This window comes from Fistularia commersonii, chromosome 21 (assembly GCF_037954325.1).
Source record: "Fistularia commersonii isolate RoL2024-O1a breed Wild chromosome 21, RoL_Fcom_v1.0, whole genome shotgun sequence".
NCBI classification, from domain to species: domain Eukaryota; kingdom Metazoa; phylum Chordata; class Actinopteri; order Syngnathiformes; family Fistulariidae; genus Fistularia; species Fistularia commersonii.
This window is the reverse complement of record NC_141304.1, coordinates 2,903,760-3,043,889: the sequence shown is the minus strand read 5'-3', so window position 1 is coordinate 3,043,889 and position 140,130 is coordinate 2,903,760. Positions and strand designations below refer to the sequence as shown.

Sequence of the window (140,130 nt, the reverse complement as noted above, 5' to 3'; positions counted from 1 at the left end):
TGGGTCCAAATCCTCTAGCGGTGTGGCCACCATTCCATCAGGAATATCACCGTAGATGAAGGGCAGGCTCTTCCCGGCCTCCAGGTCACTGTTGGGCTTGGGCTCATTGTCATCGGAGGTGTCGCGGTGGCTACTGTCCGACCGGGGCTTGGGCGGCTTCTTGTTCTTCTCTTCTTTGATGCGCTTTTCGATGTTAGCGAGCGACTCCGGGGTGAATTTCTTGAAGCTGTCAGGTCCTGGGGGTGCAAGAAGGGGCGCGGCCATGTTTTCATCCTGCAGCTATTTCCACTTTATTTGTTTTCCATGCCAGACGTCCAGCTCTGGAGGGGGGGAGAGAGGACGACAGGGAGAATGTGAGACGGAAGGTTGTGATCGTACAAACAATATTTCACACTCCGAGAACCTCCCGGATGGCACTGGCGCTGCGTCTTACCAAGAGCCGGAAAGCAAAAAGCTAAAGCAGGGCCAGAAGCTAGCAAAGACCACATGTCGCTGTTTCAAAGCTAAGTCACAGAGCTAAGAGCCTCCCATCAGTAATTTGTCCTCCTCCACTCGGAGGACCTTCACACCCATAACCTGGCCGGGACGCGGCGCAATAGATGAGGGTTAGCTCGTCCCTGGGATGACGAAGAGCTTGACGCCCCATTGCTCACCGCTTACGGGAGAGGAGACGGCCACGCCATGTCTAAACGTGGCTAATTGTGTTGGCTGTTCGCCCTCCTACTCTTCCTCCTCTGCATTCAAACAGCTGTCACTGACGATGGAAACAAAAAGGACGGAGAAGCTGCAGCCTTTCCTCTCTGCCCCGTTTAAAAATAAACCCGGAGAGACGTGCATATGTGTGTGTGTGTGTGTGTGTGTTTGTGCGCTCGAGTGGAGTTGGACCAGTGCGCCAGCCAACTTGAGATCGGCATGACGTCGCACACGCGGGCCATCAATGCCATTTTGTTTACCCGTGACGTCATCAGCGCGGTGAACCAAGGTGACCACCACGATATATATACATATATATATGTACATATATTATATTTATTTCAATGTTTTATATTTTCATATGTATTTTAAAGATGTTTCATATATATATATATTTCTTGCTTCGTTCTAAATGTACAAGGAAGCAAGAAAGCGCTTTATTTTTTGCGTCTGATTCAACACTCAAGGACACAGAACAAGTATATACAAATACACAAAAAATGACAATAAAAAAGCAAAGTGTTTAAATGAACAAATAAAAATATGAGCTGTGAAGGTCTGGGTGGAGGAAGGGGTCCGGCCCCTGGACTGCTGACGGTGTTTGGGGGCATCGGGGTCAAAGTTCACGTCATAACAGGAAGTAAAGGACGAAAGGTGGGGGGGTTCAAACCGGCACGTGCAACCTAGGGCTAACCGGAAGTGGTCAAAATCACTGCGGGAAAGCTGATTGGGCGATTTTTTTTTCCAATCACACAACGGTGATCAATGTGATCGATCCGCCACAGCAGCTTCCGGAATGGGGGGGGGGGGGCGAACCGAGACGTCTGGGCTTTACCGGAAGTCATCGGGGCCACGGTCACTCGAGGCCAACTTCCACGCGAGCGTGAGTCCGCCAAATTTTGGATTACCTGGCGATAACCGGATGGAGAATCCCCGCCAGGAGATCCGGACGGTCGCACCGGAAGTGCAGGGTGGGCGTGGGGAGGAGGGTCTCAGGTGCCGGTTACCGGCCGGGGCGCTACCGAAACACCCGGAATACCGCAGTGTGTTTTACTGCCGCCGCGGGACGCAGTGGAACCTCCCGGTGGGGGTCCCGGGACACACACACACACACACACGACTTAATGCCCCTGAAACCAAGGAGCCACCACACCCGCTAGGAGCGACACACGGTGGAAGGGAAGTGTGTGTGTGTGTCTGTGTGAGTGTGTGTGTGAAGGGGGGGGCAAAACTAAAGACGCATCCACCTCAGTCTCCGGGTACTGCAAGTTAGTGTGTGTGTGTGTGTGTGTGTGTGTGTGTTGTGTGTGTGTGTGTGAGAGAGAGAGAGGGGGGGGGGGGGGGTGAAACTATCCTTAGATGACAGAATGAATGTGAGGGGAAGAAAAAAAAAGAAAGAGCCCGTCAGGGCGTGAAATGCCGACCCCCGCCGCCACGCGTGGAACTTTTGCCGTGGATGATATTTTTCCCCTCATCTTTCCCAAATGCGCACCCCGACACGCAGGCCCACACCCCGAAACTACATCGTCACCTTTATTCCATCTTTCCACTGTCCTCCCGTCCGCGACCACATCACGCCACGCCACGGACGACGACCCCCCCCCCCCCCCCCAAAAAAAAACACAGACACCCGTCTCGTGCACCTGCAACTGCACGCATGACGCGTATTGCGCTGCCGCGCGCCAGCCGGCCGGCCTGTATCCATCCGCCGCGGATGGATACAGGCCGGCCGAGCGGCGGCGGCCGCTCTGCGGCACCGGTGTGTGAGTGTGTGTGTGTGTGTGGGACGCAGTCGGTCGACAAAGTAGGACTACCACCCCCCCCACCCCCACCCACCCCCATCCCCATCGTTAAAAAAATAACAATAATAAAAATAAACAACTAAAACACAAGAGACGGAGAAGGGAAAGCAGAAAAGCTGAGAGTCTACCTACTTTTCCTGGCGTTAACAGAAGTCCGGACGGGTGTCGGCGGGCTGCGGATGTGGACCGGAGCCGGGAGGAACTGCGGCTGTCGCCATGTTGTTGCTGCTGCCCGCCTTCCCGGTGCGCGCGCGGCTACCCTGCATAATTGATGACTCCCGGTGAACGCTTAGGGAGCGTCGCCAAATGCCTCTCCGGTTTCTAGGGGCCGTGCGGGCGGGGTGGGTGGGTGGGTGGGTGGGGGGCGACCGCAGCATCGCAAGCGCAAAATAAATAAATGAATGAAATAATTAAAAAAAAACAAAAAAAAACAGATCATTCGCTTATTAATAATAAACAGGACGTTCATGTGTCCCCTTTCTTTAAAACATTTTCAGAATGAGTGGGGATGGGCAAAAATTAATAAATGCATTACAGGGCAGATTTTAAGAACACAAACTAAAACATACAGTTATGATTATCTTTAATGATAATAATAATAATAATAAGGGTGGATGAGGAACCCTGAACGACTGCACACTTGGAAATAACAGCAGAGTTGTTTTTATTTAATCAAACAAGTCAAGATGCACTGCATATTATTCAATGTCAATGATGTTGGATAGGATGCATCCGGGGTAAAAACATATAGATTATCAGCATGCTGTTAGCTTTAGCAGAATATTTTTGGGGGGTTGGACATGAAAATGGCAGAGTTTATTTTCGTATTCAAAATTTTGATTTGTCATCGTAAGAAACCCCTCATATTCCTGATCATGAGTGGCTTGGTTTGCAGTGCTCATTCCAGCTAACAGCTACACTGCGAGCAAGTGTGCACATTAAGAACACCATAAAACAAATGCAGATGAAACACACCGAACATTTTGGGAATTGAACCGGTGATTTTATTACTGGGCCATGCCAAAATGCACCATCTGATGACTTATTTTGATGGTAAGCAACGTCCACATTGCAAAGACGCGTCAATACTGCTTCAAACTGCCTCTGTGTGCATATCCACAATCATTATGACTCTCAAGCACTTTGCCAATATGGAGTCACATCTTAAAATGACACAGTCCGATCAGGACCCTCCCTCTGGCCGACCCGGAAGCAGGAAATAAAACACACAGAAACTATCTTTGCCACCATGATTTACTTTGACTGAATATTATACACAAAACGTGCAGTTTTACATTCACGTTCGGTCAATCGGTGAGTTCTGCAATTTGACAAACTAATTGTTTTCTCTTTTAGGATTTTATTGTTTTCTATCAGTAGTGGCTCCAATAAGTTGCAACTAAAATTATCCTACACAGATACATATTTTTTCAATATTCTATAATGATGGATATAAATACCCATCATTCGGTGTTCAACCCTACCACAGCTCTTCTCGTTTTGTGTTCAGCTCAGTTAGCCATTAGCCTTTTAGCTTCATCAATGTCCACATACGATATTTGATCCAGGGATACCACCTAAACTTTAACTGTGGCAAATATTACGGCAATATTGCAAACACTAACACAATATATTGAACAGTTTCGCAGCGAACAATATATGGTCACACACAATATGTTGAGAGGCCTAATTTCTCATATCACAAACATTCTGCTGTGTATGTTTGTGTCACAAATCATCTTCGGTTTCAGTCACGTTTGAAAATATTGATGTGAGCACAACGCACGCCTCAGATCACTGGAGAAAGTACCAGCATCAACATACTGCAGCCCTCAGGCAGGAGACTGCGTCCCCGAATACTGGGTTGGGAGAGCTTCTGTCTCCATCTAGTGGTGTATTTTGGAACTGCACAAGTTCTGGTTTCTCACGACGGAGTGCCCACCCTGCTCGGCCTCTCAGCACGAAAAAAAATGGTCTGCGGACAGTGGAAAGAAGGTGGAGATGTTAAATTACAAACCACCAGCTGAGTTTGTGTTCAGATGCCCATCGGAAGCTGCAGAGAAGGTTCTGTGGTCCCGCAAGATCGACACAAGCAGTACGCTGAGACGTGCAGATGGATCAAGTTTTCGAATACAACATATTTGCCAGGGTGGGATCTCTGAATATCACTCCATACAAAGTAGGGCACTGCAAAATAAGATAATACCCATTTGTGCTGCTTCCTTCAGGGATCACAGCCAATCATCTGCCTCCATCTAACCCTCTCCTCACACCCACTAACTTTTGGTCCTCTTTTCCTTCCATCCATAAACCTCTTCTCTGGTCTTCCTGTAGACAAGGTCCACCCCTGATGGACTAATTCCCGATCCTCTCCATCCTCTTAACTTCCAAGGAGAACCTCCGTATTTTCGTCTCGGCTGCCTCCAGTTCTTCCTCCGGTCTTCTCAGTTTCTCCAAAACTAGATACCATGACTGCTCTTCTACACCTGCCCTGACACACTTTCATCACACCTGACACTTTTCTCCACAGTTCCAACCCACTTGCACAAGTTGCACAAGCTTGCACCTCTTCTCCTTCTCCATTGCTCTGTACTCTGGTTCCTCTCATTCACACACCTATTCCATCTTGCTGCAGTTAACTTTCATGACTTCACCTCTCTAGAGGTTCCTTCACATGCACCCTGCTCTCGCCACAGATCACAATGTCATCTGCAAACATCACAGTCCATGGAAATTCCTGTCTGACCTCATCTGCCAACTTGTCTATCGCCATAGCAAAATACAACAACAATAATATTGATGATAAATAATAGCACCGGCGGCACGGAAATGTAGTGGTTGTTGCTTCCCCCTCACAGCAAGAGGGTCCCTGGTTGGATTCCCACGTGTTCCGCATGTCTGTGTGTGGTTCCCCCGGGTTCTCTGGATTCTTCCCACAGCCCACAAACATATGGGAGATGTGTGACTGACAGGGTGAATGATTGTGTGTCTCCATATGTGGTTATTCGATTGACTGGGGACCATTCCAGGTAGGTCCATATATATATATATATATAAATATACATATATATACACACACATGCATACATGCACAAAATCTCAATTTTCAATACCGCAAGATGTAATACACATACAATATACATATATTTGCACACATATTTGCAACATTTTATTTCTTAACAAAAATTAATCGCACGCTTGTTGGTAGATAAAAAAAGAAATCCCTAGTTACTTATCCAAAATCACAATATCAATAACCTGTTAGTGGTCGCCTAGGTGACATGGCTAAGGTCGTGTTTTGTTTTACTTTAAAAAGAGGTGACCCGGAAGTACTCTAACTTCTTCCAGGGCGGTGGTGACGTCATTGGAAAAAACAATAACAACAAAGATGGCCGCCCTCCAGCGATTCTGTACCATGGTCGTCAAAGTCCTGTGCGTCCCCCTGCACCTGGCAGAGGTCGTCGGACTCAATCGGCTCTTTAAGTACGTCTTTCCGTTTTTGATGCACCGAATATCTGCTCGCTACAACCGGAAGATGCACGACCGGAAGAAGGAGCTGTTCGCGGCTCTGCCGGAGTTTGGCCGGCCCGGTGGGGGGCTGACCATCCTGGAAATCGGCTCCGGCACCGGCGCCAACTTCCAGTTCTACCCGCGGGGCTGCCGGGTGATCTGCACCGACAAGAGCCCGCACTTCGAGGCGTACTTACGGCGGAGCGCCGGGGAGCACCAGCACATCTCCTGCGGGCCGCTGGTCGTCGCCGCCGGGGAGGACCTGGGGTCGTTCGGGGACGCCTCGGTGGACGTGGTGGTCTGCACCCTGGTGCTCTGCTCGGTCAGCGACGGGCCGCAGACCCTGCGGGAGGTCATCAGAGTCCTGAAGCCGGTGAGTTTCCTCCGGGGGTCACAACCCTCCAGCAGAACGCACCTTCTAGGAGGTCTTTATGGCAATAATATTCTTGTCAGCTCCTTATGAAGGGGATTAATCAAGCATTAGTGACAGACAGGTATAACACTGAAAATTAAATACTGATAAAGGTGACTTCAGGGATGCACCCACCTGATGTTTTGGGTCCCTAAACCGATAAGTATACATCCAGGAACCGGTCATTTCAACTTAATATAGGGTCAGACATCACTGAGCATGCTCCTTTTACTGGGTTTGATTCCCTGCTAGTTTGATGTTTATAGTTTAACCACAGTGGTTAGCGCTTCGTCCTTGCACCTCGAAGGACTCTGATTCAATTCCGACGGGGGGATCTTTCTGTGTGGAGTTTGCATGTTCTCCCCGTGTCTGCGTGGGTTTCCTCCGGGTTCTCCGGTTTCCTCCCACAGTCCAAAAACATGCAGGTTAATTGGAAAAATTGCCCCAAAAGTACCCCGCCTCTCGCACGATGACAGATGGGACAGGCTCAGGCATCCCCCACAACCCTGAGTGCAGGATAAGCGGCAGATGATGTATGGATAGTTTAGCCAATTCATTTGTTTATCATCTATACCGATTATCCTGCGCTGGAGCCTATCCCAGCTGGGCTACATATAGAGATATACAACCATTCTCATGTCTTATAGATCAACAAATATTTACAGTTCAGGGTCTCCAATGAACATCCTGCACGTTTTTTGACTATTGGAGGAACCCCACGCAGATCTAGGGAGAACATGGACACTATCCTTTGTGGGAATCCAACCCCTAATAAAACAAATATCAAATGGATGAATTAGAAAAAACAGGACGGATACATTTCCGTCCTCCCCCAATCTAATAGGTATCACAGGACGTTAGCATCTAACCGTCCGGTTGTACATTTGCTCTGCAGGGAGGGGCTTTCTTTTTCCTGGAGCACGTGGTGGCCGACCCGTCCTCCTGGACGTACTTCTTCCAGCACGTCCTCCAGCCCCTGTGGTACTACCTGGGCGACGGATGCCACATCACCCGGGCCACTTGGAAGCATCTGGAATCGGCCGGGTTCTCCGACCTTCAGCTGAGGCACATCACCGCACCCCTGTTCTTCCTCATCAAACCGCACATTGTAGGCTATGCAATCAAATAGATAGCACTGTGCTGCGCCACGCTGCTAGCAGACATCTGTTAGCCACCTAGCCATGAGTGCCCATGATTTGTAGATACAGTGAGTTATTGCAGTGTAGTAAAGACACACATACACACACACACTGTTATTGTCACAGCCAATTACTCACACACACAAACTCACTCTTATTCTAAGCCAAACACACACACACACACACTGTTATTGCAACAGCCAATCACATCTGTGACAATGACAAACACACACACACACACACACACACACACACAACAGGTTGTGTGACGATAACAGCCAGTCACATGTCCGTGACAATGACACAAATGCACACACACACACACAGTACTGGTTGCGTTACTGTAACAGCCAATCACATGTCCATCACAATGACACACACACACACACACACACACGCGCGCACTCAACTGATTGTGTTACTGTAACAGCCAATCGCATCTGTGACAATGACACACACACAAACAGACACACACACACACACGCAGTACTGGTTGTGTTACTGTAACAGCCAATCGCATCTGTGACAATGACACAGCCAATCGCATCTGTGACAATGACACACACACACACACACACACACACACACAACTGATTGTGTTACTGTAACAGCCAATAAGATGTCCGTTACAATAACACACACACAAGCCGAGTAATTTGCATTAATTGACAATGAAAGAGTCCCACGAGATGTGGATGAAGATGGAGAAGAGGAAGAGGAGGAGAAAGAAGGCGGTCCGAGCCGAACCGCCGCGCTTTGGCGCCCCGTTGCGGCCAAAGCGCTTACATCCCGGGAGGACTTCCACCTGTTGCTCCGGTGAGGCGTCCCCGGCGAGGATGAAGAGCCTCCTGCTGAAGGTGTGCCGACTGCTGTGTTGCGCGCTGGCGTGCCCGCTGCTTCTGCCGGAGGCGACGGGCGCGTACGCCGCCTACAAGCGTCTGTTCCCGCTGCTCGCCTATAACATCACCTTCTCGTATAACGCGCGGATGCACCGGGCGAAGCGGGAGCTCTTCCGCGGCGTGGGCAGGTTCGCCGACGCGCACGGTTCCTTACGCCTGCTGGAGATCGGTTGCGGCAGCGGGGCCAACTTCCAGTTCTACCCGGGAGGGTGCACGGTGTTGTGCGCGGACCCCAACCCGCACTTCGAGGGGTACCTGCGGAGGAGCATGGCGGCCAGCGACCACCTGACCTACGGCGCCTTCATGGTCCTGCGTGCGGAGGAGCTAAACGGTGTGCGCGACGGCTCCGTGGACGTGGTGGTGTGCACGCTGGCGCTGTGCACGGTGGGGGATGTGCCGTGCGCGCTGCGCGAAGTGCGGCGTGTTCTGAGAGCGGTGAGTAAATGAATGAATGAATAAATGTTGCCTTCAAGGCCTCTGGAAACGGGAGCGTTTGCGTTCACATCTCGTGGATGAAGCGCCCGTAAAAGACATCTGCTGTTATGTGATCTTTTTGTTTCTTTGTTTTTAAAATGACTTTCAAAAAAAATCAATAAATAATCGTTTTTAGAAAATAAAGATTGAACTTTTTTCCCAGTGATTTCATCCTCTCAAACCTCCAATGCCCGCGAGTCATTAAAAAGCATTAAAGGTCAAATTTTAAATATATGCATTTATTTGATTTGATTTTGCAAAGATGAAGGCCATCAATCGCAATAAAAAGTTCAATATGTATATAGGCATTCCAAATTCAAATACAGTGGATGGAAAAAAAGATAGTTACTCGCAATTGATTTTGATTAGGCTACGTAAACATTTAATAATTTGATCAGAATAGTGTGATGATTGTTGATAGACAAGCAAAGTTGCTTTTTGGAGAATTTTTGCCTCCAGATTTGGAGGCAAAAAGAAAAAAAGTAAATGTACACCAATAATGATACACATAATTAATCCATATGATTCACTATTTCCATTGTCACTCAAAAAGTCAAATGTGCTTCTCTGCACTCTCTCTCTTCGCCGGGCCAAATCTTTTCAGATGTAAAAGATTTACATTATTATCAATAAACATATCTGCACATATCTGGACTTGGGCATTAAATTTGTTAAAAGTGGCATTAAAAAAAGGCATTAAATTTTTGATGATACTGTTTTTTTTTTTTTTTTAATAACACTTTTTTTTTGTTAATTTAACCAAAACAAATTGTGTTATTTTGAAAGCGGTTAACTTTATGCCAAGGACTTATGTAAACTCACTGGGCAGCTCTGGTTGGCGTCCCTGCAATCAGTCAGCTTCATTGACCCTGCAGGATCAACACACAACAGTTCTGGTCAGTAGTAGTTCAGGGGCAAAAATCAAAGTAAACTTTATTGTCATTTTCTCCACATGTGCTGGCATTGAGAATACGTATCTCACAATCCCATGGTGACATGAGATGAACAAAATAAAATAATAATGGCATGACAGTAAAGATTCTCGGCTCCTCCTAGTGTGTCAAAGTGCTGTTGAGCAAGACACAGAACCTCTAACTCAGGGATGGGCAAACTTTTTTGGCTCAGGGGCCGCATTGACTATTAAAATTTAACAGACGGGCCAGGTCACCACAAGATACTATACATATAAAAACAGAAAACGCATTTGTTAACAGTACATATCAGACTGGTCTGACAATCGCTTTTAAATAAAACCAGCAGGGTTTTGAAGGCTCTGATGTTTGCTTGCATTTCATGGACAAACCAGTTTTTTTCCCTTGTAGCTTGTGTCACTATGTCCACGGTAAAGGCAAAATCACAAAGCCAATCTGTGTTATTCAGATCAGGAAAATTCTCACGTGTAAAGTAGCTCCAAAAATGAAATAATATCCACTTTTAGCTCCCACATTCTTTGATCCGATCATTCAATCATTCACATTAAGTATGAATTCTGTACCAATCTTTGGGGGGCCGGATTAAAAAGACCAACGGGCCTGATGTAGCCCGCGAGCCGTAGTTTGCCCACGCCTGCTCTAACTGCTCCGCTGGCGCCGGTGGATGGCAGCCCACTGCTCATGGTTCATCCATGATGGGTTAATTGCAAAAAACAAATTTCCCCATGGGGATTAATAAAGGATGAATTATTATTATTAAGCACACTGTTACATTAAACAGTAAAAAAAACAATGAGGTATAAAATATAAAGTGCATGCAGATACAGACTGATATCTGGCGGCATGAGGGATTAGCAGCATTTTTTTTATTTGTGCAGTTTAGTGCAAAGGTCAGATAAGAAGTTTGGACCAAATCTGGAACCAGTCTGAGTCGTTTTACCTTCTCCCTTCAACAGGGTGGCGCTTTCTACTTCCTGGAGCACGTGGTGTCCGACCCCTCCACCTGGACCTACTTCCTGCAGCACGCGCTCGGGCCCCTGTGGTACTACCTCGGGGACGGCTGCGATGTTACCAGGGCAACGTGGAAAGATCTGGAATCCGCCGGTTTCTCTGAGCTTCACCTGAGTCACATGGAGGCTCCAGGGGTCACCTTCATGATCAGACCCCATATCCTGGGCTATGCCATTAAATGACCATCTGATCTGTGAGTGTGTGTGTATGTGTGTGTGTGAGAGCATCATTTTAAACCACAGAAATCTGCATTTATTGAGTGAAAATATATTTATTTACTTACAGAATCAGCAACATTTCATACATGTTTCTTTCCCCGGCCCCTCCCAAGATGTACACAATAAATATTACCTGGACTCTCTTTTTTTTTTTTCCCTGATTCTTTTAAGTCTCTGCCGAAAAGACGAAAAAAAGCAACCCAACCATATTAATTGTCTTATTTTCTATTACCCTTTATATTCCATTGCACACAAATACGGAATGACAATTGTAACATCTCCTTGCGGGGATCGAGGGGAATTGCTGGTTCACGATAAACTTAACAGTTAATGTTTGTGTAGTAATAATACAATCATACTTCTCAAGATGCTGTTAGAAGATAAAAAATAAGAAAATAAACACAGAAGAACGATTCCAACAGCACGCTTTTTTTTTAAAAAAAAACAAGAAAAAAGTAAAGGGGGAGGGGGTTAGAAATTGATCTCTCGCACAATTTCCGAAATCCTGTCTGTTAAAAATGTACACAGCTGTGCAGGAAAACATCGGTTCTCTGCTGAATTCAGACGAACATCTCGCTGCTGTCGAATACAAATCACTTTAAATCAGTTTAAAAAAACAAAACAAATGGAGGATCTCAAGCTGAATAGTGAAGGGTTCCCAGAAACCCCACGCACCGTCTCCAACCCCAATCTCCACAGAAGGGCTGCAGTCTACCCAAGAAAGACACGACCGCCTGAAATTGACCATCGTTTTGGTCGACGACCTAGACCTGCTGCTGGTGACCAGATGCTCTGCTCTTTTTCGTGGAGCTGTGTGCCGGCTGGCGATTCTTTTGAGAAATTGTGGAGGAAATAAGCAGAGAGGAAGCTACTTTATCTCTTTATAAAAGTAAAACAGGCGACTGTGCGAGAACGTGGCTGGGCGAAAAGGTGTGGACCGACACACCCGAGGACTACAGCCCTACTCTGTTGGAACAGGTTATCCGGTTTTAACACAATAAAGGTCCTTTAACGTTTTCAGTTCCTCGATCAGCGTCTTGTTTTGGTTCTCCAGAACAGCCACACGGTTTTCCAGGCATTTCACGTATTCCTTTTTCTTCCTCCGACACTCACGGGCCGCCTCTCTGAGGGGGGGAAAAGGGAAGAGATCAGTGCATTCCAGGGATTACTCACGATTAGAGGCCCCTGCAACGCACAGCGGGCCGTTCAAGCACGTAAACCCCGCCCTGATCTGCGGAGGTCGTGGGTTGTGCTAGTTTCCGGAACAAGTACAAATAACTGAGGTCACTCTGCTGGTCCAACGACGCCCTCACCAGCAGAAGGCTCGTCTGCGATACCTCGGGAAGAAAGTCACCCCTCCTCTGTTATAAACCTCTAGTCCAGGGGTCGGCAACCCGTGACACCCAAAGAGCCATTTAGACACGGTTTCCTCGGAAAAGAAAACACTGGGAGCCGCAATTACTTTTTGACATCTAAAATAAAGGTACCACTGTTGCTTTTTATTACCTTTACACTTTGTATAAACAAGTGTGTAGTGTGTTGCTTCTGAAATTCACAAAGTATTACAGAGAAAATTAAATTTTATTTATGTAAGGAACTCATTTTGAGCTTTGGGCTTTCAGAGCGTTCAACGGAACCTTGACCTGAATTTTAAAAATAAATCGGGATAATAATCACTGTGTCAGTAAACAATAAAAAATAAATATTTGCAAAATATCTTCATAAATATTTATTTTACCTGGTTTATGGGACTTCTGCTCCTGAATTTCTGCGCACAGCATCTGCAAATGGGGACTTTACCGGCAGGCGGGTATACCGGCTTCCGCGAGTGTGACGTTATTTTGAGCGGCGAAAAATAAGATATAATTCTATTTAACATTTCAAGATCACAATAACCTTCCAACTTAGAACTAAAAGTTAAAAAAAGGAATTAACACAAATGAAATATACTTCAATTAAATATTTTTAATTTATTTTCCCAAGCCACTCGGAGCCGCAGTGTAAAGATGAAAGAGCCGCATGCGGCTCCGGAGCCGCGGGTTGCCGACCTCTGCTCTAGTCGAAGAGACCTCTTTTTAAAGAACACCGTTTTTCATTTTACCTGTTTTTGGCGAGTCGAATTTCTCTTTTCAGCGTCGGGTCATCGGTCTTGCTTGGACAGAGTCCTACGGGGGAGGTCATCACCACAGTCTGAGACAGGGAGCTGGAGGTGGGCGCTGTGCGGATCTGGTATGTTTGAACATCTCCCCCTGCACCTGAGGGCGACAGGAAAAATGTAGTCTTTGGCCAACATGATGATGCGGCAGCTGAAGAGGTTTTCAATGGCTACGACTGTAAATGTGTAAGAAGAAGGTGTCGTCATGTTCCTATTTTTGGAAGCACTTTCCAAACATACTACACGAGCGTCCCTGTCAGGTCCCGTTTCGGTTGGCTTTGAGGCCAATCGCATTCACAGCAGCTTCCCATAGCCATGATGCTGTGGCTCAACTCAACCTTGAGTGTGTGTCTGCTACCTACAAAGTCCAGGCGGAGGCGCTCAGCCAAATCCATGTGCTTTGTACCGTCCTACTGACCCACGTTCCCCTTCGAGCTGTTAGCTCTCACTTTTGGGCAACATTGTGGACCAACGCTTATCCAGACAACTTTACTGGTGACTTGTAAGGCATATATCCACGAGTTTATTGCCATTGCACTCACAACTAAATAAAATGCAAAGTATTTTGTTTACAAACTTTACTTGGAGACCCATGGACGGACCTGCACATGAAGCCTCTGCTCTAACAATGACAGTTGTATTCATTCACTGACACGTATTCCCTGCTGGCGATATGATCAGCTCACCTTGTACGACGACCTGGTTGCTCGGTACTAGTATCTGCTGGCCGTCAGGGGTCTGGGCGTACTGGAGGATGGTGGTGCCTTGCTGGGCTCCACCAGAGTTTGCCATGGTGACAGCCTGCAGTCCCTGAATGCCATCGGATCCCGAGGTCGCCAGCTGGATTGTGCCATTTGGGGCGATGGTAACTAGGATTATCAAGAAAAAAACACACCATCAGAATTTGGAAAACGCAAGTAAATTGATGGCGACAGAACGGCATCTAATCAATCAATCAGTTTAAACAAATCCAATGAAACTACATTTTTACTCCGTAGTAAACGGACAGGTTTACAGACCATTGACCTCCAAGGCGTGTAACTGAAAGGAGGAGTTCATACTGTACTGTCCGTTGCTGGTCTGGTAGATTGGGGTGGTGGGGATGGTAACGCCTGTTACTCCGGTGGACGTCGGGTTGCTGTCCTTTCCCTCGACGTGTGTCACCTCCTCGGATGAAAGTTCACTGAAGATTTTCCTGCAGGAACAGGAGGATGGGAGGGGGTGGGGGTCAGCTAAAATGCGTTTTGATTCCTCGGGAGTTTTCGTACTGTTTCCGTGATTCAAGTCTTTTACCTGTACGACGGCCGTCTCACCAGTATCTCTCTGGTCTTCTGTGCGGCAGCTCCACTATCTGATGAGTCTTGGGAATCTTCACTGTCTGAGCCCTGTAGACAAAAAACAGAGGTCAGTAAGTGTGTGATAAACAGATTTTCACTGCAGGGTTAATCTTCTTCTTCTTTTCCTTTTATCTTTTCCCTTCAGGGGTCGTCACAGTGAATCAACCATGTCCATTTAACTCTATTCTCGGTATCCTCCTCTCTCACACCAACTACCTTCATATCCTCTCTCACTACGTCCATAAATCTTCCCTTTGGTCTTCCTCTAGACCTCCTGCCTGGCAGCTTCAATTCCAGAATTCGTCTACCAATATGTTCACTATTCCTCCTCTGTAATGACCCAACCATCTCAGTCTGGTTTCTCTGACCTTCTCTCCAAAACATCTAATGTGCTGTTCCTCTGATGGACTCGTTCTTGATCCTATCTGTCCCTCAACATCTTCATCTCTGCCTCCTGTCTTTTGGTCACTGTAACTTTCTAGTCCATACAGCATCGCTGGTCTCACCACTGTCTTGTCCACCTTTTCTTTCATTCTGGCTGATAGTCTTCTATCTCATAGTACCCCTGACACTTTTCTCCACCCATCCCAACCTGCTTGAACTGTTTCTTTACACTCTCCGGGGCTCTGGACTGTTGACCCTAAGTACTTAAATCCTCAAACTTCTTGATCTCCACTCCCTGTCGCCTCACCATTCCACCCATTCCTCTCATTCAGACATATATTCTGTCTTGCTGCGACTAACCTTCATTCCTCTCCTTTCCAGAGCAAACCTCCACCTCTCTAGATTTCCCTCAACCTGGTCCCTGTTCTCACTACAGATCACAATGTCATCTGCTAACATCATGGTCCATGGGGATTCTTCACTGCAGGGTTAATGTGGAAAAATGTAATTAATAAAATGTCGCTATTGTCGTTTATGTCTTAATGTAACAATAAAATCTGATCATTATTATTAAGGAATAATACTGGCGACAATCATGTTGGAATCTCAACCAAACATTTGGTTGAGCTTGATTATGCAAGCCCCGTAATCGTATTGTTTTATTAATATGACACTGATAATCTGTTTTACAGTCATCTTTAATATGACAGTGAAGAAACCAGTTTAAAAAAAAAAAGTTCAATAATAGCATTAGCATCTGGCCCCACCTGTGTGGTTTGCACCTGCGGGGACTGAATGACGGACGACTGGGCCGACTGAATCACTCCTTGGACCTGTAACTGACCCCCTGGCAGCTGGACGACGGTCACAGAAGAGCCACCCAGTGACATCTGCAAACCATGGAGAGAAAAAACAAAAACAGTAGACGTCTTTACACACTGCCTTTGAAACAAGTGGATTAGACAGTGTTGTGTAAAAAAGATTAACTCCAAATTGGTTGAGAGGATAACATCGCCTTATTTACTCTGCTTACCTGCAGTGGTGTATGGCTGTGAACTGTGTTTGAATTCTGTGTTTGTACTGTCTGGCAGCGAAATGATTGAGGCGTTAAGAATTCAACACGAACTAGCGGTTGACCCTTATCCACCATCGAGATGAACACCTATTTAAGGAAGCATAAGCATCGCTGCTCCTGATGTGGAGGTTGATAAATACATTTTTTACCTGGTCAGAAAAAAGCCCTTCACTGTGTGAAGGTTTCACAGAATAATGGCTTAAATAGGTGGTGCAAAGGCACCCATAGTGCGTGGATTCATAAGTAAATGAATACAGTGAATGCATGATGTAATCAAACCAGAGTGAAATCTATTCTTGTACACCGGTTCACCTCATTTGCACGAGCTGGAGCAAACACATGCTCAGACAGGGTTTCTGTTGGCTTTCTTTTGTAATATCACGGACTTCTTCAAGAGACAAAGTGCGTATCAAGGATAGAGGCTATGTAAAACGAGATGGGGGTGTCGTTGTTTTTGATAAATAACCAGAAAACATTGCTTCACTCCAGTCTCAGTCAGATCAGCTGATGCCGGGGGATACTTGGGTGGAAGTGAAGGCGTTTGAGCGCCATCTGCTGGAAACCTGAGAACACCACCTCTTAAACTACCAACACAACTTATCGGAACTTGGTTCTGTAAATTATAAATTTAAATTTCTATTGGAGACAACCATATAGGCAAACCTGTATATTATTCTGACTCTATTGTGGATTAGTTACAAATTTGAAAAGGTTACTGTGGAGATTATGGGGCCCTCACACCCTTTTAATAGAGCACCAAGACTGTACCATCATGTCCTCAATAGGTATGTCTAAGTTATAGATGGAAAATAAGTTTGGGGATTCTGGCTCCTGATGCATTGTAAAAACCTTCACTAAAGCTGAAAGAACGTGGACACCATTTAATTTGTTCGGAGAATAAAAGAGGATTTTTCAATCCCAAGGCTCACAACTTGACCTATTGTGGCCGTCAAATTAAAATCAGTCCCTTATTCAAACAAAAGTACTTAAAAATCGAGACTTGAGCAGAAAGAAACTACCTCTATAAGGTGGATATCTGGACGATAATGCGCCCTGTTCAACACATATAAGGGGGGGGGGGCGCTAACCCCCCTTGCACGGTTGTGAAAATAACGGCGAATAAAGAAAGTTTGCTGGCTAATAAATATAAAAATCCACAGATAATTTTGCACGACTTCCAAGTGTATTGCAGAGCACGATCCTGCTGGATTTATGGTTTATGGACAATGTGCGGGTATTTACTATTTCCCTGTGATAGCAGGACTGCAGGGATGTTTAAAACAAACTCAAACCGGGAAAGAATAAATGAAGAAATACATAATATTCAAATTCCCTATTCCACACTGGGTGTTGCGTTTAAACGCAGTGACCGGCACTGGCGGGATTCCGGAAAAAAACGCTTGCAGGGCTTCAGTTTACCTACTCGTTTTAACAGCACTCAACAAACACGACACTGATTAAAGCGACATTTAAATTGTAGTTTTATGGAATTTATTTTGTTTGAACGCCCCTAAAAACCCGTTTTTTCCAGCTAAAAGTGAAACTTCCTCGTTGGCGCGTCCCCCGCTAGCAACACTGTCCCTCGCGGCTACGGGACGTTGCTAGGCCTCACAAAAAGTGCGTAATTTCAACAGAAAAAAAAGATCGTTAAAACAAACCAACTTCATCCAAGACCGTTAAGAAAAAGCGCGGGTTAAAGTTTGTATTTTATTTTTAAATCCACAAGCACCAAAGTGTTCGTTAACACTAAGCTAACTTTAAGTTGCTAATGTTCCGGTTTTCTAGAATCTTCCAAAAAAAAAAAAGTGTTAAAGCAACTAAGAGCGACCAGCGTCGGAAGCCCTCTACTCGGGAGCGTTTAGCCGCGCCGCCCGCCCGCAAGGATGGATGAGCTTTTGTCTGAATGAGCGAATATGTCACTGGGCACGCAAGTAAACGCGTCAAGAGACGTCAGCGGTGCGGGGAGCCATTAAGCTAACGACACCTTCCCTCTCGGCGAGGCGAGGCGGCGGCCGCCATTACCGCTGCCGCGGCGGCAGTGCAGTTCGGAAGCTAGCACGGATTTACCTTTCATTGACCGTGTAACCGCTCTCGTTCACGGCGTGGACTTCGTGAAAACTCGTGTGTATATTTTAACACCGGGGATGATGATGACGATGAGGGGAAGGAGGGGAAAATAGAAGGATATTTCTCTTTTCTCGTAACGGCTAACAGCTAAAAACACAAAGATGTCAGCTTAAAAAAAAAAAAAAAAAAAAAAAAAAAAGAGGGCAACTTCTCATCCCCGCCCCCCCCGCCTCTTAAGGAAGTGGGCGGGTCTTAGCGGAAACAAGTGTTACGTAATGGCTCGTCCGGACTTTCTGATTGGTCAAAATGGTTCAATGGGTGATAAATACGGATAGAGTGGGCGGGCCTTGTCCTCTCCACTCTTCTGCAGAGAAATATGACCTCATTCATTCATTCATTTAATATGTATGCCTCCTGTTTATAGCAGGGATCTTCCTGGACTGCTCACCTTTTGATCTAAGGGTCATATATCGTGACATATGATCAGCCAACCTCTCATCCACATGTATAGACATTCAACAAGTCACCCTCTCATTTGCATGTTATATACAGACATATGGACATACAGTCTGTCATTCACACATCACAGATACGTAAAGCCCTTCACCCTCTCAAGAACACATCATATAGATCTACAACAATTCACTGCAGACATGGGGCAAACATGGAGACTCCATACAGAAAGGCCCCTGTGGGAATCCAACCAGGAACCGTCTGGCAAAAGCGCTAACTGCTGCACCAGCATGCCACCTGCTTACTTTCAAAACAAGTGCTAATTTCCACAATTCTTGCATACTTTATTTCTAATGCAGTACATGTGTATTAATTAATCTCTACTTAATGTATTCAATATCCATATTGTGGAATCCCCACCAATCTTACAGATACACACTTGGAAAGTTGTTTAACTACTTTTTATTTTCATAAGGAGGCATTACAAACTCCTGCAACCAAATCATCCATTCCCAACAATTCTTGAATAAAACCCATGGAGACGTCTGAGATGATTAAATGGTATCGTTTATTCTGGATTACTTTTACATAACGTAGAAAACAGAGTACGACAAAACCGAAAAGAGAAAGAAAAAAAAAAGTGAGAAAGAAGGAACAAGGCGCAGCGCCTTGGTATCTAAACTATATGAGTTAAAATGCATCCCTAATGCTAAAGATTCTCCGGTAGATGAAAACCTCTTGAACTCACTCAGAATTCGCCAAACAATTAAAGTACAACATGCCAAGGGTGCATACACAAATTACCAACGGAATAAACCCAGGAGAGAGATGAGTAATCTCAAGTTCGTTGCCGTTAAATTCCATTTTGCAGTCATTAGAAAAACGTGTAAGGATGGTGCGTATTTCGCCGGGCTGTGCAACCTTTGACGTCAACTGCACGGCCGCTGGGATTGCATAGAGTGTACGGATGGCGGTGAGAAGCGAGAGTAGAAACCAGGGGAAGCCCTTGTAGACTTCCCAGCGATGCAGGTAGATGGTGGTTGGCTAGCACTGGTTTTCACAAACTGCTCGGATTACAAGGACACTCGTTTGGGAATGATATTTCATAGATGCTATTTAGCGATTTTGCACCACGGGACCGCCGGGTCCATCCCTGCGTTAGCTGAGTTTTGTTCCCTGAATGTTTCAAACGTGCATTTCTGTCTTCCCGCTTCCGGGGACAAGACGGCATTCCGTCCGATTTGTTCTTTTGCAGCGTCATGAGAAAATAAAAACGTGCTCCTGCGACAGCAGGATGCCATGTTGAAGCTAAAGTGCCGGGCTATCTGTGACTTTTCCACGCAAGCGTCATCATTTTAGAATTGCTTCATGTACTCCGAAAAATGCAAAAGGCAGGAGGGGGGGGTAAATAATTGATATCTCGTGTCGTAGGCGTCATGTAGAAATTCACAGTAGGTACAACCAGTGCAAAGCGCAGTAATTATGGATTATAGTCCTGTTTTCCTCGTCATGAATGAACCTCTGGTGTTGAAGTGAGAGACAGATGCGTAACTGCAAAGGTTCGAAAAAAACCTAAATAAAATAAGGGTAAGAAATATGAACAGTAAGAGGTCATCGGACACAGCGGTTGAGTATGAAGACCCTTAGAAAATAATGACAAAGGATACCAGGGAATCACACCAATGCAAGAAACCAATACAATTAGCAAACACATCTTAATGCAAATCTTTTTTTTTTTTTGTCTTTTTCATACAAATATTTTTCCAGTCCCATGTTTTTTTTGTTTGTATTTTTAGCTATTTTTCAGACATGGCTTCGCCACCGCATCCACAAGAGCGTGAAAATCCAGTGAATGGACAAAAAAAAAAATCCGGATATATGATGAATCATCACAATGCCATCAGAACTTTAAAATTCATTTTCCAATTAAGATCCACAAACATGTTTCTAATCAACTTCTGAGTGTCAGGATGAGATTAAAAAAAAAGGGGTTCGCTCTCAAAAGCTCGCTCGATGTTGTACAAAACTGAGCATGGTACGTTAGGACTTACATCTCATAAAATAATTAGCCTTTTCTCTACACATTTTCCAAAAAAATGTTTTTATGGCCCTTTAACAGTGGTAGCCGTAGCTCCTCAGAGTGGTAACTGCTCCTGAAACGCTAAGTTATAAAGCCTCATTGTCATAATAAAATAGACGTATTTGGAGAAAGTGCAACATCACATGTGTCCGGACTCACATTTGTTCACAATTATTCATCTCTAAACCGTCACGCAACCGTTCCTGCTTGCTTAAAAGTACCATCCAAGTAGATATATGTTATTTACAGTCTTATTCCTGCTACAGCCTACTTTAGTCACGTCTCGGAGGGGGCTCAAACTGTATAGGTGAAATATTTATACATTTATACAATAAAAATATCTATACAGCAACATACAGTATCTAAAATAAAGAAGCCTTTTATAAAGAGGTACAGTACAGAATATGGCCTCTTTCATTTGGATCCCTTTGGCTGTCCGTCAGGATTCACACGTCCAACCCGCGAAGGGACAGCCACGATAGAGGAATAATTCGAATTCGGGGCAGGAATGTATGGCTGAAGTTTTCGTAAGGCAGGAGAGCATCATTTGAAGGGGGGGGGGGGGTCTATTTGGCTTCGGCATGGTGGGAAACGCGGGGGTCGACTGGATGACGGGTCGGGCAGGGGACTCGACGTTTGCTCGCCGTGCTTCTGTCCGCTGGGGTTTGCGGCAAACGTTTTTGCTCTAAAAGCGGCAAAAAATTGTAAAAATGTTTTAAGTGCGGTAGCTCTCGGGGTCGGGGTAGACACAAAGGGAAAGTTTTTTTTTTTTGTTTGTTTTTTCCCGTGGTTATTATGGAGCGAGATATTTTTTTTTCCCGGTTAATAAAGAATGTGTCGCTCCACCCTTCACCTTAAAGTGCAACCTTGATTTTTTTTTTTTTCCTTTTGCAGTTGTCAGTGGAACCGTTCCGGCAGCTCAGTTCGGTTGTCTGAAATTAAAATATGAAAAAAAAAAACTATCGATAAAACACAGTGAACGACTCCGAACATGAAGGTCCAGTCACACACATGCAGTGGTCAACATATGCTGGTGTCACACGGAGCTCCGTGACAGTTCATGCTTTCGTTTATTCATTTTTTTTTGTTTCGTCCAAGCCGCGAAGAGGGTGATGTGGATTTGCGAGGCGACTCTGCAGCAGCATCACATATTGTAAGCGACGTAGATGGGATCCAGCTGGTCAGCTAAGAAGGAGTCACGGAGGTGCATTCGCTGCTTCTCGCCCCTGGAGTTAATGGGTATGACCCCGGGGTCCACGATTACCACCACGCCCACGATGAGGTGGTGCTCCTCCAGGACCACGTTGGTGATCAGTGGCACCAGATCCAGCGCGTCCTGCTCCGAGCCACACAGCTCGGACACCACCACCAGAAGGTTTGTCCACGTGAACACGGCGCTGCAAGGAGGGGGACGGAGAACGCGGTGACCGGAGGTTCGCCGCCAGACCGTCGAGATCATTTCAAAAGCCTTACCTCTCAGCAATACTGCGATGAGCTCGGGACACCGACGTTTCAATGTCGATGGGGTGGTAGCGGAGGCCCCGGAGCTCCAGGGTCTCGTCAAGGGAGCCCACCACGAACAGAGCATCATGGCGATCTGTGGATGTGGTTGGAGGCAACAGGAGAATGAGTGAAAACCCAGGATGAGAACAGGATGAGCTGCTTTCTTCAGGGGTCACAGCCAATCATCTGCCTCCATTTAACCTCATCTCATACCGACTCACTTCTTGTCCTCTTTTCCCTCCATCCATAAGACCTCCTGCCTGATCTCCACCATCCCTTCTCTGTCCATGTTCAAACCATATCAGTCTGACTTTATCTCCCGAACATCTACCATGTGCTGTCCCTCTGATGGACTCATTCGCAATCATCTCCATCATTCACAACTGCTGCATCTTCACCTCTGCCGCCTCCAGCTCTGCCCCCTGCCTTCTCCTCAGATTCTCCAAAACAACCATGGTTGCTCTTCACCTCCGTCTTCTGCACCCATCCTTCTGTCCTGATACACTCTTTTATCACACCTGGTACTTTTCTCCACCCATTCCAACCTGCTGGGACTCCCCATTGTCTCATAGCTGGCATACATGTCCTGCACCAGCTCCCTGTTGTGTGCTTTATGTCACCTGTAAATCGAAACTGAGTCAACCTGCATTTTCTTATATTTTCGTTTTAGCTCGGCGAGGTCCCGCTCACCCCCGCTGGCGTCCAGGAGGTCTGTCCTCTTTACAAACCCCAGATATCCCGTTCTGGCCCACAGGGTCTGGGGGTCTCCGAAGCTGAGCTTGGTGTTAAAATGGTCGGCCTGAAGGCTCTCCTCTCCGTAGATGGTGTAGTAGCCGCTGGCATTGTGAGGACTGTTCACCCAGACCTAGAAGATGGACAAAGAAGAATAGAACAAAAAAAAAAACAGGTCCAGCGCAGAAACCCCGAAACAGTAGGCTAACAATCAAATCCACAGCTTCCCCTCACCTCTCCGAGGTGGGAGTCACCCAGCGGGCCTCTGGTCTCAGGATTGACAATGATGACTCGGACTCCTGGCAGGATCTGATGACCAAGCAGATAAAAAGCTGAGTCATGAAGAACCAGAGTACGCAACTTCACCATTAATGCGTCAAAAGATGTCCAGACGGACCTTCCCGGACTCCATGAGCGGAAGACTCTGGGGGGCCCCTCTCTCCACTAGCCTCACCCTGAAAGAGGAGACAGCAGGTAGACGGACCGTGAATATTTGGCGGGTGTGACGGGATGAATGGATGAATAATGCTCACCTGTCGTGGCGGAGAGATTTCATGTCCACGTAGACGGTGCAGGGATCCGGGCCAGTGGTGCCCTGTGACAAAAAAGAAGAAGGTGACACGGTGGCTCAGATTTTACATGCCGGACCCCCCAAATGGCGGGCGTACCTGCAGGCAGACGGCCAGGTTGACCCTGGAGCCGAAAGCGGTGCTGACCGCCCTGGAGGACAGGCCCAGATCCTTGAAGAGCTTGGAGAAGGAGTGCGTGAGGGCCAGGCGGGGACGCTCCTCGGCGATCACCACACAGCTCCGGACGCACGACAGGTTCACGCCGCGGGCCTGGAACACATTCACGATTAGTGATCCGATCTCCATGCGCTAGCGCAGATTCTGTTTGAGGGGCTACCTTGAGCAGCTCCGTCTGCGTCCCCAGGCCTTTGGTGCAGAACTCCATCACGGAGTAGGAGCAGAAGGTGTCCCTGACGCGGTACTGACTGAGCGTGCTCAGCCACAGGGACAGGCAGCTCTCTAGCTCGAAGGGGGGAATCAGGATGGACTGGTGACCTGAGTAAACGCTGCAAAAACGCCGGAGCGGATGTGAGGCAACACTTGATTTGCTGCATAACAATGTGCAAACATGCCCCCCCCCCCCTCCGCCGCCACCGCCCCAGGGACGCCCCGTACCTTGCGAGGCACCACAGCACGAAGCCCAGGCCACAGTAGGGATCCAGGCAGATGGCGATCTGGCGGGAGGAGTACAGCTCGCACTGCAGCTTGATGGAGCGGCACAGTGCGCTGACGGCGGCGTGGGAGATCTGAGACGGACACGGCGACACAATTTCAATGTGACGGGAAAGCAAACAGCAAGCACGACCTCTGCTATTGACCAACTCTGCCTGCCGACCTTTAAACATCGGCTAGACACAAGCCTGCAGCAGGGAAAAACATAAAATGAGGGCAAATGAGTTGCAACCAGGAGTGTTACGATGCACAATATGTAGATTTGTGACTTTAGAAATTATAATAATATTAATAGTCGCAATAATAAATATACTAATAATATATTGAAAAATAATAATTATCAAGCTAGTACTAATATAGTAGTAATGCTAATAATAAAATAAATAATAATAGAAACATGATGATATAATAATAATACTACTAATAATCATCCTCCTCCTCCTCCTTCTACTACTAACAATAACAATAACAGTACCAATGACACTAATGTAAATAATATGAAATAATAATAATATAAGGATTATTATGCAAATAATGACAATAATAATATCGTAGTTATACTAATAATAAAATCAATAATAATTATGTTTATAATCTAATGATGATAAAATAATGATTATTATGCTCAATTTTTGTCAAAATCTTCTTGTCATAGAAACTGGACCTCAATTTCTTCACTTGTTTCACCCTCAGAGGAGCTTCTTCTTTAATAATCATCATGCTAATAATAACAATAATAATAGAGTAGAATCAATAACATAATTAATGATAATAATGGGAATATAATAATATAATAATATTTATATTAAATATGATCGATAATAATAATAGCATTACTAATGATCATACAAATATTATGATAATAATGATATTATAATAATAATGTAAAAAATAATATGTTTTATTTGTCAAAATGAAATAAAGATAAACCCATTGATAGCTGTTGGAACAAGGATGCCAGGGAGGAGGCCCCTTTGACCAGATGGTTTTTGAATTCAGCCTGAAACCGAGGACGGCTGTCAGCATGTGTGATGGCAGGAGGAAGGGTGGAGGAGTGAGCAAAGAACGCTCTGCATCCAATAATACCAGAGGGGGTGGAAGGGAGAGTGGAGCAGGTGGACCAGGAAGTGGAGGTCATCCTGGATTCTATGGACAGCAGGTGAAGCTGCTGGAGGACAGGGGGTCCCACCTCCAGTTTTAGGGATTTTTTTGGAGGGTCTGGAGGTGACCAGGCTATGGATGAGGACACCTTTTTTTTCTTTTTCTTTTTTTAAATTTTTTATGCACATAAACAGACAAAACATATAAACAAACAAACATGGCTGAATAGAATCAAATGTCAAGGATATAAACAGGTACGAGGAAACAGAAGGACATTCATTATGTATGCAATCAATTAACTGTGAGAGAAAAATTGATAAATTACAATAATAAAATTAATAATAATAACCATGTAAAAAAATGGCAAGAGGAATACAATAGGTATTTAACTTAATGGATCTAAAGAAATACCAGTAATAAAACTGTATATGTTTTGGTTTTTGGATTTTCCATAAGTTTTAAGGACTTCTTATATAATTCAAAATTGTTTATAAAGAATGCAAAATTGGAGGAACATTTTTGCATTATATATTTGTGTATAAAGAACTTGGCCAGACCTGAAATAACATTGACACAGAGTTCATCTCTTTTGTTGCTTAAAAGTAAACCAAATGTTATATCATCTCTTGAGAAAGAAATTTGTGATGATGGAAATTTGTCTTGAATCCAATTTTGAGTTTTAGCCCAGAAGCCTTGTACTTTTTTGCGCTAGAAAAATATATGGTCAGTGGTTTCAATATTGTCTTCACAAAATGTACAAATATTATCTTCAATGTTAAAAAGTAACCTCAATAATTCCTTAGATGGGTAGATGTCATTCATAATTTTGAAGTGCGTCTCTTTTGCCTTGGTAGATGGTATTGGTAGAATCAGATACATAGTCTGCAGAGTCGCAATTGATTCCTTATCAAATTTATTTAAAATATTATTTTTGTTTCGACGTCCAGGGAATAAATTTTCTGTAAAACATTTTCTAATAAAAGAGTTGCTGCATTTTCCGTCCAGAATTGAGATTCCCTGGAGTGATATCGGGGGTATTTGTGGTTGTATGGTTTGGTGTGTCATTATATTTTTGATCAGGAATACAAATTATCGGGGTAGTGCGTTGATAAATGTGCCTGACTGACAATGAGGGTGACGATGAAGATCTGCCGTACCTTGACCCCGGTGAGCATGCCTGTGGTGGACACGCTGAAGTCCAGGTAAGCTATCATCTCAGCTGTGGGTGGTTTGTAGATCTGCGGGGGCCGTCGGCGAGGAAGATCATCTGCAAGGAGAAGGGGGATTTGTTTTTTTGTGAGTCAAAGCCGGCTTAGAAAACACCTCTGTGCACATACGCACACATTGACTGAGCCTTCTACCGCCCCTCAAAGTTTGTTATTGTTGGTCCGGGTCAATGCTCTTGCATGGAGTAGCATTTCAACAGTTTTTCGTTTTTTGCTATGCTTCTAGCTTAGAATTTCTTAGATTTTTATTTTTAGGTCCAACCTCTTTCTGCGTTACCATCCTCCTCATCCCTCGCTGCAGTAGCCGTATTTTTCCGACAGGGCTAACAACCAGGCTAACAATAGGCTAACGTAAACAGAGATTTTGTTAGCTGCCAGAGCTAACGCTACTAGTAATCAACAGCCCTGAAAATATATGGATTACGCAGTGCAAATGTACCGTTTATTCAAATATGTTGGAGTTTACTTTACTTTATTTTTCAATTCACTTTTACCTTATTTTTAATTTATATACCGTAATTTCTGGACTATAAGCCACTAATTTTTCCACACGCTTTGTACACTGCGGCTTAAACAATGATGCAGCTAATTTATGGATTTTTTTGGGGCTAACGAGCTTCATGCCGCCAAAACATTAGGCTATTGTTATCAGAACAATGATATACTAGGAAATTCTGAGGCTGTTCAATTCCAACTATGAAGAAAAACACTTTAATGGTCTATATTAATTCCTCTTCCTTCAGTCGAAGGCAATATTCAAATCTTTGTACTTTTTAAGACCTTAAAACATTTTATAGTCTTGACTTTGACACTTTATATTTTTATTTGTATTTCTTATTCTCCCTCCTTCCTGCTATTATCAATTATTGTCATGTTTTACTTGAAACTCTGGCACAACAATTTCCTTCAGGATAAATAAAGTTGTTCTTATTCTTATATCATATCCATACGCAGGAGGAAGATGAAGATAGCGATCAGCTGGAATAGGACAGAGGGCACAGAAAATGGAAGGATGGACTTTTCCTTTTGTTATTTATTCTTAATCTTTATCATTAGCCGAGTTACAGACACTGTTCGGAAAAAAGCATTTCCAGTACATATTTGTGGATCTTCTTCTTCTCCTTCTTTTGGGTTTTCCCTTCAGGGGTCGTATCAACTTTCTCCATCTAAACCTATTCTCTGTATCCTCCTCTCTCACATCAACTACCTTCTTATCCTCTCTCACATAAAATCTTCTTTTGGGTCTTCCTCAAGACCTCTTGCTATGCCAGCTCCAATTCCAGCATTTGTTTACCAAGATATTCTCTATCCCTCCTCTGTACATGACCGAACCATCTCAGTCTGGCTTCTCTGACCTTCTCTCCAAAACATCTAACATGCGCTGTTCCTTAGATAGACTCATTCCTGATCCTATCCATTCTGGTCACTCCCAAAGAGAACCTCAACATCTTCATCCCTGCGACCTCTAGTTCTGCCTCCTGTCTTTTCGTCACTGAAACAGTTTCTAGGCCATAAAGCATCGCTAGTCTAACCACTGTCTTGTACACCTTTCCTTTTATTCTGGCCGATAGTCTTCTATCACATAGTACCCCTGACACTTTTCTCCACCCATTCCAACCTGCTTGGACCCGTCTCTTCACCTCTTTTCCGCACTCTCCGTTGCTCTGGACTGTTGACCCTAAGTACCTGAAATCCTCAAGCTTCTTGATCTCCACTCCCTGTAGCCTCACCATTCCACCAGAGTTCCTCTCATTCACACACATATATTCTGTCTTTCATTCCTCTCTTTTCCAGAGCATACCTCCACCTCTCTAGATTTCCCTCTACCTGTTTTCTGCTCTCACTACAGAGCACAATGTCATCCGCAAACATCATGATCCATGGAGATTCCTGTCTAACCTCATCTGCCAGGCTGTCCATCACCATTGCGAACAAGAAGGGGCTCAGAGCTGATCCCTGATGGAGTCCCACCTCCACCTTGAACTTCTCTGTTACCCCTACAGCACACCGCACCACTGTCTCACAGCTAGCATACATGTCCTGCACCAGTTTAACATACTTCTCTACCACTCAAGACTTCCTCATACAACGAGAGCTCCTCTCTTGGCACCCTGTCATATGCTTTTTCTAGGTCTACAAAAACAATGCAGCTCCCTTTGGCCTTCTCTGTACTTCTCTATTAGCATTCTCAAAGCAAACACTGCATCTGTAGTACTCTCTCTAGGCATGAAGCCATACTGCTTTTCACAAATGCTGACTTCTGCTCTCAGTCTAATTTTCCACTACTCTTTCCCATTGTTACCAGTATGTTTTTAATTAAAAGTTAAAAAATGTGTTTCTGTGTAAACATCTCATGTTACAAAGTGGACACCTGCGGCTTATAGACAAGTGCAGCCTATATATGAACACACATATTTATTTGTACATATTTGCCCCTCTGCGACAAATAAAGTTTGTCTAATTCCGATTCTGATATGGAATTCTGATCACTGCATCCATGACCTTCGACGCTAACATTTGGCCTAAGGTGCCGAAGTGACTCTTCTAGCCAATGGTAGAAGCATCGGGTCACTCACCGGTGTCAATGATTGTCGGCCATGTTTTGATGTTGACAGAGGCGGCGGCTTCCTTAGAGCGCAGAATCCGCATGAGGTTTTGAGTAGTGAGGATGCATGCCGCTTTACTGACCTGCCAACAAAACAGGCACGATCCGTCAGACGCTACGAACAGTCATCCGTTCAAAATCCTGCACGGTGCTGCTCACAACGGAGGGACCATCCTCCTATACCGGGAACCCGGTACGGGAGATCTTTACACATTCTTACATCGATAATCATGCGAACGGTTGGCAGGGTGGCGGCCAGGTTCTGCGGGTGCGGCGGCCTGACATTGACGGGAACGCATCCAGCGTAGAGACAGCCATAGAAAGAGGCAATCAGATCGATACCTGGAGGAGCAGAACCAACAACGGGTGTGAAAACGTCTGATCCTGGAGGCGTAGATATCAGACCAAAGGCCAGACCTACCGGGGGTGTAAAGCAGCACCACGTTTTCGCCGGTGTTGATGCAGCCCTTCTCGGTGAGCGCCGCGGCGATCTTCTCCGCTCGCTTGTGAAGCTGCACGCAGGTGGCCGTGCTCACCGCCACTCCCTGCGCAGCGAGAACATGCTAGAAACATGCAGCAGAGAACATTCGGCCTCCAACTTATGGAGACTTACCTTCGCGTTGAGAAGCACGAACAAGACGTGATCTGGGTCGGTCTGCGCTCGCCATTGCAGAGCCTCGGTCAGGTACTGGTGCTGGGGCAAAAAAAGACGGACAAATGAGGTTCTCGTCCAACGGAGACGTGCACTTTGTCACAAAGGCGTCACGTTGCAGATATTCAGACGATCTATATAAAAACTGAAAAGAAAAATGCATCCTCAAAGAGGGACCTCAAGGCAAAACATGCAATTTTCTTCCAAAGGAACCGAGCAAATCGCCGGCAAGAGGGAAACAAGGCCGAGGTTCTTACCATGACGGTGGGCCACATACAGAGCTACGTCCAGCGAGAGGCGAGAGCAGAAGGAGACAAGAGCCCAGGTACTATGAGACTGAGATTCTGCTGAGCTCCTGCCAGTCGGCAATAAGGAGCAAATGCGTCGGACGAAACGGCATTAAAACACCGGAGAGCCTCCTTCTGGAGGACTCGGAGTGTACAGTAATACCTTGACTTAGGAGTGACAGTGGTTCAGTGACAGAGCGCGGATATCTGATTAAATCATTATCCTTGTTGTCATTCTGCAATCTATTTTTATCCTTGCTGTTGTTGTTGTCACTTGTCTCTTTTATTTATATTCATATTCATATTCATATTTATTGATGTTGTTATTGATGCGCTGCTGTGACAAACTAATTTCTCCAATGGGGATCAATAAGATGAATAAGATTCAGTAAGATTTAATTTTTCAATAAGATTTTCAATATGTTTTTCAATAAGAATAAGAGTTTTTCATTTGGTGCTCTATCGCTTAACTCACTGTCTACACACTTAATGCTACAATGTGTTGCTAAATGTAACGCCCATACTTTGCTACACTTTATGGCTAAACTTCATTTGCCCTCATATTATGTTAAGGGTCAATTTGAACCATTGGGTCAATGGGTGAAATGGGTCAAATTGACCCTTAACATAATATGAGGGTTAAGAGATATTATGCGAAAGTAGTGAATGACGCTCCTCTTTAAAACCATCAAACCATCCCCGACCGGCTTTGAATGCCCCTTCCGACTCCTTGTTTGGGGACGTTTCCGCCGTCCGCTGCACCAAATCCCCATAAATGTCTCCTACCTTGTCACAGACGCTCTACATCATCTGGCAACAATTTCTCCACCTCTTCACAGACAATTCCACAACACACACACACACACTTCGCTTATGTTTTTCCCATACTGTCTCTGGACTAGCTAGTTGCAAGCGGCGTGTCCGACCGTCTTTAAACGGCACTTCATGGCGGCCACATTGGTGTCAAATGCTCGGCCCTATCTTGGATCTTGGCTCGTATCACGAAGGAAAAAAAATCCACAAAACCACTGATCGTATGTTGGAAAACTTCTAATACTGAACTTACACCTAAAGATGTGCAACGGTTGCCGACTAAAAACGAAGTGGCATCAGTCCATCATCTTGGTTGTTAAGTATAAGGTGGTAATCTTACTTTCTTAGATCAGTCTACAGGAAACCTGGTAGACAAACAATCACCGGAGCAGTGTTGGCGGCAGAGACGGTATTTGTTGGTGGTTTAGATGAACAGGTACAAAGGACGCCCTGATCAATATGGACTATCCAAAGAGGAGAGGATCGTGGAACTGTGGCCAGAACAGCCCTGCTTGGAAGAAGTCAACTCCCCGATGTATCACAACTAAGTAAAGAGGAAAAAGTGATGGGACGGAATGGCAGAGGCCCTGCAGATACCCGGTGAAAAAAACTGCATGGTGGGGAAAAATTGCTGCAAGAATCTACTTATAGTCTACTTGTAAATAGTGACCCTATAACATTCACAGTCTTTGTAAAATCTCAACCCGAGACTAGGCTACGACTTCTGATCTATGGGTAGCTGAAGTTGATGTACTCGTAAGTCAAGGTTCCACTGTAGCTCCTTCACAAACCCAAACATGACAAAGCAGAGGAAGCAACCGGTTCGAGTGGCTTGTCGGTCGGAGGTACCTTGCGCACAAGATCCTGGTCTTCGATCATGCCCAGGTCCCGCCCTGCGGCCTGGGCGATCCTCTTTCCAGCCACCAGGTTGCCCACCATGACGGACGCGGGGCCAACACCAACTATGGGAGTGGCCAAAGGGGCGTAAGGGTTGGATACCAATATGTGCATGTATGTCCATGTAAAACAATGAAAACATAATAATAAAAAATAACATATTTATAGAGGGGGGAACAGTGGTGGAGCAGTTACCACTTCTACCTAACAGCAAGAAGGTCCCTGGTTCAAGTCCCACAGGGGGCCGTTCTGTGTAGAGTTCCATTCTATGTTCTCTAGGTTCCCTGCGACAGGTCAAAGACATGCAGGAGGTTCATTGGAGACCCTACATTGTCCAGACATGAATGAGAGGGAGAATGGTTGTATGTCTGGAGGCTTCCAATGGACCTCCTGCAGGTTTTTTGGACAGTGGGAGGAACACAGAGGAAACTCCACAGTTAGGAGGCAGAGGTACCAACCACTGCACTGGCATGCTCAGAAATGATCAATTCCTGTCTCGGCCAGGTTCGGAAGTGGGTTCTTAGCAGGAAAAGGGTGCATGTGTATCCAGTCCGTTTGCTTCATGGCATACAAAGCTGGAGATCGTCTGCACGGTGCAGTGTGTAGAACGAAAACAACAGTGGACCCAGAGCAGACTCCTGTGGAACCCCACTGAGGTTACTCACTGGCAGATACTACTTTCTCAAAAACCTTAAGGCAAGGAAACTGAAAAGATGGCTGAAGTAGTCATTCAAGGTAATCACATGCATGCACAAACACACACACACACACACGTGTGCACACACACACAGGCACCTGGCTGCTTCTGCCGAGGCTTGGGCAGGTTGGTGACGCAAGTGTGGGGGCACATCAGGATGTTGCAGGGGTGCAGATTGCCGTCCAGGAAGAACTGCTTGGTGTCCGAGATGTGGATGCCGCCCAGCGGGGTCTTGGGGAGCGTGTTGGCCGGAACCAGGGCCAGGCAGTAGAGCCCCACCTGGTGGATGCTGTCGATGGCCTGTAGGGAGAACAAGCACCCCGGCGTGATTCGATACACGAAGCGATAGGACAAGCACTACGTCGAACATGGAATTGGGGACGGGGTGGCTTGAAAGTATCCACCGGAAAGGCTACGTTCAAAACAACTGGACGTTCCCTGCATCAATGTTTATGATGTGTTACAGCTGCGAATTTCACATCCAATGGAAAACAATTCCAAATGAAATGGAAATTAAATAATTCATTCATTGAGGAGTGCAAGGTGGCGACAAGCAGAGTCGTGTTAAGCCATAGACATACGTTGCCACCAGGATCGGGTACAAGTAGGCTGCAGAGCAGGCAGTAAGCTTTCCGGAGCTGCAAGGCGTCATTGGCAACCGATGCGCCTGTTGGCTCAGATAATTTACAATTTTGTGGAGAGGCAAATGCAAGAACCAGAAGGCACACGGCGCAGGCAGAAGTCTGGAGCAAGAAGGCAGGAGGCTTAAGCAAAATGGGGATCTGCTAAAGGCCACTTGCCTTGTGATCTCTCCTCCTCTTGAGGTCTGTGTACGACACCCTTCCAGTACCATCACATCTGCATACATAGGGGCTTAGAGGGGATCCACTCCGCAAGCTCTGCAGCCATAAGGGGACTCAGATTGTCTGAAACTCAGACTCTATCCCAAGGGTGGTACAGATGGCGTCCTCCTTGAATCAAGAAGAGGTCACTAAAAAGATCACTATTCTTAAGGAAGGAGCTGGGCCTACTCTGACCAAAAGAATAAAACCTAACATTCCTCAAGCCGCAACCCCATGAGAGAACAGTATGCTTGGAGGTTGCAGTTCCCCGGAGATGGTCACAACAACCCTCTGGCCAGACATTGTCATGTGGTCAACCAAAGACCAGAAGATAATTCTGATGGGATTAACAGTGCCATGGGAGGAAGGGTGCAAGGAGGCCCATGAGAGGAGGGGCCGCAAAGTACCAAACTCTTATTCAAGACTGCAGAGACAAGGGTGGCGGGGGTGGTCGTTCCCTGTGGAGATCGAGGACATGGGTGTCCAACCCAAGTCAGCATGATGGTTGCTATCAGAACTAGACATGGATGTGCAGAGCAAGAAGCTCGCTGCATGTTGGATGGGGGAAGAGGCCAAATGCGCAGAGAGTGGGAGGGCTGGAGGCCAGGAGCAGGTGGGCAGTGAAGGCTGTGCACAACCTGATGACATCTGCTCCTGGCCCATGGCTACAACTAGCTCCTAGCGTAGCCGTGGAAGGCACCCACAAGTGTACGTAACAGGGGCAGTTTGTTATAGGGGCAGGAATTCTTAAAATCGCATTGTCTGTAGAGGCTCCCAGTAATCCAAGTAATGCTGATTTCTTGTCAAGATCTTCTTGTTGAAGAAACTTATCCTCATCCGTGAAGCTTCTTCAGTTCTAATGGCCTGTGGGGAGTTTTCAAATATACCTGTAGCTGCCAAGGTTGTGGGCAGGTCAAGGTTACAGTGGCTTGCTATGGAAATAGAAGAGTTGATCAGCTAAAACTAGGTTGAACTGAAATCAGATTCAGATCCAGGTAAATCCCCAAAAGTTGTACCTTTGTCCCCGCCTAATGACGCCGACATTACCATAACAACCCCCTTGCAACATAGTTGCCACGACAAGAATTAAAATGACATTCAATCGCTGTTGCAGCAGTTCGGACGGTTGTCGCTATCCAATCAGCATACAGCGCTGCCCCATGGAGAACCGCCCCTTTTTGGAGCAATTTTTGGGAGGACTTTTGTCAGACGTGCAATGGACAAATAGGGTTCTGTCTTCATATTCAGGTAAACTGACAATTTTTCTGTGAATGAATGGTCAACCCAAAATGGCCAATATTGGAAATTTAATTCCTTTCTTGCAGCTTATTGAGCTTGAGGGAATATCTTTGTGTTTATGCCACCCAGTGGTTACAAGTGGTATTGCCATGTAATTTTGACAGGACAAATGTGAATCGTTTAAATCAAATTAAATTAAATTAATTAAATGAAATAAAAAGTAAACTAATTTTCTAGTCGCCTGTTAATTTATCTATTTAACGAGTCACCTTAGTTGTCAATGCCAAAGTTACCCCCCCGATAATTTTATCAAGAGTCACCACTGGTTCGTAATAAGTTCAACCATTCACCCTTTCATCCACGTCTTTCTTAAATCAATAATTTGGTTTTGAGTGCCCAGCACTGACCAAAAACATCAAGATAATGATGATAAAGTGGTCCCTTAAGAAACAAATTTAATCTGTTCTAGAAGTGGGTTCGTATGTTTATTTTTTTTCTTTTTTATCTTAAATTAATTTTCCCCATGCCTCACTACTGCATGAATGTCACCACCTTTTTAAGTTTTCAAACCAACCTCTCTTTCTCCTTCACCCACATCAGAAGCAATTTTTCCATGTTGTCGTGTTTATATGTCCATTTTTGCGACATAACAGTTATCATTATTATAGATTCCTTTTGCTTTAAGATGGTACATATCATGGTTGCATTGGGATTATATTCATGTGCGATATCACTGACACGTACACCGCGTTCATGCTTTGCCATAATTTCGTGCTTAATTTCCATTCCGATAATATTCTTTCTGGGTTCACCACTTGCATTCTCAGGGCCCGTGATGATTATTAAAAACGATACACAAATTAAGCAACAAAATTTGGTGAGAGCAGCGCCGATTCAAATATGTCGTGGTGGCACGAAGAATATATTGCTCAAATTACAAGGATAAAATTGGCTTGAAATGCGCTTTGTATCTTAAAAAAAAGGTAATTGTATTCACAGCATAAGTGTAGGATGTCAGATTTGTGATTTGACCAAATATGGCCGCCATCCAAACCTGCCGGTTTCCTGGCAGGTGAACGTACCTGGAGCACGCGGCTCATCCACTGGAAGCTGTCCTCCTCGCTGGCGTCCGGTCGCTGCTCCGCCACGATCACCACCCTCTCGTCGTAGAACACGGTGACGGAGAAGACGGCGATCCTGACACGGGGCGCACAAGTTCTGAGTCACACCAGGATCCGATGCAGCCGGATCCCCAAAACCACCCGCTCTGGAAACATCTCGGTGGCTTCAGCTCCTGCCGCCTTCCTCACCTGCCGCGGTAAACGGTCTTGACCGGCTCCACGGCGAGCGCAGTGGCGACCAGGTCGTCGGCGTTGTGCCTCCGTCCGCTCACCAGGAGCAGACCTTCGATCTTGCCCACCACAAATATCAGGCTGCCCTGTAGCCAGAGGTCGGAAGGAGAGCGCAGGGTTATCAACTCTACGTGTAAGTAAGTAAATAAGTTTAGGGGCCTCCACAGCCAATCACCTGCCACCATCTAACCCTCGGCTAATCACTTGACTCCATCAGACTCACAGCCAATCACCTGCCTCTATCTTACCCTCAGCCAATCACCTGCTTCCAACTAACCCTCAGCCAATCACCTGCCTCCATCTAACCCTCAGCCAATCGGCTGTCTTCATTTAATCTCAGCCAATCACCTGCCTCCATCTAACCCAGCCAAGCACCTGCCTCCATCTAACCACAGCCAATCACCTGCCTCCATCTAACTCAGCCAATCACCTGCCTCCATCTAACCCTCAGCCAATCACCTGCTTCCATCTAACCTCAGCCAATCACCTGCCTCCATCTAACCCTCAGCCAATCGCCTGCCTCCATCTAACCCAGCCAATCACCTGCCTCCATCTAACTCTCAGCCAATCATCTGCCTCCATCTAACCCTCAGCCAATCGCCTGCCTCCATCTAACTTAGCCAATCACCTGCCTCCATCTAACCCTCAGCCAATCGCCTGTCTCCATTTAATCTCAGCCAATCACCTGCCTCCATCTAACCCTCAGCCAATCGCCTGCCTCCATCTAACCCTCAGCCAATCGCCTGCCTCCATCTAACCGTCAGCCAATCACCTGCCTCCATCTAAATTAGCCAATCACCTACCTCCATCTAACCTCAGCCAATCACCTGCCTCCATCTAACCTACGGCCAATCATCTTTCTCCATCTAAGTCTTGGTACCAGACACCCCAACTTTTCCACCTTTCCTTTCATTCTGATGCTCTTTTCTCTACCCATTCCAACCTGCTTGAACACTTTCCTCCACCTCCTCTGGACACTCTGGACTGTTGGACATCATCCCACTCCCTTCCAGGTCACACCTCCACCTCTCTAGATGTTCCTCCACCTGTTCCTGGCTCTCATCAAGTCTGACTTGATGTCCAACGCGGACAAAGTAATGAGTCAGTGACATGTTCTATCTCACCGGGCCGACGAACCCCAGGATTCCCGAGCGCACAAAGGGGATCTCTCCGATGGGAACTCCGCTGGCATTGACGGGAATCACCTGCGAGGAGGAACCCAGAAGAACATGTGAGGTGACCCACAGAGGAGCAGAGGTTCCCCTCAAAAGTGAAATCTCTGCTCTGGTACCTCGAAGGTGTTCTTGGTGACCCCCGGCAGGCCGTAGTACATGGTGCCGCCGGCACGGGAGTTGATGATTATCTCCCCGATCTCGTCCGTCCTGCAGAGCTGAGGAGGCCCGTCGGGCTTCACGATGCACATCAGCGCTGGAGATGTATGGAGACAAGGGTCACCTATCCTTCTGATTTTTTAAAATGTAACAAAACGTTGATTTATTGAGCTTTCACAGCCATGACATGCGGGGTAAATGAATCATTTTAATTACTTTATTTTTCGCAAATATACATTTTACATATAATTATAATATAGTATTACACATAATATCTATATTTTATTATTATATTTTATATTCTATATTATAATACTTTTATTTGTTTGGTGGGCTTTTTATCTTTGATATTTTTTTTTTTCCAAAAGCTCGTGTTGCATGCAGAATTATGATTTTGTCGTCTCCGTAGCAGCTCACTGAGTGCAACACACTAGTTTTTTTTTTTTAAGAAATAGCATGGCGGTAAAAAAACAAAACAAAACAACAATATACAGGAATATCTTCAGTTCATGGATCAGTTGGCTCCTATATCAAATTGAAATAATTTGAAACGTCATTAAACGGGTTTGTTATGTTTTAAATTTGAAAAAAGGAACTCAACTAACTTTAAACAACATTAATAACAATAACTTTATTCGGCTCAATATTAATAATGTGCAATTGTAAAAAACAGTAAATTACATATTTTGATTAGCTGCAACTGGCTATCAGAATAATAAGTAAATTTTGAAAATATTTATACAAATATACTTAATCATGGTGTAGATCAAACAGGAAAATACTCCTTTTGACGTAATGAACAGTGAAAATAAAGAAAAAAAATCGTTACATCAGTGTTCCGAACACTTTTTTTTTACTTTTTGACCTTCACAAACACTAAAAAGGTATTTTGCAGTATGTTAAAGATATGGACTTTTTTAAATTTCATTTTCCTTGTTGGTTTGGCATTTTATCTAGCAAAACATCTGACTACCTCGCTTGTCTTCATCAGACAGATTTTTGTTAGCTCCTCCATGGTTGGTCATGTAGCGTAAAATTCAAATTCTTATTCTTATACACCGTTACCTGTGTAACACAAACTAAGCACACCGATTCACTTTTGATTTCTGAAAATAAATATTTAGCTTTTTGAAAACGTAGCATTCTGCATCAACTTGGCTAGCATCACTTCACGCACCAACATCATGGATGTACATGCGTGTGCCCTAACATTAAAAAAAGGCACTGTTTTCTAAATTAAACACACTTCCATAACATGGAACAGAACGGAATAAATATTTTTTCATTCAACTTCTGATTTTTTCATGATTTTCCCAGTAGCTAGTAGCGGGCAATGCATCCCGCTGTCTTCAAACCGATACATCACAAGCAGCGGTTTCTATGTCGGACAATTCCTGGTGGTGGGCTTACAACTAAACATTTGCACGGTCACTGACAGAAAACTGAAAGTCGGAAAGAAATTTTAGAAGTTTTAATGGAGTCCCAGCGCGGATCCATCATTTTGGTCGCTTATGTTTAAGGTGGTAATCTTACAGTTGTGAGAGTGCAAAGACTGGACATCCCCCTCCCTTTTTTTTTGATATTTAATTCATTTTATTTCCTGAGTTAGCAACTAGCTCCTTTCCTCTCACTCACTGTTCGTAAGTATGTAGTACCACATTCCACCACAGGACGGCGTGAAACTAACTGTGATTAGCTTGCCGAGACGTGGTCACAGCATTAGTTTAGTGCTGTGTTGGCGGCAAAGAGGTTGGACGCCAGTAATGTGGCTAATGTCTGCGTTACAGGTAAAGATGTATAACGACACGTAAATAGGCATAAACAAGCGAAAGAGTTCCGGTGAAGTGAGTGAATGGCCGTTTAACTTGTATGGTTGAGGTCGACAGTAGCTTGGGTAGTGCTAATAGCATGCGATCGCTAGCCGCTAGCTAACTGTATCCTCGTGGCGGGACTACTGTGTATTGGAGCCGAGTGTCGGTTTGGAATGTGTGTAAATGTACGTGTACAGAGGGGAAATGGGAGCAATTGCTATACTGGTTTTGTAAATAAGAAAAACTGTGATTAGTTTGCCGAAATGCGGTCACAGCATTAGCTCAGGGCTGTGTCGGCGGCAAAAAGTTTGGACGCCAGTTATGTGGCTAATGTCTGTGTTACAGCCGACAATAAAATCAGCAAAACCTACACACTGAGTCATCATCATTCACGTGTGCAACACAGTCTCAGATCAGTCTTTTCCTAGTCTTGGACAATAACAAACATGTTTCATTTAATCGCAAGTCTTTCAGTCTTTACGGCGACATAACGCAATCAACAACCAATAGATGAGCTCCGACAAAACCAGAAAAAGGAAACCTGTTTGACAAACAATCACCAGAGCACTATTGGCGGCGGGGCGGCCACCAAACTCGGATCTCGGCTTGTGTCGCGAATCAAAAAATTCGAAAAACTTGATACAACCTGAAATCAAAGTTCCCCAGCCTGTGCAGTGTTGTCTTAATTTTAGATGCCGTGGCTCCGGGTGATTCCTTTTCTGCGGTAAAACGGGTTCAAAAGGCTGTTTCTGTGTTTTAAGGCCGTCGACTTCTGACCTCGTCCTTACCTCCGGGCATGACGTGCCCCACGTCTTGCACGGTGAGCGCAGAGTTCTTGTCCTCGGTGTTGACCCTGATCACGCCGTGGCTCAGGCCGCCCAGGGACAGGATGGCGCGGGCCGGTAGCGGCGCGCCCGGAAGCCCCGGCCTGCAGGAGGAGGGGCGTGAATCCAAGGCTAGCCTTTTCTGACACCAAACTAGAAGTGTGAACAAAAGGGGTGAAGCCGCGTACCTGCGTATTGCCACGGTCATGGCCTCGGGGGAGGTGGCGCAGGGACAGATGACCTCCGGCTTCAGGCCGTGGGACTGGAAAACGTTGAGGAAGGCATCACAGGAAGACACCGACCCTGGAAGGGAATATGGCACCGAGGATGAGAGGTTGCGGACCGTGAAGGGCGGTTTGAGACGGCACGGTAGACTCACAGGGATTAGCACCGTCGGCCACTATCAGCATCCTCAGTGACGTCAGGCTGATGTCTCGCTGGTCGCGGTGGGCCATCATGGCCCAGTGGAGGTCGCGGCATTTCACCAGAGCCAAACGAGCTGTAGAACAGCGAAGCCATTCGTTGGAAAACATAGGACTGTTTGGTTGCGCTTACGGCAGTGTGGGTACCTTTGTGAATGTGGACCCTCTGCACCCAGGAGAGAGGACAAGCCTTCATCACGGCGTAGGGAACGCTTATCGTGTGGATCCGGTTCATCACAGCCTGGAGATGGACGGGAGAACGACAAGCAACTCGGTGACCAAGGAAGAGGAAGCTCCAACCAGGCGGTAGCTGGAGTCGTACCCTCTTCTACAGATGAAACATCAACTAACGGGCATTTGCAGATGATCTGGTCATTCAAAGCTTCGCCATGCTCAGGTTACATATCGTCACCCTCTTAAAATAATCGCCTAAGTCACTTTTTCAGATTTTTCAGGAAACACAAAAAACTTGACACACTCTTGACATAGGCAATCTCTATTAAAGGGGTAGATTGGCATAATCTGTTGAACTCAGTATGTAGGCAATTTTGCCAGAGGTGGTCAGCATCATGAGGAGATGATTTAGGCAACAAAAAAAACATTTTTGTAAAAAAATGACTTATTTTTTTAAGAGGGTGACGATATGCAAATAGGACCCACTGTTTCAAACACCCACAAGAGGGCAGTGTAGAGGACAGGGGTTGCTATTGGACAATAACAAAGATGGCGCTGGCAGAAATTCTAGGATTTGATTGTCCTCCCCGGTTTTACTGACACAATGTTGTCTTCTTTTTCCGTGCTCCTTTCGCTGATTGAGGTGATTGGTACTTTACCATTTGCTAGGTAGGTAGGAAGCTACGAGCTGGCCGTGAAAGTAAAGGGCGAGACAGGAAGTCACTCACTGTGAGAACGCCGTGCCACAGACCCATGTCCTTCTTAAAGTCCAGCACGTTGACCAAGGTCTCGCCTAAATGGGAAAGGAAATACGGGGTGAGAATTCCCCAGCGGCTGCGTTACCAGAGCGGAGAGCGACCCTCACCCTCGCAGTAGCTGCAGGCCTGGGTCAGCGCCTGACAGTGGGTCAGCATGGCCACCTTGGAAACGGCCACCCCCACCACTGTGCCCTCTTTGCTGGCCTTGTACTGTACAGGGGATGGGACACACACATACACACATGCGCTCAAAGTCATCACGACCCTGGAACATCCTGCACTGGTGTTTTTAGCTTCAGTATTTAGCTTTAAAATGTGAGGTTTCAACGATGGGTGACCTCGAGTCCATATGCCGAAGGGTATGCTGACCTCAATGTATGCCGGGTCCGTGTTGGCGGTGGGGATGTGCGGCTGCCAGTCTTTGGAAGGCTTGGTCAGGTATTTGGAATCCGTCACCACCCACTTGAGTCTGGGCCAGCCTACCAGAGCAGAAAAGGTGAATATTCAGAGAAAATCATGCAAATTAGAGCTGTTTTCTCCATGAACACCGAAGGTCACAGAGGGCTCGGCCGTTGCATGGTATCAGACTCCGGAGTTCGTAGGAGGCTTGCTGACCTTTAAACTGCAGTATTTCCCCCGTGGGGGTCTTCGGGAGGCCTTTTAGACAGATCTCGCTGGTCAGCGCCAGGCCAACGCCGCAGCTGCCGAGCAGGAAGCCCACCTGGCTGATTCCGGCGTCCTGAACGGGCGAGTCCCACTTTAATCACAATCGACCGACGAGACAGCACGATACATGTGGAGTACCTCTCACCTTGCGGGACAGCGGCACCTCAATCGGCACGGGTATGACTTCGGCCAGGAGGCAGCCGTAGAAGGCCACCCAGAACATCCCGGGGTCACTGTTGGGGTACACCAGCGCCACCTAGAGGCCGTTCAAAGGTTTAACGCGCCGAATGCTCTCGGTTGCTCGACTCCAGGCTACGAGTCATTCGCTCACCCTGTCGCCTGGCTTGAGGATCTGCTCGTTCTTGGCGCCCAGCTTGTTGAGGAGGGTGAACGCAAGCTTCACGCTGCGACTCCACAGCTTCCCTGGCGGACAAGAGAGAAAAGCTTAACACAAATGCGCACTCCGCGGTACTGCATGGTTTTGAGATGGCTATTTGGTAGAGCGGTCACTTCCTATTTACGACTATTGGTACTTCGGATCTTCGGGGACTGAATTGCACTTTCTGTAAGTCGCGTTGGATAAAAGCATCTGCTAAATGACTGTAAGGAAATGTAATGTACAACATCCATGGGGACTTATCTCAGTGGTGATCCGTCAAAGTTTCGCTAGTGGGGGCCTCACCGTACGTCAGTGTATAGAGGGGTTTGCCGGTGATGTCGAGGGCAGTGAGAGCGGGGCTCTTCCCCTGGGTGGCGCCCCAGCGTGCCAACGCGGCCTGCAGCGCCGGCGGCCAGTTGCTAACCACACCCAGTGGCTCCCCCTTCACCGGGATGATCTGGCGGCCCTCCGGTTTGGGTGTGTTGGGGTCCGGCTGGGGAGCTTTGGACAGGAGACACGGCGGAGCTACATGTTACTGATCCACCCAACAAACGCTAAATCGCTATGGCTCCACAGTGCAGTCAAGCATTTGTCATACACTTCCTGTCAAGCTAATCAATGGCTAACGCTAATAGCGCTACCTAGTTCCATGTTCGGTACTAAGTTGGAATTCTGTAATCAATCTACGGTCGACGGTGTTATTTTGGGACAGAACGTCGCTACGTCTCCATAGTGCAGTCAAGCATTTGTGATACACTTCTTCTCATGCTAATCATTAGCGAATGCTAATAGCGCCAACTAGTTCCGTGTTCAGTACTAGTCCAGAAATCTGCTATCCGTCTGTGGCTCTTACTTGGAGACAGAAAGTTGCTTCGGCTAAGTACAATAGGAATTAAAAATAAATAAATAAATAAATAAAATACACGGGTGAATGTTGTTGCATGTCTATATAACGTGTCACATGTGAATGAGAGGGTCTCTATATGACATATGATGCATGTTGGATGCATAAAAGGGTGAGAGGGTGAATAGTTATATGTTGTGTAGATAATAAACAAATAATAAATTCAATAAAAATAAAATAAATAATAATAAATGTTTTTAAAAAAACAAGGGCAGCATGGTGGAGGGAGTAAGAGCAATCAAGAGCGTAAACGATTGGTTGCATGTCTCTATATGTGATGTGAATGAGATGTGAATGAGATGTATGAATGATTGTGTGTCTATGTTAGGGGTCCCCAAACTTTTTCCTGCGAGGGCCATATAACTTTTCCCCTCTCTGACGGGGGTCAGGCTAGTTTGTAACAAAAAGTATAACGATAGCAGAGGTGTCTAAACGTAAACATTATCGTTTTCCAGAAAGCCACACATCACCAAAAATTAACCCTTTCTGGGATATTGACAGGAAAAAAAAATCTGAAAATTAATAATAACATTATTAATGAAATAAAAAACACTATTTATGTAATGGATAATAACCAAATAAGCCTTTTCAAGTTTTTCACAGAAAAAAAGACCAAGGAACATTAAGTTTCTTGTAGACACAACTGTTTCCAGCTCTCTCATATCAAATTCACTGTGAAAACCAGAAAGCAAGCAGGCTATGAAACCGAACTGATACCGACACCTACCAAGTTAAAAACACATACCAGGTTAAATACCCTGCATACTGAATCTATTTTTCTCTTACCTCTCTTTTCGCCATTATTCTGTGCTATTTGACAGGTGTGCGTCCAGGATTTTTCTTTTTTGAGGGAAGGGTTTCAGATAAGTCACAGACTGCAGAAGGGTGGAATAGAATGCTACGTTCTATGCATGTACAAGTCACAATTATGTGGCCAGAATGAAAAAAAAAAAATCATAATGCATCTCTGGTATTGTTCAGGGGCCGGGCAAAATGTGGAGGCGGGCCGTATCCGGCCCCCGGGCCGTAGTTTGGGCACCACTGGTCTATATATTGTGTAAATAAGAGGGTGAATGGTGCGTGTCTCTATATGACTTGAGTGAGTGAATGATTGTGTTCATCTATATGACATATGATTAAAAGGTGGTTGTCGTTGCTTCACCACGGTGGATGTCAGTGGATCTGAGTGACGTCCCACCTTCTACGATCTCCTCCGAGTCGTCCGTGAAGAAGTCACTGAGCGGCGGCCTCTTGGGCCTCTTCAAGGTGTTGAGCAGCTGCTGGATCTTGGTGGACACCCTGCTGCTGACGGGAACCCCTACAGGGGGGGGGGGGGGGCAAACACAGCGGTCACACACACACACACACAAACGCACACACACACTGTGCTTGTGAACAAGGAGAACCCAGATGTCCGGTCTCACAGTCTGCTGCTCCTCACCCTTCGCTTTCTATCCCATGGTGAAGGAGCAGCAGCAGCACCGGGGGGGTCAAGGGGTTGGGGGGACACAAGGAGGGCCCGGGGCCAGAGCTGGGTGTGGGTGGGGGTGGCGGGGGGTCCACGTGAGGGGCCATCGTGTGCGTGGAGTTAACATTATACAGTGGCTCCTTAAGATACAAATCACTTTATATACGATTTTTTTTAAAATACAAAGTGCGATTCGAGCGATTCTATCCTTGAAATACCAAAATAATTTCATGATGAGAGCGATAAAATCAAAACGCGCGGTACGAGCTCCCGCAACTCAAATACGTTTCATGTCGTTGGTACGGTACGCATATCTTGGGTTGTGTTCCAATCTCTTGTGTGGCATGATTTTATATCTTTATACAGGATTCATATTACAATATCCATGATTTTTTTTTTGATATCCCTGACATTATTAATATCATTCTTTTACAGGGGGTTTCTATATTATATATATATATCCTCATTTTGTGAGTTTTGAAACCAATTTGCTGCCGTAGCTTTTGTTACTGCGGTCTATTCATGGATGTCTTGATATCTTCTGTCTATTTATATTTATATCCATATTTAGTTTTTTATTTTTTGACATTATAACTGTTACACTGGTGTGACAAAGGAATTTCCCCGATGGAGATCAATAAAGTTTTTCTTATCTTATCTTATCTTATCTTATCTTATCTTATCTTATCTTATCTTATCTTATCTTAGCAAACCCAACCTTATCTTACATGATGTTATTTTATCTTATTTTAGCTAACCTAACCTAATATTACATTACTTTACCTTACCTTACTATCTTATCCTATGTTTGCTAACCTTACATCACCTTATCCTATGTTGTTATGTTGTGTTGTGTTGTGTTGTGTTGTGTTGTGTTATGTTATGTTATGTTATGTTAGCTTACCTAACCTAGCCTAACCTAATCTAATCTTACCATAGCTTACTTTACCTTACCTTGGTATCTTGTGTGTGTGTGTGTGTGTGTGTGTGTGTGTGTGTGTGTGTGTGTGTGAGAGAGAGAGAGAGAGAGAGATGTGTGGACGAGTAATTTCTTTTCTGTTATTTTAAATGGGGAACTTTCATTTGAGATACAAAAAAAATCAACATACACAACATTGAATTTGTATCTTAAGAGACCACTGGGTCTACATCCATTACAAACATAAGGGGAAGGGGGTGATTTGGGGGGATGATTTGGGGGACGGGGCACGAGGTCAAACGTAGAAAGATTGAAAGTTTCCTTACTGGGAATATTACCTCTGGCTACGGAGGAGGATGGAGAGCAAAACAGAGAGCGTTAGAAGCAGAACCCAGACCCGATCTTCCAAGATCTCCGAGAACCCAAACACCGGAGGAGGGTTGCAGAGGAAGTTTGGGGGAGGGATTCGGGTCTTACCGTCCGCCGTCTCCATCATGCTGGAGCGACTCTGCCCCCGGCTCATCCCCCGCACGGCGGCGCCGGAGGGCAGGTCCACCCGCCGCCCTCTGGCCTGGACGGCCGTCACGTCCGGAGGAGGGGCGCTGTTGTCGGCGGGTGCTGGAGCGGCGGAGGACAGAAGCGGCGGTCAGCGTCGCTCTAATCCGGACGGCGCGGTTAAAACACGCGTGACTGAATCGTCATCTCACCGATGCGGCTGTGCGCCAGCATGTCGGCCACGGCGGCGGCGTGCTGTGGCTCGGCCGCCTGGTACTGTGGCTGGTACTGCGGCTTGTAGAGGGGCTTGTACTGGGGCTGCGGCTTGGCCTCGCCGTGGGACAGGGTGGAGGAAGCCGAGGAGGAGGTGGAGGAACCCTGGATGGAGCGGTTGATCCAGGCCTCCGGGCTCTGCAGGTTGGGGGCGGCGGCGGGCGGGGGCGCCGGCATGGACGACTGGCGCCGCACGGACGCCTCGTCCTCGGATCCCGACGAGGAGTCTGGAGCGGGGGGGAAAAGAAACAGGTTTGGTTCGGGGCCCCCTTCCCGGAGACGTTGCCGTGCCTACCTGGGGGGGTGCGGGTTTCGATCGGGGACTGCACGTAGGTGGATCGACGCTTGGTCGGCATGGGCAGCGCCATCTTCTCCTCTTTGTGTTTCGCCAGCGCGGCCTGAACGGCCTCAGTATGAATGTCTGCAAAACACGGGATGAGTTTATAGAGATTATACGTTAAAAATATACACACATAACGATATTCCCTTTATTCCCCGAATTAGGCAGCTGTCAGATACACAGCTTTTAAATAAAACTGTCTGATCTTACCTTTAAAAAAACACAATCGCTTTTGTATCTATATGATTGCGAGATGATACAGTAGATTAAGGTCAGGTAAGGAAATATAAGATGGTATGGTAAGGTTAGATAAGATAGTTAGTAAGGTAAGATAAAATGGTATGGTGTTTTAAGGTAAGGTCAGGTAATATAAGATGGTACTGTAGGTTAAGGTAAGGTAAGACAGGGTAACAAAAGATAGTAAGGTAAGTTAAGGTAAGGGAAGGCAAGATAAGATGGTTAGGTATTTCAAAGTAATGTAAAATAAGATGGTAGGTAAGGTGAGATAAGATAAGATAAGATAAGATAAGATAAGATAAGATAAGATAAGATAAGATAAGATAAGATAAGATAAGATAACTAAAGATACGATAAGATAACATAACATAGGCTAAGGTAAATTAGGTTTGCTAAGGTAAGGTAAGTTAACATAAAGTAAGGTAAGGCAAGTTTTGCTCAGATAAGGTAAGATTAGATATGATAAGGTTAGGTTAGGCTGTTAAGGTAAGATAAGGCTGACAATGAACAACGTGCAAAGCATCGTTTCTAGTTCAGGGCTTAAAAATGGAGTATGTGATTTAAAATGTTTTTAAACTCATGTTTTCTTGTTTTGCTCCAAAAGCGCTTTATACTGGATAACATTCAGTCCCACACACACACACACACACACACACTGAAGCCATGCTAAGAATCAGTTGCCTACACACACGTGCGCGGCCAGAAGATGGAGGGAAAATGGCTGAATAAATAAATCTTTTACTTGAAGACACCCACAAGCCCATCAGTTGGATCCCATAGACATCCACGCACGTGCACACACACATCCATCCATGTGCGCACATGGCAGGGAAACAACCCAAACACTTGTCGGGACGGAGAGATGCGGTTTGAACACGTGGACCATCTATGAATGCATGTCCATGTAACACGTGAATGTAAGGGTGAATGTATTTCTATATAATGTCATGATGACAGTGTGAATGGTTTTATGTCTATATAACATGTGAATGAGTGAATGCCTTTATGTAGGACATGTGAATGAGAGGATGAATGGTTGTATTTCTCTATATTACACGTGAATGACAGGGTGAATAGTTGTATATCACTATATGACATGTGAATAAGAGGTCGTATTATGCAAAACGTGAATGCCACCCAGGGTGTAAACAGAATACCCAGAAAAATGACATGTTACTGTAGTACTGGGTTAGTACTGGGTAACCAGTATTAGTACTAGGTAGTAGTCCCCCAGTACAACACTGGTAGAGTACCCAAAATGCTCGAGGTCCCAAACTAAGGCTGACAGGCGTGTTATAAGCCGCGACATTTTTCACGTAAACAACGGTGCGGCTAATATATGGACTTTTTTGGGTGGGGGGGCGCTAACGAGCTTCACGCCGCTGAAACATTTATCCTCGTCATATCAGACCGATGAAATGACCGGGAAATTCTGTGTCCGTTCAACTCTGACACAAAAGAAGATGACTTTGACGGTTTTAGCGCGCAGGAGGAAGACCGAGATAGCGACGGGCTAGCCGGTGCGGCTTATATTGAGGTGCACTCAATAGTCTGGAAATCACGGTATGTATTTATTGTAAATAGATGTGGAAACATCAGCGTGATGATGGAAACGTGGGTTTTTACACGTTGACTTTGGGCGCTCACCTCCAACCTGACCTGCTTTCACCGGCTCTCTTTTTATTTTTGTCTGAAAACGCACGTCAGGCGGATCTGACCTTTTCTCTTTGGCATAAGACGACCGAATTTGAATTTCTGGGTGAGCTCTTCCTCCGGGGGGGGAAAGCTGACCGCGGATTAAAAAACACACACACGCCCACACGCTAATTGGTCTCTTTGAGAGATGTTATCTTAAAAACAGTTCTGACCTGATCTGTAGCGGTCGTCCCGGGTGCCGCCGCCGCGGTGCGTCCTGCGGGAGCGCCGCTCGCGGTAGCGGGACGAGCTGCAGGGCGGAGGCCCGTGGCCCGAGGAGGAGCTGGGACCCGGGGGCGGCGCATCATTTCTAGGTGGGGGCTCCACTGGGGAGGAACCACGAGAAGTTTTAATAAAAATACAAATATGTGGAAAATGTAGAAACACCTTTCCTGCATGTAGCATTGACATGACCTTCTCACTCTTCTATCTGTGTGTTTACCTGGTGCGTGGATGACGTATGGAGCCAGGAGCTTGGTCCTTTTCTTCTCGTAGCCCTTCTGCGTGATGTCTCCTGTGCAGGAAAACAGAGTCCAGGTGTTAGAATCGGCCCTACGGATTTTGGAGGATCCAGAAGTTGTTGTCTTTTCCTATTTCTACTGTATTTTTTCCACGCATTTTGCAGCTGCAATCCACGACGCGGCCACCAGATGGCGCTCGCCCGCGCTCATGCAACACGGCATAGCATTTCAACCGAACTAGAGTTTGCCATCGCGTGATAACCATATAAAATATCGATATAAAATATCGTCAAAAACAAAAACCCCGGAGGAGAGAGGGATCTCCAAGCCCAATGCGGGCAAAATAAAAGAGGGCTAAATTTGGAAAAGGAGCAGAAGCGTTGGCGGGATGGGATGCGGAGAAAGAGGACGAGTCGGGAGGACGTGGAGATGGCGTGAGGCCGGGGAACGAGAGAAGGTCGCTGACTGACAGCCCCGCTACCGTGGTGACGGCAAATCGGGGATCAATCATGCATCGCCTGTGTTTTGCGGCGTTTATACGCCGTTTATAACATTTTCAAGTGCAACCGGCGCTTTTAGAATCTCACCTGAGACGGTCAGGTGCCCCACCCTCCTTCTCCCTTGGGGGAGCGGGAAAAAACATGGAAGAAGGCAAACACTTCCATGATTAATGCATGAACGGTACAGCGCTAAGTCACATGGTGTATTTTTAGCTCATGGGAACAGGCGGTTCAACTGCGAGTTAGAGATTCGGGCAGGGAAGGAGGGGATGAAGACAAGGAGTAATCACACTTCCATCTGGATGATTTGAAATTCATCTGTTTTTTTTGTTGTTGTTGTTCGGGCGGGGGGGGGTTAAAGTGGAGGCGAAGGGCCGGAGCGAGTCCACGGCATCCGGAGGGGTTCGGAGGGGGTCCAGGTGCCACAGAAGACTGAATTCGGGGGTCCGAACACTGCGTAAGGGAAAGCGATGGGCAAAGATTCGTAGATCTGTGAGGCCTTCACGCCAACCACGGCGACGAACGGCGTTTTTCAGGTGGCATATCAACAGAGGGCCTCCTTGAAACCAGCAACACACACACACACACACACGCTCGCCTGAGATGATCTGAATTGCAGCGAGACTCCCCTCGTACCCCTCAGAGGCGCCGTCTGAATTATAATGAGTTGCTGACCTCTCTTCTCTTCTTCCACTCCTATTTTCTCTCCCTCTCTCTCTCTCTCTCTCTCTCTCTCTCTATCTCTTCCTTGTTTGCCTTCGTCTTCGGGAAAAAAAAAAACACTGACATGCATCAACGCTACGCCTGACGCAGCTCAATCGAGCGCTGGTTCGATGAGACCCGCGGGTTTTCACCAGGTCAGCAACTCACACACATTTAATCGTGTGTGTGTGTGTGTGTGTGTGTGTGTGGACCCTTGAGGTCCAGGGTGGAGGATGGGAGGAGAACATATGGTCCCCCTCTTTGGTCCACCGCCATCCCTCCCCTTGTTCATTCAGAGGGGGACACTCTTGTTTACCAGCTGAACTTCCTATGTCCTGGGGAGCCACACACACACACACACACACACACACACTGGAAACCTCTGATTATCACAAAGCCACGTATCTTACTCCTCCCCACACACACACATACACATACACACATATCCATCATAATGATGCAAAAGTGCATGCCTGCCACTGGGGGGCGCTTGTAAGTTCAAGTGTAGACTTGTTTATCAGCTGAACATCATCATTAAGATACAGAGCATGTTTAGCGCTAAAACACACACACACCTGCTTATAAATCATAATATTGTGCAGCAGATATTGTGAGAAGTCCAGGCAGGCCGGTAGAGGGCGGTATAGTGTAGCCCTAAGGATAAACATTTCTGTTCTACAGGCCCCCTGGTAAGATGGGGAGGGTCACTGGAGGCCACATGGGCCACCACGCGTTGGTGTCGGCGTCCTTCGGGTGAAATATCAGTCCGTCTGCTTAAAAATTAAACGGAATTAAATACAAAAACAAGCAGCAGGTCCTCAAGGAGACCTTCTCCAGCCTTCTCCTGTTACTATGGGCCTCAGGAACCGGGTGTGCATTCACACACTCGGACAATGGCTTGGAGAGGGAAGGTTTGAAAGCCTAAAAGCCTCGTCCACACATCTCTCTCTCTCTCTCACTCTCTCTCATACACACACACACACACACACACACAGACACACACACAAGATACCAAGGTAAAGTAAAGTAAGCCATGCTAAGATTAGATTAGGTTAGGCTAGGTGAGGTTAGCCAACATAACATAACATAACATAACATAACATAACATAACATAACATAACATAACATAACATAACATAACATAACATAACATAACATAACAGCAACATAGGATGAGGTGATGTTAGGTTAGCAAACATAGGATACGATAGTAAGGTAAAGTAATGTAATATTAGGTTAGGTTAGCTAAAATAAGATAAAATAACATCATGTAAGATAAGGTTGGGTTTGCTAAGATAAGATAAGATAAGATAAGATAAGATAAGATAAGGCTAGGTTTGCTAAGACAAGGTAAGATAAGATAAGATATAATATGGCTAGGTTTTCTTGTTTTGCTCCAAAAGCGCTTTATACTGGATAGCATTTAGCCATTTACACACAATTCACACACACACACACACACACACACACACACACACCTCCATCACTTCACTGGACTTTTAAAATTGATTTACACTTATCTCCTGAGCACGGACCAAGACCGTGTTTAGGCTCCTTATAACCTAGCATTGCTGCAAACTTTACACACACACCCATCCACACACACACACACACACACAGACACAGGTGTGGCCGATCTGGTTGACGCAGTGACTCGTGTTTCACTGGAGGAGAAACAACACAATTTCACAAAGACATGGCCCCCCGGGGACGGCCGGAGGAATAAAAGCACACACACACACATACACACACACACATACACACACCTCCCAAGGTGCCATAAGCTGGGAGTCGTCAGCGAGTTGCCAAACGCCATGATTCTGCGACGGTTACGTAAAAACGGGGGGCACAGGTGTCTCAGCGGTCACATAAACCCAAGAGGAAGGAAACGGGAAAGGCGCTTCTGTTGCCGGGTCCGGACAAACGGCGGGTTGTTTTTGTTTCCCTTTCAACTGATGCTTGAGTGACATGAAATCGAGCAATGAAACTTTATAATGCAGAATAAAAGATTGCATTAAAAACATGCAAGAAACATCAGGATGACCTTTGACCTCTGGGTAAACAGACCGGACTCTGCTGTTTACAATGTTGTTTTCAATTCTTTTCCCCATCTAAACCCCTGGCTCTGAGCTGCTACCAATGCTCTGGTTAGCGCCACCGGTGTGTGTGTGTGTGTGTGTGTGTGTGTGTGTGTGTGTGTGTGTGTGTGTGTGTGTGTGTGTGTGTATGGTTCGCAGCAATGCTACTTTATGAAGGCTAGTCGCAGTTTTGGTGTGCGCTCAGGAGACGAGTGCAAATCAATGTTAAAAGTTCTGTGAGGTGATGGAGATCTGTGTGTGTGTGTGTGTGTGTGTGTGTGTGTGTGTGTGTGTGTGTGTGGTTCGCAGCAATGCTACTTTATTAAGGCTACTCGCGGTTTTGCTGTGCGCTCAGGAGACGAGTGTAAATCAATGTTATAAGTTCTGTGAGTTGATGGAGCATATTTAAGATAGGTGTTCCCTATATGTGTGTGTGTGTGTGTGTGTGTGTGTGTGTGTGTGTGTGTGTGTGTATGCAAGCGGGTGAATGGAAAGGTTTTCTGATCTGGTTTTAGTGACACTGTTAAAATGAAGCCATGAAGGAGGTCAGGGTCATTCGTCACCCTGGCAACGGGGTCAGGCGTTTGCAGCAGGTTGAGGTGGAGATGGTGAGGGTCGTGTATGTGTGTGTGTGTGTGTGTGTGTGTGTATGTGTGTTGGGCAGGACGGGACATGTTAACGCTGCAATCCAAGCCAAGCGTGGACACCCGAGAAGGCGGACAACAGCCATGACACGGCGCCGCACCTTCTCATGGCGCTCGGCTACTCGGGAGGGGGGGACTTCCTGTTTCTTCAACAACAGGAAGTGAGGGACCTCGGCGTCCATTGCAACATTTACTGTCTGTCTCATCTAAATTATTCAGTCCTTTTTTTTCCCCTATGCTACGCTTCAGCGCATCCTCCTCAGTGTGTGTGTATGAGGATGCATTATACACACGGGGTGTTATATAACGACGGCGGTGCATTTCGAACCCAGCTGTTTGTGTTTCCACAAACCAAAAAGGGGCGGAGCCTCCTGGGGGACATGCGGAAGTACAGCGGCCTTCAGGGGGGCATGCGGACCCAACCCTGGACCAGATGGAGACCATCCCGTCTTCCTGATTACACGCCGTCTGATTGGCCGTGTTTTCTTTTTTTTAATCACGGAGAGCTAAGATGGCAGCGGCGCTCGGAGCAGCGAGGCGTTGGGTCGGATGGGAGGGAGATGCTCCCGGCGGCGGCGGCCGACGTTGACTCAGAGGCTGGGAGAGCTCGCTGCCCCCTGATGCTCTGTGACCTAGATTGAGATGCAGGCAGGGCCATAACCTAATCCCCCCCCCCCCCCTCGTATTACAGGCTGCCGGGATGAAGACCTGCCTCTCCTCCGTGTAGCATCAAACATTAGCATGCTAACGTGACCCAGCAGTGGAAACGGCAGATGTTGCGTTCGCTGAGCGTCAAGCGCTCGTTCTGCTGATGACGACTCGAAAGGTGGACACGGGCAGAGGGGAATATGTTCTCCAAGTTGGCATGCAGAAGTATCTTTTCATTTGGATGAAGTTCCCCATCTATTTAGGGGATACAAGAAGAATCCAAGGTGAGGACACAGAGGATCTACTTTCTCAGGGAAGTAGGTTAGCGCCTCCTGCTAACAGCAAGAAGGTCCCAAGTTGGATTCCCGTGTGGAGTCTGCATCTTATCCCCATATCTGAGCGGGGTTCCTCCGGGCTCTCCGGAGAGGAGCTGCATCTCCTAAAAGTACCACCATTTAAAACAAGTTCAAAGTTAGCATTAGCCTAGCACCTAGCTGTGCTGCCATACTCCGCCAAAGGAAATCCCATGATCCCCTACCTCTCCCATCTGCACTCAAGTTATGATAGCAACCTAAGATCTTCTCCAGGGCCTCCCCCGGGCTCCCTCATTGGTCAGGTTCCCCGGGGGCGCAGCTTCTTCTACTGCAGCGTCTCACCAGGTGTCCACCATTAGGTCTTTTATGAAAGCTATTACTGTATCAGGTCAGCTATTAGCATGTGGCTGCTAGCGCTACTGGTCTTAGCAATCATAGATCAAGAAGCATGGTGGTTAAAATTTCGAAGAAAAAAAAAACCTGTCTGATGCCACAACAGGGAGATAGTTGGCATGTCAACGACATTCATACGGTGGACTGGGACCAGGGCCAGGACTGGGACTGGGACTAGGACAGGGACTAGAACTAAAACTCTGACTCAGACTGGGACCCGAACTGTAACTGGGACTGGGACTGGGACACGGTACGGAGCGGGACCAAGACAAGGACTGGAACCAGGACTGGGACTGGGACTATGACTGAGACTCTGACACCGCCTGGAACCCAAACCACTACTGAGACTGGGACTGGGACTCGGACGCGAAATGGGACCAAGGCAGGGACTGGGACTAGAACTCAGACTCTGACTTGAACTAGGACTGGAACTGGGACTGGGATTGGGATTGGGACTGAGAGGAGGACTAAGACTCTGACTTGGACTGGAACCAGAACTGCGGCTGAAATTGGAACCGGGACTAGGACTGGCACTGGGACCTTGACTGTGACTAGGACTCAAACACTGACTGGTTCCGGGACTGGAACTGGGACACGAAATGGGACCAGGACTGGGACCGGGCTAGGAATAGCAATCAGACCGGGACTGGGACTGAACTGGGACACAGATTGGGCCAAGACTGGGACTGGGGCTGGTGCTGGTAATGGGAATAGGACTGGGGCCGAGAACAAGGACTGGAACTGGGACTAGGAATGGGTCCCTGGTCCCTGGACTGGAACTAGCACTGAAACTTCAACTAGGACCAAGACTAACTTGGACTGGGACCGGAACCGGCTCTGGCCGGTTTCTTCTTCCTACACATTCATGTCTCACTGTGAATGACAGGGTGAATGGCTGAATGTATGTAAAGGTGTGAATGACAGGGTGAATAGTTGAATGGTTGTGCGTCTATATGATTTGTGAATAAGAGGGTGAATTGTTATATATCACTTTATGACATGCGAGGGTGAATGGTTGTATGTGTCTATATGACATGAGAGGGTGAAAGGTTGTGTGTCTGTATGTGTCATGTGAATGACAGGGTGAATAGCCCACCCTGGTTTTCCAGAGGTTCCTTCCGGCTGCTGTCTGTCACTTAGTAACACTGAGAGGACATCCATCATCTTCCCCCTCACTGCTTATTATCTCGCTGTGGGTTGGTGACTATTATTAACTGGAACACACACACACACACACACAATCATGCACGCACACATGGCTTTGCCATGGTCAGAAGACCCACGGAACTTGAACACACCATGATGGCTTCAGTCAGCAGTTCCAACACCTGAGAAAATGATACATATCCTCTTATCTCACACTCTATCCCTCCATCTACTGACAGCGACATCCATCCATCATTTCATTCTTTCACTCGTGATGGAATAGCTACCACTTATCCTGCACACAACGACAAACTGGCTGTAGCCACATTAGACCTGTGTGTGTTTGTGTTTCTGTGTGTGTGTCATCACAGGGCTGCAGTAACTTCCATATGGCATGAATCATAACACACAAAAGAAAAACCCTCAGAAATCCACGGCAGGGAAATTAAAATCCATTTTTCTTCTGACAATTTCTAAATTTAATTCTTTTATCCATCAATCTTTTTTCCAGGTGATTCACATGATTGATTTTGTAATAACTAGGTTATTACGCTGTTATAGCAGCCTTTGCTGTGCGAATGAGAGGGTGAATGATTGTATGTCTCTATATGATGAGTGGATGAATGAAATAGAGATAAGAATAGAATGAGAGGGTGAATATTTATATGTCTATATGGCATGTGAGTGAGAGAGTGAATGGTTGAGCCAAAATGGCGCGTGGATGAATGGAATAGAATGAGAGGGTGAACAGTTTCATGTCCCTATATGGGGCTCTGTGATTGGTCCAGGGTGAACCCGCCTCTCAACCAATCCCAGCTCTCTCAGGCTGCACACACATAATGAAGGGGTGAATGCGTGAATAAAAAATTGTAAGCGTCACCTTTACTCAGGTACTTCCGTGTGTGTGTGGGGGGGGGCGCACACACACACACACACACACACACACACACACACACACACACACACACACACACACACACAAATCACGTGACAGATTACAGATTACTCATCCACCCCCGGGGCACCTGAGAGCCGCAGCTCCAATCAAACTGCCGCCACTGTGATTCACTGCGCGGGGAGGAGACTTGCATAACAGCCGGAAACACGCACACGCACACGCATGCACGTAAACACACAAGCACAAAACCTGGGAGCTGCACCGGCTGCGGCCGCAGGCGGGGGGGAGGTGGGGGGGCAGGAGCACCCCCGGGAGGACCGCGGCATCGACCCTCCGGACATGGGACCGCGCACACAAACGCGCGCACACGCACACACGGGATGACAAAGTTGACCTATTTTCTTTGACAGCCGCGTGCACGTAGCGGCGAGTCCGAGAGACGCGTGCACGCGATTCCCGTCCATGAATAATAATAACAACAACAACAACAACAACGGGGTGCGAACACGCACATATGCGTGTTCGTGCGCGTGTCACGGTCGTGGCCCGGCCGTTCTGCGGCAGCGCCCCGGCCCCGCGTCCGGCGTGAACCCGGGATCGACGGGGCTCAACTTCCGCGGAAAGTCACCGGAGATCCGGGAGGAAAGAGGAGCGCTCACCCTCGGAGAGCTCCAGATCCAGCTCGGCCAGCTGGTCCCGGACGTGTTTGGGCAGAGCCGCCGGATCCACGCCGCTTCGCTCCGCCATGGCTGCGCGGGTCCCCGGTGTCAGGCGATCAGTGGGCCGCGGCGGCGTTGGCGGTGACGGCGGAGACGGAGGAGGCGGCGGCGGCGGCGGTGGCGGCGGCGGCGGCGGCGGCGACGACGCGCCGGCCGTCCCGGAGCCCCTCCGACACCGCCATGGCTGCGGGAGCACAGGGGCAGGAGGAGGAGGAGGGAGAGGGGGGGAGGAAAACACACGCACGCACACGCGCACTAGAAAAAAGAATAAAAAAAACTCGCCGGGGGAGTCGCTCGGTCACGTGACGGAGCTCGCCGTGACGGGAGGATGGAGGGATGGAGGGATGGAGGGATGGAGGGATGGACTCCCTGCTCCCCCTGCCGTCGCCTCCTTTGCCCCCCGCCCAACCCCACACGACCCCACACTAGAAATAACAACAATAATTGTAATAAATAATCAGGGGTCATAATACATTGCTTCTATGCACATATATATATCATAGAAATATAAAGTGTGATGTATGATCGTATATATATATGTGCCTCAAGCGAAGGCACGGAAAATATATCCTTTCTCTTTGGTGAGTAAATAAATAAGAGCCATACTAAACTAAACACCACGTTGTGTGTTGACATTTTTATCTATCTATACATATATTTACATTGTAAGGGATATATGTTCTTCAATATATAAGCCTCACAAAAAGGGCACAGACATACTATATGAAGAGTCATCATAAACACCGGGTTGTGTGTTGACATTGTTCTCATATATGTATTGCATTTGGCAGACGCTTTTATCCAAAGCAACTTACAATAGAGGACATCGCTTTGGATAAAAGTGTCTGCCAAATTCAATGTCATGTAATGTAATGTAATATATATATATATATATATATATATATATACACATACATATATATGAGTGTATATATATATACGAGAATTAATATATAAAAGCCTTACATGAAGGAACAGAAAAACAAAATAAACGAGTCATAATAAACACAGGTGATGTGTGTTGACACTCTTATCACACACACACACACACACACACACACACACACACACACACACACACACTTGTTTATATACATATAAATATAAAAAAAGCCATACACAAAATCACAGGAACCCTGAAGAAACAAGAATCCTAATAAACACAGCATTGTTTGTGTTCTTATATATATTGATATACTATATATATATTACTTTTATTAAGGCTTGTGTATTTATAGTGCTTGCGCCTTTGCGTGACACTATCTCATATATATTCATATATTCCCCCCCACATTCTTACTTTCTGTAAACACCGTGACGCCTCTCCAAAAAAAAGGTTTAAAAACTACACAGAATTCGACATGTCTTTGCTATTAAAGCTTGCTATTTCAGATGCAAGGAAAAGTATATAAAAAATTTGTGTATTAAATATGTGTATTGGGTTCAAGAGGAGTGAACGTCACTTCCGGGTCAGGACAGTCGCGGCCAGGCCGGCTGCGTTGATTGGACGACAGGGGGCGCCAACGAGTTTTTTTCCCTCCTCAAGAGCAGTTTTCCTTTTTCAAATCTTAAAACAAATAACATGTCGCACGAATTAAATAAGGATTTGCTTCCACCTGTTTCTTTTCTCCCCGGTGACACACGCTCGGGCTGTCCCGTGGCTCGACACTTGTTGTTGTCTTTGGCGCGCAGTGTGCACACCTGCTGGGACAGGCCAGGACACGTTCCACCTTCTCCGCAGAAGATACACCAGATCAGAGTGGAGAACCGGGAAAATACCCAAACGTAGAGTCGCAAGAAGCCATGAGAAGCCTCGAACCCACCAAGGGAGGGGTCGACACGCTAACATCCACTTGGATTTTGTCGTTTAACTTACTTTATTGTTTGCCCAAGACAACTTTAGTTGAGACGATACAGTTTTGTTTCCTACCGCCTGGAGAGGCTTGAGCGTTCCACAAACATCTGCCAGAGACATTTCCTTTCCTTATGTGGTTCTACCTCGTTACACGTGAAAGCCTTGACAAGGGGACACGCGCTCACAGGATGAGGGTGGGGGTTAAAAAAAAAAAAACATGTAGGAACATAAGACGTGTTGTAAAAGGGACACGGTGAAGAGGAGACACGGGACAGTCTTGGATGTACGATGCAGGTATAAAACGAATTCAAAAAGGAGCACCTTGCACCAATATGAAGTCAACTTCATGACACAGAAACAAAAAAAAAAACAAAAGACGGCTTTTCAAATGTCGGGAAGCGCACGAGACCGGGACGTAATCTGTCACGCGACCCCCTCCCCTCCTCCGGTGACCTCACGGCAGGCCGGGCCACACCTGTCGTTTAAAAAAATGCAAGAACATCGATATTCAATAGAAAAATATATTGCACAGCTCTCCTCCTCAGCTGAAATGCCTCGGGTGGGTGATTTTCGTGATCCGCCGGGTTTCCGGTGCGTCACGTCAGGGCCGAGGAGGGGGATCCTCGCGTAACGCGGGCAACTTTTGCATCAACAAATTATATTTAAAAATAACAAGACAAGGGAAATGCAGGTGGGGGATGGATGAACGCACAAACAAACAAACAAACAAACAAACAAACGAGTGGTATTCTTCCGCCTTGAGAAATCCTTGCAGTCGTAGGATTCGGTACATATGTGAGTGTAATGTGACGCCATCCGCTCCAGAAGGCATAGATCTGTTGGCGAGGAGGAGGAGGAGTTTGAAAACACGAATATCAGGCACACACCCCTCCCCGTTTGGACCTGTGAAGGGACGCGCGCCAGGCCTCCGTCCAGCAGGCGGCGCTGTCGGTCACACCGACACTCTCATCGGAACAGAAATATGACACCCCCGTACGACCGATCCAAACGATCATTGGATGGGGGGGGGGAACAACAAAACAAAATAAAAGACGCCGCGATCCGTCAAGACCCTGCCGAGCGAGGGGCGCCACACCGTTCTCATATTTACATATAGTGACGCTGCTTCGTTGGAAGGGGGGGTTGACGGAGGTGCCGCGTCTGCAGGATTATCGTTAGCAGTGAGATGAGGAGGAGGAGGAGGAGGAGGGGGGTCTCTTAGTCCTGTGTGCTGGGGCTGGGGGTGTCGGATGGTGGTGTCAGGGGCAACGGGGGGAGGGGGGGGGGGACTGTGTCCCTCTCTTTACGCTCGGCACCGGCCCGGCTTCCGGGTGCCCCTCGGGTCCACCGCGGCTACCTGTCTCGGCGCATCATCTCGGCGCGGATGGCGACCGCGTCGGCATGGCGACCCCGTCCGGCTGGCCCGAGCCCATGCCGGCGAGCACCGACATGGCCACGGCCTCCGCGGCGCGCACGCTCATCCCGTTGATGGTGGCGCCCGGGCTGGAGACGGAGGCAGCGGGCGGCGGCCCGTGTTGGATGACTGCAGCCGGGGAGCCGATGGCGGCGATGGAGGTTTCCCGGGAGGCCTCCTCTCCTCCTGCGGCTGGAGGCAGAGACAGAAACATTCACCCTTAGAGAGGCGGGCGAGTAAGAAGGACACATTAGATGCGGGAGATGACTGATGGATGGTGACAATCAGTTATGCGTCGGCGGGCGGATGAGGAGGCGGCGTGACGCGCGACCGTGAGCGGTTACCTAAGAAAGAGGCTTTCTTCTGCATGATGGTGACGGGGCAGTCTTTGTGGGCCAGGAGGAGCTGCTTCAGCTGCGCCACCTCGTTCCTCAGCAGGCTCACCTCGTTCTGGCGGAGCGGGAGACACAAAGGCATCGCGGTCAGTAGGGGCCCCTCGGTTTGGCGCCCCAGTTTGCCGTCCCAGGGGCTCACCGTCAGCGAGACGTTCATGGTGGCGAGGTCCTCTGCCTTCTTCTCCAGGGAGTTGACCCACAGCTTTCGTTTCTGCCGGCAACGCGAGGCCGCCGCCCGATTCCTTTCCAGGAAACGCTGTCTCCGCTCGTCGGGGTCCATCTCCGAGGCCCGCCGCCGCCTCCCCCCTGTCGGCTGCGCGGGGGACACCTGCCAACGCCAAGGATTTTTTGTAACTCTAACGGCGTGTTAGGATGTGCAGAAAACCCCGGCGCCACATTCCTTCCTGTAGCGTCACGGATGCGGGTATTCAGGAACGTGTAGAGCGCCAGGTGCACACGGTCCTCGCTTTACAACGTCCTCCACCTACGGCTTTTTCCTGCGCCATACATTTATCAACAAAGACCTGTTCCATCACTCCCAGGTGCGGCGTCAACAACCAGACAAACTACACATGGGACCTAGTTGGCGTGCGTGGCGGACCAATGCGTTGTCATGTGGCCGCGCAATGAGGAAGACAGCTTTGTTTACATTCACAGGTTGCAGACGCAAATCTTTTTTTTTTTTTTTTTTAAACGGCACATTGTTTTCATGTACTAGATTATGATTTTACCACACTGTCAGCGTAAGTGTGTGACACAGGTACTTATGTACAGCATGCAAATTCCAACTTACGGGCAAAAAAATTGTGTCTGGTCACGCCGTAGAACTAAATTCCGACGTAAATGGAAGACTTCAGCCGGAGGATCATATACCACCTGCAGGGATTGGTACTTGCAAGGAATAAGTTCGCTCAAGAGGGTTCATTTTAGGGTCACCCACTCAAAGTGACTTCCCACCATGTTACTAGCATTCACAGAGAACACCTTAACCCATTTCAACAACAACGATAACACAAGCCCTCCTCTGGTCCCCTTGCATTTCCGCTAATCCAGAGCTGTCAGCTTTTGTGCGCGGGGCTTTTACCTGAGGCTGGGCCGGGGATGGCGCGTCAGAGTTCTGAGAGGGCTGCTGGCTCTGCTCCTGCCTCTGAGGGACCGTAGGAAAGGACCCCGCCCCGCCGCTGCCATCTTGAGCCCCGCTGCCCTGATGACTGAGAGCTGCCTTCAACCGCTGCAGAAACAAAAACACGAACTAGAACGTGCTGTTTCACAGATCGCGTCGTGACTGAGAGGCTTTTTAGAAGGTTCCCTCTCACCATCTTGGTCTCTGAGTGCAGGCTGTATCCCGACGGGGACGAGGACCCGCTGCTTGCACCGCCCACCGGGGGCCCCGGGATCCCCGGGATGTTTGGCACCGAGTTTACGGGCCTCGCCAGCTCCACGTCGCAACACAATGGAGAAATGGAGGGAGAAAAGACACGGTTTAGGATTAAAAAAAATAATAAAAATGATAAGTATTTTAGATTCAAAAGGATATCTTACAGATATGACGGAGGTCATCTGAACGGGGCTGGGCAGGAGAGGAACTGTCTGTCCGTTAGGGAGGTGCCTCACCAGAGGGTAGGAGCTGGTCGGCGAGCTGCTGACCAAATCGGGCAAAGGTGAGCGCCAAAAAAGACAAAACCCACGTGTTCGCTTCGAGATTCGATTCTAGAAACCCGTTGAAAGAGGAACACGGAATCAACATGGAGCTCCTGTGAGGGGATCCATGTTGTTCAGCTGGAAGTAATGTCCAGGAGGTCTGCAGATTAGGTTCACATATGTCGCTGTCGGGTCACTGTTTCTGTTCTGCGTCAAAGCGCTGTAATCACATTGGCTTTTTATCACCATCTGACCGGGTCTTGCACTGCCGTGAGTGAAGCCTCGAGTTGCCCCCGTGCTCCCCGCCTCGCACAAATAAAATGAGCCAGAGACCGGATCCCGCCCTAATGGCTGCCGGGGTGGGAGGGGGTCGGGGGGACACACATCACAGCAGAAATTAAGCAAGGCACTTCCAAAAAGAAATCTAAATCATCAAGAAATGACCTGAAAGTTGCCTGATATTTGAGAGTCACCATTAACAATGAACTGTGTGTGTGTGACGGCTGCAGAAAAGACAAGAGGTCTTTGCAAGCAGCTGGATCTGAAAGTGCTTCCTCCCAGTCCTCTCCTGCTATCAATACACTGGGTGTGCAGTCATTTTGCTTGGCAGCGTTGTTGCCATGGAAATGCTCATCCATGACTTTGGCAATGGGGAGGAGTGGAATTGTGTGTGTGTGTGTGTGTGTGTTTTCCATATAGCACATTAGGGGAAACACATGCTTGCGTGCTAATATGAACAAGTTTCCTTTCAGCGTCAGCAAACTCATTTTAGAGAAACAACCCGAGCAAAAGCAAGATTTCCCAAACGGGGTGTTCCCGGCCTTCGCGCGCGCCTCGCAAAGCCCAGCAAACCTCCAAAGCGGGGCCTGTTCAATGTCGGCGCAGAATCCCAGACAGCATAAAGGCAAGCAGAAAAACAGAGGGGGCGAGGCGGTTTACCCGAGCTGTCTGTTGGAGGGCGGAGCTTGTGTGATGACAGACGTCGGAGATGGAAGGGTCGGGTGTATTGAGTCGTTGCTTAGGTGAAGAGGAAGAGACCCTGGACGTACGATGGTGGGAGTCGGGGCAGAGCTTGCCACAGGCTTCGAAATAACCTCCTGTGGGCAATTTAAACCATAGCATTCATGTGGTGTCACTGAGCAGCGGAACAACGCCTTTATGAGTCAGGGACTTTGCTTCTCACCCGCGAGTCTCCGCTGTTGTCTGACATGCTGGAAGAGGAGTCCGGGCTTCCGGGCGGGGAGGAATCAACCTGTAAAGGGCCCTCGTCCTCATCTTTCGGTTCAGACTGTGTTTGTAAAATGGCAGGCTTCGGGCCAAAAAGCACGTTTTGTGTTAAGGTGGTTCAGATCATCAATTTTTTTCAAATCTTTAAATCAAAGATAAGACAAAGCAGTAACGGGTGAATTTACTGTACATCATCGTTCTCCTCACCGGGTTTTTTGTCCTTTGCTCGTCATCCTGTGCTTTGCAAAACTCCTGCTCAAAGGAGGTAGCCAGCTCATTGAACAGCCCCACCTCCTCACAGTTCTTTAAAAAACGCGTGGGAGTGGGTGTCTGATCTAACAGGGGTGAAAAAAAAATTCCCACTGTTGTCTGAGTGATGAAGTGTTTTGATTAAAAAAACAACAACAACAACAACAACAACAACAACAACAGGTTAATCAATTTGATTACCTGCAATTATGACGGAGTCCGTCCTAGCAGGGCCGAATTTCAATGTCATTTCATGTTTGTGTTTGTGGACCGCCAGGTGATCTTCATTGGTGAATCTCTGCAAAAAAACAAAAAACACTGTCCTCTAACAAGCTGTGTTTTCTTGTCACGGACATGAATATGACTTAATCCGTTAGGAATCCATACCTGCCCACATCCCGGGGCGGTGCAGACGAAGGGTCGATCATCCCCCATCTCACACTAAGGTTCTATGAAAAGTACATGAATAAAAACAAAAACAACTTTCATCAAATGCGTGCATCACCATCAAATACAAACATATGTCATGGTCCAATAAGCGCTGGTCAAGTTTCCCTGACACCCTCTAATACTGGCTGCAGCTACACACTTGGAGATGACTATTTTACACAAAGCATGGAAGTGCATTGAATTCCACTGATTGGTTTGGGGTTGTTGTTGTGTTATTATTAGATTTCATTTCAGCTGACGTATGCAGTGTTCCACACATCCACCTGAGCTCCGTGCAGACCACACTGATGGTCCACACTGCACCTGGGCGGGAGGGAGAGGGGAAAGGACAGGCGACCAGGGGCCTGTTTGGGGCATATTTCTGACGAGGATGATCGCCGATGATGCTAAGCGGGTACGAAAGGGCGGCAGAGATACTGCTTGACAACATGCCCCCCTCCCTCTTAGGTGTTTCAGGGTGGATCTGTGACCCCCGAGTCTTGTGGCCAGCCAGGTGTTGGCAGGGCTGCTGGCAACTTAAATGGTTGCCAGTGCTGTTGCTAGCTTAGGGGCGGGCCTGTGGCTAGCATAACCCTCTCCACAAGCCACAACAAATAGTTTCCAGATGGCAACAGCGATGTCATCGCGGTGAAACTCGTGAATAAGATGAAAGGACTCGTTGGCGGGTACGCGGTGATCGTGTTAGCCCGGCGAAGCGGGGGAAAACAAAAAAATATAACCAGAACCCTCCCCAGGAGGCTAGCCGCTAATCACCACACAACCGGCTAAGCTAAAGCTAGCGGCTAAAGCTTCGCTCAGCACTAGCAGATCCGCCAAGTTAGCAAGCGCTAGCGTTAGCGCGCTATTGCTAAAGGAAAGCTGGGCTAATTAAACAAGTTATGACGCATTAATGCGCGCACTCCTCTGTATTATTTGCAGCGCGTACCTTAAAATGTGTTTTATTTTGCACGTAACGACATCTTTGACAAAAATAGAATTACAATACACTCACCCGACGTCTCCGCAGCCTCTTCTCTCCGCCTCCCTGCTCCGGACGGGACGGTGCTGCGGTGCTGCTGCCGTCTGGCCGCTGTTGACACTTGACATTTCCATCGGCGAAATCCCGCGAGAACTGCGCCCGTGACGGTATTACGTAACACGATTTCGGCGAGAAGAGAACGTAAACACGACCATCTGGAAACGGAGCAGCGACATGGACGCGCTAATGTGACACATCACACACGTACACGTGTGTTACATGCACTTCTGGACACACACCAAATATATATTTTTTCCAAGTTTCACGTCGAGATTGTGATAAAATCAATATGTAGTTTAAATAATCTGTCTTTTCCCTTTTTTTTTTCCTCCGGGCTGCGCCCTTAAGGCTACAGCCAATCATCTTCCTCCATCTAACCCACTCCACTAACTTCCTGTCCTCTATCCCTCTTATTTTGTAATAAATACATTTGGAAGAGGGACCTGTTTTTTTCCCGTCATTTGCTCGGCAAGATGTCATGATATAGTTCAAATTAGCAGAAGAAATGGAGGTTTTCATTGTTAAAACTTTTGAATATATGACACCCGAGGCCTGCAGCTGTGTCTCATGTGGTTGTCCTGCTGTGGGGATGAGCGGCCAGATGTGCGTTTGATCGCCTGAACCGCTCAAGGATTCACACATCCCTGTATCCACGACGTGAAAACATCTGTCTCAACTTGGTAAATCATGACGCGTGGCCGGTTTTAAAAATAAATCTTTTTTTTTTTTTTTATTTTCATACAATCAGGCTCAGTAATAAAAATAGTCGCTCAATAAACCAGTGTGTACTTGGCTGAGAAGTTGTAACAATGGGGTTCCGAAAGCGCGCCGATGAGCTGGATGCAGTGAAGACATCTTCATTCCCACCTGATCAAAAGAAGCCCGCTGTGAGGACCACATGTAGCTTTCACAAGAAGCTTTGCACTCCAGATACTGAATAATAAGGCACTGGTTCGAGATGACAGCCGGGAGAAGCACGTGAGTGGAAAGGCCTCACACCAAACACACGGACTCAACAGTGAACCACGCACCTTCCATACCGGACGACCGTTAGGATTGATTTTGCAAAACAAAAGGAAATTCACATCTAACACAAAATCTTCTCATGATGTCCATCAACACCTTACGGTTAATTCTTTAAACATTGCTGCTACAGTGCTTTCTTAGTGACAGATACGTTTTCTAACTAAGTACATCCAAAAAAAAAAAAGAACACATTTGTTGCTTATGCTCGAGTCTATAACTATTTACAAAGAACAGATTTCTGCTGCAGTGTCAAAAGCATGGACGTAACCCAGGGTTCGAGTGGTCTGGCGCCACAGGAATACATTCATCCGCAGAGAAAATGGATTAAAATAAAAAAAAAAGCTCAGGTTCTTAGGAAAAACAATTCTTCTGCTACACTGATCTTATTTCTAAATAATCTGCCTGTGAAGAGGCCACTTGTTTTGCTACTGGAAGAGGGTGGAGGTGTCTGGATCCCGCTACTTTTGACCCGGCTGTCAGAATGCTTCACTCGGATTGAACCAACAGCGTTGACAGAAGGTCAGCTGGCATCATTCCCCCAGACTGTGGTGCTTCGTGCACCACGTGGACCTCCCAGAAACCCAACTAACAGGAGGCAACCTTAGAAAAAGGTTTGGTGTTCCTCACGTCGTCTCCAAGGCTAAGCTCAGCCGCCCTGCGGGGGTGGGAGAATTAGTTTCGGCTGCTTAAACCAGAGAGACCGTGAAGGTTATCTGGAACTCGCAAGTTACATTTCGGTCCTTGGCGCCATTAGCATAGCTAAGTCCTGGTTTTCCTTCGTGGCAATAAAACTGTTTCTGTCTCCGATGGTGACAGAGGCGTCCCCTTCACTGTGAGCCATCGGACAACCAAGTCTGTTGAGGACCTTAAATCATCCGCGTCCTGGCGCTCGGCTGGCCTTGTTAAAATTCGTCCACTCTGGTCTGAGTTAGTCGAAAAAGGCACAGAGATGCAAATTTCCATCCTTACGCAACCGAGCAGGGCCCAGTGGGAGACCCTTTCATCGGGGAGAAGGACACAAACAACGCTGGCAACCAGGAGAGGGACACGGAAAGCTGACCAGGAAGAGGGCTAAATTTTGCAGTGACACCAAAACAACCACCCAGAAAACTCAGAAGTGGAGTTGTGAAGGTTGAAATAAGACTGCCTTCTCGGTGACAACCACCTATGAGCATCTAATGCAAGAAATGGACAAGGACCATCGGGTAGATCACCATGCGACAAACATTTCTCCGCAGGAGAGGCCACCCTGAGTATTTACCAAGGTACAAAAGGTGGCACTGGGACCTTAGCTAGCCACCGCTAGCTCTGTTACTGACAAATACTGCCAGGCAACCTGGCGGAAATCGGACCAGGGCGTCCTGAACCGCGAAGACTCTGCAGAAACAATGCTAAACGGCACATATTACCCCTAGCTAGTGTGTTAGCTTTTTAGCGCCACTGGTATTAGTAATAATAGATCATTAATCCCTCTAAACCCTCACACCTCCTCTGTCTCCATCACACTACATCACTTTCTATAGCCTTCGACCGGTCGAGGCAGAAGGCCGTCCACATCGACCCGGGTTCCTGTACAAGGTAAAGGCAGTGTTTCCTCGCCACTGTCTCCAGGTGCTTGCTCCTGTGGGAATGTGGGGTTTAGGGTTTCTGTAGGTTGTCTTAAAGAGGGACAGTCCAGACCTGCTCTACATTTGTCCTCAAGACAAATCGCCTTAAACCCTTCCACTTCCCGGTGACCGCTGAGCAAAGGGCGGATTATATGATTTAAGCACGAAAAAAACAAAAAAAAAAACAAAAAAAAAAAAAATCGAAGATTTTAATCCTAACTGTAACTTTAAAAAAATGACCAGAGGAAGAGTCCCTTGATAAAAAGTCAATTCCGATTAAAAAGTTTCCATGTGCGTCAAAAAAAAACAAAACAAAACAAAAAAAAAAAACACGATCAAAGAAAATGAAAATAAAATTTTGCACTCCTCTATATTCCTCAAATCTGAATTCCTAATGGATGATTAATCCAGAGGAGGGTGAACTATTTACAGACCGTATGTACATATATATTTGATAATATTCCTTAGTTTGTGGCGAAGGTGTTGAGTTATTGTGATTATTTCGGGGGAATGTTCTGCTCCTTGCCGCTCCACCAGACCCCTCTCTGCGGGGGGAAGGGCTTGGCCTTGTTCAGCCCCCTCTGGTGCTCCCGGACCTTCAGCGTGCCGCTGCTTCTGCCCGAGCCGGGGAAGCCGGCGGTGGCGGCGGAAGAGGAGCGTGAGGGACAGCTGCCGCCTGGCTTCTCGAGCTGGTCCGTGTCGCGCCTGGAGGCGGGCCGAGGCTCCTCCGCCCCGTTGACCTTGAGCTCCTGGAGGGGTTGGCTGTCAGGCGGCGGGGGCTTCTGCGGCGGCGGCGGGTCCTGGGCCAGGCGCTGGCACACCTCCGCGTAGCTCAGCTTCTTCGGGCCCTGTTTGGATGGCAACCACAGAGACATTGTTAAGTGCCGCACCGCTCGTGGAGTTTTTTTTGAGCAGGGATACGGCGGAGAAAGCTGGACCTTACTCGTTCTGAGGGCGAAGGGGGCGGGGCTTCTGCAGGCGCGCTCTGGCTACTGGTCGGGGGAGTGTTCTCCAGAGGTGCAGGCGGGTCAGGCGGGGTGGAGGTCATGTCCTGGTGAAGCAGCACATCGTCCTTCTCCACGTCCTCGTCTGCAGGAGGACCCCTGACGGTATGGACAAAGAGGAGACGTCATGTCGCTGCTTTGCACTTAGGCTGCAGCCAGGTAGCCTGGATTAACCTTTACCCTGTGGCTGTGGCCGTCGTCGTCGTCTGCGCAGCTGGCGGGCAGGTCTTCACGACGTCCGCGGAGACATCTGCGTGTTTGGCCTCGCATGCCGCTGTATTCGCAGTCTGGAATAAAGAGGCAGAGTGTCAGGTTTCCCTCTTTTGCCTGGCCTCCGAGAGCCCGGGGGGAGTCGCCAGATGGGGGACACGAACCTTCTCAGTCACCTTCACGCCACGCACCACGTCCGAGAGACACCGGAGCTCGGACGGCGTTTCTCTCCTGGGGCTGACCCCGCAGCCCGGCAGCGGCGGGAAGTTGGAGGCTGCCAGGTCAAATTTGGGTGGAGGGGGCACCTTGGTCTCCGCCGCAGAGAGAGGCCTCTGAAGGGACATCGGGGCAGCGAGGTTCGGGTTAAATAAAGCAGCTAACAAGCGCGAGATTTGAATCCTGTCACAAAACTGTGAATACTGACCGTGTGTTCGTCCTCGGCCTTCTTCCTCCCGCCTCTGAAAGTGCTCCTCCTGAAACAGGTGAAGGTCAAGGGTCAGAAAGGACAGCGGGGGCAGCAAACCAACGAAATCATCTTCACACTGGCCAGCCTGCTGCCTCTCCAGCGAAAGTAGCGACCTAAACTGCTACCGTGACGTATCTTTCCGCCTCACGAAGCCCAATCTGACTAAGATTTTGCGGTCGGTTCGAGCAAAGACGAGCCGTCTTGTGTTCAGCTCTGAGAGAACATCCCTCACATTAACGGCGCCACAGAGGTTAGCGCCGCTATCTAACGGCAAGAAGGTCCCTGGTTGGCTTTCCTGTGTGCAGTCTCCATGTTCACCACGAGTCTGCTTGGGGTTCCTCACACAGCTCAAAAACATGCAGGAGATTCACTAGAGACCCGACATTGTCCAGGTGACAAGTGAATGAGAGGCTGAATGGTTGACGTCTCTATATATGGCCCTGTGATTGGCTGGTCCAGGGTGAACCCCGCCTCTCGCCCAATGACAGCGGGGTTGGCTCCGCCCCCTGACTGCTTGCGTACACAGTAAAGAGAATCATTAAATGAATAGGCTTTATATTGCCTCTGGCACCTGGCGGCGTATTCCGATCCCGGCGTCAGAAGGGACCTGACAAAGCGCTCGCGGCTCATTTCTGCCCGGCGCTAAACCCGGAGGTGGGCGGAGCCTCCCGTCCACCCTCTGACTTTACTTCCTGTCCAACACTTTTAACATTCTCAGGGAGCTCTAAGCCAAACGGGTCAACCAGAGTAGCACCATCAGGGGTCCACGGTATGCTCAAGTGCAACCAGCAAAAGGAGCAGAGAACAAGAGGACATCCCAGACCGCGGCTGTCTACTGCACCGCCCTTTCCTTAGAAGGGACGTTATCACCAGCTCCTCTGCCATCTTTGTCATCTTCTGAGATGGAACCACGACCTCTGCACTGCCCTCAAGTGGATGTGCCGCGTAAGAACCGCGTCCACAAAAAGCACAGTGGGAAGTACGTGGGCGATTACGTCGGACTGTTACTATGGAGGACTTGAGCACCTCCGAAGGGTCAAGCTCCGCTCGGCCTACCTGGCCTGTCCGGTCCTGTTCACTCCACCGCCGCGAATGCCGGACTGTGTGTCGCTGAGGCAGAAGAAGGGCAGGCGGACAGCCTCCGGGCCGGAGCCGACCAAGGTCCTCGATGTCTGGTGAGGCTGCAAACACAACGGGCTGGACAGGCCATTCATCAATGAGCCCGGCGCCAGAGAGGAAGGGGAGGGGAGGCCGCCGGCCTTGGAGTGAGCCTTTAAGTGGTTCCTGTCGACAAAAATACAGTCCGGTCACTCCGAGCCCGGCTGGTGCCGGACAACCTGGACCGGCTGGAAGGCAGTCATGAAGCAGATACGTAATACAAGGCAGGGGAGAACATTGTCTGCGTCCCACCGACCCCCCCAAACCACCGGGCCGAGGACCATCTGGCCTCACAGAAAGAACAAAGTTGTTGAAAATAGCATTTTATTGTCATTTGTCTTCCAGGTATTCTTTTTTTTTGGGAGAAAAAAAAAAAAACACATTCACCTACGCTTGGGTTTTTCCCCACACATCAGAAAGCCAGCAAGCTAGCCCTGCCTCACAAATGTCACCGGGGGGCTTCTTTGAAAAGGGAGAATAGCCAACGTGGGACAGCGGAAGGCTCTCAGCCAAAAAGAGCTGCTTTAAAAAGAAAAATGCAGTGAGTGCCACTTAAACCCCGCAACGTGTGATTCGCCCGCTCTGCAGAACGTGCAGGAACCGGCTAATAGCTAGCTGATGGAGCCATGAGACGCTCAAAACTACTCCGTCCCCATAGAGACCCCAGGTTAAAAGACAAGGCCTTGGAATATTTTGAAAGAAAACGTGGACGTGAAGGACAAAAACAATCATTACGGAGGGGATCGGACAAGAGGAACACACTTTGGGAGTGCCACCGTCTACCATCGTGGGTACCGTCGAATTGCTGGGAAACAAGCTGAGCGCTCCCACTGGTTCTGCACATATTGTGATGATTGTTGCGTAGTTATTAAAAGTGCGTCATCTAAGGTGATAAAATTTGCGTACCACTTTTTTGGAAAGCAGTCAGTGGCACACAAAAAAAAAAATGGCTAAATTCAAAATAAGACCCTATGTATGAGTGATGGGAACATGGAACCTGCAGGAAGTAGAACCTTTGACCTCGGACACTTTGTTGGACAATTTAAGTGGCGCTGATGGAACGACCTGACATTTAAACATTCGGGAGGCGGACATTGATATGGCTGGGAAGGACGCGGACTTACACACTCCTGTAGGTTTAAAACCGTTCGTGTGGAAGTATTTCGGCTTCCGCAAAAACGGGAAAGAATTGGTAAAGGATGTGGCGATATGTAAAGAATGTCGAATTGAAGTGAATTGAATATATATGAAGTTATATGATATTACAGCTTCCGTTGATTTATTCAAAATTTGAAATAGTTAAAAAAAAATCGTATCGAATCGAATCGTGGGGCATTTTTAAGTATCGAAAAAAAAAATCGAATCGATCGAATCGTTGCCTTGAGAAATCGAACCGGATCGAATCGTCATGATGGCTCTGGTTTACACCCCTACTGGTCACATACCGGATCCTGGAGTCTGGTCGATGGCCGTTGAAGAACCTGGAGTTTTCCTTGTAGCTCCCGTTGTTGCTGTAGGTGCTCATGAATCCCGCGTTGGGGAAAGGCGCCTGCGGGGGACAGCGCGTGTTCTTAGCACGCCCGCGCACGGGGACGGAGGCGTCGCACGTTGGGCCACACTCACCAGAGGCGTTTCGAAGTAAGGCACGACGGAGGGGTTCCAGGACGGGGACGCCACGGGGTACACGGGGTACTGCTGCTGGCCGCCGTACACCTGCTGCATGTAGACGGGGGAGCCGAACGGGGGGGGGAGGGCCTGGGCCTGCTGGCCGTACGCGCTCGAGTCCACGCCGGAACGGAAGCCGTTCTTCCCGAAGAACGTGTTGATAGCTTTAATTCGAGCCTGCGGGGGGGAGGGGGGGAAGAGAAGACCGGGGGTTTCAGGCGCAGGCGAAGCACCGGCGATGCCGCCGCCTGACGCCCGCGGAGCCCCCTCAGATCTCATAATCTCACGGTCATCAGGGCATAAAACACTGCGCCGATCAGGAGGGAGGAGGAGAAAGGAGCGGGAGGAGGAGACAGGGGGAGGAGGAGGAGAGCGCAGCAGATTTGAGAGGACGGCAGCGGAGTTAAGGAGTCCTCCTGGCCGGTCGCAGTGAATATGGATCCTTCCAAGCGCGATACTGATCATCACTGGGGGCAACCCTGAAGGCGGGACCTCCGAGGTGAGACGGCGTTGTGCAAAGGGCTGTTCAGAAACAAAGGGTCGGCACTAGGAGACCCCAAGGTCACGTCACCGCGACGAGAGACCCACCCCCCCCCGCTGCTACAAAATATGCGGACTCCGAATGGACACACACAACGGAGGGGGAGGGAAGAAGCTCACCATGATGGGTCTGCCCTGGAACGATTTCACTTCCTCTCTTAGGTATTTATAGGCCTGAGGTCAGAACAGAAAGGGTTACTCAAAAACCACCTGCCGCACTCGGTTGTACACTAAATCCCAGCGAAACCTAGGGTCTTCTGACTTCAATATCCCCCCCCCAAACCCCTCAGTGAACTACACACAAACCTGGAGGGCATCCATGTCCGACCGGAAGGTGATGTACCAGTTGTTATTGTGCGCAAACTCCACGCTCAGGACTTTGGGGCAGTGCTCGCCCTTGAAGAGCGCCTCCACTTCCTGTTCCAATGAGACACGAGCTGGTAATGCTTTTATGCGAAATGGCGGATGATAAGCTAACGGGGGGGGGGGGGGGTTCTTCACCTCAAGCGGGGTGGTCTCCGGCACCTCCCTCAGAATGATGATGGAGCGGCTGTGATTGGGCCGAGCCTTTTCTCCGCTTTCATCGACCTCCACCACGGGGGACGCTGGAACCAAGAGACATTATTTAGGTTTTAACCCAACAAGAAGTTGTTAGCTTAAAGGGAACCCCCATCTGGGAGGACCGATCGGCAGAACTATGCTTTACTGAGAGATGAGATGAGAACAACTTTTTTCATCCCGAAGGAAATTGTTGTGCCAGAGTTTCAAGCAAAAACATAACAATAATAGATAATAGTAGGAAGGAGGGAGAATAAGAAATACAATAAAATATAAATTGTCAAGGTTAAGGCTATCAGTGTTTTAAGGTGTTAAGTACAAAGACTTGGAATTTGATTTGAAAAAAGATTTGTACAAAGATACTGTTTCTCTCATACTGTAATGTGTTAAAAAAAAAAAAAGCACGGAGTATTATTTCTTTGAAAATCACAATTTATAAACACATATTTTTGTGCCCTGGACGCTGCCATTGTATTACAAGCGCAATACATGCTGGGTTGATGACGTACACAGGTTGCTCGTGCTAACTTTAGCTTTCCGCTAATGTTTGCTTTGGCTTGGTATATACGGTAATATTAGCACATTGTGCTGCTTTTGGTTGCAATTTCCAGTCCAAGGGAAACAAAGGGACTGATGCTAGGCTACACAGCTTTCCAAGGGAAAAGAATAGGGTACAGGAGTGGGAAATTTCCTTCGAGTTCAAGGCCGTGTTCTTGCCGCTTCTGTACGGATGCGTGTGACGCATTTGGCTGAGCTAAGTTGCGGAAAGAGCTCACGGGTGCTACTGGTTTGAAACGGGCGCTAAAGCCAAAGGGCGTGCCGACAGTTTCTTCCAAAAGCCCGCTGGAAGAAACACCACAGGCAGGAGGATGTTCTCCTGCAAGGACGTCAACAACCCGCTACTGAAGACGTAGCATCTGATGATGAAATAGTAGGCATGATCACGGCAGAAGCTGATGGTCAGTCAGCACAGCAGTCTGGAGGTCTACAGTGTACAGCTGATGACAAAAAGTGCAGCTCTTTACAACAAACTGTTCGCTTAGCAATGCAACTGCTGTACGCAACCCCCGACTTTTAGTGACGCTTGCCTCTGTGCGTCTTTATTCGACTTTGTTTTGACTCCTGTCTTTAGCGTTATCCTCCTCGCTCACACCTCTCTTGGGTCCAAATGGGAAGGGTTGCACAGATTACATGTTTATATCCCGTACGGTAAAAAGAGCCAACCTTGTGACGTCACAACCCAGACAACGTTGCGACAAACAATGGCGGCCTACGAGTGATTTTTTTTATTTTAAAATTTTTATACAAACTGAGATATGTTGAGAAATTTGGTACAAACATCGATCAAATAGGACAATAACTTCTTGGTAACGGGGGATCCCTTTAATGCTTCACTGTGGCCAATCAATGTAGCTTTTTTTTTTGTTCCCACATACCTTTGATATGAGTATTTAGTTGTTTAACAAAAGTTGCTATGCATTCTAACAGTTGTGCACCAAATGTTTCTGTAAAAAGTTAATAAATATAATAAGAGCCGCATTTGGGGTGATTATCATCATAATGACAACTAATTGAAGAATAAAAATCACAGACTTCACAGAGGTAGCGGATACCTTGCAGTATGTCCCTGATGAGGTCCACGTCGGTGGTGAGGGCTTTGACGTCCTCCATGCACGCGATGGTCCAGAGGGGGACAAACTGGTCGCTGTCCATCTGGGAGATCAGGTACAGATCCTTGGACAGGTTCTCTCTGTTTAGAAAAAATATTCAGAGGTACAAAATGTGACGACAGAAACCATACAGGGTTGTTAAGACGTGTGACTGGGACTGATGAAGGGTTCAGCCGGAGGCTGTCAGGACAATTTTGAGTCATATTGGTCTTTCAATCAGAGAATTCCACAAGAATCACATGTCGCGTATTTTCCACACTATAAGGCGCACCTAAAAGCTTTTATTTTCTCAAAATTAAAGGCTCAATATATGGATCAATATTGATCCATATATTGAGCCGACTCCATTTTCTCCTGTAGAGGAAGTAGCGCGCGGCGCATGCTGGGATAGATGACTGCGCGAAGCCTGCATTTGCATTTCCATTTGTGTGCGTGCCAAAGTAGCAGCGGTAAAAACGGTAAAGGGGAATTCCAGTCCGACACCACTTATGTGTGTATAAATACCGTCAAAATGACACCTTTCAACAGACACGCTTACGACGCGGAGTTTAAACTAGGCGATCAGTCATGCAGAAGAACATGCGATCCATCTTGGTGCTTTCGTTTAACGAAACACTTTGATCCGTGACAAATGGAGTTGGAAATCCATTGTTTGAACGAAGGCGGTGCAAATACCGGTAAGAGCTACCGGTACGTACGGTACGTTATTGTGAATGGACTAACTTGTTTTGGGAGTGAACGGAGTTGTCAGAACGCTGGTTTCTATTCTATTAATAAAGTTCGACTGACTTATCTGACTGTTTTGTTGACATTCCCTTTCGTGGATGCATAACGCAACCCCGGCCACTACTGTAGCTTCTATTACATGCGCCTTATAATGGGGTGCGCCTTATATATGAAATTCTTTTTAAAATAGGCCATTCATTGAAGGTGCGCCTTATAATCCAGTGTGCCTTATGGTGCGGAAAATACAGTACTTTGGAGGCAGGAATTGCCCAGAGGTGTGAATGAGGTGTTGTATGTGATGTGAGAGGGGTGAATTGTTGTATGTCTCCATAGGATGTATGATTGAGAAGATGAATGGCTTCTTTTAAAATGATAAACCCTGTGACTGCATTGGATTTAGCATTCATTCACTCACCTGGAGAAACAGAACTCCAGCAGCTTCTTCAGAGACTCTCGCAGGTTCTCCTCGGACATCGGCAGCTCCTTGGGAACGTCGCCGTCTGCCGCCGGCTCGCCCTGGGAGTCGAAGACTAAGAACCCGACGTCGTGGCACTCAGAGCCGCTCAGGACGCCGTCGGCGGGGACGTAGGAGTAGTCTGCGCTGTCTGGGTAATCTCCGTCACACTCCTTTCCACCCGGAGAGGAAACATCCAGGAAGCCTAAGAACACAAGGGGCGTGGTTAGAAGAATGCAAGCACCGTCTGTTTCTTCATCAACGAGGTGCCATAACTGCCACTTTCGGTGGAATTCAACTCTCCGCAAGGACCGGAGCCTAACTAGATGTGAACATATGTGACTTTATGGAGATGGAGACCATCTTGAGTGCTCCCTTCTTGCATGCAATGGACAGCAAAGCTGGAACGTTTACGAAATAAATACAAATTGAGCCAATGTGTTGGAAAGAGTCTGAGGTTGAGTTGGGGGGGGGGGGGTCCTACCTTCAGTCCCCTCAGGATTGTGAGGGTACATCTGCAGCCACGACGACTCAACCGGGCCCTCCGGCGTCTCGCCCTGGTGCGCAGGGATCTCCTGCCACACTTTGGCGTTGGGGTTCAGGCCCGCTCCTTTCGTGGTGACCTGGTTGATAAGCGGGGAAACACGTCAGAGAGAGCGCGTGCACCCTGACACACAAACACGAGACACACACACACACACACTTTTTTTCTCATGTTTTGGGACATACTACTGCTGAGGACATGTAATAATCGTGTATTTGCAAGTGTCTTTGCAGTCCCTATGTCCTCTATTGTAAGTCGCTTTGGATAAAAGCGTCTGCCAAATGCAATGTAATGTAATGTAATGTAATAATCCCAAGCCACATCAATGGATTTCCACCTAACTTCAGCACCACCAGGATTCAGGTCCCAGATCCAGTCACGTTACCATAGCAACTGATAAACTATCTCCAAAAGCCGTCCCATAGAATATAACAGAAAGTTCCTTAATCATCCAACAGTGGAGAAATTTCAGTAAACTAAATGGATGGCAACATAAGCACGCACACGCACACGCACACGCACGTCGGGTTGACTCCCCGGCCCCGCCCCCTCTCAAACACTCACGTTCTGCCGGTGCGTGCAGAGGCTGGGCCTGACCTGACACCGGGAGTCTCGCGAGAGTTTCGCAAATCCCGCGAACTTGCCCGGGATTTCGACGAGTCCCGTTAACAAGAAGCGCAACTCGACCGGATTGGAGGGGGAGGGCGTAAGGGAAGCACATGGCGCCGGCGTGAACAGTGCGGCTCAAAACATGTTCAAAACACTGTTCTCTATTAAACTTCGTTTAATCTAGAATGCGGCCGATCTGTGTTCTACAGGGGACCCCGGTGGTTCGACGTGGGGTATAAAACCCGACGCGCTACCGCGATCGGCCGCCATTCATCGCTAGCTTGGGTTGTGTAACGGCTAAAGCTAACGTGGATCCAGTCACGTGTAGCCCGTGGGAGACGAGGCGATAAATAAATAAATGACCCAAGGTTTCCCCGCTAAAAGGGAGAAAAACATGCCCGGTACCCCTACGCGAGGGGAACAACCGCATTTGGTGACAGTTCTCCGCACCGTAAATAACATCCGAGTGGGGGGTCGCGGACAAAAATAGCTGCCCTTTTAAGCTAACTGACATTCGGGCACCGGCGGAGCGAAGGGCGCCCCACGCCGCCGGCCGGCTTGACAGTCGTCCGCGGCAGGAAAAAGACCCCACGCACGGAACCCGGAGAAGAACCGGCAACTTCGAAAACAACCAAAATGATAGTAATTTGGCTGACGTCTGGTAATTTGGATCGGGGGAGAGGATGTTAAAAAGGGGACGGGGGTGGGGGGGGGTGCGAACAGGTTGCCGGAGAACTCACCATGTCGGCGGCGTGCTCACCCTCGTCTTCCGTCCGTCGGCGTCTGTTCGCCCGCCCGGGTGTCCAGAAAGCCCCGATGTCTGAGCGCTGAGGGGGTTCCTCCCGGGAGAAAACCGCGTGGAGCCCCTCGGCCCGCCGCCGCAACTCGGCTCGGTTCCCCGGCGTGTGACAGCTGCGTCCTCCGCCGTGCGACCTCCCCACCGACGGGCCGGGTTCTCCACGGAGGCTGCGCCGCGCCTCCTTAGCGACCTCCCCGGCAGCACCCGGCGTGACCTCGGGGGTGGGGGTGGGGGTTGGAGCAAGGTTCAGTAGTTTATTCATTTCATTTATTTCAATGAGTTTTTTTATTATCTCTATTCTTATTTATTTCCATTTTATTTTAAGACAGCGCAGAAACCATCAGTGGGTATCGAGGTCACGACAGGAAGCAGAGATGAAGATGTGGAGGATGGAGAAGATCAGGAAGGAGGCCTTCAGATGGATGATGGGTGTTTAGATGTTCTGGAAATAAAAGTTGCAATGAGATGGTTTGGACCTGGACAGAGGAGGGAAGGAGAAGATCTGGATTTAAAGATGTTGAGGTTGGCCAGAGACGAGGTTTATGGATGGAGGGGAAAGAGGACAAGAAGTTCGTTGCTGTGAGAAAAGCTAATCACGACCAGAATCTAATCGCCAAATGTAAACAGGAAAACAGTGTTCTCCCCAAAAGCTATTGCCACCCTGAACTCTCATGCAACAACCATTGCCATCAACACATCTAACCCTGTACACTATAACCTTTTTTCAGTTATTTTTAATCTCAACTGCTTACATAGCTAATTTACACTGTCCTGCACCGTTTGCACTATCTTATTCAATGGGTGAATTTGCACTGTCAGTTCTAGAGGGTCAATTACGTACTGCAACTGCCTCATCTAGAATCTTAATTGCTGCCTTTTAGGATTTAATCTTGTATAGATTAGCATAGCTCAGTGTTTACACTGAGAGAAGCTCTCCACTCTGGTTGTATGTTCAATATAATGACAATAAAGGGCATTCTATTCTATTCTATTTTGACATGAAAATAGCAATAACTTAGACCAAAAAAAAAAAGAAAAATAAGTAGGTTTGAACAATTTAAATTGGATATTCATACAATTAGAAGAGCAACCACTGATTTCTCTCACCAACTGCCTTCTCCTCACCATCTCAACACTACCTCCTCTCTAGTCTTCCTCCAGACCTCCTCCAACCTCAACATCCTTCTACCCAATCTTCATCATCCCTCCTCTTTCCATGTCCAAACCAGCTCAGTGTGACTTTTATCCCCACAATTAATTACCAATCAAAGTTGGATGCAGGAAATTCTAAGATCTCAGCTCAAAATGGGTCCGTGTTAAAAAAAAAAAAAGACTGCAGTATAAAGCAGGAGTGCAATAGATGATGTGAGACAGGAACTAATAATGTATTTCTACCAATTCCAATAGCACTGACAGCTACATGCTAATAGCTGAAATGATATAGCTTTTTGGTTATTTTCACTTCCAGAAGTGCAGAGCAGCATATGATGGTTTCTTTTCAGTAGTTAATTCCACAGTTAAAAGCAAAAATACCGAATAAGTAAATGCAGCCGGCCGTTATATGTGAAGCATCCCAAAGTGATTTTGTAGTGGGGTGATAAATTTTCACTTTGGACAGGGCTTTGTTTTGTCTGAGGGTGAAGGTTGCAAATAAATTATAGACCAGGCAGATTTAAAGACCTTTATTTGATATCCTGTCGCAAAAAGACTACTGGTCAGTCAGCAGGGACATGGGTGTTCACTTAGTTTTGCTGAAACACTAAACAGGAAACAGACATAATGCCAGTGATGATTACACAATGAATACGGTGAACGCACAGTGGTGCCCGAGATCATCCCTACCGGAACATCAATTTCTTCTGCAGTCCACTCAGAATTTCACGGTGATCCTTGCACACTTAAGCTAAAGACAAGATCATTTTGTCCTCATTCCCAAACTATTTATGATGGCTTGACTAGGCTGACGGGAGGGACATTTGTACCTCACAGGCACAAAATTCAAATCCCCCCCCCTCCAAAAAAAAATATGAAGCTGAACACTAAACAGAAAGTTGCCTTTAAGCCTTGGTGGTCCCAGACTGCTGCGATGCTTGCTGACTCTGTTGTAGTTGCTGGATTTTCATGTTCATCACTTCGATCACGGCTGCAAGGCAGAAGAAACAAGGTCAACAACTTTTTTACTATTTGACAGCAAGGGAAAGGGTGCGGTTATGGGTGGTAAGCAAAAATAAAGACAAAAAAAAAACAGCAGGACTCAAAATTCACATGACTGGACCAGAATCTGTTTTCACGAGATGGAATTTTATGAAACAATGAGGTAGAAATTACGAACAATAATACTACTAATAATAACCGCAATGGCAGTCTCACCTTGTTTCATGGCGTGTTTTTCCTGAAGGGCTGGCTGAATTTTTTCTATTTGCTTTGTGAGGAAGTCTATTTTGCGTTTGAAGAACTCCTTGGAATCATCCACTTTCTGATAAAAAGAGGGAAATTAACTGGCATGTTAGCTATTGAAGCAAAAAATGATTTCATTCATCATCCACTGTCATACACTGATTTTAATACATCATCCATCTGGTGACAGGGGTGCATTTATAGTGCCAAACCACTTTTAACTTTCATTCACACACACAGACTACTTAGTATCCCGATTAACGAGTGAGAGAACATGCAACGTCCATGCTAAGAGGTTCAAGTCGGCCAATGAACCCAAACTAAGTGTGTAGTGACACAAACTCTCTATATTTACATACACACACGTACCTTTTCGACATAATATCCTGTGCCCACATCCACCAGAACATGTTCCACGTCATTTAAAGTTCCCGGGACGTACATCTGAGAAAAAGGTATGTCAAGGACAAAGCATCTCAGATGGACAGTCCTTATTCAAGGAGAAGTCCTGACATGAAAACAGCAAAGAACAGGAAGAGCTGGTTGTCCCTTTTATAAGTTAAAAGGATACGGAACTTGTAAGTGGCACAAGTAGTTCTTTGCCTGTGTGAAAGAGGAGAGAGGGAGTGAAATCACAGGGCAAATGAATCACATGTTCATTCTCTGTAAACAAAGGGGGTGCATAACCTGCACCTTTTTTCAAAAACAACAGAGGAGTTCTTTCCCTACCATGTTTACATTATAGTTTAGCTTCATAGACACGTCAGGTATTAATTATCATTGGGAAAAAACACGACACATGATCAAGCAAGCTATTAAATCATTTGCAAACATTTTACCCACCTTTATTGTTTTTGTTCAGAGCATTCAAACTATCCTTCGCCTCCACATATTTGGTCTGCACCACTTTTAACTGAGCTATTGACGATGTCAAGAACTCGATCTCCTGGAACAAAAAACATTCACAAACCCAGGCCGCGTCATCATAACCAAGCGGTTTCATCATAAAGAAAAAAGAGCCACATAGGCGGGATTGTTTACTGCAAATGTGTCATATTCTGTGGAGACTATGAAAATGTGAGTTAAATTTAGCTAACGGTACACATGGTGTGACGGAAGCTAGCGCCGCTGCAGCTTCCGGGCATGCGAGCAGTCCCCACGGACATTTTTACTTCAACACGTCGCGGTAAAAAAATCCGCAAAGTACATTTATGAACAAACGAGACGAACTCCGATTTACCTGATCGAGCTGGGTTTTGAGTCCCTCCAGCTGAGGGAGGGAGAGATCTGTGAGATTGACCGCCATGTTGGGAGGGAGACACCGCGGGGACTACTTCCGGGTCACGGAGGACGGACGACAATAAAAATACTAAAAAAAAATAAAAATCTTATTTAAAAAAAAAGCTTGTGGGGGGATCTCCATCGAAAGATGTATACCAAGCTTATTAAAATATCTGGACATATTTTAAAAATATACATACATATGTGACGTCACTAGCCCTCGTACCGGGGTCACCGCGTTCCCCGTCCATGCAGGTTCATCGCCACCACTGAGCTCAGACCATCATAACCAAAAGTCCAGATGTCCTTGAATATATTGCCTCTCAATAACCCCCTTTCTTTTCATTCATTCATTATGTAGACCAACTATCTTAAGATACTTTAGCCTGCTGGGTAAAATAGTTTGTTCCAAAAGATGAATCAGGATACTGTGTTAATTTTGACATATAAACATGACTTACAACAGGCATGTAGGCATACTTCGGTCTATCCCAAATACATGAAATTGCTACTACTCAGAAAAATACTGTCCTTCTTTTGCTTCTAACTGTGCATTTTATCAATGATTTAAGACCAACAACCACAACACTGACATCTAAAGAGACCAGGTTGGATTAAGGAAACGGCGTCCGGGACAATTCCTGCTTTGCCCTTCAGAAATCACACGGGGGAAACGACATATTGCAATGATTTTATTCAAAAATCTGTTAAAATGACACGGAAGCACTCCATATGAAAATCGTCACTCGGACATAATGGTATAAATTCTGTATTCTCGCTAAAACACGTCACAGGGGCTGGATACTTCCATGGCCTCCTGAACACAATATTTACACCTTGCTCTCTACCATCGCTGCGCAACGTCTACTGGAGGTGGACCGGCAGGCCGTAGACCACCGGTGCAGCCCCCACCAGGTGCTTGAGGTTGGTGGCCTGCCGGGACGGACCCATGCACTCCAGGAGCGGCCCACCGGGGCCGGACGTCAGCCAGCCTTCCAGCAAGGCCTTGGTGAAGCGGTCGATGTCCCGATCTGTCACGTCCCAAAGGTTTCCAAGGACAAAGGGGCTGGAGGAGGGAGAGAAGAGGAGGGAATGATCTCTTAAACATCTGGTGAAGTAATTTCCATGTAAATGTGTTGTGCATTACTATTTTTTCTGTACCCTTATTATACCATATTATGCACACCATGCATTTTCCTTTGGGCTGTTCCCATTTTGGGTCACCACAGCAAATCCCCTGCCTCCGCCTAAAACTTCAGCCACTTGCTTCCTTCTAACCCAGTGTTTCCCAACCTTTTTTGAGCCACGGCACATATTTGACATTAGAAAAATCACAAATAAATATGTCCAAAACATTTTTTAACGAATCAGAATGAAACCGTAGTCTCAATTTACTTAGTGTGAAATCTAATGTATCTAATATCTGTAGATTCATCAAGTTGCAATGCAAATTTCCCACTGATGTGCAACTTTTCCAGAACACTTTTTACGATGTCTGAAGACATGTCATCAATATGTCTGGAAATTGTATTATTTGAGAGAACTGGGGCTATTTCTTTATCAACGCCAGAGCCGAGCATTTCTTCTACAATGATTTTGCCGGCAGGTAGTATTAACGTTTTGCTACGGTGTTTGGCTGTTTGGATTTAGAGATGAGTTCAGCGACTTTGTAGCGAGCTTTCCCCGCTTTCTCACTCGTCTTGGTAGTTTTCAACAATGCTGCCTGTTCGTTTACGCAGATACAAGTACTTTTTATTTTAAAAATGTATCACGCAAAGTGTCATTAATCACTCTGATACACAGATGCACAGGTTAATTCACTACCCGTCGCCATCGAATGGGCACGCTGCCCACATAGACGTAGGAAGACACTTTATTTACGTTGGATAAATAATTTTCGGACCGATCAGGTGAAAGTGGGCATTTTTCCACAATTTTTCCACCACATTAGTGTGCCGCGGCACAGTGGCTGGGAAACACTGGTCTAACCCACTCCTCTCACACCAACTAACTTCCTGTCCTCTGTCCCTCCATCCATGAACCTCCTCTCTGGTCTTCCTCTGGACCTTCTCCAACCACAGCATCCTTCTAACCCAGACCTTCTCCGTCTCTCCTCTGTCCAGGTCCAAACCATCTCAGGGTGACACTATCTCTGGAACGGCTGTGGAGGTTCTCAGTCATCCAGGTCATGGGGAATTCTTGTTGAAATGTTGTAATTTATTCACTTGAGGACGTTTCACCCCTCATCTGAGAGGCTTCTTCAGTTCTAATAGCCTGTGGGGAGTGTGCTGACCCTCTGACTAAATTCCGATCCTCTCCATCTCCCTCACTCTCGCAGAAGAACCTCCGCCGCCAGTGTCTCCAAACCAGCTAGCACGGCTGCTCTACACCTCCATCGCCACCCTCCCCGTTGCTGGATGTTCTCGTGTGTGGTTCTCACCAGCCTGCGATGAGGTAGCTGAGAATGATGCCGTGGCCCTCCTGCTCCCCGCGGACTGCCAGTGCTGCGCTGCTGCAGCCCAGGAGGAGACACGCCGCCCTCAGCGGCCGCTTCAGGACCGTCTGGCTGTCAAGGAAGCGCACGCCTGCGCCGTGACCTATATAGCTGTTCGGACAGAAGGGCGAAGGGGGGATGAGACAGGGGAAACCGCCACACTACCCGCGCCGTCCGTGAAGACTCACATGTACAGGTCCTTGGTTGCTACGGCGGCCTCCAGCTGTCCCGAGTCCGGGGCGACCCCGCAGACACCGGCCCAGTCAGGGTTACTGAGAGAAAACGGGGGTTGCAGTAAAAACCCGGATCTCAAAGAAACGTTTCCTTTCGGGGAAATACGGCGCTCACCTGCAAAACCAGTCCCTGAACTGAGCCTGGGAGTTGGCCAGGTTGGCGTCTGGGTCTAGCACATAGAACACCTGCTTGGCGTCCACGCCGTGCATGAGGATGGACCGCGGGTCGCACTGCAGTGGGGCAAAATGTGTTCAAATGCTGGGCGCAAATGTGTGTGTGTGTGAGTATAAACCGCAGAGTGTGTCAGCACCTCTTTTTGAACAGCCATTCCGATTATGGAGTGCAGGGATGGCATCCGGCTCACGGAGCGAGACCTCAGGGTGGAGATGCTCTCCCACGGCAGCTTCTGGAGGTACTGCACGGGGACATGACATCATTCCACTGACTCTCAATGCTCGAGAGGAACGGGGGCGTTGCGGGGGTTCTGCGCCTCACCTTGTCCAGGACGAGGACCACGTGGCCACGGGGCTCTTCGGGGTCCGTGAACTGGGAGAGGGCTGCGTGGAGGAGCTGGTTGCACTCCTTGTCCCACCTGGGGGACACGCCCAGGCAAAACCGCCGGAGGTCTTTGCTGGAAAGCACCGGAGATGATGCAGATAGCAGGACCTGGGCAGAGAAGTCCAATGTAAAATGCTCTTTTGTTTTTTTTCTTCTTTCAGCGACCAGGAGACACTCACCTTCAGGATCTCCTCACTGATGTCCGCCCCCCTGGCGGTCAGGGCCTGGCGGAGGCTGGAGGCCTGGGCGCACAGCTTGGGATCCGACGACAGAGGCAGGAGGAGGCTCTTCCAGCAGCCCAGCAGCCCCTCCAGGGCCTTCAGGAGCTCCTGGTGGAACCACAAGTTTAGTCAAACACAGTGGACTTAAACTTCTAAAGCACGAGCAGTCGCTCTGTGGATTCTTTTGCTTTGCGATACGCGAAATATTTGACATCAACGTGGTCGCTGCCATCCGTGGAGTGGCGTTCAAAGACAGCTGGATGTGCCGCCCGCCGCTAGCTAGCTAGCTAGCTAGCTAGCCCGGGGAGAATCACAAAAAAACATGCGCGCTGTGGGCCCGTCCGTGACGAGGTGGAGAAGTTGGTGAGATACCGTGAGCGGGAGCATCGTCTGTGAGAGGGCAAGAGGCATTTACGGGGATTTGGTGCAGCGGACGGCGGGAACGTCGATGGAAGAGACGACTGAGTTTAGCCATAAAGTGTAGCAAAGTGTGCATGTTACATATACTGTAGCAACACACTGTAGCATTAAGTGTGTAGCTAGTAAGCTAAGCTACGCATACATACAAAGACTTTGTGGACAACTATCATCCTACATCTGTAGACAACTTTTTGGTCAAATACTGGTGTCAAACTGATTTTACAAAGACTGGATCTTACAGGGTCACTATTTACAAGATTGCTAAGCGATTTTTTCAGATATATTTTCAGAGGGACGGCACATGTTCGATGTTTTGAAGAGAAGGTCAGAGAAGCCAGACTGAGATGGTTCGGTCATGTACAGAGAAGAGATAGTGAATATATTGGTAGACGGATGCTGGAATTGGAGCTGCCAGGCAGGAGGTCTTGAGGAAGACCAAAGAGAAGATTTATGGACGTAGTGAGAGAGGATATGAAGGTAGTTGGAGTGAGAGAGGAAGATACAGAGAATAGGGTTAGATGGAGAAAGTTGACTCGCTGTGGTGACCCCTGACGGGAAAAGCCGAAAGAAGAAGAAGATTTTGTCGGAGAGCTGATGTCATCAAAACTGGGCTCCAGCGTTCACTCATCTCTGGATGCTCCGTATTGTCCGGCTCATCCGTGCCGCCGACAAATAATGTCTCTGCTGCCGATCTGGCGTTTGTTCTCCTGCTAGGTTCCTTTTTTTCGCGAAGTGCTAACATTAAAAAAAAAAAAAAAAAAAAGCTCGATATTGTGGTAAAGCCCGAGGGTTGGAAAAGACTGATCAGATCGCCGCCTTATATTTAACGCTCAAGATGACGAAATGCGCCACCACTACAGCAAAAATCCTCCAATTTCCCCCTGACTTTAAGTTTTTAGTCCACAACTGTGAAAACTGTTTGCTGCAAGCACGGCGCTGAGTGGCGGAGCGCAGAAAGATAGTGTGGATAGCGTCATGGCGCTCACCTTGACGCGGGCGTCCAGCGCCCTGCGACCCTCCCACCACCCGGCCTTGTCCAGCACACAGCTCACCACCTTCTGCTCGGCCTGAACGCTCTCCATCTCTCCGACCAGCCAGCTGATGGAGCGCTGCGAGACGTGGGAGGTGGGGTTTGAAAAGGAAAGTAAAAAGAAAAATAAAGGAAAAAAAAAGAGGGATCCTCACCTGCTCCCTGGAGGTGGGGATGTGGACTGTGATGGGGGCGGCGCCCCTTTCCAGGCGAGACAGCAGGATGCTGTTTCCCATCTCGCGGGTTTTCACTCCGACGGTGGACATGACACACACAGTCACACCTTGGGAATACACACACACACACACACACACACACACAGGGACGACAGTGACTTAACTGAGACTAATCCATTCCGTCTAAATCAGGGGTCGGCAACCTGCGGCTCTTTCGTCTTTACGCTGCGGCTCTGAGTGGGAAAATAAATTATAAATATTTAATTGCAGTATATTTCATTTGTGTTAATTCCTTTTTTTAACTTTTAGTGCTAAGTAGGAATATCACTGTGATCTTGAAATATTAGATAAAATTATACTTATTATTTTTCGCCGCTCAAAATAACGTCACACTGGCGGAAGCCGGTATACCCGCCAGCCGGTAAAGTCCCAATTTGCAGATGCTGTACGCAGAAGTTCAGGAGCAGAAGTCCCATAAACCAGGTAAAATAGATATTTATGAAGACATTTTGCAAATATTTATTTTTTATTGTTTACTGACACAGTGATTTTTTTCCCGATTTATCTTTAAAATTCAGGTCAAGGCTCCGCTAAAAGCTCTGAAAGCCCAAAGCTCAAAATGAGTTCATTACATAAATAAAATTTAATTTTCTCCGTAATACTTTGTGAATATCAGAAGCAACACACTTCACACTTGTTTATACAAAGTGTAAAGGTAATAAAAAGCAATATATACAGTGGTACCTTTACTTTAGACGTCAAAAAGCAATTGCGGCTCCCAGTGTTTTCTTTTCCGAGGAAACCGGGTCTAAATGGCTCTTTGGGTGTTACGGGTTGCCGACCCCTGGTCTAAATAAAGCCGGTCCGCTGGGGGACACCATGCCCTCGCATACCCGGGGGGAGGCGCTGGATGAGCTGGCTGAACTCCTGGGAGTGGCTCCGGGGGGAGGCGGACGAATCCGCGGCCGGGAAGGAGAAGACGTCCTCCAGCTGGGATAGGCGCTCCAGGGTGGAGACGCCGCCGCCGCCGCCGCCGCCATCCTCCAGGCTCAGAGTGTCCATCTGGTCGGCCAGCTCGGCAGCCGCCTTCCTCTGCTTTCTGTTCCGGGTCGTGGGAGAAAGACACAAATCGTCTGCCAGGTCGACGACGGACGCCGCCCCCCCCTCCCCTCCCCGCGAACGGCGCTTACTTGAGACAGCTGGCTAAATGCCTGACGGCGCGGTGGCGGCTGGCGATGCCCAGAGACTGAGCGTGCAGCATGGCGGTGGTGACGGGCTCCCGTTGTCCGGTGGACAACGCCAGGAGGGAAGCCACGGCGGGGAAGAGAGCCGGCGGCGGAAAGTGCTGGAGGGCCAGCCAGGCCGAGCGCAGCGACGAATGGACAGCTTCCAGAGAAATGTCGTCTGCGGGTAGAAATGGATATGTAAATACGGAGGAACCAGGAACGAGCAGAAGAAGAACCCCCAAACTATATGAAATTGTTCTGTTTAATAGCATGACTAGCATCATCTCTCTCAACCTTCAAGAAACGGGTAAAAACTTTTCTCTTTCAGGACTATTTACTACGCTGATGCTTGAGCTGCCCCAGATCAGGTTAGGCTATACAGTGTGTGTGTGTGTATGTGTCCAAAAAAAAACAAAACTCACTAACCCAAGCTTACTGTTCTGTATATTTCCTGTGCATCTTGTATTTGCAAGTGTTATTTGCAGTCCTTATGTCATCTATTGTAAGTCGCTTTGGATAAAAGCGTCTGCCAAATGTAATGTACTCAAACCGGGCCCAGAGACTCGGAGAGAACAACACAACATCTGCTGCCTGCATTAGCCCATTAGCGACCGTAGCTGTTCCTCTCGCCATTCAGACACCAGAGGAACCGTGGACCTCAGCTGCTGGTCCGAAGCCGGGTCATAGGTGCTCATAAGCCTCGCCCATTAGCAGATGCTTCTTGCGGAGCGCCCGTTTTTTTTTTTTTAAACCTATGGTCAGATGTCTTCTTGGGACAGAAGTAGCAAGAAATGGCGCAAAGAGGTCTACGCTCTAGGAAGATCTACATTTTGGACCAGCATTAGCTGAGGGTGTTCTTCACATACCAAGGCAGCACAGGGAGAGGATAAAAACTTCCACTCATCTGAAAGCCTATGGTTATTATTCCATGAACATTTCTGCGTCGTCTTCCACTCCCTTGGAGTGTGGACCTTCACTGTGCAACTAGAAGGTTCCCCAGGAGGAACCCTAGGCTACTTCCTGGACCAGCATCGGAGCTGGACGTTTTTTTTTTTTTTTTTAGAAAGCATCTGTCAGAATCACGCAAACGTGGGTTTGAGGAAATTAAAATTTGTGGGGGGAAAAAAAAAAAATCAAATCACCCAGATGGTGCCCGAGTCTCAGAAGGCGGCAGCTCCGGAGGCTCACCTGGTCTGGTGTCCGGGGGAGCGACGCTGGTCTGAGGGTCTCCTGGTTGACTCCTGAGCCTCAGCTCGGGCAGCTCGTCTCTCTCCACATTGCAGCACGAGTCCCTGCGCAGAACCTCAAGGTCTACGTCTGAAGGCGGAGCCGGAATGTAGATGTTAGGCCTCTGGTGAGAAGACAAGCCCCACCCTGTCCCGAGGACTTACTTGGATTGTCCGTCTCGGTGTCTGACGTCCGGAGCTGTTCGATACTGATGTCCAGGACCTTGTTGTTCTCCTCCTCATCGATGGTCCTCATCTTGTCCGGCTCATCCGCAAACCGCGCCTCCACCCGGGCCTGAGCCCTGGTGGTTCTGCCTCGTCTTGCCGGAGCCTCATCGTCCTCCGAGGACACGGCCCGAGGCAGCGCCGTGCTCTTCTTCGCCCCGGCGCGTCCCTTGGGCCGGACCTTCTCCGCCGGTGGATCCGGGGCAGCTTTGGGTCTGGGGGCCGCCCTCCGTGCGCCGGCTTTCTTTACGGGGATTTGCTCAGCAGGCTCCGAGTCACTTTCGTCGCTGAACTCCACCTGTGCGGCGAGAAGGCCGGACAGGTTTCACACGCGAGCCGCGGGGGCTTGAAGCCGCGGAAGTGGATCGCTCACCTTGAAGCGGGACTTCCTGGTGCGTCTGGGCGCGGCGGGCACCGACGGGGCCTCCTCTGGCCCGCTCTCCTCGAACACCTGAAAGGGCAGGCCGGGGCCGGCCCTGATGGCCCGCCGCGCCGAGGCCGGGGTGCCGGCCCCGTGGACAGGCGTGCACATCAGCGTCGGCACGGCCGTGTTGAAGTCGTACAGGCCCAGCCGCCCCTTGGACTTCACCTTCGGCGTCACGGGACCCGGCGTGCTGCCCTTCGCTGGCGGCGGCGGGAGCTTCGGTTTGGCGGATTTGACCAACTTCACCTCGGTTGTGTCAGAAAAGGACACGTGCCTGGGCTCCTTCACCACGGGCGTGGACTTCTTGTCTCCCTCGAGTGGCGCGTTCCAGGTCCACGCGTCGGGAAAGAGCTCCTCTGGCCTGCACGCTCTCTTCTCAGCTAGGGCGACCAGCGAGGCGAGAGCTTTGACCACCATTAGCCCCGCCTTCACCGGCCTCAACGCCGGAGACGGCTCTGAGTCCACGAACGCCAAGCCGTTGTCCAGGACCTTCCATAGACCGCAGGCGCTGTGCTTGGACTCCAGCGCGGAGAAGGCCATCTGGAGGTACAGGCTGCCCGTCACGTCCTGCATCAGCGAGGGGCGGGAGGAGCCGGCGCCGCCATGTGGGAGAAGCTTGGTCAATTTAGCGGCGACTTTGAGGGCGAGGGCCTTGCAGCGGGTCAGCGCCACGCCCTGGAGCTTCGCGCCCGCTTTGGCGTCCGGGGGCTGCAGCCGGCCGAGCAGGTCGGCCTGCGCGGCGGCCCAACGTGCTGTGACCCGGCCCAGGATCGGCTCCGAGCAGCACGGGCAGGGGCACCGGGCCTCGTGCCCGAGGCAGGACAGCCAACGGGGCGCTTCGGCTTTGAGAGGTGGAGGGCTTTCCAGATGACTCGTGACAGCTTCTCCGGGCATCCACTTGGTGCGCAGGAGGGCCTTCAGGTCGTCGTCGTCTAAGTCGGGCGCGGGGGGCTTTGACCTCGGTGTCGGGCGACCTTTCCTTGGTTTGATCTTAACCTCACCCTTCTTCTCCTGATCGGCACAATCTGAGACGGACAGAAGAAGACAGGATTCAGACGTGGTAGATCTGAAGGTGCTAAGCTAGTCCCTACATTGTCCACTGTTTTCTTGCACTGCTTGTTTTCATATCTTTAATCATATTATAGATGATAATATGATTCATATATATCAGGCCCGGCCAACCTGTGGCTCTCGAGCCGCATGCGGTTGTTACGTTCATGTCGAATTTTGTGTTTGTGTGTTGTTTTTTTTTTTCGCTGTGAGCAAAGAGTGCCGGAGCGGCACGTGATTGCACAAGTAAAAAACACACAAACACAAAATTCAACATGAACTTAAGAGCCGCATGCGGCCCGAGAGCCACAGGTTGGCCGGGCCTGATATATATATATATATATATATATAGATATACTGCTCAAAAAAATAAAGGGAACACTTGAACAACACAATGTAACTCCAAGTCAATCACACTTCTGTGAAATCATAGCGTCCACTCAGGAAGCAACACAGATTCATTTTGACTTGTTTTAAGAACATTACATCAAAGTTGGATCAGCCTGGAGTTTGTTTTTACACTTTAATTTTGAGTGTGATTCCTAATCCAGACCTCCATGGGTTGATACAATTGATTTCCATTGATCATTTTTGTGTGATTTTGTTGTCAGCACATTCAACTGTGTAAAGAGCAAAGTATTTCGTAAGAATATTTCATTCATTTAGATCTAGGATGTGTTTTTTAAGTGTTCCCTTTATTTTTTTGAGCAGTGTATTTATAATCATATTTATAATAATATTTACACTCCTCCTGTCAGTACACATCCAAATGCACTGCGGACAGCAAAGTAGACATTTTACTGTAGAGCGAGACCGGGTTCTACACTGAACATGTAACAATAAACGCTTTAAATCTTGGATCTTATCCAGACGTGTGAGTAACAGGGTGAACGATTGTATGTTAAACCCACTCTAATAGGCAAATGTAGGAATCAGCGGTACAGACAATGATTGAATGAATGAACGAATGAATGAATGAAGAGTGCTAAGCTTGGTTGTTCTTCACTTATGCTAGCAGGTTGTGGTAGAATAGCTTTGCGTTCCACAATTGAACCAGACAAGGGCGCCTTCGGGCAGGAAACGGCAAACATCCCGGCACCACTGACCTGTGCAAAGATCCAGGAGGCTCCGAACCTTGTCCAAATCCAGGCTACCCTCCTCCCTCTCGCCCATCTTCAGCTCCAGCTCAGCTTTCACCACCAGCAGCTCTGCACACCTGAGGGGGTAACAAATTTACCATCATAATTAACGTAATAATAATAATTATTATAACAATTCTCCAATTACCAGGGCAATCTTAACATTTATTCATGACATGGTTTCATCACTTCGATGATGACAAACTAAAACTCAATTACCTACCAAGGCTAAAAAATGCAAAAGATATTTCTTGCTTACTGATTTATTCTCTTAGAAATCATCTGGAATTAAACAAAATAGGAAAATCTCTTCTCGTCCGTAAATGTTTTTAACCTTGTCTATAGCTCAGTATAAATCAACTGGAGGCTAATAAGGCGAGCTGCTAGCTTGCTAGTGGTGACCTGGGTAGCAGAAAATGATCAGATGTCATGATTGGCTGCCACAGATGTCAATCAAGTGATAAATAATACCCCCCCCCCAAACCGGGTGTGGTGCGTGCACGTACTGGCCGAGCGCCTGCAGCTTGCTGGCCAGCTTCAGGGCCTCGAGGCACTGGAGCCGGGCGTCGTTGACGGCGCCGCAGCCGCTCCTCAGCGCCACCATCTTCGCCGAGCAGCCGAGGAGCTCCGACAGCAGCTGCCACTTCAGCACCAAGTTGTCACCTGCGGGGGTGGGGGGGCGGGGGGGGGGGGGGGGGGGCGTGACAGGTCAACACGCCGGATTCCAATGACCCGGTGCTCGCCGGCGAGAGGTACCTTGGTCGACGAAGCGCACGTCTGAGGAGGCGCCGCCACTTCCGTACAGGCCGTTTCCGACTAGGGTGACCACCAAGCTGCTGAGAAGCTTCAGGCTTTCATAGAGTGCCACGTCCGGGTTTTTCAAACCTGCAAAACAACGCCTTTATTAATCCCCACACGGAGCGGAAGTGGGACTACGTTGTGACGTGCGCGCTCACCGTGCTGGGCGATGCGGGCGCGCTGGCCGGCCGGCAGTGCGGCCGCATCCAGGGCCAAGTAGGAGCTGCAGGTCTGGAGCGCCAGGGCACGCAGGAGGTACCAGCTCTTGGACTGCCTTTGCTCGCCAGCTTCTTTCAGCGCGGCGGAGAGATAAGGAACCCCAGCTTCCACCTTCGGGGACGACGACAAATTCTTAAAATACTATTTAGAAGGGAGAGAAAGTGCAGTCGCCGAGGCGCTACCTACCTGCCCCGTGCTGTAACAGTAGCGAGCTCTCAGAAGAACGGTTAGCACGGAGAGAGAGGAGGAGGGTCCGTCTGATGGAGCCGAAGCCAGGATCTCCTCCGCCTTTTCCAGCTGCGCCTAAAAAAAAAAAAAAAAAAAAAAAAAGGAAAGACGCGCCGGTAAATAAACACCCTGAGGAGGTGGACTGTCCCCCCCCCCCCCTTGACAGGCAGCGGGGAAACTTTGGTACCAAGGCCAGCTGCGGGGAGCCCAGATCCAGGAGGAGAGCGGCGGACTGGCAGAGAGAGTTGGCGCCTGCCTGGGTATCGGAGAGGTGGCGAGAAGCTCCGGCGGCCAGTTGATAGGCCTCCAGGGCCTTCAGGGGCTGCGACACATTTGATCGACGGGGGGGAAATAAAGGTCAGTCATAAATGTGGCCGCTGACGGCCGAGCAAACATTCGACGTCAATACAGCAGTCCCGCGTTTACAGGGTTACGGGTTCCACAACCAGCCATGATAAACGAAAATACACACAAGCAACTGTATTTTTATTTTACTATCTATACATATATTCTAAAGCTTTATGACCCCCACACACGCTATCATAAACATTTCTCATCCTCAAACACGCGCAGAGAATGATGCTAGGGTTGCTCAGCCAATCAGAGGCCAGGATAAAGAGTACCGGGGTCTGGTTGGTCGCCACCCCGGAAAATGCTTATCTTACCATTTAAAAAAAAAGGTTAAAATAATATATAAAAAATACATTTGCTGTATACCACAAAAACAAGTGGTATCACAGGAAAAAAAAAAAAAGTATCATGCATTAAAAAAAACAAAATGTGATTGAATTTTTATCCATCACTATACCACAGATTTTAGCAATTTCTTACAGTGAAACCGCGAAAATGGCAAGGGACTACTTTATTACGGTGGAACACTTGTTAGTGCTTCCACCTCACAACAAGCAGGTCCTCCCACACCAAAAACATGCAGGAGGTTCACTGGAGACCAAGAATTGTGTAACTGTAGAAGTACTTGTACGTCCATATGATGTGTGAATGGTTACATGTCTCTATAGGAGGTGTAGAAGAGAGGATTAATGGGTGTAGATCTACATAATGTGTGAATAAATGGTTGTATGTCTATACGCGCCCTTGTGATCAACAGGGCGAACCCTTCCAGAATTCCTCATGACCAATTATTCACGAATTCTAAGCAGTCTTACCTTCCCCATCAGTCTGAAGAGCGCGGCGGTCAAAACGACAGAGCTGCAGGTGTGTTTCATGCACCTCACGGAGGGCGGGGCTCCACGGCGCAGCAGAGCAGACCACCCGCTGAGCGCTCTCTCCAGGGGGCTGCACAGCTCTGGGGGAGCGGCAGAGACAAATTACGTACTGCTGTGTGTGAAGGGCCGGCGTGAGGAGCACTGGTACATACTGGTCTCTGCAGCCAGGCTGAAATCTAGGCCTTCGTAGACCAGGTTGCTATCCTGAGTCTTCTGTTTGTCTTCATAGTCCAGGTCGTTGGTCGGGACGGGATCCGCCCCCAGCCTTGTCTGCTCCCGCGCCTCCCGCCGCTTCCTGTCCCGCTCCATGGCCTGACAATTGGACCCCCAAAACCAACACGCTGAGGCATACGCGGCGAACGCGAGCGGCACGTTCGGCCTTCGAACGGCAGAGGTGCTCACCTCCTGCAGGTTCTTCTCCAGAGTGCACACGTAGAGCCAAAGCAGGGCCTGGGCTTTGTCGTCCCTCAGTCTGTCCGAGTTATCCGGCGTCTCCGGCTCTTCGTCCAGCAGCCGTAAAGCCTCGTGGATGAAATCCACCGCCGTGCTGTGGCGTCGGAAAGGGACGAAGGGTCAAAAGAAGCGGCACTCATGGCTTGCGAATCCACGGTGTTGACTCCGGTCTATCAATGCGCATCAGCCAGAAAAGCAAGATGCCCAAACATGGCGGAGGCACAATTAAAAATAAAAAATTCATATATCCGGTTAACATTGTTTTTTTTTTTTATGAAGTTCCTGCGCTATTTGTAAAGCTCGCCATGTAAAAGTGAAACACCCCACATTAGCTGATTGGCACGCGGAGCTAACATTAGCCTCGGCTAACAACGAAAACAAAACTAGTCACCCAGACAAAGCAACGATCTACGAATGCGTGAGAAAGTTGCCATCCAAGTCCGAGAGAGCACAGAAGATGACTCGGCCTATAGGAGCGCTCTTCGTGAAGTACTTTTGCCTTATCGCGTGGTCAGGACGTTTGCTGGCTGGTTAAAACCCTGCGTCGAGATCCATCGAATAATCAAATCGAATCATTGACTGGTGAACGGTAATCGAATGGCGAGGGCAGTGAAGATGCACATACCACACGGTAGGTTTCATTGAAATGTACTCAAACGTTCATGTTTTCATTATCCATAGGGCTTATCCTGCAGTCAGCGGTGCAGGACACCTAAAGGTATGCAAACATTCACCTCCTTTAAAAGGGCTACGACCATTCACCCTCTCATTCACACGTCACAGAGACATGCAACCATTCCTCCTCTCACTCCTAGGTCATATTGACAGATACAACCATTCATTCAGTCATTCATCTTGAACGCGGTTTACTTTTCACGGTTTTGCTACTTCTCGGATTGGCATCGTGTTCTGCATTCTGATTGGCTAAAAAGTCACTCCGCTTCTTCTCTACCTGTGCGTCAATAACGTCGCAGTTTAATATGTACACGTACGTAAAACAGCTTGCCAAATTTACATTATTTACGTGCAAATTCTCTCACAATTTTGAGTTTCTCTAAAACCCATAATGTTGACAAAACGTTCTGGACCGACAAAAGCACCTTGCAGGGCCCAAAAGGCAGCGGAAGATGCTATCTATCGCAGATAGAGATAAACTTCTGGACATGCTAAGGGAAGGTAAAAGCTATGCGGCTGTAGGTCGGCATTACGGAATTAATGAATCTTCCGCTCGTTCCATAAAGGAGGAGGAAAAAAACATAAGGACGACAGCAGCAATAAGTTTTAATAAGGATGCAAAAAGGGTTGCAACTGTCCGCAACAAGACAATGGTGTGTGTTTTTTCCATAATCATTTTTTACTTTTCTCCTGTTTAATCCAATTACTCGGGTCGCGGAGGGCGGTGCTAATCTCCGCAATTTGAAGCCTTCTGTTCACATGGATGATTAAAATTATTATTTGACAGTACAGAAGTTATTTGTTGAAAAAAAAAAAAAAAAAAAAAAAAAGTTTCTAAAGTACAGTACTTTTATTTGTGAAACAAATGATTGAGCCTGTAAAATGGCTTGTTCTTTCTTTTCAATGTATAATAGAGTATTTAATTGTATAATAATTGTAAAAAAAAAAAAAAAATAAAGGTTTCTACTTTAAGGATTTTGCCTATCACGGGTTCTTTTTGGAACGTAACCCCCGCGAAAAACAAGGGTATACTGTACATGGAATCATTCACAGGTCATATTGACACATGATGTGCAAACATTCACTCACTCTTTCCCCTCCTATAGAGACAAACAATGATTCACCCACTCTTTCACACATTATATGGAGACAGAGGAACATTCACAGGTGATAATGACAGATACAACCATTCACATCATATACTGGCAGAGAAACTGATGACCCGTTTCCATCTCGACCACCGGCTCATCCATCACCTTCCTCACCAACGGATCCCGGAGGGTTCTGGCGAACGGTATCCTCTGCGACACTCTTCCCCTCTACCGGCCCACCGCAACGTGCATCCTGTCTCCCCTGCTCTTTGTCCTCTACACTGACGAATGCAGGTCCAACCAACAAGACTGTCACCTGGTGAAGTACGCCGACAAGACAGGAATCGCCTTCAACGCCGTGGTCTGCTCCAAAATAATTGGCCAACCCCTCAGACCTCTCACAGGCGTTAACGGCACTCAAAAAACAGCCAAAAAGATCCTTGTGGATCAGTTCCACATCCTACATCCTCTGCACACTGGTGGCAGACACCGAGAGGAGCGACCTTTGTCCCCAGAACTGTCCATCGCCTAAATGCTCAGCGACCGTGCAAACCCCTCATCGCCAAGCCAGCACCCCCACCTCGCTGAGTGTAATTAATATTACTCATGTTATATTACATAAATGCAGAGAGATTTGGCACTATTAATTTGCTCAATTCTGTAAAGTAATTTATATATACACACACAAATTCTATATTTTCCTGTCTTTTTTCTTTTTAATTTTTTTTTTAACTCTACTTTTGATGTTCACAACATCGATACTGCTACCCCCCCCCATTGCACAAATAAAGTTTTTCTGTCCGTCACTCACTCACAGGTCTTATTGACACGTATAATGATTCACCCTCTCATTGATATCATACAGAAATGCAAGTCACCATTCATTCACTCATTCAAACATCATATATAGACATTTAACCATTCACCACCTATAGAGACATACAATTCACCCTCCCGTTCACGCATCAGATACAAACATTCACCATCTCGACATGCAACCATTCGCACATCATGTATAGGCGTGCAGATATTCACTCTCATTCACACATCTGGACAGTGTAGGTTCTCCGCTGAACTGCCTCCGTGTTTTTGGACAGTGGGAGGAAACCCGGAGGAACCCCGAGAACACGGAGACTCCACACAGGAAGGCCTCCCAGCGGAGGAGCCGACCTCCGAGCGGCGATCTCACCATTCCGTGTGTTCGCTGAAATCCTGGAAGCAAACCACCTGGGCCATCTCGCAGAGGTAGACGGCCCTCAGGTGAGTGTGTGTGCTGCCCTCGTGGCAGATGTCCAGCAGGTCACAGAGGGTGTTGTAGCGCTCCTGTGCCGTGTCCCCGGCCACCTCCTTGTAGGCGTGTAACTCCTCGGCCAGGAGGCGGAGCATCACGCCTTCACCCGGGACGTCTGCGCCGAAACCGTCACGAAGGGTTCTGTCGCAGAAACACGAGTCTATTCGGCAGGAAGTCTTTTTTTTTTTGTTAAAAAAAAAAAAAAAAAAATCAGAGCTCCTCGGCACCTGAGACGGACGTCCTCCTCGGAGCTCCGTGCCGCGTCCACCTTGGTCTTCACCCACAGAGACAGCGGCTCGGCCATGTCCGTGGTGACCCGGTCCCCCAGGGCTTTCAGCCACGCGATCACCCACTCCAGGGCTTGCTCCAAGCGCCCGGCTCGCCGAGACGCCTGCACCGCCAGCATGAAGGGCCGGCTCAGCTGCAACATGTAGGAGCACGAACTTAGACACTATTTCAACCGCTCTAATCCATGCGATATTTAAATGGATGCATTCGGCGGGACACTTCTGTTTTCATATTCTATTGTTACTAAAGTATGTAGTTTTGTAAACAGAACCTTGGCTTCAAGCAGTCGCTCTTTTTCTTTTGCGGCACGAGATCAAAAGCACTTGACAACATGGCCGCCGCTGTCTGTAAAGTAGCGTTCAAAGACGGCGGGACGCCCCGCTAACCATTAGCTAGCACGGAGAAATCGTTGAAAAACATGAGCGAGGTGTGCGTGTTATGGACTCACACCGTGAAGAGACGACAGAAGAGCCATTCCAAACTAATTTGATCATTTGAAAAAGAGGAGTGGCGTTTATTTAGTTATTTAGACCTTTGTCACAGATCCGACTCCACCCCTAAATCAAGGTATTCCTCTACATCCTATATTTACATATTCTTCCTACTTTTCGTATTTGCCGCTGGGACGACTGCATGTCCCAGAAATGGAGTAAATGTGGTCTGAGGCATTTGGAAAACAATGGTCTAAATAAGAGAGCGCCGAAATGCGCAGCAAAGCTCACCTTGTCGGCGGCCAGCGTGGTTGGGAAGTCCTTGCGCAGATCCCTGCAGAGGATCTCCACGAGGCTGAAGGCCTGCTCGTACATGCGGCGGTTGAACAGCGCGCAGGCCAAGTTGGTCACGGCGCTCACTGCAAAGACCAGCGCCCATGTCAGGCCTGCGAGAACGCCGCAGAGCGGAAAAAAGTGCCGCGTTCACGCGGTCGCAGAACCCACCGGCTTTGGCGAGGAGGCCTTCGGACGACGGCTTGCGCAGCTCGGACATCATCTGGCCGGCGGACGCCTGGCAGTACAGCAGCGCTCTGCGCAGCGTCTCCTCGTCGTCCAGCTGACGGCGGCAAGACAAAATGAGAACGGCGGTATGACGCCGTACGGACATCACTTACGGGTGTGACGCTGCCTCACCTGGGAGTCCTGGATGCTCTCGTAGGCAAAGACGAAGCCTTGGTAGATGCTGAGGCAAAGGGACTGCTGGAGCCGGCCGCCCTCGGACGGACACCCTGGGTTCTGCCAAAAACAGCAAGGGAGGAATATCCAGCAGCGTCACACATGACTTTTTCCAAATCCAGAGATGCATGGTGTGCAGAGGAACTCCAGTCACACCGTAAAGGTGTATTGGGGGCAAAGGTGATACTTAAACTGCACTGCACACACAGAAACAAGAGCCCCTCACCCTGTTCAGGACATTCAGCATCTGCTCTTGCTGCTGCTCCAGAAAGGAGAACCAAGCCAGCAGAACGGGCCCACTCAGCGCCTTCCCGTGGCCGCTGTCGACGGCCCACGCCACGAAGCCGCACCCCTCCAGGATGGCGTGGGCCTCACTGTCATCCAGTTGGGGCGGGAGAGACCTCAGGGCCCGGGTACACTCTCTCAAAACCTGGCAGCTCTCCTGCTCAGCCCGCAGTCCGGAGGAATGGATCTTTAGGGCGCACTTGCCGAGCACAAGCGCCGTCCCCTGGTGCTCGGCAGGGCGGCCTGGCCGGCTCCTCATTTCACACAGAAAGGTGGCGGCCAGGGTATGATGGCCGGCTTTACAGAGCACCTTAGACGTAGCAAGCACCACTTTATGAAGTGTGTGTAAACGTGAGGGTTCTATCGCCAGCTGGTGGCCGTCCCCCCTGCTGCCGCCGCCCGGCCAAAACCTCTCTGCTAGCGTGTGAATTTCCTGGAGGAGAAAAGCAGCGTCCTCCTCTGCCATTTCGCCGCAGCTCCGCTCAAATTCCCCGATGGCACCCCTGGCATACACACCCGCTTTGGGAAGCGAGGGCGTCTCGCCGTTTCTGTCCGACAGCAGGAGGAAGCTAAGGGCTTGGACCTGGCAGTGCAGTTTGTCCCGGGGGTTCAGGGCGTCCGTGTCGTTCGCAGCAGACAGCCCATTCCAGAGGACCGAGAAGCAGCTGTGCACGAGAACATGGTAGTCCTCGACCTGGGGACCGTAAAACACCCGCGTTAATGGCGACAAAGCGTGTGCGTGAAAGCGTTCGTCGACCAAAGAGAGTGACACACACCTGTTGTGTCGAGGCAAGCCTACAGTAAAGCAATCCAGCCACACGACTGCACAGATGATGGGCCTCCAGAGAGCTGAGGGTCTTGACAATGTGGAAGATGATCTTTTCCATGTAGAGAGGACTGCTGCGGCCAAGGGGTGCGGAGACCTCGTAGCCATGAAGGGAGAGCTCCACCAGCCCCACCAGCTGACCAGCGCGGTCCAAACCCAGAGATCCCACCCCGAGGTGATGGTGGCAGGCTCTGATGACCCGGTCACACAAGGTGCGGCACTGGGGCCCGGGACGCCCCTTCACGTAATTCTGCAAAAGATACATGTAAAACAATCAAAAACTGTGTTTTTGTAACTCATCTGATTGGTGATGAGGTGACGTCAGTGGTAGTTAGCGGCGGTTAGCTAGCAGGTCCAGGACGCGGGACCCTCTCTGACAGGCACAGGGGGTCATGTTTGGGCGCCAACCTGGAGCTCTTCGTGTAGAAGCCGCGTCTCCTCCACGGAGGCCGTGATCTCGATGAATTCGTCCACTTTCAGACACTTCATGACGGCCGCTGTGGGGAGGGAAACAACCCGGTTCGAGCGACGGGCTTCGGCCGTATCCCGGCTACAGCAACTAGCTTAAAACGCCTCTGACGCCAGGCGGAAGTTCTCCACGAACAGTTCCTATATTTGTTCAGGGTGAATGAAAAAATGTTAAATATTAAGTAGTCATGCTGTTGTTGAGAGCCGAAACCGCTGCGTGATGTCTGGGTGGGCCGTGGGATTCCGACAGCCCTAGAAAGTGTCCAACACCGCGCACCGCGTTTGAAAAGAACTTGGTACCCAATCAAACAGCACTTCCGCCCTGACCGGAAACCTATTGACTTTCGGGTATTGTAGTTTTTTTGTGTTTATTTGTCCGGATGTTAGACAGGTTTTTCGTATTTTTAAATTATACTTATACATATATATGTATGTGTTTATATATATATATATGTGTGTTCATTTTATATTATATCATATTATATTATATGAAGTTCAAAGTCAGCTCCATTGTCAATTTTTATCCCTCTTGTTGTTTTCATCCTTTTAATAACATCTTTTAATTATATTCATATGTTTTTTTACATGTATTCATATTTATTGTTATTGTTAGGCTGCTGTGACAAACAAATATCCCCTTTTGGGATCAATAGAGTATTCTTATCTTATCTTATCTTATCTTATCTTATCTTATCTTATCTTATCTTATCTTATCTTATCTTATCTTATCTTATCTTATCTTAATTTCTCCACACGTAATAGACATACAGAGGAATAAAGAAGACATTTTTCACTTTCCCACGGTGACATGAAATTAATAAAATGATTACATTAGAGTGCACATTCACAGTAAAGTGCACAATAAACAAACAATAAATATTAAACTATAAAGTATAATGTGCAAACAGATACAATGTACTGGCACTGAGGCGAAAGGATGACAGAGATTTAACAGCATAAAACCTGAGATGTATAAATATATGTCATTGGAATTTGAAAACAGAGAGTCATAGCAGAGTTAATAGTAATATAATTTGTGCCTTTGTTTTTCCTGAGTTATCTCAAAATTGTGGAAGGATTTTTTTGTGAAAAACACAGTTACATTTCTTTTTATTCCTCCAAAATTCAGTAAAATCGAGATATACATATTTTACTGAGCAAACATGTTTTTGAATTGCATTTATTTAAATATCTGTTTGTTTATTTGTTTCTTTCTTTCTTTGTTTTTCACCAAAATCTTCATTATATCTCTGTTGGTTTCAGATGAACGTTCATGAAGTATGAGGTGAAATCTGCGTCCGATCCATGCCATTGTCCAAGAGATGTGACAGAGCAAGATGACATGTCTACAAAGCCTGGTCCGGATCTGCAGATTTAATCCTATATTCTAATCCTACTCAGTATAAGACAGGGCTCAGACTTTGACCATACTGAGATGTATCTCCTACTGTGATCAACCATGTAGACAGCGACAATGACTATATACCGGTCCAGGGTGAGCACCGGCTCTCGCCCGATGACAGAATGAGTCTGGAGTTACCTTGTCCCAGGACCAATAACCAACATGAAAAGAAAGACATCTGGTTTTTCAGGATGACTATAAGGCTTTCAGTCTTCTCATAAAATCATCTTTATTAATATTGCACTTTTGGGCTCAGGCAGGGCATAGAGTGGCGTACAAATGGGTCTCGTCAGTTGTGCGAACAACAACAACAAAAACAACATGCCACTCCAAATCTACTTGGAGGACTTCTTGATGACATGCTCCATCGCAGCCATATCAGAGGTGTCCAGGTTGATCTTGTACTTGGCCAGGATTTTGAGCAGGGGCCTGATCCTCAACCACCACTGGATCTTTGGAATACGATGTCTGCGGAAGAAGAGGGACACAAAATTCCGTTGTCATTGTGTGAAAATCTAAAATGGCATTCTGCGCATTTGGACTGTCTGCGTGTAGAATAATGCTTTTTCTAACGCTGCTGTAACTAATTTTAGCCAATAGGCAGCGTGATTTTGTGTGCCGCAGTTAAAAACGCTGTACAGCTAGAGGCCAGTCTTGCTATTTTCTGAGTCCATTCCTTCAAAAACCTCTTCATGCTTTTTCTTCTTATTTGGGTAAACTTATTTTTGCATAACTCTAATCACCCACCACTTTGCTTGATTATAAGTTGCTAAGTTGCAATCCAACCAGAACGTGCACAGCTGCAGATCCAACACTCAGGAGAAAGGAGAAGGAGTTTCTTACTCAAAGTCCGTTTGCTCCTTGAGTTCCGCCAGAGGCTGGAAAACCAGAGACCTCTTCTTCATGCCCAGCACGCAGGCGGTGTCGGCAGAGTTTGCGAACATACGGCCTGGAAGTTCAACGCAGATGTTAGTGCTTGTTGAGGAAGTCACTCGGGGCAAAATCAGACAAGCAGAACCGGCAATGTAGGCCAATGCTAAAGGCCTCAAGGGGGCGCCACAAAATTAAAAATATCACACAATAAACAGCAGACCCCTGACTTTCGAGTGCATCGACCTGGGAGTTTCTCGAGATAGAAGTTGATTTTTTTTGCTCTGTGATTGGAAAGATTTGAGTTAAGAGCAAGCAGAATGAGCGTTTGTGACCGCTCCTTTCCGTGAAGTGCACATTGCATTTCGCAACATACTGTAGCATTAAGTGTGTAGCCAATATGTTAAGCTAAGCGATAAGGCACCAAATGAAAAACTCCCCCAACATCCTCTGCCGCCATCTTCGTCCTATCTATTATTGACTGTTTTGAAAATAATTTTTTTTAAAGTAAAATCCCGTAAGAAAACCAGAGAACCGTGACAAAATCGCTTTACATCAATGAAGTTTTGCCTTAAAGTGTTGCACGTGTAAAGTGTGCATGATACAGTTAGCTACACACTATAGCATTAATTGTGTAGCCAATATGTTAAGCTAAGCGATAAGGCACCAAATGAAAAACTCCCCCAACATCCTCTGCCGCCATCTTCGTCCTATCTATTATTGATTATTTTGAAAATAAATTTTTTCAAAGTAAAATCACGTAAGAAAACCGGAGAACAGTAACAGAATCACTTTACGTCAAATGAAGTTTTGCCTTAAAGTGTTGCACTTGTAAAGTGTGCATGATACAGTTAGCTACACACTATAGCGTTAATTGTGTAGCCAATACGTTAAGCTAAGCAATAGAGCAGAAAATAAAAAAACTCCCCCAACCTCCTCACAACGTAAATATACTCAATAAAACTACCTTATTGCTTTCCGTTCTTTTTTATCATGTATAATTATTATCTATTATTGGTTATTTTGAAAGTAATACTGTTATAACTAATTTCAATTGTGTACATTTAATTAGATGTGTAAGCAAATTGAGTTTCTGGATATATACGTTTGACTTTCAGGTTCCAGGCTAGCTAAGTGACTTGGGCTGCGGCGGTTCAAGGTTGTATCGAATCACCTTATGTCAAATGAAGTTTAGTCCTAAAGTGTAGCAAAGTGTGCACGTTACGTTTAGAAAAACATTGTAGCATCAAGTGCGTAGCTTGTAAATCAACAGAGCACCCAATGGAAAAACTCATTGGTTGCTCCTCCACTGCCGCCACCATCTTTGTCCCATCTTCATGGTAAATCTATATCTATATCTATATCTATATCTATATCTATATCTATATCCATATCTATATCCATATCTATATACATTTAATATATTATTTTATTTTGGATTATTATTCTATCCCTTTTTTCGCAGTGCTTCCAATCACAAGCCATTTCTTATGTTTCTCTCAAATTTCTTATTGTGGGATCAATAAAGTCATCTTATCTTAAAATCTTTTTATACACGATTTGTTATTTAAAAAGTACATGTTTCTAATTCATAAACACGTAATAGAAATAATAATAATAGTGTTTTAATTAATTTCAATTAATTTCAAATAACTATTATTATTCTTAAAAATGATCCTTATTGTTATTACTATTAAATCTTTATATTAAAAAGCTTAGCTTCATTCCTGTCATGTGGGAGTAGGATTTTCTCATTTTGTATTTATAATTTATTTCTAGCATTATTATTTATTCTCTTATTTACAATTTCATGACAAGGGTATTTTTAATGTATTTAATTTTTTTTTGTTTGTTTTTTTTTACTTATTATCTTATAAATAAAAGACAATGGTTAAAAATAATGCAACCGCCCGTCTTGTCCTCACCGTGTCTGTAGCATTCCTTCAACTTGTCTGTCAGCCACAGGACCGACTTCATCCCCATCTTAGTGGCAAAGTTCCTGTCGAAGGGACTCGGGGTGCCGCCCTGAGGACAAACAATTGCTTTTGTGGTGTTCCCGAGACCGTGCACCATCCGCAGACGGGGAAGCGTGCGCGGCGACGTACCTGCTGCATGTGTCCGAGAACGTTCTTCCTGCAGTCGAAAACCCCCTTACCCTCCTCCGAGTACAGGTTGAAGATGAAATCGGTGGTGTAGTTGGCGTTGCTTTTCTCGTTTCTGCGAAAAACAAAGAAGAAGAAGAGCCGTTAACCCCTGTGGGAGAGCGTGAGAGGAACATCTCTTCAGGTGAAGGCTTCCCCCGGACCTCAGGATGAGGCCCCTCTTCACCGTGGTCTTCATCTTCTCCACCAGATGTTCCACGTTCAACTGGTAACAGAAAAAAAAAAGGGTGGATTAACACCCCGCCATCATTCGCCGTTCGATGTTTTTCGCGTCCCCGGGCTCAGACCTCCAGGTCGTGGATGTTGAAAGGGTCCTCAAAGACGTACGCGGCGTCCGCGCCGGATGCCAGGCCGGCCATGGTTGCCAGGTAGCCGCAGTAGCCGCCCATCGTCTCCACGATGAACACCCTGCGCTTGGTGCCGGCGGCGGACTGCTTGATCCTGTCACAAGTCTGTGAAAGACGACACGGTGGAGGTCAGTGTGCGGACGAAGGCTGTGTCCACGAGTCTATGATGAGCTGAGACCTCTGCTGGACCTGCTGCCTCTGAGATCTCTGACTTAAGACCTCCGGAGGTCACCTCAGCTCATGGATCACCTCAGCTGTGATCCATGTGTACATGTAATTCCGCCCTTGTATATAACGTTCATTCATTCACTCATTCCTTATTTACATTAGGTCTTTCCTACCTGAAGCTATCAGACTTTTTAATTCCTCTCCCTTCAGCCGCAAGGAATCTCAAAATCTTTGTACTTAAAGACCTTAAAACACTTTATAGCCGTGACTTTGACACTTTATAGTTTTATTTGTATTTCTGATTCTCCCCCCTTTTTTTTATTTTATTTTTTTACTGTTTATACAATTTCCTACTATTATTTATTATTGTTATGTTTTACTTGAAACTCCGGCACAACAATTTCCTTCGCAATAAATAAAGTTGTTCTTATTCTTATTCTTATTCTTATTCTTATTCTTATTCTTATTCTTATTCTTATTCTTATTCTTATTCTTATTCTTATTCTTATTCTTATTCTTATTCTTATTCTTATTCTTATTCTTATTCTTATTCTTATTCTTATTCTTGACAGTCATCCCAGCCACAGCATTCACCCTTTCATTCACTCACATATATACACAAACAACCAATCAGTTGCTCATTCACTCATCCTAGAGAAACATACAACCTTTCACCCTCTCATTCACTCATCCGATAGGGACAACATTCACCCTCTCATTCACATTTACGCAAAGACATTCATTCACTCATTCACAGGTCAGCTGCACATTCACTCATCCTATATATCCCACATATATAAACATACAACTACTCAGTTGCTCATTCACACCTCATATAGAGACATACAACCATTCACCCTTTCATTCACATGTCTTGACATTGTAGATTCTCCAATCAACCTCCTTCATTTGCTTGGACTGTGGGAGGAACCCTAAGAACGTGGAGGAACCCCACAAAGACACGGGAAGAACATGGAGACTCCACACATGTTGCCAAGTATGTTTGCTTAGCTTCCAGATGTAGCACGCGGAAGTCCAAACATGGAGGACCCTACCATGGTTATGGTGTTGAGAGCTGTGTCGGTGCCGACGCTGAAGTCGGATCCGGGCACGTTGTTGGAGACGGTGGCGGGGATGACGACCAGCGGGAGGCACAGTTCCTCGTGCTTCTCGCGCGCCTGCACCAGCTCCAAACCCCCGACGAAGGCCTGTGCCGAAACGACGGGAGGGATGTCAGCTAAAACAGAGTTGCGATGTCCTATCGCTGGTCATCAGGACGCTTTCCCTTCAGCGCTGCTCACCTCAAAGCCTCCGATAATGACCAAACCATGGATGTTGAACTTAGCGATGGTGTCGCAGATCTCCTGCATGAACTCATTTGGCAGGGACCTTCATGGAGAGTCACAGGAAATGCTATTAGCTTTTAGCGTATCCTCCATTTGGAGGTGTTTCCATCGCCTCACCTCTTCGTTCCCAGCCTGGAGCCGCCCTTCCCGGTCCAGCCCGCCACTCCGGACCAACCAATGGGCTCAATCTGTGCAAGGAAAGATTGTGGGCTCATGTCTTTTTCGTCAAGTGTTACAAACGTGGTCGAAACGCCTTAGCCCACGTCACTTAGCTAGCACCGAACACCCTAAAGTCATACGCATGTACCAAGAAACAGAGCCAGGCCATAGGAAAACAAAAGGGAGACGACGATTTTAAAGTGATACCTTGACTTCGGAGTGGAATTGGTTCATCTGTTCATATCCTTGCTGTTGTTGTTGTCATTCTGTTGTCTATTTTTATCCTTGTTGTCATTCTGTTGTTGTCTATTTTTATCCTTGCTGTTGTTGTTGTCACTTGTCTCTTCTATTTATATTTATATTTATTGATGTTGTTGCGCTGCTGTGACAAACAAATATCCCCTATGGGAATTATCAAAGGCTTATCTTATCTTATCTTATCTTATCTTATCTTATCTTATCTTATCTTATCTTATCTTATCTTATCTTATCACTAACTAAATATGCTTCATATAACTAATTCAATTTCCCCAATTGAATGAATTGAAACGCTATTAATCAAAATAAATATACATAGCAAAAGAGAATGTAAAGAAATAAAGCGGTTTTAGTAAGTGATTTTACATTGAAGATGGGACGAACGTGGTGGTGGAGGAGTGTAGCTCACTTAGCTTAGCTTACTGGCTACACACTCAATGCTATAATGTGTTGCTAAATGTAACATGCACACTTTGTTATATTTTATGACGAATCACCGGGTGTCACACAACCCTTTTGAAAATTAAAATGAATTAACACAGCGTATAACGTTATGTTTTTTTGCCTTTATGCTATGTATAGGCAAAACGTGCTTTTTTTTTTGTAAAAAAGACATATTTTGGTAAACGTCTGAGGAAGAGCATATTTTTAATCGAAACACCATGCTATAATACATTTTAAAAAGAAATAAAAAGTACCCCAAAAATCACGCATGAAAAGCATACAAACAAACGACAAGGTAAAAATAACATCGCAAATTATAAAAATGATATCATGCACGATGGTGTTTTACCATTCCGTGGGCCAAGCCGTCGAAGCCATCGTGCACTCCCAGCATCTGGTGGCCTTGGAGGAGCCCGATCCTGACGGCCGAGCGAACCGCCGCGTTCATGCCTGCACATGGGGCGCCCACGTTCAAAATGGCGATGTTGATGTTGCTCTGGCGGGGGAGAAGAGTCGAGATATCAGTCCAGAACAAACGTATAATCTGCATGACGGGCAGATACCAGGTCGGCCTGTACCTTCACGTCCGGCACGTGCACGTGAGCCAGCATCTTGTAGGTGTTCCAGTTGTTCTCGAAGCTCCTGATGTGACGCAGGATATACAGATACTGAAATATGGGCACGACACCCAAGAATTTAGGGGGTTGGATTTTTGAGCAAAGAACGCGTGCCTCACTTTCCCCTGAGTTTCACAGCGTCGTCAAACCTCTTCTCCGCCATGGCGGTGGTGACGTCTTTCGTCTGATTTGGAGGAAAGTAAAATATTGGCGTACACATTCCCCCATTTGTCCGTCATGTTCATATTGGTGTCGATGCGCTCACCACTTGCACGCACTCCATGAGGGGCAACCTGACGGCCATGTTGCCGGAGAGGCTCACCACGCAGGCGGGGGTTTGCGGCGTGGCCTCCAGCAGCGCCATCACCGCCTCCACACCCATCCTGCTGGCCTGGGCGAGGAGAAAGTAGATTCAAGAGGAGGGAGCGGACGCGTTGAATAAAACGTGAAGGAAGGAACGCCTGCCAACCAGGATTCGGTCAAAGGCGGAGGGCGTCCCGCCTCGCTGCACGTGACCCAGGATGGTGGTGCGGGTGTCGAAGCCCAGCCTCTTGGATATGAGCTGAAGGGAAATTATGCAATTTTAAGCCATGTGCAAAACAGTGCCTCTAAGATACTGTTGCCTAGTGATTACTGACCTGTTTAATGTCCTCACAGCCTATAGGTTTACCACTGCGGTCCGTCGCCCCCTCTGCGACGATGATGATATTCAGACGAGAGCCACGGCCTCTTTGCTGGGGAGGACACAAAGCCTCTTCAATAAACACGCGGGGCGAAATGAATCGTAAAAAAAAAACGTTTGTCGTCGAACGATGTTTACATCTGAGAGTCTTCTGCACAGATGGTCCTCCCAGCCCTCATCTGGGGGCATCTCGGGGATGAACACCCAGTCGGCGCCACAGGCCAGGGCCGTCACCAGGGCCAGGTAACTGTGAGTGACATCGCGGGTTGGATGTGCGGTGGCTGGACGACTAACTTTTAAATGTCCAAGGCTTATATAGCTTCACAGCGGTGATGCGTGAGTGAGGAATGAATCGTTCAAAAACGAAGAGTCATTTTACCGACTCATGACTATCAACTCGTTCATTAACTCGCCCCTGCTCCTGCTAGCCAGCTAACTGCAGATAAGAACCTAGACCAGGGGTCGGCAACCCGTAACACCCAAAGAGCCATTTGGACCCGGTTTCCTCGGAAAAGAAAATACTGGGAGCCGCAATTACTTTTTGACGTCTTAGATAAAGGTACCACTGTATATATTGCTTTTTATTACCTTTACACTTTGTATAAACAAGTGTGAAGTGTGTCGCTTCTGATATTCACAAAGTATTACGGAGAAAATTAAATTTTTATTTATGTAATGAAGTCATTTTGAGCTTAACCTGAATTTTAAAAATAAATCGGGAAAAAAATCACTGTGTCAGTAAACAATAAAAAATAAATATTTGCAAAATGTCTTCATAAATATCTATTTTACCTGGTTTATGGGACTTCTGCTCCTGAACTTCTGCGTACAGCATCTGCAAATTGGGACTTTACCGGCTGGCGGGTATACCGGCTTCCGCCAGTGTGACGTTATTTTGAGCGGCGAAAAATAATAAATATAATTTTATTTAATATTTCAAGATCACAATAATCTTCCAACTTAGAACTAAAAGTTAAAAAAAGGAATTAACACAAATGAAATATACTTTAATTAAATATTTATAATTTATTTTCCCAAGCCACTCAGAGCCGCAGTGTAAAGATGAAAGAGGCTCCGGAGCCGCGGGTTGCCGACCCCTGACCTAGACAATATACCTCTATTGCACATCTGCTTTTCTAACTGCATTTCTTTGAATATATCAAGTAAATTACTGTTTTAGCCCAATTCTGCAACGAGCTGTGAACAAAGAATCAAAGTACTCGAAGTTGCCCTGGCCGTTTACAAAATGAACGACTCGCTAATTGAACGAATCACTTTTTATCTCAGAGTAGCTTTCCCTTCTCGCAAAAAACAAACGACTCACCTCGTAACTCAGTGAATGAATTACTTGGTAGCTCGGTGTCGCCCTCCCTACTCGCATAAAGCAAACGACTCTTCTCATAACCCAGCAAATGAATCACTCGGTAACTCTGTGTAACCCGCCCTAAATAACAAACGACTCACCTCGTAACTCAGTGAACAAATCACCCGCGTGGGCCTTCACGTTCACAAAAAGGTACAATTAAAGTATAATTAAATTAGATTCCACTTATTGTAATGGACGTCTGTATAAATCTGGTATGTCTGCGAGATCTTCTGGTAGGCCGCGGTCAACGTGCATCTTTAGTGACCGATGTAACTCACCCACAATGCCGGCCCATCACCTCCAGGATGAAGGTCCTCTGGTGGCTGTGGAGGGACAGCCGTTAGCGAAACTTATTCGGAGACGGCGGCTCAGCTGATAGGATGAACGAATGGACGAACGGACAAACAGATGGACACGCACCTCTGTGCCGTGGTGGTGATGGCGTCCACGATCTCTATGATGCGATGCAGTGCGGAGTCTGTGCCGATGGTCATGTCAGTGCCGCAGAAGTCGTTGTCGATAGAGCCCACCATGCCCACGATGTTGAGGTGGGAGGAACCCTTGGCTTCATCTGCAGTGATCTTACCTGAGCGCACGTGGAAACGGCTCTACGTTACAAAACGTCGTTTCTCGACCACACTCGGAGGGGGGTTTTCGGGTCACGCCTCTCACCGGCTTTCACGAGGTCCGCCAGGAGCTCGCTCCACTCTGTCCTGAACTGGTTGGCGCCGGTCAGACTGCCGTCGCCGCCGATGACGCACAGGTTGGTGATGCCAAGCTTGACCAGGTTGCAGGCTGCCTGGGTACGACCCTCCTTGGTGCGGAAGTCCTTACACCGGGCGCTGCCGATCACGGTTCCACCCTGACGAGGGGCCGGGAAGAAGAAGGGTAAGATTATCCAACCAAAGTGACAAAGTCCGTGACCCATTTAATGAACCTTGGCATTTGAACGCCCCTGTGACCTGCACTGAAAGGTCAGACCCTGCACAGATGGCCCAGAGGGACAGGAGCCACTTGAATACCACCTTGACCTCCTTGGAGGAATCAGACGAGTTGCAGCATCATGAAAAACACTTCTCCACGTGGCAATGGACGTCTCACCATTCACCCTCTCATTCACACATCATAAAAAAAAAACCACAATTCACCGTCTCATTCACACATCATATGGAGAAATACAATCAAACACTCCCATTTGGACCTCTTAAAGATATAAACAACCATTCAATCCCTCACTCTAATGTCAAATACAGAAATAAAACATTCACCCTCTCATATTCACGCCATATTGACACAAAAAAACATTCACTCGCTCATTCTCCATTCGTATGGAGATATACAACCATGCACCCTGTCATTCACACTTCAGATAGAGACATATGACTATTCACCCTCTCACTCAAAATTAATATGAAGGCATAAAATCTCTCACCCTCTCATTCACACCTGATATGGACACATACAGTAATTGACCATCTTATTTAACCATTCGTTCTTTCATTCACATCATATGGCAACATACAATGATTCACTCTCTCATTCACACTTCGTAAGACAAAAACAACAATTCGCCCTGTCTTTCACACGTCATATAGAGACATCCAAGAATTCACCCTCTCGTCCCCATTTCATATTGACACAAACAACCATTCACTCGCTCATTTCCTATACATTTGGTGATATACGACCATTCCCCCAGTCATTTTACACTTCACATAGACACAAAAATCATTCCCCCTCTCATTCACACTTCATATGAAAACATCCAGCAATTGACCATCTCATTCATTCATTCACATCATATAGAGGCATACAATGATTCACTCTCTCTTTCACATTCCATAAAGTTGCAAACAATTCACTCGCTCATTCCCCATGCATGTGGAGACATGCAACCATTCACCCTTTCATTGACACATCATATACAGGCACAAGATTATTCACCCTCTCATCCAAACTCATACAAACACAAAAAACATACTTTCATTTACATTTTATATGGAGACACACAACCATTCATCCTCTCATTCAGGTGTCAAATGCAGAAATACAACCATTCACCCTCTTATTGACATGTCTGGATGATGCAGGGTCTCCAGTGAACCTCCTGAGGTAAGAATGAAAAACCTCCTCACCAGCTGCAGCATCATAGAGACGCTCTCCCATGTAGCAAGGCGGATGTTGTCCCCACCGTCCACCAGGCCCTGGTAACCCTGGAAACCAATGAAGAGCGTGTCAATGAAGAGCCGCTCCGATAGGACGATTGCAACGAGCTAAAATAAGCTAGATTTACCTCATGGACGAAGTAGACCTTGGCTCCGGTGTAGATTCCCACTCGGACCGTGGCCCTCACGGCTGCATTCATGCCTGCAGGACATCACGGTACACAAAATTAGACGTAACCGGCAATCGTGAAGCTATTAGCTATTTCCTCTGACACTCTTTGCACGTTAGCACGATTTGCACCGAGACGCTAATTCTATTTCCGTTATTTCACGGGCACGACAATCACGCGTTAGATAGAGGGCGGATCGTGGGAGCAAGATTACAACCGGCTGCTCTAAAAGGACCACAAATGTCTGTACTTAGAGGGGAATACAATAAGGGGGAAGCTCATTGCAGCTTGGATTAATTAGATTAAAAGTGTTTACAGCAAAGGTTAAGAGCCAACTAAAGGAAGACAAAGCTATAACCATTAGCGCTTGGTGTCTCCATGAAGGCCGCGTCGGTACGGCGTTGAGGTTGACACGCAGCTTTTATTTCAGTTTACTTTTAAAGATTTGTACCATGATGACTGTATTTGCATTCCAATTTGTTGTAAGAAATCAGGGAAAGTGTTGACAGTTAGCATTTGCACTAATGCTAACATCGGTTGCTTGCAGCTCTGGCTTGAAGGATTTCACCTCCTGACTTTTGCTGACAATTTTATGCATTCAGTTGCAGTCGTAGTCCAGGACAAAGGAAATAAGGCGGTATACCGAAATATTTTTTTAGCATTTTACTGTTGTTGTTTTATTGAACAGATAGCAGTGCCGTGCTAAACTTGTACTACAAGAGCGGCAATGGGACCCCCTGTCCTGCGTACCCCGGCGCCCTGGGGTCGCCTAAAGGACAAGATGCGGATTGATTGTCCTTGGAGGCGCCAAGAGCATCTCCATTTACATTGCCGAGGAGGGGAGGAGAGCGGGAGTGCTGCACACTCCACCTCGCTGCTACGCAAACTCATGGTGGAAAGGTCAGGCCGCTATAATTAGCTCACAGCGTCGGTGTTAAAGAGAGAGGAAGCCACGGCATATAGAAAGTTCTGTGCAGAATACAATGAATTATGCACTTTTCATCACTTTGTGTTTTGATTAATGAGTCCGTGTGAATACACCACAAGTGTGCACGGGCCTGGGCAGTCGGGGGGGCTTTGCCTCCTCACATGTTCTCACCACAAGGTACGTGGGGTCAATGACACATTCCCCAAAGGTCACGGGAGGGAGATAATCCTCATCAAGTTAAAGGTCAGTGGAAAGTCTGCCTCAGGCCGCCATCCCCGTACGTCCCTGGGAGATATTTCTCTTCATTTAGCTGGCTAAGAGACGGCAAATCAATGCGACAAGTCCCTGATGTGTCAATGGAGGCGCAAGACGTTAGCCATTAGCATGGAGTTGACAGACGACATAGGAATTGTCACCCGTTTCACTTGGAGATGCATGTTTGTCAGTTCTGCTTTGCACAGGTTTGAAAAAACATGCAGAAATTGAGTATTACTTGCATAGCTTAGCATTGAATGCTAAGGCTTGCTTTGATATAAAGACAGTTTTATGTATTTATTAAAGCACAGGGTCCCTGCGCCATGTCTCCATCAGTCTGGGGGTCCTCGGCCTGGCGAACGTTGAAGACCCCCGGTATAGTTTGAGCATCATCAACCTCCCCACGTTGCGGACGTTTGCAGACGACTCCTCGATTTCCGTCCGGGAGTAAATCTGTTGTTTAGCTATTGCAGAGTAACAGCGTGCCAGACCCTTTTTTGTCAGTGCACATCACCCAGGAGACCCCAACCCCTCCTGCCAACCCCCCCCCCCCCAACTCCACTCACCCTGGGCATCGCCTCCGGAGGTCAGCACCGCGATCGCCCGACCCACACCCATCTTTGTGGGGTCGACGGTACCCTTCTGTGCCATGGTCAGCGACGGGGGTCCGGCTGTGGAGAAGAGGCTTGGAGTGTGAAAAGCTCTGCCGCCCTTCTGTACTGCACGAGGCACGAGCAGACTCTGACCCCCAGGCTCGTCGGCCAGCCCGCTATGGAAAGTAATTGCGTTGGCGAATCACATGGCTTGACTTTCTTCCTGGCAGGCAAGCGGGCGCACGTAGTGCTGCGAGCACACACACATGCACGGTGCCTATTAAAAGCATTCCACACCCCCCGTATTATGGTAGTGCTGGGAATATTTTTAGTAGTGCTGATGTTTTTATAACATCGCATCGCAACGCAAAGGGATTCATTTAATCCAACCAATAAACTGAACATAAACAGACCAATGGGCGAATTGCAAACTCTGCTCGGGACGTACATATAGTAATAGCTCAGCTCATGAATTTAATTCAATCCTTGACTCTGTTTGCGAATCCAATACATTTATCCCATTGAAATCTGTTCCCCAGCCCAGAAAACTTACTATACTCTCTGGAAACTTTTTTTAATGTGTTTTGGGGCAAAAATACAGAAAGGAAATTGAAAATAACTGAAGTACTGTGTTTCTGGTGTTTTCTCTTCTTGTTGGCACTTGTACTTGACGTTTCCTTCACTAAATGAGTAAAAGTAAAGCCTTCACACATATAAGAACCCTAGCTAAGGCTAAAGCTAAGGCTAAGGCTAAGGCTAAGGCTAAGGCTAAGGCTAAGGCTATCTTCAGCTAGCTGTCTTTCATTCATCTGAACTAATGATACCTTTTCTACCCCTTCTTAGACTTGAGACATTTGTTTTGTTAGCATAGTCGCCCCTTTAGCCAGATCAGCCGTCTTTTGGGCATCTTTGTTCTTTAGGATTGTACAGATGATCGTCTTAGCTATGTTGTAGTGCTTGGCGAGATGTGAAACATATAAGCCTCTCTCATGTTTCGCTATTATTTCCTTCCTCAGATCAACTCTTAATATCTTCTTACCATTGTAACTAGCACTTTTAGCTTTTTGCGAGCCATAAGGAGGGCTAACGTATGATTTGTTTGAGGTTTTGGCCGCTCGTAAGCTGAGGTTCTGCTGTATACGTATATTCCCCACAGCATGATGATGCTATGCTATGTTTTGGCTTGGATATGGCCAACGCTAATGATTAGCGCTGATTAAAACACATTTAAAATGTTCCTATGTGGCGGCGACTTTGAAACTAAAAGGTGCTAACGTACCCGTTAGCCAATGGAGGTAAATGCTAGGGTGAAGTGGCCTCTAGAGGGCGACACAAAATGAGGAAAATAAATTCACTATCAATATAATTATATATAATTTAATCTAGCCATAAGTGTGAACTCTTAAAATGGAAAATCTGACATTTATTCAAATGTAAAGTGATTCCCAGTAATATTAATTAAATTCATAATTCCAAATTAGCCCTCCCCACCTCTCCCAATTTACTGATGTATCATTGCATTTATAATTTGTTACTATTAATATTAGTCATTTTCTCATTTACAGGATTTTTGTTTACATGTTAAATTTAATTTTGATTTTTTTTTTTCAGATTTATTTGAAAATGCAGCCTCAGGGCGGCACTGGCTGGTGTCACCCCGAGACTCATAAGATAGACTTATGTGTCTGAAACTGGAAATTGAAGGTGTGATGCTCAATGTTGTCAGTGGCTATGTGAATCTGAAGAGAAGAAGAAGTTCTGGGATGAGTTAGATGAAGTGATGCAGAATATCCCCAGAGATGAGAGAGTAGTAATTGGTGCACACTTCAACAGACATGTTGGTGCAGGCAATAGAGGGGATGAAGAAGTGATGGGCAGATTTGGTATACGGGATAGGGATGCAGAGGCACAGATGGTGGTAGATTTTGCAAAAAGGATAGAAATAGCTGTAGTAAACACCTTTTTCCAGAAAAAAACAGGAACATATTGTAGGGTAACTTGTAAGAGTGGCGGTAGGAGCACGCAGGTAGTCTATATCTTGTATAGACAAGGTAACCTGAAAGGGATCAGTGACTGAAAAGTAGTTGTAGGTGAGAGTGTAGCCAGACAGCATAGGATGGTGGTTTGTAAGATGGTTTGTAAGGTGACAATGAAGATCAAGAGGACAAAGGCAGAGCAGAGGACAAAGTGGTGGAAACTGAAAAGGGAGGAGTGTTGCATGGTTTTCAGGGAGGAGTTGAGAAAGGGTCTGGGTGGTCAGGGAGAGCTTCCAGATGATTGGACAACAACAGCTAGTGTTATCAGGGAGACGGGTATGAGAGTACTTGGTGTGTCACTTGGAAAGAAACTACATAAGAAGACTTGGCAGTGGTATGAGGAAGTGCAAGAGTATAAACAGAGGAAGCGGTTCGCAAAGAAGAAGTTGGACACTGAGAGGACTGAAGAGAACAGACAGGAGTTCAGGGAGATGCGGCGAAAGGTAAAGATAGAGGTAGCAAAGGCAAAACAAAGGGCTTATGATGACTTGTATGCTTGGTTGGACAGTGGGGAGGGAGAGAATGATCTATACAGGTTGGCGAAACAGAGAGATAAAGATGGAAAGGATGTACAACAGGTCCGGGAGATTAAGGGTAGAGAGGGAAATGTATTGACAAATGCTGAATTAGTGATGGGAAGATGGAAAGAATGCTTTGAAGAGCTGATGAATGTGGAAAATGAAAGAGAGACAAGGGTAGAAGAGGTGACTATTGTAGACCACAAGGTAGCAGAGATTAGTGAAAGTGAAGTGAGGAAGGCATTGAAGAGGATGAAGAGTGGAAAAGCAGTTGGTCCTGATGATATACCTGAGGAGGTGTGGATGTTTGTAGTCTAGGATAGGCAGCGGTAGAGTTTCTGACTAGATTATTCAAATGGATCTTAGAGAGTGAGAAGATACCTGAAGAATGGAGACGAAATGTGATGGTGCCTATCTGTAAGAATAAGGGGGATGTGCAGAATTGCAGCAACTGTAGAGGGATAAAGTTGATGAGCCATACAATGAAGTTATGGGAAACTAGACTGAGAGAAGAAGTCAGCATTTGTGAACAGCAGTATGGCTTCATGCCTAGAAAAAGTACTACCGATGCAGTATTTACTTTGGGAATGCTAATAGAGAAGTACAGAGAAGGCCAGAGGGAGCTGTATTGTGTTTTTGTAGACCTAGGAAAAGCATATGACAGGGTGGCAAGAGAGGAACTCTGGTATTGTATGAGGAAATCTGGAGTGACAGAGAAGTAAGTTAGACTGGTGCAGGACATGTATGCTTGCTGTGAGACAGTGGTGCGGTGTGCTGTAGGGGTAACAGAGAAGTTCAGGTGGAGGTGGGACTGCATCAGGGATCAGCTTTGAGTCCCCTCTTGTTTGCAGTGGTGATGGACAGGCTGACAGATGAGGTTAGACAGGAATATCCATGGACCATGATGTTTGTAGAAGACACTGTGATCTGTAGTGAAAGCAGAAAACAGGTAGAGGAAAATCTAGAGAGGTGGAGGTATGCTCTGGAAAGGAGAGGAATGGAAGTTCGTCGCAGCAAGACAGAATATATGTGTGTGAATGAGAGGAACTCGGGTGGAACGGTGAGGCTACAGGGAGTAGAGATCAAGTTGGAGGATTTAAGGTACTTGGGGTCAACAGTCCAGAGCAATGGAGAGTGTTGAAAAGAGGGAAAGAGACGGGTTAAAGCAGGTTGGAATGGGTGGAGAAAAGTTTCAGGGGTACTGTGTGATCGAAGACTATCGGCCAAAATGAAAGGAAAAGTGTACAAGACAGTGGTGAGACCAGCGATGCTTTATGGACTAGAAACTGCTACAATGACCAAAAGACCGAAGGCAGAGCTGGAGGTTGCAGAAATGAAGATGCTAAGGTTCTCTTTGGGAGTGACCAAGATGGATAGGATGAGGAATGAGTCTATCAGAGGAACAGCACATGTTAGATGTTTTGGAGAGAAGGTCAGAGAAGCCAGACTGAGATGGTTGGGTCATGTACAGAGGAGGGATAGAGAATATATTGGTAGACGGATACTGGAATTGCTGCCAGGCGAGAGGTGTCGAGGAAGACCAAAGAGAAGATTTATGGCAGTGGTGGGCCATCAGGGCCTGCAAGGCCTTCTCTGCTGGCCTAAAAAATATCTGAATCACAGATGTTAAGAATATTTTGTCCATGAATACTTATTAAATAATTCCAAATAGTCTGTTCACTTCCTTTCATAGCATCGATTATACGCGGGGGTGACAGAGGAGAGTTGGGCGTCCCTTTGTCGTCACGTGATGCGCTCCCGCCGGCCAATTTTAACACTACGCGAGTTATCTATCTGCGATGCACCTCTCTTTATACTGCATTTCTGCATAATAAGATATTTTTTTATAGCCATAAACTAATTATTGGGGGGGGTGGGGGAGGTCAACACGTCGCTGGGGGGGTTGATGCGGACCACTATTGAAGGCCTAGGTGTAAAATGCACGGCCCGCCACTGATATATGGACATAGTGAGAGAGGATATGAAGGTTGTTGGTGCGAGAGAGGAGGATACATAGAATAGGGTTAGATGGAAAAAGTCAATTCGCCGTGGCGACCCCTGAAGGGAAAAGCCGAAAGGAGTAGAAGAAGATTTGTGATTTGTTTGAAATGACTTGAAATAACATAAATTAAGGAAAATGATAAAAATTCTATTCTGTTTCTTTGGCACATATTATATAAAATCTCATCCAGGGTGTCAGCTAATAACCCAGGAAGAGATGCTTATTTTCGAAACCACAACAAATGCAGCTGTTCGTGGAAGACGTTCCAGCTCTCCTCCGAGACGCTTCTTCACTTCTGTCCAACTGACGCAAAGATAAGACGTCTGTTCGACCAACCGCCAAGTACGACCCCTGTGACCGCACGAGATCGGGGCATCACTTACATGATAGTCCTTCCCGACAAGAGACACACTGCTCGAGCATCGTCCTTTAGCATTTCCACTCCGCCGCCATACCACTTCTCCTATCTGTGCATTACGTGCACGTTCACGCCTATGCTGTTATCTGACGCCCTGCGGCGAAGCCCCTCGGATTACAAATGCAGAAAAAAACACACAGCGCGTCGAGTCAAAGCCTGCAAGTCACACCGTTGGTGTTACTTCCCACACACACACACACACTGTTGATTATTCACACCTGTAATGTGTTTTTGCAAAAAAGTGCATATTTCAGTTCGGCTGTTTGAAAAGTTATTTTTTGTGAATAATGTGTTTTACACACATAACATTATGTATATTATATAACATATAACGTTCAGACTTTCATTTATGTATAATATTGTGACAAACAACACTCACCCACATTATATAGACAAAAAACATATAATGTAGAGACACAAACATTCACCCCCTCATCCACATACTACATACAAACATGTGACATTCACCCTCTCATTCATGTATGATATAGGGACATGCAACATTCACACTTTCATTCACATGTTATATAGAAACACACAACATTCATCATTCACATAATATATACAGACAGAACATATTTAACCCTTTCATTCACATATTATTGGAGACGTATTCAAGATTCATACGTTAATTGTCACATGTACAGTGTAGAAATGTGACATTCACCCTTTCATTCATATTTAATATGGAGACATACAATATTCACCCTCTCATTGGCGTATTCTATATAGACTTAAAAATTCACCCTTTCACATATAATGCAGACACAAACATTTACAGTCTAATACACAAATCACACACAGACATGCAAATTAGAAAATTAGAATATTGTGATAAAGTTCTTTATCTTCTGTAATGCAATTAAAAAAACAAAAATGACCTTTTCATGATATTCACATAATAGCATTTTTGAGTTTTCTTAAGATGTAAGCCATAATCAGCAATATTGAAATAATAAAAGGCTTGCAATATTTCAGTTGATTTGTAATGAATCCAGAATGTGTGACATTTTTGTAATTTCATTACAGAAGATAAAGAACTTTATCACAATATTCAAATTTTCCTAAGACAGTCCTGTGGAGACATACAACATTCATCCTTTTATTCACATTTATTCATATTTAATATAGACACCAAATTTTATTCACGTTTGTAACATGCCATTCATCCTTTCATTCATATTCAATAAAGAGACACAAATTTCACCCTTCATTTACATATTATATAGTGACATATGGCACCCATCCTTTCATTCATATTTAATATAGAGTAATGCAACAGTCACCTTTTTCATTTATTTATTATATATAGACATAAAGAAATCACCCTCTCATTCACATATTATATATAGACAGAACACATTCACTCTCTTGCTCACATTTTATAAAGAGACATGCAACATTCACCCCTTCGTTCAGATTTAATATAGAGACATGCAACATTCACCCTCGATTCACACGTCTGCACAATTTTTGGATCTACAGTGTAACCTCCTGCATGTGTTTGGACTGTGGGAGGAACATTCACACGGAAAGGCCCCCCAGTGGGGATCCATCCAGGGACCTTCTGGTTGCGAGGCAGAAACTCTACCCGTGAGACAAAGCCAGATATTTGGGCTTCAGAGGTCCTCGCCGTCACCTCATGTCACCTTCACTCCTGGATGAACTTCTTTTCTCCTCCTGTGGTAACTTCGCAGCACCAGCAGATGGCACGCCGCGACTACGGCTGGCGTTCTCTCACGCTTCCTCTCCGGAGCTAAGCTAGAATGCACAAAATGAGCCGTCAAAAAAAGGGCGGCGGACGGTCAGACAGCGGGCTTCGGCTTTCCGACGGAGGCGTTTTCAACCTCGTTGGTCAGGAGAGGAGTGATAAAACATTAAGTGTGCTAAAGATGCTAGCGGATGCTAACACAAACACAGGTTCTGGACTGGAACGGGCGAAGAGGCCCCACGACACGGGGGAATCTGAAGGCTTCGGGCGGAGCGACGTCAGGCAGATCAATAGCTCTATTTCCACATGATAACCCCCCTGCCCCCCCCCCCCCCCCCGGCTGACCCCCACTGACCCCCTGCTGACCCCCCGCTGACCCCACCGGACAGTTTTAATAAGCCGGGCCGATCGATACGACACTGGTTCAACACCGGACGCCTCAAGAGCTCTGGATTTGACAATGTGACAGCCTGACCTTCTGCCTCACCCGGTCATCTGGAAAACACACACACTTCCATCTGTGTGTGTGTGTGTGTGTGTGTTTGGGTGTGAGGCCTGCTGGTGAATTACGGTGAATTATGCGTGAATTATGTGCCTTTGACATTTTGATTGACGGCTACAGATAAATAAAAACAAACATTACGTCCGAAAAAAATGGCCCCCGACTTGAATTTTTGTTGGATCTTTTTTTAATCTTTTTTTTTTTTTTTTTAATCGCGGTTTAATCAGCTCAATGAATGTTTTAATAGGCTGCTATTTCAGAACCAATGGCGACACGCTAATAAATTGTGTGTGTGGGGGGGGGGGCAAGTATGCTCCCAAGAATCGCTAATGTAGTCCTCCACCGCAATTTGTCGGGTCTCAGTGTGTGTGTGTGTGTGTTATTATTTGTGTTTATTTTAGCAAAACAGACGAAGCAGCACCCACTCCCCCACCCCCCACCATCGTGTTTTTTAATTGGCTGATTGATAATCCAGTTCCGGAGCCCTTTCGACTCTCGCTTTCCCTTTTTTTTTTTTTTTACAAATTTTTCTCCGACGCCTCCCGCATCGTTTAACATGTCTTCACCGCCCTCCTCCCCCGCCCCTTAAAGACCGCTCTATTTCTCACTTTGCCAGTCCCCCCATCATCCCTCTTTCTGCCATTATGTATACGTCTCTTAATCGCCCCCTCCCCTCTCCCTCCACCCTCATCCATTTTACCGCTAACCTGTCTACCCCCCCACCCGGTTCTCCCCCGTGACCTTCGTCTCCCCGGCCTCATTGCTCTTCTCCTCCAGCTGGTGGATTTCTTGGAAGTGCACGGTGGCGGTAGAATGTGAAAATCAACATGTCTGGGGCTTTTTACGAGTGGATGAATGGTTGTATGTCTGTATATGACTTGTAAATGAGAGGGTGAGTGGTTATACTTGTCTATATATGGTGTATGAATGAAAGGGTGAATGACTGTATGTCTATGAGAGGGTGAATGGTTGCACGCATCCATATATGGTGTGTGAATAAGAGGGTTGATGATTTATCGTCTATATATGGTGTGTGAATGAAAGGGTGAATGATTGTACACATCCATATATGGCGTGTGAATGAGGGGGTGAATGGTTGTGTATAACATATATGACAAATGAGAGGATTAATGTTGTACTTCTCTATATGATATGTGAATGAAAGGGTGAATGGTTGTATATAACATATATGACAAATGAGAGGATTAATGTTGTACTTCTCTATATGATATGTGAATGAAAGGGTGAATAATTGTATGTCTGTATGACATGTGATTTATGGTTATTTTTACATGTGGCCCTATGATTGACCAATCCAGGGGGATTATCTGGGATAGGCTCCGCCCCCAACCACAACCCTTGTACACATAATGAATGAATGAATGAATGAATGAATGAATATCTCATTTACCAAATCAAATGAAAGCGGAGGAAATCCCGTCTAAGAGGGGTGGGGCCTTCACCACGATCGTGTCAGAAACTGGAATGGACTCTGTATTTTGTCGTCGTCGCCAGCGACGATTTCCCCGAGCGCCGGTAAAAAACCTTCCACCGAGGTGCCGATCGTTAGAAACCGTGCTGAGATGAGCCGTCGGCGGGGGTGGGCAGTTGCAGAAGCGCCCCCCCACCCACCCATGCACTGAACCAGCTCCGTCTCACATAGTCGCCTCCCAACCTGCACAGACGTACGACGTGAGGTTCGACTCCTCTAATAAGGACACGGATGAGAGGATGGCGGGGGCTACAATTAAAGACCAGAGGGTCACAGTGAATCGAGGGGGCTGGGTAAAGCGGTGAATGGCTACGCCAGGGGCGATAAATCAAGCGACTCCTTTGGTCGCCTTCGACGCGACATCAAGATACAGCGGTACGGCGGCAAGTGGGGTGGGGTGGGGTGGGGGGTTGCAGAAGCAATTCCGTCATGTCTTGTTTACTCATTCGTCTTCATCAGCGCCAGTGGGAGGTACAGACCCCCCCCCCCCCCCTTCACCCCGCCAACGGGGTGTCCTATCCGTCTGGCGTGCACTCTGAACACACACATGGAAATAGAGCGGCGCGGCGGCCTCGGCGCATGAGCCACGCGGGCTTTCGCACTGTAACGTAATTAATGAGAGGCAGCGCGGCGCGCTAATAGCATTCAGGGCCAATTGGGGGGGAGGGGGCTAATTAATGAGACATTTCCTATAAGGCTCACTGATATGTTAATGCGGAGGCGTATAAATCATCGCTCTAATTGCGACGTCTTCCCATAATAAGATTTCATTGTGTTTAATGATGGATTGTAATGCTGGCTGATTTTGTAGATACACCAAAAACACACGCACACACAGTAACCTGATATCAGTTGTAGCTGCTCCTCAGTTGTTAGTTCTTGACACTCGCTGTCTGTGTGTGTGTGTGTGTGTGTGTGTGTGAGTGAATGGATGAATGGGTGAATGTGCCTCATGACTTAAGAACATTCATATTAGCGTGTTTTTTTATATTTTATATTTTTTATATTTTATTTATATTTTTTTATATATTTTTTTATATTTTACATTTTTATATGTAGCAAAAATACAGCAAGAATTGGATTTTAGCTATGGAACGATATAGAAATGGAAGTTTTCAAGGTTGCATTGTCATGTTCATTGCGATACAAATAATGTTAATAATAATTAATTAATAATATCAATAATAAATAATGTTAACAATTCACAATTAATTTCATAATAAATCATATATAGTTGTGATCATTTAATTTAATTTAGTTATTGATAATTTTAATGAACAAAGTTATTCCTGGGTTGGAATTTGGGAAAACAGAAATTACTTTTATTTTAGTCAATTATTGAATTGTGCATTTACTCAAGTACTGTTATCATTCATTCATGCATTCACTCACCCTCGCTTTCCCATTTTTCATTGGATGAAAGGCGGGGCTGCTTTTAATTCACATGTCATAGAGACGTACAAACATTCGCCGTCTCATTTACAAATCAGGGCAATGTCGGGTCTCCACCGGATCTGCTGCATGTTTTTGGATTGGAAGAGGAACCCAAAGAACCATGAGGAACCCCACGCAGACACGGGTAGAACATGGAGACTCCAACCAAACCGGTGTCTAGGAGCGCTAACTGCTGCGCTAACAGCTTCAATGCTCATAATAGAAATAACAATGGCGGACGCCTGGTGAGGCGGCACCCGACAGACGCCGTCCAACTTTCCCAAGGAAGTTCAGATTTATCGATGTGAATGTTTGCCGAAGAAAGCGACATCTTCACGCGTTCCTCACGCCCCCTCCCGCGGGGTCCAAGAGCTCCCATTACCTTTTTGCAAAGTTACAGATGAATGTTAACTGGGTGCCCATAAATAGCCGGCGGCGGTTTGATCCGGGCGACATGTCATTAGCGGTTGGCTGGTGCCGGGGTATAATAACGGCGGGGGAAAACAATGGACGGCTGAGCAGGAGCACAACAAAGATGCATTGAAGTCCTGCGGAAGGTTTTCGCCGCAGTGGCGTCACAAGAAGGCAGCGTTCTTTAATCAGACCAACCTGGTCGGCGCACGATGTGCCTTTGCCTACTTTGTTTTTTTCTTCTCTTTTTTTTTTTTTTTTTATTCTTATGACTTCTGCAACTGCCCACCCCCGCCGACGGCTCCTGTGCATCTCGGCACGATCTCTTAATGTTCAGCGCCTTCGTGGAAGGCGGGCTTTTACTGGCGCTCTGGGAACTCGTCTCGCTGCGACGACGACGAGATCCACAGCTTTACAATGCGTGGAGTCTATTCCAGTCTAGGACACAGTCACGGTGACACCCATCCCGCCCCTGCCGGAAGGGACTTCCTCAGAAATGCTTTTATTTGATTTGTAAACAAGATATTCACTCATTCATTCATTCATACATTCATTATGGCTTATTCTGTCGTCAAGGTTGTGGTGGGAGCTGAGCCTATCCCAGACGTTCCCCCTGGATCGGTTTATCATCGGACCACATGTTGACATATTGGCATTCACCCTCTCATTCACAAATCATATAAACGTACACGTGTTCACCCTTTCATTCATCATATACACGTACAAGTATTCAGCCTTTCATTCATACACCATATATCAACAGGTACAACCATTCACCCTCTCATTTACAAGTCATATATAGACATTAAAGCATTCACCATTTCATTCAAACAGCATATATAGATGTAAAAGAATTCACCCTCTCATTCACAAGTCATATACAGACAAAGAACATTCGCTGTATCATTCAAATGTCATGTAGAATTACAAGCATTCACCCATTCATTCACACTTTATAAACAGAAGCCTACAAACATTCACCCTCTCATTCACAAATCATAGAAACGTACAAGTATTCAGCCTTTCATTCATACACCATATATCAACAGGTACAACCATTCACCCTCTCATTTACAAGTCATATATAGACATTAAAGCATTCACCATTTCATTCAAACAGCATATATAGATGTAAAAGAATTCACCCTCTCATTCACAAGTCATATATAGACTAAGAACATTTGCCCTCTCATTCAAATGTCATGTAGGATTACAAGCATTCACCCATTAATTTATAAACAGACGCATACAACCATTTACCTTTTCATTCATCATATAGAGACAAACAACATTCACCCTCTCATTCACACCACATATAGAGACACACAACCATTAACCCACCTATATATTGTCATATATAGATAGGCTTTCATTTGATTTTAAAAATGACATATTCATTAAATCATGCATCCGTTCATTCATTCATTATGTATATGGCTTATTCTGTGGTCAGGGTTGTGGTGGGGGCGGAGCTTATTTCAGATGTTTCCCTAGATTGGTCAATCATAGGGTCACATTTAGACATAGAACCATTCACCCTCTCATTCACATCTCTAGACAATGTCTCGAGGTGTCCAGTGGACCTGCATGAGTTTGGACTGTGGGACGAACCTGGAAAACCTTGAGGAAACCTAAGCAGACAAGGGGGAGAACATGGAGAATATGGACCTCCACTCCCCCGGATTTAGGACTCAGGACGTTCCCGCTGACCCGTCACAACCTGTTATCAGCGCCACCACAAACACAAGAGCACAAGCTGTGATGAACACCAGAGGTTCTGTGGGTTGAAGAGTTGGGGAGTTGGAGGGTCCGAGGGCCAAAGGGTGGAGAGTTTCGAAGCTAGACAGTTGAAGGCTTGGAGGGACTAAAAGGGTTGGAGAGGTCCATAGTTGGAGGGTTGGAGAGTTGAAGATTGGAAGGTTGAAGGGTTGGAGGGTTTGAGAATTGAAGGGTCTGAGGTTTGGAAAGTCAGATAGTTGGAGGCTCTGAGGTTCTGGGTGTTGGAGAGTTTGAAGGTCGGAGGGTCTAAGGGTTGGAAGGTCTGAGGTTCTGAGGGTTGGAGAACTGAGCAGGTGGAAGGTCAGAGGGTGTGAGGGTTGAAGGATTGAAGGGTTGAAGAGTTGGAAGGTCTGAGGGTCCGAGGGTTTGAGGGTCCAAGGGTTGGGGTCTTTGGGAGTCGGACAGTTGGCGGGTTGGAAGGATTGAAAGCATTGGAAGGTCTAAGGGTTGGAGGACTGGACAGTCCAATAGTTGGAGGGGCAGAGGGTCAGAGGGATGGAAGGTCACAAAGTTGGCAAGTCTGAGGTTCTGAGGGTTGAAGAGCTGGGGATTTGGAGGGTTGAAGAATCCGATTGTTGAGGGTTGGAGGATAACAAAATTGTAAGGCTGGAGGGTCCGATAGTTGGAGGGTTTGAGGTTCTGAGTTGGAATGTTGGAGGGTCTGATGGTTGAGTGGCCAAGGGTCTGAAGGTCCGATGGCTGGAGAGTTGGACAGTTAGAAGGTTGGAGGGTCTGAAAAGGTTGGAGGATCAGATAGTTGGAGGGGCTGAAGGTCAAAGGGTTGAAGGTTTGGGGAATTTGGGAGTTGGACAGTTAAAGGGAGTGAAAGGGTTGGATAGAGTGATAGTTGGAGCGTTAGAGAGTTGAAAATTGGAGGGTTGGAGTGTTGGTAGGTCCGACAGTTGGAGAGTCTAAGGTTCTGAGGGCTGGAGAGTTGGTGAGTTGGAAGGTTGGAGGGTCTGAAGGGGTTAGAGCAGGGGTGGGCAAACTACGGCCCGCGGGCCACATCTGGCCCGTTGGCCTTTTTAATCCGGCCCGCCAAAAATTGGTACAGAATTCATACTTGATGTGAATGATTGAATGATTCGATCAATGAATGTGGGAGCTCAAACAGGAGATTATTTCATTTTTGGAGCTACTTGAGAATACTTTTTTGCTTGGTATTCTTGGTTTTGAAGGCTCTCAAGTAGCCTTCAAAACCAAGCTGGTTTTATTTTCAAAGCAAATGTATAGCATATGTATTGTTAACGAATGTGTTTTTTTTTAATTCTTTATATGTATCGTATCTTGTGGCGACCCGGCAAATTTTAAAAGTCAATGCGGCCCCTGAGCCAAAAACTTTGCCCTCCCCTGGGTTAGAGAATCTGATAGCTGGAGGGTCTGAGGGTCGGTGAGTTGGGGGATTCGAGTCTTGGAGGGTCCAATAGTTAAGGGGCTGAGGGTTGGAGAGCTTGTGAGTCGGATTGTTGGAGGGTTGGTGGGACTCAAAGAGTTGGAGAGTTCGATAGTTGGAGGGTTGAGGTTTGGAAGGTTGGAGGGTCCGATAGTTGAGGGGCCGAGGGTCAGAGGGTTTGGGAGTTGAAGGGTTGGGGAGCTGGAGGGTCTGATAGTTGGGGGTTTGAGGGTCAAAGGGTTGGAGAGGTTCGTCTTCGCTCGTCTATTAGCCATACAAAAGAATAACTTTTAAGATTTACTTTTCCCAAATCGATCCGGAAAACGGAAGGCGTTTTGAATAATGCATGGCGGGTTTTGATTGATTGATTGATATCTGCTCCGGTGTTACAAGACGTCAAACCACAAGCACACACACACACACACACGCCCGCAGAGGCTAACGTAGCAGCTGTCCGTCAACGCCGGCCCCCTGTCACACCGCCATCGAGACACTTGACTGACAGTTGCCATTATGGCCGCCGAAGCTGACGGGGGGGGGGGGGGGGGTCGGTCACCAGCCGGGGGGGGGGGGGGGTTTGAGTCAGTGACTCAAAAAAGGTGCAGACGTGATAGGGTTTGGGGGGGCTGGGGGGGCAAACAACGCCTCGGCTCTCAGCGGCTAAGGGAGCGGGGAAATGAAAAGAGGCATTAGCCGAAGCTGAATGGCTAAGTGGGGGAGGGGGGGGGGCTTTTATGGATGTTTCTCTGAGGTGAGATGAGGTTCGTGAAGATCCAGGAATGGCGGCGGCGGGCGTCAAAAAAAAAAAAAACAGCGACGAAGACTCCTTTTTTTTTTTTTTTTAAGAAAAAAGGAGTGCGTCGGCGCTGAAAGGAGGCACGGAAGGCGCACAATGCCCGACGAAGATGAGCCGCTGCGCAAATAGAGATGTAATGGAGGAGATGCAGACGCCGGCAGGGGTTTGTTCTGGAAGATTCCAAGCTTTCAACACCCCCAACCCACACACACACACACACACACACACACACACATACGCACGCACACACACACACACAAACGCACAGAATGGACTCCAGGACTTCCTCCACGACTGCCGCGCTTCTGAGAAATGAGCCAAACCGAGTACCGCTAAGTGTTTTGCAGGAGCTGGTTAGCAGGCTAGCGGGTTAGCAGGTTAGCAGGTTAGCAAGTTAGCGGGTTGGCAGGTCAGCTCAATAGCTCAGGTTAGCAGGAGCGCCAGTTTGGATAGCAGGGGAGTGGGTTAGCGGGTTAGTGGGTGAGTAGGTTAGCTCAATAACTCAGGTTAGCAGGAGCTCTGATATGGTTAGCAGGCTAGCGGGTTGGCAGGTTGGCAGGTTAGCTCAATAACTCAGGTTAGCAGGAGCTCCGATATGGCTAGCAGGCTAGCGGGTTAGCAGGTTAGCAGGATAGTTCAATAATTCAGGTTAGAAGGAGCTCCGGTTTGGTTAGCAGGACTAGCAGGTTAGCGCCATAGCAGGTTAGCTCAATAAACAACCAGATGTTTAAATTCAGCAGATTTAGTGGTCCTGTTTTGGTTTTCATGCCCTTTTAAGTGAGGACCAAAGATCAGGGCTTATGTAGTCTCCTGACACACACACACACACACACACACACACACACACACGTCATCCCTCTGGCAGACTGTCTGATCCCCGTTCCCCAGGGAGGTGTTAGACTGGAGGTATCTGAGAGGCTTGGGTTTGGACACCAAAGTGAGGGGGGTAATAATTCTTGTGAACACACACACACACACACACACACACACACACACACACACACACACACACACACAAGGCCAGTGGTGTGTTCTGGAGAGGGAGGGTTATTTCCAAAGCATTTGAAAGCAGAAGGGGGGGACGAAGAGGGTTAATTATTAGTTTTGTAAATAAAGAGTTTGTAAATAAAAAGTGAAAGAAGGAAAAATTAAATGTGTGTGTGCGCGTGTGAGTATGCGTGCACGTGTAGATATGCAAACGCTCCGGATCAATATTGATAGCGCCGCGATCGCACATCGGGCGGTTCAGGAGGATGCCAACGCTCTCGAGAGAAATGACCCCGGCAACCATCACACACGCGCTCACGTACACACACACACACACACCAACGTGCACATACACACACAGTGTCACCTTTTCCCCAATTCATTATTAACAGGCTGGCCGTGCCTCATTAACAGAGACCCCCGACGCTGCTCCCACAAAGAAAACAAAACACTCCACAACAGTAATTGCCTTCTTCCCGGCTCGCCATCTCTCCGCCTCCCAGACTCCGTCTCCTTCAGCTGACACCTGCTGCTGAGCAGGGGCCACACACACCCTGCACTCGTCCGTCCATCCATCCATCCATCCATCCATCCATCCATCCATCCATCTATCCATTTAGCCATCTATGTATCCGTCTGTGGCCTCGAGGACCGTCTGTCTGAGATGGGCGTTCGTGGTCGATAAACAAACGCACTGCAAATAAAATTTCAGACACACGTGGAGTCGGGGATGGAGGGATGAGAAAACGGGAAGAATGACAAAAAAAGACGGGATGGAGGACGAGGTGATGCTCCGCTCCCCGGCTGAGGGTCTCTGAAGACTCCGAAGATGCGAGAGGAAGGAGAAAAGAGAATGGGAGTTGTGTGCCGAGAGGCACTCGACCCCCCCCCTCCATCCCTCCATCCCTCCATCCCTCCATCCCTCCATCCCTCCATCCCTCCCTCCCTCGCTCACAGTGGAACTGTATGCTTGGCTTCCCATGGTTTTTTAGCATTCCTCTCCATCCTCTCCTGAAGCCTGGGAGAGGACCTATGGAGACAGCGAGGGCTTGTCATAGTCACAGGCCTACGTCCAGGCGCTGTGTGTGTGTGTGTGTGTGTGTGTGTGCGCACGTGCGCAGGGTGTGAATGCATGTTTTCTTTCTGTGTGGTCTCTGCAGGTGAGGAACCTGTGCAACTCGAAAAGAAGGTTCTGAGATTACTCAGGAAGGTGTTTCGCGGTTGGTTAGCAGGTTAGCGGGCTAGCAAGTTAGCAGGTTAGCTCAAAGTGTATCAGTAAACAACCAGACATATTATTTGGCAGTTTTAGTGGGGGTCTGTTTTTAGTTTCCAAACCCTTCTCCGTGATGGCCAAAGATCAGGGCTAATGTGGTCTCCTGCTACACACACACACACACACACACACACTCATTAATGACAGGGTGAATGCTTGGATGTTTCTATAAGAAATGTGAATGAGGGCGAATCTTTATGATGCATGAATAAGTGAATGGCTGTACACGTCTATATTGTTCTTGAATGAGTGAGTGAATGTTTGCATGTCTATATGAAGTGTGAATAAGTGAATTGTTAGATTTCTGTATATTTATGAATGTCAGGGTGAGTGTTTGCATGTCTATTTGACATCTGAATGGTTGTTTGTCTCTATGATGAGTGAGTGAATGAATGAATGAGTCTTTATCTTCTTCTTTGGGCTTTTCCCGTCAGGGGTCGCCATGGCGAATCAACTTTCTCCATCTAACCCTATTCTCTGTATCCTCCTCTCTCACACCGACTACCTTCATATCCTCTCTCACTACTCTCAGAAATCTTCTCTTTGGTCTTCCTCGACACCTCTTGCCTGGCAGCTCCAAATCCAGCATCCGTCTACCAATATATTCACTATCTCTTCTCTGCACATGACCGAACCATCTCAGTCTGGCTTCTCTGACCTTCTCTCCAAAACTTCTAACATGTGCTGTTCCTCTGATAGACTCATTCCTGATCCTCTCCATCCTGGTCACTCCCAAAGGGAACCTCAACATCTTCATCTCTGCAACCTCTAGTTCTGCCTCCTGTCTTTTCGTCATTGTAACAGTTTCGAGTCCATACAGCATCACTGGTCTCACCACTGTCTTGTACACCTTTCCTTTTATTCTGGCTGAAAGTCTTCTATCACATAGTATCCCTGACAGTTTTCTCCACCCATTCCAACCTGCTTGGACCCGTCTCTTCACCTCTTTTCCGCACTCTCCGTTACTCTGAACTGTTGACCCTAAGTACCTGAAATCCTCCAGCTTCTTGATCTCCACTCCCTGTAGCCTCACCGTTCCACCCGAGCTCCTCTCATCCACACACATATATTCTGTTTTGCTGCAACTAACTTTCATTCCTCTCCTTTCCAGAGCATACCTCCACCTCTCTAGATTTTCCTCTACCTGTTGTCTGCTCTCACTACAGATCACAATGTCATCTGCAAACATCATGGTCCATGAAGATTCCTGTCTAACCTCATCGGTCAGCCTGTCCATCGACACTGCAAACAAGAAGGGGCTCAGAGCTGATCCCTGATGGAGTCCCACCTCTACCTCTTTCCCATAACTTCATTGTATGGCTCATCAATGTTATCCCTCTATAGTTGCAGCAATTCTGCACATCCCCTTTATTCTCCGTCTCCATTCTTCAGGCATCTTCTCACTCTCTAAGATCCTGTTGAATAATCTAGTCAGAAAGTCTACCGCTGCCTCTCCTAGACACTTCCACACCTCCACAGGTATATCACCAGGACCGACTGCTTTTCCACTCTTCATCCTCTTCAGTGCCTTCCTCACTTCACTTTCACTAATCTCTGCTACCTTGTGGTCTACAATAGTCCCCTCCTCTACCCTTGCCTCTCTTTCATTCTCCACATTCATCAGCTCTTCAAAGTATTCTTTCCATCGTTTGTTCACTCTTCTAGCATCTGTCAATACATTTCCCTCTCTATCCTTAATCAACCGGACCTGTTGTACATCCTTTCCATCTTTATCTCTCTGTTTCGCCAACCTGTATAGATCATTCTCTCCCTCCTTACTGTTCAACCGAGTATACAAGTCATCGTACGCCCTTTGTTTTGCCTTTGCTTCCTCTATCTTTACTTTACGTTGTATCTCCCTGAACTCCTGTCTGTTCTCTTCAGTCCTCTCAGTATCCCACTTCTTCTTCGCGAACCGCTTTCTCTGAATATACTCCTGCACTTCCTCATTCCACCACCAAGTCTCCTTATCTACTTTCCTTCCAGATGACACACCAAGTACTCTTCTACCTGTCTCCCTGATAACACTAGCTGTTGTCCAATCATCTGGAAGCTCTCCCTGACCACCCAGACCCTTTCTCAACTCCTCCCTGAAAACCATACAACACTCCTCCCTTCTCAGCGTCCATCACTTTGTCCTCTGCTCTGCCTTTGTCCTCTTGATCTTCCTTGTCACCAGAGTCATCCTACAAACCACCAGCTATACTCTCACCTACAACTACTTTGCAGTCACTGATCCCTTTCAGGTTACCTCATCCATACAAGATGTAGTCTACCTGCGTGCTCCTACCGCCGCTCTTATAAGTTACCCTATGTTCCTGTTTTTTCTGGAAAAGGTGTTCACGACAGCTATTTCTATCCTTTTTGCAAAATCTACCACCATCTGTGCCTCTGCGTTCCTATCCTGGATACCAAATCTGCCCATCACTTCTTCATCCCCTCTATTGCCTTCACCAACATGTCCATTGAAGTCTGCACCAATTACCACTCTCTCATTTCTGGGAATATTCTGCATCACTTCATCTAACTCATTCCAGAACTTCTCCTCCTCTTCAAATTCACATCCCACCTGCGGGACATAGCCACTAACAACATTGACCATCACACCTTCAATATCCAATTTCAGACTCATAAGTCTATCTGATATTCCTTTCATCTCCAGAAATTCCTAACAATCTCCGTCTTCAAGATAACTCCTACTCCATTTCTCTTCTTGTCAGTACCATGATCGTACAACTTAAAGCCTGCTGCTAAGCTTCCGGCCTTACTACCTTTCCACCTGGTCTCCTGGACACACAGTATATCCACCTTCCTTCTCTGCATCATGTCGACCAACTCTCTACCTTTTCATGTCACAGTCCCAATATTCAAAATCCCTTCTCTCAGTCCCAGACTCTTCCCTTTCCTCCTCTCTCTCTGCTTGCGAACACGCCCTCCTCCTCTTCTTCTTCTTCGACCCAGAGTAGCCTAATTTCCGCTGGTATCCTCTAAGTCATCAGTACCAATGGCGATCGTTGTTAACCCGGTCCTCGACCGATCCGGTATGATCTGGTTTTTATGATTGATTTGCATGCTTGGTTTTGGCAAACATTTTACACCGGATGTCCTACCTTGACGCAACCCGCTGCATTTATCTGGGCTTGGGTAAGCTTGAGGAGACACGGGCCAGTGCCGCCCTTAGGCTGCATTTGAATGAATAAATGAATGAGTGAATGGTTATCTTTCTGTATAAGTATGAATGGGTGAGCGAATGTTTGCATGTCTATATGACACATGAATGAGTGAATCTTTACATGTTTTCGCAATGTATGAATGAAAGGATTAATGGTCATGTGTCTCTATATGTGGCCCTGTGATTGGCCCAGGGTGAACCCTGCCTCTAAGCCAATCACAGCAGGGATAAGCCCCCCCCCCTCCCCCCCCAACCTGCGACTATGAATGCAGGATAAGTGGTATAAATATTGAATGATTGACTGAATGAATGAATAATTGCATTGTGTATTTACCATAATGCATGCGCCGCTTTAAGCATCCCTTTACTCGTGCGCACGTGCGCGCCACGTCAGCATCGGCCGCTCGGGGGGGTCGCGAGGCGTTCCCTGCAGGGGGCCGCGGGCCCGTGGGCCAGTGGCTACCTTCTCCCCGATATCTATAAATTATTCACCAGGCTGCGTTGACAGGATAATGAGAAAACTGTTGCGGGGAGATACTCAGCCGTGTCCGTGCCGCGCACGAGAGCACGAGCAAAGTGTAAATAGGCGGCGGGTTGTTGCATATGTAGAGGGCGCGTGCGAGGCGGCGTGGGTAGAATGTCTGTGGAGATACTAATTAGAATAAGCGCCGCTGGACAAGAAGAGTGATTAAGTCTCCGTGCGTAATTAAGTCATGGTGGAATTTAACAGCAAACCGCAAGGATCGCGCCGGCAGATGGGAGCAAAAGGAGAAAAAAAAAAGGCTTTTTTTTTTTTTTTTGGAGGAAACGCGACGGGCGCCATGCCGGGAGGCCCGGCGCTAACCTCTCCGGACTTGTTACTGTTGTTTTGCTTTCCGTCCAAAACACTCCGTCTTAATTGTGTGTTTTAAGAAAACCGGCACGCGCGCAGTTGTCCACTACGCACGGCTGCACGGATAAAACAGAAGAAATAGACCCCAACGGACACCCCAGGAGGGGTTTCACCACCTTCTGCGTTTATATCTCCAGCAGGCAGGGGCAGGACCATCATCAGGGGTGGTCTGTTCGTCGAGCTCTGGTTACAACCAATGAAATTCCAGCTTATGTTTTTACGAGAAGACACTTATAGTGAGCGTTAGCTCTGCTTATAGGTGGTATTATAACTTATAGTTAGCGTTAGCCTAGCCCCTAGCCATGCTGCCTCAGGCTTGCTCTGGTGAGGGACATCAATCCTCTCCTCCCTTCATCATGAAGAGTCCCTGAGCTCTGATTGGCCAGGTTGCCAGGGGGCGTGGCTTGATGTCACCAGGTTTCGCCTGGTATCCGCCATTATTATTTCTATTATGAATGTTAAAGCTGTTAGCACAGTGGTTAGCGCTCCTTGCCACTGGTCCCTGGTTGGATTCCCAAAGGGGATCCTTTCTGTGTGGAGTCTCCATGTTCTCCCTGAGTCTGCGCGGGGTTCCTCACATGCAGGAGGTTCATCGGAGACCCTACGTTGTCCAGATTTGTGAATGAGAGAGTGAATGGTTGTTTGTCTCTTTGACTTGAATGAAACGATGAACGGCTGTATAAATCCGGGTAATTGGCTCTCTCGCCCAATCGCAGCAGGGATCGGCTCCACCCACCTTGTGACCTTCAGGCTATTTAGACATTGAATGACTGAATGAATGTATCATATCAGCTATCGACCTGTAGCTGTCAATGCTAATTGTAACGATAGTAATAGCTCATTAGCTTCGGACCCTCACGCTGCCCCCTTGAGCAGGGATCTCCTCGAGGTTCCTGCACCGGGAAAAAGGCAGTATTTCTTCTCCGCTATCTCCAAGTGCTTGCTCCATGAGGATAGTTGAGTTTCTGAAGGTCATCTTTAAGAGTGATGGAAAAGTCTCTCCAGACAGCTGGGTTGGGATTCCCGAGCTGCAGAAGTAACATCTGACCCGGCGTTTTGAGGGTCTCAGTCATGAGAACAGAAGCTCAGCGGACGTGGAGATCATAAGCCTTCTCGTATAGCGTTTACCCATCGATCTTCTCGTGTCGCCGCGGGAACGAACACACATGATCGGAAGTCCCTTTGTTTTCCTGGTGGTGAAACACTTTTACAGCAAACACAGAGATGAGCAGAGGACACAAATTCCCATCTCCTGTTGACTCTCCACCACCTCCTCCTCCTCCTCCTCATCCGCTCAGCTACCCCCTCACACTTCGCTGTCTTTCTCTCTGTTACCTTGGAGCCTGGCCGTCATGCTCCTGTGGCTCCACTCTAAAGGTTACGCTGTGTATCCATCGTCACCGCCTGTCACCCCCACCAGCACCACCACCACCACCACCAACCACACACACAAACACACACACACACACACACACACATGCTCCCATCACTCCCAGGCCCTGTCAACAATCTACTGTCCTTGAAAGCACAATCCGACCTGGATTTTTTTGTTTGGAACGCTGACGTGTAAAGCAAGGTTGAGGCTAACAGGCTAAAGTAGCTAACTTTCATTTGATGGGGGGGTGGGTGTGAAGATATATTTATTTACATACGGCACAGTGGTTAGCGCCTCTAGCTAGCAGCAAGAAGATGCCCATTTGGATTCCTGCAGGGGGGGGTTTTCAGTGTGGAGTCTCCATGGAGACCAGGAGGACCATTATCAGGGGTGGTCTGGTGTCCAGACCTCCAACGCTGCCACAGGGTTGCTCTGCGAGCCACCTTATACCTTCTCCAAAGTCCCTGTGCTCTGTAAGCCTGTTGAGGCTAACAGGCTAAAGTAGCTAACTTTCTTTAAATTGCGGGTATGGGGGAAAAAAAAAACACTCACGTGAATTTATATAGCATTTTCCCACAATTAACCCCTACTATTTTTAACTTTCTGACCACTCCGGCTTAAACAATGTCGCGGCTAATTTATGGATTTTGAACAGGCTAACAAAAATTAGCCCCCAAAATATTTAGCTTCGTCACATCAGACATGAAATTACCGAACAGGTCACAGCGGACCAATGAAACTCTTCGAATTCAATCAAATATACTTTCACTGAATTCCTCAGTCAGCTTGCGCTGCATGCACATACACGAAGAAATGCATATGATGCCGCATTCAAGTGAAAGGTGGTCAACCCGGAAGGGTGTGACGGAGGAATTCTGAGGCTGTTCTGACAACTCTAGAGGTTTTAACGCGCAGGATAAAGATGAAGATACCAAAAGATTACTTTTCCTGGTAGGCTATTGTATTTTTAATTTTTATTAATTTTTTTTCCAATTTTTTTTGTGGATGCGGCTCATATTCAGGTGTGCCCAATATTCCGAAAAATACGATATATTTACACGCGGCATAGTGGTTAGCGCTTCTAGCTAGCCACAAGAAGATCCTCGGTTGTATTCCCACAAGGGGGTCGCTCTGATCACATGCAGGAGGTTTAGTGGTGATCAATTGAATGAATGAGAGGGTGAATGGTTATATGTTTGAATATAACATGTGAATGAGAGGGTGAATTTTTGCACATCTCTATATGAATGAGAGTGTGAATGTTTGCATTTCTTTAGATGAAATGTGATTGAGAGGGTGAATTTTTTGCATATCTCTATATTACATGTAAATGAGAGGATGAACGTTGACATGTCTCGCTATAACATATGAATGAGCGGATGAATGTTACCTCTTTCTATATTTCACTTGAATAGGAGGGCGAATTTTTTGCATATCTCTATATTACATTTGAATGAGAGGGTGAATGTTTACATATCTCGATAAAGCATGTAAATAAGAGGGTGACTTTTGCCTCTTTCTCTATTAGATGTGAATAAGAGGGCAAATTTTTTGCATATCTCCGTATAACATGTAAATAACAGGGCGAATGTTTACATATCCCTATATGATATGTGAAGGAAAGGGTGAATGTTTGCATATCTCCATATAACATGGAAATGACAGGGTGAATGTTTGCATATTCCTATATGATGTGAATGAATGGTAGGCTGTATGACATTGAATGAGAGGGTGAAGTTTTGCATATCTCTATGATATGTGAGGGAAAGGGTGAATATTTGCATACAACATGAGTGAGAGTGTGAATTTTTTGCATATCTCCATATTAAACTTGAATGAGAGGGTGAATGTTTACATATCTCAATAATACATGTGAATGAGAGGGTGAATTTTTGCCGCTTTCTATATTACATTTGAATAAAAGGATGAATTTTTGCATATCTCTGTACAACATGTGAATGACAGGGTGAATGGTAGGATGTTTGACATTGGATGAGAGGGTGAAGTTTTGCATATCTTTATGATAGGTGAAGGAAAGGGTGAATGTTTGCATACGATGTGACTGAGAGGGTGAATTTTTTGCATATCTCTATATTACATGTGAATGAGAGGCTGAATGGTTATATGTCCCAATATAAAGTGAATGAGAGGGTGAATTTTTTTGCATATCTCTATATTACATGTGAATGAGAGGCTGAATGGTTATATGTCCCAATATAAAGTGAATGAGAGGGTGAATGCTTATGTGTGTCTATATGATGCCCTGCGATTGGTCCAAGGTGAACCCCTCCTCTGTCCCACAGAAGGATGGGATACCCCCCCCCCCCCCCCCCCCCCCCCCCACCGCGACCCTGAGTGCAGGATGAGCCGTATAGATAATGAACAAAAAACACTCGCCTCGCTCCAACTGAAACGCCGCTTTCCAACCTGAAGTCGTCTTCTTCTGGTGCCACCTCTGCACGGCCGGGTGCTTCGGCACGTCTCACTCCCCGCTTTCTGGTCAGAGCCCGGGGCTTCATTTTTCATGACGGCCTTCACTTGCTCCTTTTTAAAAGCGTGGACGCACAGTCTGATGTAGCG

General features: G+C 47.1%; 10 protein-coding genes across 19 annotated transcripts in view; 2 read left to right on the top strand and 8 right to left on the bottom strand.

Annotated features, from left to right (window-relative positions):
* scn8ab (sodium channel, voltage gated, type VIII, alpha subunit b) overlaps window positions 1-2,723 on the bottom strand; it is a 37,473-nt gene extending 34,750 nt beyond the window's left edge. For both annotated transcript variants that reach the window (XM_086168343.1, XM_086168344.1), the window contains exons 1-2: window positions 2,628-2,723; window positions 1-320 (exon numbers count right to left, since the gene is read on the bottom strand). The exon at window positions 1-320 is cut by the window's left edge and continues 18 nt beyond it. In XM_086168343.1, the coding sequence (XP_086024469.1) occupies window positions 1-264 (264 nt within the window). In that variant the 5' untranslated portion in view covers window positions 265-320; window positions 2,628-2,723. The remainder of the gene's footprint in view (window positions 321-2,627) is intronic.
* Window positions 2,724-5,877: 3,154 nt separating this feature from the next.
* Window positions 5,878-8,258, top strand: LOC147222067 (thiol S-methyltransferase TMT1A-like). The gene is made up of 2 exons (XM_086168342.1): window positions 5,878-6,378; window positions 7,313-8,258. Exons 1-2 carry the CDS (start codon window positions 5,884-5,886, stop codon window positions 7,544-7,546), a joined length of 729 nt encoding a protein of 242 aa, XP_086024468.1. The 5' UTR covers window positions 5,878-5,883; the 3' UTR covers window positions 7,547-8,258.
* On the top strand, window positions 8,228-11,228 carry LOC147222066 (thiol S-methyltransferase TMT1A-like). The gene is made up of 2 exons (XM_086168341.1): window positions 8,228-8,890; window positions 10,818-11,228. The coding sequence occupies exons 1-2, from the start codon at window positions 8,228-8,230 to the stop codon at window positions 11,052-11,054; spliced, it is 900 nt and encodes a 299-aa protein (XP_086024467.1). The 3' UTR covers window positions 11,055-11,228.
* atf1 (activating transcription factor 1) lies at window positions 11,124-18,317 on the bottom strand. 2 transcript variants are annotated; one of them, XM_086168340.1, is made up of 7 exons: window positions 18,109-18,317; window positions 15,734-15,856; window positions 14,539-14,630; window positions 14,307-14,440; window positions 13,932-14,114; window positions 13,192-13,345; window positions 11,124-12,214 (listed from the first exon to the last, which is right to left on the bottom strand). In XM_086168340.1, the coding sequence occupies exons 2-7, from the start codon at window positions 15,854-15,856 to the stop codon at window positions 12,070-12,072; spliced, it is 831 nt and encodes a 276-aa protein (XP_086024466.1). In that variant the 5' UTR covers window positions 18,109-18,317; the 3' UTR covers window positions 11,124-12,069. The 2 variants fall into 2 exon arrangements, with proteins under 2 accessions (XP_086024466.1, XP_086024465.1); XM_086168339.1 differs by lacking the exon at window positions 18,109-18,317 and adding an exon at window positions 16,000-17,292.
* Window positions 18,318-21,671: 3,354 nt separating this feature from the next.
* Window positions 21,672-57,299, bottom strand: dip2bb (DIP2 acetate--CoA ligase B (putative)b). Of its 4 annotated transcripts, XM_086168338.1 has the most exons (40): window positions 56,968-57,287; window positions 48,967-49,038; window positions 48,698-48,850; window positions 46,548-46,673; window positions 46,192-46,479; window positions 45,962-46,102; window positions 45,811-45,828; window positions 44,296-44,415; window positions 42,497-42,694; window positions 42,146-42,237; window positions 41,960-42,070; window positions 41,764-41,887; window positions 41,518-41,627; window positions 41,256-41,358; window positions 41,119-41,183; window positions 40,364-40,457; window positions 40,174-40,293; window positions 39,983-40,097; window positions 39,759-39,898; window positions 37,120-37,256; window positions 36,953-37,033; window positions 35,787-35,914; window positions 35,559-35,673; window positions 32,494-32,695; window positions 31,651-31,763; window positions 29,959-29,982; window positions 29,663-29,743; window positions 29,471-29,594; window positions 29,270-29,391; window positions 29,021-29,132; window positions 26,376-26,485; window positions 24,061-24,191; window positions 23,783-23,951; window positions 23,545-23,715; window positions 23,410-23,471; window positions 23,274-23,331; window positions 23,111-23,185; window positions 22,835-23,009; window positions 22,115-22,238; window positions 21,672-22,038 (listed from the first exon to the last, which is right to left on the bottom strand). In XM_086168338.1, exons 1-40 carry the CDS (start codon window positions 57,053-57,055, stop codon window positions 21,786-21,788), a joined length of 4,845 nt encoding a protein of 1,614 aa, XP_086024464.1. In that variant the 5' UTR covers window positions 57,056-57,287; the 3' UTR covers window positions 21,672-21,785. The 4 variants fall into 4 exon arrangements, with proteins under 4 accessions (XP_086024464.1, XP_086024462.1, XP_086024461.1 ...); XM_086168336.1 differs by lacking the exon at window positions 29,959-29,982 and having other exon boundaries at window positions 56,968-57,299; XM_086168335.1 differs by lacking the exon at window positions 45,811-45,828 and having other exon boundaries at window positions 56,968-57,299.
* A 1,586-nt stretch (window positions 57,300-58,885) lies between these two features.
* atf7b (activating transcription factor 7b) lies at window positions 58,886-65,378 on the bottom strand. 4 transcript variants are annotated; one of them, XM_086168330.1, is made up of 12 exons: window positions 65,250-65,378; window positions 64,196-64,257; window positions 64,010-64,106; window positions 63,767-63,921; window positions 63,516-63,641; window positions 63,272-63,429; window positions 62,234-62,330; window positions 62,008-62,127; window positions 61,776-61,922; window positions 60,831-61,019; window positions 60,641-60,746; window positions 58,886-60,515 (listed from the first exon to the last, which is right to left on the bottom strand). In XM_086168330.1, exons 2-12 carry the CDS (start codon window positions 64,241-64,243, stop codon window positions 60,511-60,513), a joined length of 1,248 nt encoding a protein of 415 aa, XP_086024456.1. In that variant the 5' UTR covers window positions 64,244-64,257; window positions 65,250-65,378; the 3' UTR covers window positions 58,886-60,510. The 4 variants fall into 4 exon arrangements, with proteins under 4 accessions (XP_086024456.1, XP_086024454.1, XP_086024457.1 ...); XM_086168328.1 differs by having other exon boundaries at window positions 58,886-60,488; XM_086168331.1 differs by having other exon boundaries at window positions 63,767-63,894.
* Window positions 65,379-65,978: 600 nt separating this feature from the next.
* larp4ab (La ribonucleoprotein 4Ab) lies at window positions 65,979-78,574 on the bottom strand. Its single transcript, XM_086168930.1, has 15 exons — window positions 78,254-78,574; window positions 76,845-76,983; window positions 76,322-76,565; window positions 75,124-75,260; window positions 73,454-73,557; window positions 73,259-73,369; window positions 73,073-73,126; window positions 72,371-72,589; window positions 72,193-72,296; window positions 70,646-70,873; window positions 69,548-69,596; window positions 69,288-69,455; window positions 69,094-69,200; window positions 68,853-69,012; window positions 65,979-68,757 (listed from the first exon to the last, which is right to left on the bottom strand). Exons 1-15 carry the CDS (start codon window positions 78,572-78,574, stop codon window positions 68,407-68,409), a joined length of 2,496 nt encoding a protein of 831 aa, XP_086025056.1. The 3' UTR covers window positions 65,979-68,406.
* A 1,405-nt stretch (window positions 78,575-79,979) lies between these two features.
* Window positions 79,980-82,049, bottom strand: pfdn5 (prefoldin 5). Its single transcript, XM_086168669.1, has 6 exons — window positions 81,950-82,049; window positions 81,553-81,655; window positions 81,281-81,312; window positions 81,079-81,153; window positions 80,683-80,788; window positions 79,980-80,455 (listed from the first exon to the last, which is right to left on the bottom strand). The coding sequence occupies exons 1-6, from the start codon at window positions 82,013-82,015 to the stop codon at window positions 80,370-80,372; spliced, it is 468 nt and encodes a 155-aa protein (XP_086024795.1). The 5' UTR covers window positions 82,016-82,049; the 3' UTR covers window positions 79,980-80,369.
* A 626-nt stretch (window positions 82,050-82,675) lies between these two features.
* On the bottom strand, window positions 82,676-101,689 carry espl1 (extra spindle pole bodies like 1, separase). 2 transcript variants are annotated; one of them, XM_086168333.1, is made up of 31 exons: window positions 101,368-101,689; window positions 100,910-101,209; window positions 100,056-100,827; window positions 99,807-99,901; window positions 99,618-99,729; window positions 99,405-99,532; window positions 98,622-98,815; window positions 98,293-98,535; window positions 95,287-95,431; window positions 95,037-95,196; window positions 94,825-94,964; window positions 93,846-93,980; window positions 93,617-93,733; window positions 93,370-93,541; window positions 93,170-93,298; window positions 92,920-93,076; window positions 92,381-92,490; window positions 90,174-91,249; window positions 89,741-90,098; window positions 89,538-89,666; window positions 88,314-88,527; window positions 88,017-88,222; window positions 87,103-87,230; window positions 86,904-87,026; window positions 85,456-85,605; window positions 85,214-85,384; window positions 85,029-85,133; window positions 84,833-84,948; window positions 84,673-84,756; window positions 84,431-84,595; window positions 82,676-83,056 (listed from the first exon to the last, which is right to left on the bottom strand). In XM_086168333.1, exons 1-31 carry the CDS (start codon window positions 101,446-101,448, stop codon window positions 82,855-82,857), a joined length of 6,417 nt encoding a protein of 2,138 aa, XP_086024459.1. In that variant the 5' UTR covers window positions 101,449-101,689; the 3' UTR covers window positions 82,676-82,854. The 2 variants fall into 2 exon arrangements, with proteins under 2 accessions (XP_086024459.1, XP_086024460.1); XM_086168334.1 differs by having other exon boundaries at window positions 82,713-83,056; window positions 89,538-89,660; window positions 89,723-90,098; window positions 100,062-100,827.
* Window positions 101,690-103,039: 1,350 nt separating this feature from the next.
* Window positions 103,040-115,595, bottom strand: pfkmb (phosphofructokinase, muscle b). Its single transcript, XM_086168332.1, has 22 exons — window positions 115,333-115,595; window positions 113,542-113,615; window positions 113,384-113,461; window positions 111,921-112,110; window positions 111,669-111,834; window positions 111,527-111,571; window positions 110,021-110,129; window positions 109,839-109,934; window positions 109,670-109,762; window positions 109,466-109,591; window positions 109,320-109,384; window positions 109,162-109,225; window positions 108,933-109,079; window positions 107,840-107,910; window positions 107,678-107,765; window positions 107,432-107,584; window positions 106,149-106,313; window positions 106,005-106,066; window positions 105,805-105,916; window positions 105,625-105,724; window positions 103,673-103,778; window positions 103,040-103,297 (listed from the first exon to the last, which is right to left on the bottom strand). Exons 1-22 carry the CDS (start codon window positions 115,415-115,417, stop codon window positions 103,165-103,167), a joined length of 2,328 nt encoding a protein of 775 aa, XP_086024458.1. The 5' UTR covers window positions 115,418-115,595; the 3' UTR covers window positions 103,040-103,164.
* Between the last annotated feature and the right edge of the window lie 24,535 nt (window positions 115,596-140,130).

Excerpts from the sequence above, each read along its gene's own strand:
- LOC147222067 (XM_086168342.1), top strand. The coding sequence starts at position 5,884 with ATGGCCGCCCTCCAGCGATTCTGTACCATGGTCGTCAAAGTCCTGTGC. Across the intron at positions 6,379-7,312 it reads TCATCAGAGTCCTGAAGCCG|GGAGGGGCTTTCTTTTTCCT; the intron begins GTGAGTTTCCTC and ends TTTGCTCTGCAG.
- LOC147222066 (XM_086168341.1), top strand. The coding sequence starts at position 8,228 with ATGAAAGAGTCCCACGAGATGTGGATGAAGATGGAGAAGAGGAAGAGG. Across the intron at positions 8,891-10,817 it reads TGCGGCGTGTTCTGAGAGCG|GGTGGCGCTTTCTACTTCCT; the intron begins GTGAGTAAATGA and ends TCCCTTCAACAG.
- atf1 (XM_086168339.1), bottom strand. The coding sequence starts at position 16,116 with ATGGTGGATAAGGGTCAACCGCTAGTTCGTGTTGAATTCTTAACGCCT. Across the intron at positions 14,441-14,538 it reads GTGAGACGGCCGTCGTACAG|GAAAATCTTCAGTGAACTTT; the intron begins GTAAAAGACTTG and ends CTGTTCCTGCAG. Across the intron at positions 12,215-13,191 it reads ATTCGACTCGCCAAAAACAG|AGAGGCGGCCCGTGAGTGTC; the intron begins GTAAAATGAAAA and ends TCCCCCCCTCAG.
- dip2bb (XM_086168338.1), bottom strand. The coding sequence starts at position 57,055 with ATGGCGGAGCGAAGCGGCGTGGATCCGGCGGCTCTGCCCAAACACGTC. Across the intron at positions 41,628-41,763 it reads GGAAATACTGCAGTTTAAAG|GCTGGCCCAGACTCAAGTGG; the intron begins GTCAGCAAGCCT and ends CTGCTCTGGTAG. Across the intron at positions 29,983-31,650 it reads ACCAGGATCTTGTGCGCAAG|CTCTGTATGTGGCCCACCGT; the intron begins GTACCTCCGACC and ends CGCTGGACGTAG.
- atf7b (XM_086168328.1), bottom strand. The coding sequence starts at position 64,243 with ATGGGGGATGATCGACCCTTCGTCTGCACCGCCCCGGGATGTGGGCAG. Across the intron at positions 62,331-63,271 it reads CCCTCCAACAGACAGCTCGG|CTCGCCGACCAGCTCCTACC; the intron begins GTAAACCGCCTC and ends TTTGGTCAGCAG. Across the intron at positions 62,128-62,233 it reads AGATGACCTCCGTCATATCT|CTGGCGAGGCCCGTAAACTC; the intron begins GTAAGATATCCT and ends TGCGACGTGGAG.
- larp4ab (XM_086168930.1), bottom strand. The coding sequence starts at position 78,574 with ATGAATAAACTACTGAACCTTGCTCCAACCCCCACCCCCACCCCCGAG. Across the intron at positions 76,566-76,844 it reads CAATCCTGAGGGGACTGAAG|GCTTCCTGGATGTTTCCTCT; the intron begins GTAGGACCCCCC and ends TTGTGTTCTTAG. Across the intron at positions 69,456-69,547 it reads AGGCCGAGGACGAACACACG|AGGCCTCTCTCTGCGGCGGA; the intron begins GTCAGTATTCAC and ends ATGTCCCTTCAG.
- pfdn5 (XM_086168669.1), bottom strand. The coding sequence starts at position 82,015 with ATGGCGGTCAATCTCACAGATCTCTCCCTCCCTCAGCTGGAGGGACTC. Across the intron at positions 80,789-81,078 it reads CAGGATATTATGTCGAAAAG|AAAGTGGATGATTCCAAGGA; the intron begins GTACGTGTGTGT and ends TCTTTTTATCAG. Across the intron at positions 80,456-80,682 it reads AAAACACGCCATGAAACAAG|CCGTGATCGAAGTGATGAAC; the intron begins GTGAGACTGCCA and ends TCTGCCTTGCAG.
- espl1 (XM_086168334.1), bottom strand. The coding sequence starts at position 101,448 with ATGAAGTGTCTGAAAGTGGACGAATTCATCGAGATCACGGCCTCCGTG. Across the intron at positions 98,536-98,621 it reads GAGGAGGACGTCCGTCTCAG|AACCCTTCGTGACGGTTTCG; the intron begins GTGCCGAGGAGC and ends TTTCTGCGACAG. Across the intron at positions 93,981-94,824 it reads TCTTCAGACTGATGGGGAAG|CCCCTGAAGGCCCTGGAGGC; the intron begins GTAAGACTGCTT and ends AATGTGTCGCAG.
- pfkmb (XM_086168332.1), bottom strand. The coding sequence starts at position 115,417 with ATGGCACAGAAGGGTACCGTCGACCCCACAAAGATGGGTGTGGGTCGG. Across the intron at positions 107,911-108,932 it reads ACGGCTTGGCCCACGGAATG|ATTGAGCCCATTGGTTGGTC; the intron begins GTAAAACACCAT and ends TTCCTTGCACAG. Across the intron at positions 105,725-105,804 it reads TTCTCGGACACATGCAGCAG|GGCGGCACCCCGAGTCCCTT; the intron begins GTACGTCGCCGC and ends GTTTGTCCTCAG.